Source organism: Perognathus longimembris, chromosome 1 (assembly GCF_023159225.1).
Source record: "Perognathus longimembris pacificus isolate PPM17 chromosome 1, ASM2315922v1, whole genome shotgun sequence".
Classification (NCBI taxonomy): domain Eukaryota; kingdom Metazoa; phylum Chordata; class Mammalia; order Rodentia; family Heteromyidae; genus Perognathus; species Perognathus longimembris.
In genome coordinates this window covers 40,492,237-40,636,415 of record NC_063161.1, presented here as the reverse complement: position 1 = coordinate 40,636,415, position 144,179 = coordinate 40,492,237, and the positions used below count along the sequence as shown (strand labels likewise).

At 37.4% G+C, this 144,179-nt stretch overlaps 1 pseudogene; it reads left to right on the top strand.

Moving 5' to 3' along the window:
• The first annotated feature begins 59,124 nt into the window (after nucleotides 1-59,124).
• On the top strand, nucleotides 59,125-60,991 carry LOC125354211 (annotated as a pseudogene).
• Nucleotides 60,992-144,179: the final 83,188 nt, after the last annotated feature.

The window sequence follows — 144,179 nt, the reverse complement described above, 5'->3', positions numbered from 1 at the left end:
CATCGTCCTTTAGTTTCTTTTTTCTTTTTGCCAAAAAATGGAATCCTATCAAGACTCCAGGAAAAGACAACACTCTTGTAAATAGAAAGGGGAATTTGGAAGTGAATCCTGTGCTGTATAGATGATGGTGTTCTTCAACTGCCACAGAAAGGCCTGGGATTTGTCAAGGACACAAAAATAGTGGGTGAATGAATAATATTTCATATTTTGAACCTATTTTCTTTCCAGTATATTTTCTGTGTCATATAATATGATAGAAACAAAGCAAACTGTGTGTATATATAATTATATATATGTATATACATATATATAATTTTTGTACTTGTTTCCTTGAGCTGATAATGGGGCTTGAACTGGGGAGCCTAAGATTTCTCTTGTTTTGCTTTTTGGCTTAAAGCTGCCACCCTAAAACCTCAGCCATACTTCCACATCTTGACTTCTTGTTCATTATTTGGAGATTAGAGTCTCTTGGATTTGTTTCTCTGGGTTGGCTTCAAACCACAATACTCAGATATCAGCCTGTCGAATAGCTAGGATTACAGGCATGACTCTCTATTACCAGGGTGGAAAAAAAATATTGGAAAGATGCTCAAAAACAAAATATGCTGGAATAAATGACAAATGTTAATAGGTACCTGATGACTTCAATTTTTTTTATCTCCTCTGTTTTACTGCCCAAACCCACATTCCTTTCTCCTATGAGATGTCATACACTCACACACTCATTTTACCTCCATAATAGCACTTGGCATGTGATAATCTAAAGTCTATTTACCCATTGCTCATTCCTATTAGACCATTGCATATCCAAGAGTAGCAATTAATTATTACTTGCTTAAATAGTGTAAAACTGGACACTCATGTTAAACACTCAACAAAATTATGTTGAATGAATGAAAGGAAGCATGACTTACAGAAAACACCTTTGACTTAGGTCATCAAACCATTAGGTATTGAAGAGAGTAAAAGAGAAATACATATAAAATAAAGTTTTATGGCTTTGCTGTAGTTTAACTGAGAAAACCATTTTCCCTTTGCTCTCAGTCTGGGAAAATAGAAAGAATGAAGGACAGCTGCAAGGCATTTCCAATGCTGCTGGACAAGATTCTATCACTTGAGTTGTGAAAGTATGACTAGACAATTAGACAAGCCTACCCTGGGCAGGCTGGAAGCCAGGAGTCATGAAACAGGCAAGTGATTTCTCAACAGTTAATCTGCACATATTCTGTGCAAAGTAAATTTTATCAAGGGTATAATGCAACCTTTTGTTATTGAAACCTGCCAGACTCTAAAATTTAGATATGTTCAAATGATCAGCCAAGAATTCTGTGACTTGTTCAACAATATCTGGAGGTAATGCTTAAAGAAATGTCGGATTTGGGGCTGGGGATATAGCCTAGTGGCAAGAGTGCCTGCCTCGGATACACGAGGCCCTAGGTTCGATTCCCCAGCACCACATATGCAGAAAACGGCCAGAAGCGGCGCTGTGGCTTAAGTGGCAGAGTGCTAGCCTTGAGCGGGAAGAAGCCAGGGACAGTGCTCAGGCCCTGAGTCCAAGGCCCAGGACTGGCAAAAAAAAAAAAAAAAAAAAAAAGAAATGTCGGATTTTTTTTTCTCCCCTATAAGTTTTTGTTCCATCTCAGGAGAAAATGAATTTTAATTCAGATGTGAGAGGAAAAAAAATTCAGTCAAACCCAGCTGGATAATATTTGTTGTAATTAGAATTGCTACTTTAAACAGAAATGTGTTCTTATAATATTACATTCCCACACTCTAAAAGGTACTTGGGAAAATTCTCTATCAAGAACACTTTTAATGGAGTCATACTTAACTACTATTCAAGAAAAATACTAAAATAATACAAGCGTAAATCACAGTAGGGTTGTCCATTACTGGGTATTATAAAATGCCATAAAAATCTCTTGTAACTGTAGACTTAATTTGTTAACACAATAAAGAGAAAATTATATCTGGAAGGAAGACATGGATGGAAAAGCTTATGGTCCTGTGTCTGCTTCATTCAATTCAGAATTTCTTTCACTAGAAATATAAATAATTTAACATTTAAAGAAATACTTTGATACACTAAAAATAGACTAATGGAAGAAGATGGGCAATTTTCTATGTTTGGCTCAGAGCATTCTTATTCTAGCTATTTCAATGTTTACTTCTGTTTTCTTTTTTTTTAATTAAGATCTATACATACTGGTTGTTAGCCAATTTGGGTCCTATTTTAGTTGTGGAAAGTTCACAGAAAGCATTTAGTGATAAAAGATGTAGAAGGTTGGCAGTTAGTGAAATGCTGCTGCTGTGGTTTATGAACCAATCTATATTAGATGGATGCTCAGGTTGTCTTTTTGATTAAAGAAAAGGGTAACCTCCCAGCTGGAGTTTCTTCCATCTATCCATCCATGTGTTCATTCCCATTTACCTGTCACTTCAACAAGTGTTTCTTGGGCCTTGATTCTGTGCAAGGCCTTGGAATGTATCATGGTGGTCCCCAGCTGTCTTCTGGAGCAGAGGGCTGGCTGTTAGCTGTATAACCTGGAAAGATGACTCAATCTCTTTTTTTGCTTCAGTCTGCCTCTTGTAAAATAATACATTTTAGGACATTGTGAGATTGACATATTGTGAAATACATCAGATCACTTAAAACAATACCCAACATGTGGCGGCACCTCATATGAACTAGCCAATGTTATTTCTGGAGAATTTTAAGCACTTTGCCCAAGTTTCCCCCTTTTAAGGAACAGAAGGGCTCCTTGATTTTCCAACTCAAACAAAGGGACTTATATTAGTATAGACTATTTCAAGGAGCAAAATCAATCACTTAGAATATTTCTCTCATGGCTAGAATTCTGTATTTCATAAATTGTGTCTTCCCCAGACACTGTCCAGGCTAGGGATTTTTTTTTTTTGCAAAGGTGATGTACAGAGGGGTTACAGTTTCATAAGGGAGGTAATGGGTACAATTCTTTTTGAACAGTGTTATCCCTTTCCTCATTTTTCCCTCCTGTTCAACTCCCCCCCCAAGTTGTAAAGTTTATTTGCAACATAGTGACTAATAACTATTACTGTTTCATTGGTTTACCCTTCCAATCCCACTATTTCTGTGATTCCCCTTCCCTTTCCCAAATCAGATAAACTTGACAAAGGATACAGAAGTCAAAATCAGTGACCACAGGGAATAAACCAGAGGAAAAAAATAAAAGAACTGCAAACAGTATACTAAATAAATAACAACAGCAAAACCCTCTTGTTTCCATATCTTGGAGTTCATTTTGCTTAGCATCATTTTATGTGGTCATATGTACATATAGCTATTGAGCTATTATGATCATCTGCTAGGACTATCCTAGACATACACGAATTATTACAAATGAAGGAAACCATGGAGCCTATGTTTCATTGGGTCTGGTTTACTTCACTTAATATGATTTTTTCCAAATCTTTCCACTTCCTTATGAATGGGGTGATATCGTTTTTTCTGATGGAAGCATAGAATTCCATGGTGTATATATACCACATTTTCTTGATCCATTCATCTACTGAGGGGCATCTGGGCTGATTCCATCTCTTGGCTATGGTAAATAGTACTGCAATGAACATGGTTGTGTTGGTAGCTTTAATATGGCCTTGTTTGTGGTCATTTGGGTAAATGCCCAAGAGTGTGACTGCTGGGAGTTCTATGTTTAGTCTTTTGAGGAAACTTCATACTGCTTTTCAGAGTGGTAGAACAAGTTTACATTCCTACCAACAGTGTAGTAGCGTTCCCTTTTGCTTATATCCCTGCCAGCACCTGTTATTATTTGTTTTCTTGATAATGGCAATTCTAATTGGGGTGAGGTGGAATCCCAATGTTGTTTTGATGTGCATTTCTTTTATGACCAGATATGTGGAATATTGCTTTGTGTGTCTATTGGATATTCTTATTTCTTCGCAGATAAGTCTCTCTCTTTTTTTTTTTTTTGCCAGTCCTGGGCCTTGAACTCAGGGCCTGAGCACTGTCCCTGGCTTCTTTTTGTTCAAGGCTAGCACTCAGCCACTTGAACCACAGAGCCACTTCTGGCCATTTTCTATATATGTGGTACTGGGGAATCGAACCTAGGGCTTCATGTATACAAGGCAAGCACTCTTGCCACTAGGCCATATTCCCAGCTGAGAAGTTTCTTTTTAATTTGTTTGTCCACTTATTAATAGGGTGCTTGTTTCTTTGAGGATTTGTTTTAGGGGGGTCAATTTTTTTGAGCTCTAAATAAATTTTATATATAAGACTCTATCTGTTGTATGGATTTCTATTTATCTTGCAAGCTATGTCCTTTGCCATGCAGAAGCTCTGGGGTTTAATGCAATCCCATTTATCCTGATTTTCTTTGGTTTGCTATATTTTTGGATCACTATTTAGGAAGTTTTGACCTGAGCCAAAGAGCTCTAATGTTTTCTCTACCCCTTCCTGTAATAATTTCAGGTTATCTGATCTTACATTGCATTCTTTGATCTATTTGGAATTTATTCTGGTGTAGGGTGATATATAAAGGTATAACTTCAGTTTTCTACACATGTATAGCCAATTCTGCCAGAACCGTTTGTTAAAGCTGTCTTTCTTCCATCTAGTATTTTTTTTTGGCTTCCTTATTAATATTTAGGTGGCCATAGGTCTGTGGGTTCATTTCTGGGTCTCCAATTCAATTTCATTAGTCCTCAGGACTGATCATGTGCTCTGATCAAGCTGTTTTTATAACTATGGCTTTATAATAGAATTTGAAGTTTGGTAGTGATATTCCTTCAGCACCGTTCTTCCTGCTAAGGACTTTTTTGCTATTTGGATTTGTTTTTAATTCCATATGAGTTTTTGGATTGCTTCTTCTATTTCATTAAAGAATGTTGTTGAGAAATTGATGGCTTTTGCATTAAATTTGTAGGTCACTTTTGGCAGTATTGCCATTTTCACAATGTCAATCCTCCCAATTCAGGAGCATGAGAGGTTTCTCCATTTCCTTAAGTCTGCTTTAATTTCCACTTTCAGGTTTTTAAAGTTTTCATTGCAGAGGTCCTTCGCATGTTTAGTTAAGATATGGCCCATTCATGGATTGGAGCTCCAGAAAACTAACACAGCCAACACTATTCTCTTTGGAGACTGGAGATGGTTTGCAATAACTTTCAAAAACATTCTTGTTAACTTTCAGGACTATCTTTCAAGTTGGGTATCTTCAGCTTTGGTACCAGAACCATTGATCTATAATAGATCCATTTTATGTCTAGGTTATACACATGAAACTACAACAAAAATGTTGAGTTGAAATCCTGTGATACCATGCTTCAGATATCATATAAATACATTGTTAAACTATGCCTATGAAATAGGATATAGATTCAAAAATTTCCTCATAGATATTTTAAGGAATTAAATTAAATGAGTAGATTTCGATAAGGTTATTGATTTCTGGCCTTATACATGAAATCCAAGTGCTTAAGTACCAGGTAAGGAAAATACTCATTAAAACATGTATGAAAAAAATAAAGTCTTGTCTATCAATAATAGAAAAAAAATGGCTCCCAAGGGTATACAAGTTCATCCTTAACTATATAGGGTAGTAGTAGCCCTTCATTTTTACCCTATATAGTTAAAAAAAAAAGGTTTTGTAAATGTGAGTAAATTAAGAATCTTGAGATTGAGAGATTATCCTGATTGACCAAGGTGGGCTTAAGGTGTAATATTATGTAATAATTGTCCTTATAAGACAAGGAAGAAGAGATTTGGCTACAGAAATGTTGAAACATTTGACAACAGAAGCTGGAGGAGAAAATGTAACATGATACAAGGAAGAATCACAACCTAGCATCATAGCTGACTTCTAGAGCTTATTAGAAAAGATGAGGAAACAGGTCTTCCCCTTAAACTTCAGAAAGAACTAACCTTACTGACATCTTGCTCCTCGCTCCATAGACACATTTTGAACTGCTAGATATGTAAGAGAATAAGTAGAGAATAAGTTCATGTTGTTATAGTAGTCATAGAAAACTAGTACAGGATCAAACTGTTCCAGCTGGACCACCTCTGAATTATAGGGTCCATTGGGTCATTACAGATCAAAGATGCAAAAGAGCATAATGGAGAGACTCTCGATTACAAAGGAACTCCAAACAGCATGAAAAGAATCTTTTTACTAACTAGCAGAAAGGACTTCCAATGAAGCACCTTCATTTTGAGTGTTTCCATTCCGTTTTGTCCTGAATGTCCCTCCGGTGTGGAACCAATTCCATAGTTTTGGGTTTTACTTGTACTTGTATTATTGTTTATTGTGTTTCTCCTCCAGTAGTCTTCAAGTTTCAAGATGGTAGAGATTCGATTTCATCAACATTTGATCTCTGCTGCTTGACATTTCTAAAACTCACTTAGAGAGATGGGGAAGAACATTGAAAGTAGTGACATTGATTAAGCTGCATTATATTCATAAACTTACACATTGAATTGAACAATCCTTTGTACAATCACTTAACGATAATATTTAATTAAAACAACAAAAAAAAAGCAGGCTGGGGATGTGGCTTAGTGGTAGAGTGCTTGCCTAGCAATGCATGAAGCCCTGGGTCCGATTCCTCAATACCACATAAACAGAAAAAGCTGGAAGTGGTTCTGTGGCTCAAATGGTAGAGTGCTAGCCTTGAGCACAGACAGGCTCAGAAACAGAGCCCAGGCCCTGTTCAAGCCCAGGACAGGAAAAAAAAAAAGAAGGAAAGAAAAAGAAAACCTCTATAACTCAAAGAATGGTAGCATATTGCTATAGCTTGAATGTTTGCCCAAAGTTTGTAGGTTGGAAACAGTCCCAAAATTCATATTAATAGTACTTGGAAGTAAGGCCTTTGGGATATAATTAAAGATCAAGTTAGATAATGAGGGTGGGGCCCCATGATGGCATAAGTGGCTTTATCAGAGACACCCATACTAGCATTCAGTGTTACTATGTGATGCCTTCTTTCCACCATGTTCTGACACAGCAAGAAGACCTTCACCGGAGACTGGTGCCCTGTTCTCATATTCCTCCCCAGCCTCCAGAACTGTGAAATACAACTCCATGGGTATTCTGTTATTGCAACATTAATCAGATGAAGATACAGACTGAAGTTTTAAGTTAATTCTTCACTGTGGGAGTCAAAATACAAGATAAGGTTATTATAATGAAGACAGTCCGTAACAGGAGAGAAATGTATTCCATTTTTTCCCAAAGGAATGCAAATGTTCCAGGTCTGAAAGGGCTTCTGCTGTGTGGCCATCTTTTTACTGTGGCATCTCCTAGGGCGATGTTCTTTACATAGTCTACAGTGGCTCTTCCCTGTGCCTATGTGGAAAGGATGAGGTAGCAGGCAGTTGCTTCACCAGGGAGGAGTCACAGAAATCATACAATACACTTTCACTCACAGATCTCTGGGTCAAACAACCAGCTCTAAGGAAGGCTATAAGGTAAATTCTTGTAAGGCTGGTGGTAGACACATGACCAGTTAAAATGTGGACTAATCTATGACTGAAAAGAAAAAGAGAAAAGTAGATATGAGGGGTGGGGTGTGTGTGGGTTGAGAAGGAGAAAGTATGAATAGACAGAATCATGCTATTCGGTATACAATAAGTGGAAAATATCTATGTAACTTGTAAGCAGAGATGGGAGGGGGAAACTGGAGGAAAGTAAAGGGTGATGTTGTCCCCCCCAAAAGAAATGTACTCATTACCTGCCCTATGAAATGGAAGCCCCTCTGTACAATACCTTAATAATACAATACATTTTTTCTAAAAAGTACAGTTATCCATTTAAAAAGTTTATTGGAAACTATAAAAGATAATTATATTCTTCATTTATTCTAGATCTTCTCTCACATTCCTTGAATTTTTTGCTCCTTTCTCTTTTGCAACAATCCCTGGGACAATAATATTTAACTTATTTGAAGGCTAATTTTCTTTACTAATCCTTATTGTACTTAATGAAACCAGAAGTGATATTCATCTTTTCTATTATAGTAATTTACATATATACTAAATTGATTGTCACTATTAAATGCATTTATACCATTTAAATCATTGTAATGAATTCATATTATTTTACATTATATAGCTAAATTCATTGGCACAATTTAGGGTAGTAATACTATTCCATGGCATGCAAAGTTAACTTCGAAAGTTATGAAGTCCACTGAAACCATGTGAATTGTTGTTGTATCCATGTTCCAACTCAATTGTTGTTGTATCCATGTTCCAACTCAATGATAAAATTTCCAGCCCATGTTCTAAAAGGTAGCAATTATGAGTGATTCACTTCATAATTTGTTTATAAGTATAAAATGAAGATAATGACCGACAGAGGTTTATGGTGAATTTTAATGTTTTAACAAATTCTATATTTTGAGCTTTTGAAGGAAAAATGTATGCATGTGGATGTAGAAGTAAATTCAGAACCTCAGTAAAATACATTTCTTTATCTCCATATTCAAAATATGTCCACAGTCTTTGTCCATTTCCCTTTGACCACGTCCTCAGCTCCCATAGCCTTTCCCATGCCACAATCCTCTTTGATCTGCCTGTCCCCTCTACTTCCATCCCTTTCTTCCTAAAAATTTGTTATCCACACAATAGCCAAAATAGTGAGTTAAGAATCTAAGTCACATCAAGTTCTTCCATCTCACATTGAATAAAATCTGAAGTCCTTACCATGGACTGCAAAGCCCTATGGTTTTAGTTATCAATTGCCACATGGCAAATCACTCTCAAAGCATACTAATTGCAAACAAAAACCATTCATTATCTTACTCAATTTGTGTGAGTAAGGAAGTTTGGAGAGGCTTCACTGGCTGAGTCCCACTTAAGAATGTCAGCTTGAAGCTCAGTGTCATTGAAAGTTCATTCATACTCACAGACAAGCTGGTGCCAGCTGGTTCTCCTGACTTGCTTGGTTGACAAGTTTACATTAGCTGTTGGCAAGGAGCTTGAGTCCTCATCACATGGACCTTTCCCTAGAACTGCTTGATCATTCTTCACATGCTAGGTGACATCCTTAGAGCCAATGATTCTATAGTGAGGAATGTAGAAACTTCAGCCTCTTCCATGCCATGGAGGAACAGGCCACCCGGGGCATGGTTATCAAAAGCAGGTGTCAGGTGTTAGTGGGTATTAGCCAGGTATTAGTGGTCATTACTCCTCTGATAGCACCTTTCATTGTTTTCCTAACTTGTTTTATTTTACTTCACTAAATTTATCACCAACTGATATTATATATTTATTAGTTCATTGTATATTTCTCACTCTAGGAAATAAGGATACAGGTCATTGCTTAATCTCCAGTGTCTGTATATAAAAGTGTTCAGGAGGTACTTTTGAATGAATGAATGAATGATTCAAAAATTATAATAGCTTTCCATCAATATATCCCAAGAAAGAGCATTTTTTAAATTCATTGTTGACCCAGCCATGGTGAATATGGCCTAATTTCATAAGTTAGATGAAAAAAAACTTATATCAAATCACTAAATAAATTTTAAAAGAAAGGATAGGAATATAGGTGAATATTAATATTAAAGTTAAATGATTTAAAGTAAAATGATTATTTCTCCTTTACATAGAGGAAGTTGTTTTTACTTTCAGTAAGTTATTTAAATAGATCCAAAATTATTTATAGTGTAACAGTAGAAAACAGGGAAGTTAAGATTATGGCATAGTATCTTGTAAAGCAAAGAAAGTGTTTAATTCTCCTGTAATTTCATAATTTGAGTAATAATGGAAAGGAGAGTACCAGTGTAAATTCTAAAGGCTTTATGTGAGAAACAGAAAAACCAAGTTTATACCAGCATTACTAGTAGAAATTTGTTACTTGAAAAAGTTTTAACAACTATCTTCTCAGATTAGACTTTTTAGTTGATTCAAATTTTATACCAGAACATTTGTACATAACCTAAATAATTTTATATCAGTCTGAAAGGAAAAGGTCCTTGCAGAAATTCTGAAATTACTTATATGTATGCTCTTTTTCTCTGAATAGAAAAATGACATAAATTGGGTAGGTTGAAATAATTACATTTTTTCATTCTTCTACTAACCCCCATTTCAGTGTGAAGAACATTTGAAATGATCTTGAACATTATATCACCATTGGGAGGGAGCTAGTTTGGATGTTTGAAAAACCTGTTCAGTTGACAAAACATGAGATTACACAGTCATGTGTTTTGTTTCTCATACCCCTGTGACTTTACCTGCTCCTATAGAGATTGCTTAGGGCCCCTTTCAGGACAGAAGAATATAGAAATTTTCTTTCTGTGAAGGAATTAACTTCCAAAACCATTCTGTGTCTGGAGTTAATATATCTTTTCATACCATAGGAATTTTATCCTGGAAAGGCAATCTTATACAGTATGGAGGTTGAAGTGGCATTATTCTACACTTGAAAAAAAAACAACTACAAAAAGAAAAAATCAAGCAAAGATGGAAGAGACAGAAGGATAGACTATAAGAAGAGAGAATTCAACTAAGTTATTAAGAAGTACCTCAAACCCATCTTTGGCAGATTTCTTTTCATGTAATTTACTTACATGGGTTTCAAAAAGACCTAATGTAAAGGCTGTGGAACTTTGCTTAACATCCAAGGACCTAGTTTGAGACAGAGTGTAGAACTTATTATCTACTACTCAGCTGAATATATTTCTTTAGTATTCTTTTCATCCTTCATACCCTCTGGTGAACATCTAGGGGAAAATGCTACCACAAATGATGAGAAACTATTAAGAAGTTATAGATAGAAGCCTCTTCATTTATAGCATTTGGCCCACAAAATATTTAATCATCATCATTATTATTTCATTCCATGTTTCATTTCAATTCAGGAATGTTTTTGGCCTAGCACTGGCCCCCAAATTTGTACCCTGAGACTTAATCACTAAGGTAATGGTTTCTGGAGGTAGGTCTTAAGGGAAGCACTAAAGTCATAAGATCTCTGGAACCCCATGGGTGGGGTTAGTAAAGAGACCCAGAATGCTTCCTTGCCCCACTGACATTGGAGGGTAGAGCAAAGAGGTGGTCATCTATGAAACAGAAAGCATGTGCCAGCACTAGAAATTAGATCTTCTGGCATGTTCTGCTTGAACTTATCCTTCCAGAACTATGAGAAATCCTTGTCTCTTGTTGATAAGATATCTATTCTATAACATCATTTTATGGCAGTCCACACATTTAGAGAAACTGAGAGCTAGCATTTTTATCTCCAGATTTTTACCATAAGACAGAATTCTTCAAAACAAGATAGAAATGATCTTTTGACAACTTTACAGATTCGTATTTTATAAGGCACAAAACAGTCTTTAAAACATAATAGAGGCATATATTCTCAGAATAATCATAGTACTAAACACAAAAAAGAATCCAGAAAATGGAACAGTTGTAATAATAGAATTATCATCATTATCTATGGTGAACATTTATAGAATATTTACATTTTTCAGGTCAGAAATTCCTCTTAAAATCATTGCATCATTTTCTAAGATGAGCTAAACACTCCATGTGATTCTCTAGTGTAATTAAAAAAAAAACCCACACATACAACTTCTCTCTTCAGGATATGTTACAGCTCTTGATTTTCCCTATCCCTCAAAGTTTGGGAGACCCACTGTTAACCATGAGGTGGCTCATATCCTTCCCAGTGTCCAGGTTGAAAACAAAAGTTTTCCTAATGAAAGGAGCTGCGATTCATTCTCTAACTGTCCCAATACAGTGGTATTGGTCCATTGATTGTCAAGGGACAGCTCTACATCCAGTTCAGTCCTGTGGGAACGTGGTATAGAGGAGGAAGTGGAGATATCCTGATTCTTACAATACTAGCCGATGCTAATCTACAATATGAATACCAAGCTGACTTCCTCCTGCTGCCTTAACTAAAGACAGACTAATTTCCTTGAACAGAAGCTTAGATGACCTAGAGAAAAGGAACAGATTTTATACTGGTTTTAGAAAATCCAAACGGAGGAGATAATGACCACGGAGGAAAAAGAAATCATGGGGTCCCTTCCAGAGCTTGTCAAAATGAAAGAGAATGGGGCTGGGGATATAGCCTAGTGGCAAGAGTGCCTGCCTCGGATACACGAGGCCCTAGGTTCGATTCCCCAGCACCACATATACAGAAAACGGCCAGAAGCGGCGCTGTGGCTCAAGTGGCAGAGTGCTAGCCTTGAGCGGGAAGAAGCCAGGGACAGTGCTCAGGCCCTGAGTCCAAGGCCCAGGACTGGCCAAAAAAAAAAAAAGAAAGAGAATGGGTTTCCATCTGGTATTCAAAATCAGTTCCATTGGTTCTCCTCATTGACAAACTGACAACTTCTACTTTCACAGAATCAATCAACTGCAGATTGAAAATATTAGAAAAGAATTATAGTAATTTTTTAAAAGTAAAACTCAAATTTGCTTCCTAGCTAGCATTATGTTGAATGCAAATGAACAAAGCAATGTGCATGTGTACGCTGCTATAACTTCCATCATTTCACACACCTTTGCTCTTTCCACTCATAGGTGAGCATTGTTCTTGTCTCAGCTCATGCATGTCTAATGCATGTCTCATGCATAGTGAGGGCTATGATGTCTGTCCCGAACACATAGTTATTCTTCTTTTGTCATTATTTCTGAAACAGTAGTGTATAACAGCTTTTTACATTGTGCTGTATATTGTAAGTAATCCATATGATCAAAAGAATATGGGAGAAAGCTGGGCACCAAAGCTCACACCTGTAATCCTAGCTACTCAGGAGACTGAGATCTAAGGATCACAGTTTCAAGCCAGTCCAGGCAGGAAAACCTGTGAGATTCCTATCTCCAATTAACCCACCAAAAAGCCAGAAGTAGAGCTGTGGTCCAAGTGGTAGAGAGCTAGCCTTGAGCAGAAAAACTTAGGGACAGCACCCAGGCACCCAGGCACTTAGTTCAAATTCCCGGACTAGTATTTAAGAAAGAAAAGTATATGGAAAACCAGATGTTTTGATGCACACCTATAATCCTAGTACTCAAAAGGTCATGAATAAGAGGCCAGCTTTGGCTACAGAACCAGAACCGCCTCAAACAAACAACCAAAAACAATTGAATGGATAAGGTCAATGGGAAGACGTGTGTATATGAATGTAGTATAGGATACTCTGGCAGTGATTCAGTACATGTACATAATAGTTGTTATGGAGCCATGAATCCTCACTAAGAAAACAGAACTGATAGTCCAGCTAGCTACTCTAAGAGATGAAACAGGTGGAATGTTCATTTTGAGTTTTTGTGGGTTTTGCTGTAGTGGTATAAAAAGAACTTTTCATCCATAGTTTGCTTCCAAAATAATGACTGTTAAATGAATCACAACATAACAAACGTTAATTCTTGCAAATCATGGCATCTGTCTAGGAATTTCACAAATGCATGATAGCACAGGACCTTGAATGTGCATTCATGGAGACATTTCTCTCTAAAGAACTTATTCAGGTGAATGCAATTTGGCATGTGTCAGCCTACATAAAGGTTTGTGTAACGGTGTCACTTGCATAAGAAATCTCTGTCATTTCTTTCATGCAGGATTTATGCTACAGAATTAGTTATTTCTTAGTTCACATCAGAGCCTCCGCTCAAGAAATGAATTGTAACAATAACCCACTTACAGACACAGTTTGTTTATGAGAAACATCACTTGCAGAATTGATGGCATTTTGAAACCATTAGGATGAAAGTTAAGTGACTGAACATTAATGATCTGCATTGATCATATGCAGCAGTTCCAAAAATTTGTTACACTATTAGTGAATCACAACCTAATATGTACATGTGTCACATCTGATGCTTTATGCATCTGATTGTCCTGTTTTTGCAGATATTTTTGCCAAAATCTTGACCACAGTTATAAGGCCTAACTGTGCCATGATCAAATAGCTGGAAGCTGCTAAATATACACTAAATAGATATGTCCAACCTTCCATGTATGGAAGTTGCAACATAGTCTTTAAGGAAGCAGATGAGTTCTGTCATTAGTAATTTATACTCAGAACTCCAGTTCCTGTAATCCAGGTCATGCTAGCTGAATAAAAGCATGTCTGATAAAAAAAACCAACTAATACTACTTTTAGAAATAAATACTGTAAATATGAATAGAAATAGAGCCAAAGGATAAAATTAAAAGTTATATTTCTAGATGATAAGAATCATTCGAGCAAAAGTTGGTGGTACAGATTTTGATGTTGAAAAAAATAACAAGAATATGGTTCTTACTCTTTCTCAGATGCATTTCCCTGGCAACATTTAAATTATTTGTCCCTTGTATGTATTTGTAGAGTAATACAATAAACACCACAAAATGCTTTGATTCATATCTCTATAATCTGATGTCAGAAAAGCCTGTAGTGACTAACTCATCATGGAACCACTAGATTATTAAAGCATTTTCCAAAATATTAAAAACAACATACCATCATTGTAGAAAAAGCGAGAAAGACTAGTGCAAGGAAATATGAATCATCCTTTAGCCTACTGTCTAGAGATATTCAATAGTGCACTTCACTCTTTTTTGTTTTGATGTGTATATATGTTTATCTCTATAAAATTTAGGTCACATTAAATTTTATTCCTTTGGTGTAATATCATTAATATTTTGATATCTATGTAATATTTCATTGTGTAAATTATTATAACTTTTTAAATGTTCTCCACATTAAATTTTTACACAATAAATAGTGCTGTAATGAATTACACCAAAAAGCCAATCTTTACAACTGATGATTACTCTGTTTCTAAAGACATTTAAAGTTAAAATTATTAAGTTAAAAGTCATGCCTGTAACCCTATCAGTTTAAGAGGATGACATCTGAGGATCAGGATTCAAAGCCAGCCTAGACAAGAAAGTCTGTGAAACTCTGTTTTGTTTTGGTTTTATACTGGTCCTGTGGCTTGAACTCAGGGCCTAAGCACTGTCCCCAGGCTTCTTTTGCTCTCTGTCATTTGAGCCACAGTGCCATGTCTGGGAGTCACTTATTGAAGATAAGAGTCTCATGGACTTTCCTGCCCAGGCTAGCTTTGAGCTGTGACCCTTAGATCTTAGCCTCCTGAGTAGCTAGGATAACAGGTGTGAGCCACTAGTGCCAGGTTGTGAAACTTTTATTTCCAATTAGCAACCCAAAAGCCAGAAGTGGAGTTGTAGCTCCAGTGGTAGTGCACTAATCTTTGAGTAAAAAAAATCTTAGGGACAGCACCCAGGCCCTGAGTTCAAGCCTCAGGTTGGGCATACGTGAGCATGAGCACACATACACACACACACACACACATACACACACACACACACATGCACACACATAATCATGAATCATTTTTGAGCAATGATTTGATTGTTGATCAGTGATCAATAAATTCACCTAGAACTCAACATGAAGAGTTGTTGTTTTTTTGTTTTGTTTTGTTTTTTGCCAGTCCTGGGCTTTGGACTCAGGGCCCGAGCACTGTCCCTGGCTTCTTTTTGGTCAAGGCTAAGTACTCTGCCACTTGAGCCACAGTGCCACATCTGGCCATTTTCTATATATGTGGTGCTGGGGAATTGAACCCAGGGCTTCATGTATATGAGGCAAGCACTTTCACCACTAGGCCATATTCCCAGCCCTGAAAAGTTGTTCTTTTGATCCTGAGAGGTATTCGTTTTGAATAATTCACCAAATTTAATTTTATGTGAGAAAATACATTACCAAAGGACCCAAGGAGAAATTCTTTCTAATAGGTTATGGGTTCCCCTAGAAGTCACCTCATTAGGCTGATGCTTCCTCACTTGTCTATATCTTGTCTATAATTATTTGTTGCCCACAAACTTTAAATGTGTCAGGCTTAATCACAAGACAGTTCAAACTTATTCTCAAATAATGCAATTTAAATGGTAGGAAGTGTTCACAACCTGCCAAGGTTGGTAGGTATGTGTGCCTGCTCAGACCATCCCTGAAAGCCTCACCAATTTTAGGTAGAGTCAAATTGTGCCCAAACGAACCCCTTTACAACTGGGTTTGTCTTCTCCCTGGCCTTCCTGATTCCAGTTGGATGAGAAGGGAAATGCATGGGAGACGTCTGCTTAGCGGTTTTCTGATCAGATGGGACAGGATCCAGTTGTCTTGAGGATTCACGAGATATTTCAGCACACAAAAAAGTGATTATGTAATCTAACAAAGGGTTGTACAGTTGTGTTGGCATTGAAACTTAATGGTGTAGCAACACTGATCAAAGCACAACGAACAATTTAAAGATTTTTACATATAAAATGTTTATATATTGAAAACTACACATAAAAAAGTATATGTGTATACTGTTTTAATTTATCACATGGTTCATTAAGGATTTTCCAAATTTTATATTTGACCCCTGGGTGTAACAGATAGGATTGCACTAATCAGGTGCAAGATTCCTAGCCAAATAGAAATAAAGACTCACAGTAAAATTTTATCTTGATATCAATGTGGAGTTTGTTTCTCTAGTCTTTTTCATCTGTCGAATGAGATCTTCAGTGCCATTTGTTTGCTTGAGTTAACAGAGCTTCCATTATCCCCTGCTTCTAAAATTTCAACATATCCTATCAAATTCCTGATTGATGTTCTCATTGTTCTGATGAGAACAGGATCTTCTGCCAACTTAAGCAACACCCTCCTTTCCTGCCTAGGCCCTTGCAGTGGACTTTACTAAATTTCCTCGAGTCCTTCTCATTAAAAATATTTTGTTAGGAAAACTTGGATTTTTTTCTTTTGCTCTTCTTTTAAACACTTTGCCAAATATTCACTCTATTGGTAATACTTATGATTTTTAAATTATTTTCTTGACAATTAATCTAATATTTTGTACTGAAAATAATCATTGGGACTATTTGTTCAAACTTTATCAAATTATCTGTCATATTAAAATTATTATTATTGTTACTTATGAGTAAACACTTTGTGTTTACATGTCTACAATCCACTGTTTGCGAGCATATCCTATCATAACAGCTCCTGAAAGTTGCTGATAGCTTGATACTCTGGTGAATTCTATCAACATCTTTCTGTTCCAGCAGATGGAAAGATTCATCAATCCTATACCTAGCAAAGTTTGTCAATAGTTGATTACTGGTTAAGCTACTCCTGAGCTAAATAGTTACTGATCCACAGATGGCATTCCAAGTTGAATGTTTTCAATTCAAAGCTTGCATTGGATGAGCCCTTTTACTATGGTGCATTGAAATAATGTTTCAGGAGTCTGGAAAGACTCAGAGAAGATTTTTCTTCTTTGCCTAATTCATATAATTGTAATTTGTAACTTCTTTACTCATTTACTTTGTCATCTCCAACATGAATATACTGAGACCTTACTTGATTATTTGGCACTGTGCCTGAGGATGCCATGAAAAGCAAGATACCCCCAAGGATCTCAGAGTTCATGCAAAAAGTCTTTCCAAGACCTGAGTGTAATTTTTCATATTTAAGAAGTTAGATTTAGTAACCAAAAACCTTCATGTTCAATAAGCCTGTTGGTAACTGAGGTACCTATGATTTGAAACCACCCTCTGAGCAAAGATCTAATGGGAAATACTGTAGCCAAATAAGTAATCATAATACCAGCTAGAGTCTAAGATTTGGGTAAGCACTGAGTTCTATGGGATACATTAAAGAATCTTCTGACAGATTTGGCTTAAGAGGAGATAATCAAGTCACAGGTCTTTCTATTGTGTCTCAATTTTCACAAAGGATTTATCCTAAAATTACAGATGTTATATAATATGTAAGAGTGAGATATGATATGATAGAGATCTCACATCTATACATACATATATCTCACATATATTATTTATGTGTATGTATATATCTCCAAAAGTCTAGATGAACACTATTCAAAACCAGTGGCCCGAGGCTGCCATCAACCTGAACCATCATTATAACTCTGTGCCAAAACTACTAAAACTTTGATGGCAGAAGTTTCCCAATCCACTTATTCAAACTAACTCTATTTTGTGTCTTATATAATTTTAATACAATAAATATTGACCATACCATTTGATATACAAGTTGATCATTTTATAATATTACTAACTACATAAGATTTTTGATGCGTTGACAATAGGTAGGTAGGGGAGTGTCAGTAATGAGCACAGATAGACTGGAAGATATCTTGGCTGCTTGTTTTTCCTTCAAATTTCTCCAAAGCTATGAGGAATATGAAGAATCTTTTGAAAAGAGTACAAATTTTATGTATTTTTAAAACTAAGCCTGCTTTGAGCAACTAAGATTAGCACACCGATTCCAAATAAATCAGAATTCCTCAAATTAGAATTAGATTCCTCAAATTAGAATTTCAAAATCAGAGCCATGTAGGACACCAGAAAGTTTGAAAGTACAAATTTCAACAAAGACACGGAGTCCACAAAAAGACAGACTAATTACTTTAGTGGTGTTCATATACACAAAAGCATGATACAGATTAAGATTGTATCCTGTTTCCAATCATATTTAGTGCTAAATACAAAGTTGCATGCTATAAAATTAGCACTTAAATGTAAGGAAGATATAAATAGCAAGGAGTAATTTGCACTCTCAACAAGAATGTCTGCAGGAATGACGTCACTGAGATTACATTGGTGTCAGGGTAAATATTTGTACATTTGTTGACCAAACATATATTGGAGCCCACATCAAACAAAAAGGGCATTCAAAAGATTAGCTCAGACCAAAAATAAGTAAAGTTAATGATCATGTGTATTTTTGCAGGCAAAATTATCAGTCTTTGTCTCTCCCTAACTTGTTTTATTCTCTGCTGTTTAACCTAGGAATTGTTAAATATAGTTTTACTTTTAAAAACCAATATCTTATGTATGTGATAATCATGACTTTTAAAAATTACATTGTGTTGTGTTGCCCTAGCAGTTTTGTAGGAAGAAAAATGTATAATTTTATATTTGTTGGCAAAAATATGTAACAAATTTGTGTTATGAAATATTCACAAAGTTTGTTACTTGAATTACCTTTTTTATTCAGATTTATGAAGCTATAATTGACAGATGCTCAATTTGTTTAGGAGAAAATGTGATGCATGTACATGTGCATGCATGCATGCACACGTGCGCGCGCTCGTGCACACACACACAAACACACACACTGAAATGATTACCATAAGTGTCATGTCCATCTTCTCAAATATATCTATGGTTGGATGTACTTTGGATATTTAAAGTCTACTCTTAGAAGGTTGCAGAATATATAACACAGCACTTTTAGCTATAGTAATCATGCTGCAATTTGGACTTCTGTAGTTTATTCACTCAGTTTAAGTGGAACCTTGGCTCTTTGACAAACAGCTCCCCATTTCCTCTGCATCTGAATCCTTGAACTCACAACTGGACTCTGTAAGACACCACATACATGTGGGATCGATCATTCAGTAAGTATTTATCTAAACTTGGTTTATTTCACATAGAAAACGTCCTCTGGATTTTCTTCTTTATTATTGGCAAATAACATTCAATATGTATACGTACATTTTCTTTATTCACTTTTCTGCTGATAGACCTATATGCTGCTTCCATGTCTTAACTATTATGAATATTGCTGCTGCAATGACTATGGTTGTCCGCCCTTTGGCAGAATTGGGATAGCTGCATCAGATGATAGTTGTATTTTAAGGTTGGGGGGAGCCTCTGTCACATGTTTCAATCTGACCATCCCAATTTACATTCCTACCAACCATGTTCAAGGGTTGTTTTATCTCCAGCACATAATCTGCCAGCACTTACTTTATCTTAATCTCTTCAGCAATAGCTGCTCTAACCAGTACAAAGTACTATCTCATTGTGGTTTGGGTTGGCATTTTTCTCTCGATTGATAATGAGCATTTCTCCCATAAAACTGATGCGTATCTGTGAAACTTCTTTTGAGAAATGTCTGCTCATGTCCTTTGTCTGTTTTCCAATTGTGTTATTTGTCCTCCTGACAGTTGTTAGGATTTCACACCCACATGTGTGAAATACCTTTTTACATATTCTATTAACCACATATCATACACACACACACACACTGTGTGTGTGTGTGTGTGTGTGTGTGTGTGTACCAAAACATTTTCTCCACTGGGGACACAGATGTGTCATGTGTGTGAAGGATCTAGCCTTGCAATGGGATCCTGTGTAATAGCGTGGAGTCTAGGGCTACAGGGGACAGACTAACATTGTGGTCATTAAATCAGGCCTGGTGCTGGGTCCAAGGTAAAGTAGAGAGCTCACGTCACTGTAAGTCCTCTTTGCAGAGGGTGTATCTCTATGTGCTGTGTTGAATAGACTTAGGGATGATGTGAAGCATTTCTATCCTTCCTGTTTTCTTCAATGGGTTTTCTCATAATTCTGTTCTCCATTTTGGTGCTATAAACTCTCACCTGGATTCTTTAGTTATCGTGAAACTACTTTTACTTGCATGGTTAGGAGCTATGTGTGGCGTTTTATGTCTGTAATCAACAGCTATGGTAGGGGCATGGATTAGGGAATCACAGTTTCAGGCCAGCCCCATTAAAAAAAAAAAGACACAAATAGCAAGACACTATCTCAAAAGCAAGTTACTGTGTGGTTCATGCCTGAAATCCCAAGCTACACAGGAGGCGGACGTAGGAGGATCATGCATAGAGGTTGATCATGGTCAGCCAAAAGCAAGACGTAGCTGAAAAAGAAATAAAACAAAAGGGGCTATGAGTCTGGTTCAAATGGTAACTCACTTTAACAGCAATGCCCTGAGTTCAAACAGCAGTACCACAAAAAAAAAAGAAAAAGAAAAAAGTACAGAGTACTTTTGCTCATAGATATTGTTCAAATGTATGCTCCCATTTAACCCCTAGTTCCAGATGATTCTTAGATCAAGATGACTGAATGTTCATCCCTGGAACTACAGGATATTTATTAAATTCATAAACATTTTGCATTAGGATATCTTTAATACAAAATACACAAGTAAATGTTGTGCAAATGACCTCATTCTAGCATATTAGCTTGAAACAAATAGTAAACAATATTGGGCTGGTAATGTGGTTTAATGGTTGAGTGCTTGCCTAGCATGCATGAAGTCCTGGGTTCAATTTCACAGTACCACATAAATAATATAAAATTTTTAAAACACATATTTAATATAGTAATATTCTTTCCTATCTCCCACAATTGTTATGACCTCTTACCTTCAATGAACATATATTTAGAGTGACTGAAATTTGTTTCTTATTCAAATAGATAATCTGAAGGATGGTGGCCAACTATATTTTCCTATTTTAAAGGAATCAGAGCTATTTGGCTTGAGTTATAAAAAGTTCTTATGGCAGAAAAATGGAAATAAACTTTGAAAATGGTGACTACCACAAGTCTCTGCCTTTTTATAGTCTTTGTCTTTCAACAGACTAGCAACAATTTTTGTTTTAGTTTACCTTAACACTGTTAATGTAGTTTCCCAAGAAATATACTCAAAATGGTCAAAGAGAAAATTAGAGCTAAGGCAAAGAAGAATACTGAGTCAGATAATTTTCATAGCAATTTACTGTACCTCAATATTTTATAAGAAAACACACTTCTTTCAGTTGTTTGCCTATCAACAAAAGCTAATATTTTAAATTCATCCTTGCTTATATAAACATCTAAATAATAAACTCAACAGCAAGAACTGTGTGCTGCTACTGTATGTTATTGAAAAGCTACTAGAAAAACAAGGATAGACCCCTTGTGTTTTGAAATGCATCAAAGAAAAGATTGGCTAAGAATTTTCTAGGGTAAAACACTTCTGCGCAAGCCGAATGTACTTAATTCTGTGGTAAATTAAGTCAGCATTCAGATTACCGAAGGCAGTGAGTCTGATAAAACAGATTTCTGATTAAAAAAAGATTATTATTGCACCAAAGCACACTTTTAGAAGGTAATGAAAAGTAGGGGCTTCTCAAGAGACAAGGAATCCCTTGTCTTGGGAACATTGCAAAGGAAAATGAACCATCAGATTCAACCAAGGTTTTGGTTTATTTTCATGTTCATTTACTCATGCTTTTAGGTGAATAAGAAGACAGGGTCATTATTGCATGCAAGTGAAAGATTTAATGGAAAAAATTATTATTTCATCCTACTCTATTTAGTTGAAAGGTCAGAAGTCCATAGAGCTAGTCAATTATTATAGCTTGTCAAATTTATCTCTTAAAAATTACTAATGCAGGATAGTTTTGCATAAAAAGTCATTTGGGGTTTATGGAACTTCTGGCTCAGTGGTTTTGTTGCCTATTAGCTGTAATCTGTTAAAATTCAACCAAGAGTAAAAAAATGTAAATAGAGAGGGAGTTGCTGGGGAAAGTACCAAGCCATATTTCTGGAGAAAGGGTTTTTGAAGACAGATAATTGAAGGCATTGCCTCATGCATTGTAGAAAAGACCTAGCAGACATTGGCATATGGCACTGCAGGGAAAAGAAGAGTCAATTAGTACAAAGTTTAAATTGGTCCAGAAAGAGGTATAGTTTTTATATGTAATAACTTTTTTAAATTTTTGTATTTTTATTATAGAGTGATATACAGAGGGATTGTAGTTACATAAGTCAGGTAAAGAGTACATTTCTTTTTGGACAATGTCACCCCTTTCTTCACTCTCTCCCAGTTTTTCCCATCATACCCACAAGTTGTACAATTCATTTTCAACACAGTATCCAGTGAGTATTATTGCTGCATTTGTTCACCCTTTGTCCCTCCATTTCTATGCTTCCCTTTACACTCCCAAAGATATAAATGAACATACAGAACAAAAAGGAAAGAAAACAAAAAACAGCGAAGAAGAAGAAGAAAAAGAAGAGGAGAAAGAGGAGGAGGAGGGGGGGGGGAGGAGGATGGGGAGGAGGAGGGGGAGGAGGAGGGGGAGGAGGAGAAGGGGGAGGAGGAGGGGGGAGGAGGAGGAGGGGGGAGGAGGAGGGGGAAGAGGGGGAGGAGGAGGAGGAGGAGGGGGGAGGAGGAGGAGGAGGAGAAGCAGGAGGAGGAGGAGGAGGAGGAGGAGGAGGAGGAGGAGGAGGAGGAGGAGGAGGAGGAGGAGGAGCTCTTGTTTTCATTTCCTGAAGTTCATTTTAATAAATATTATTTTGCATGATTACATGCACATAGGCATATGTACTTATTTTAAAGCATTAAATGAAAATTTAAGTGGGCATCTCAATATGTCAAGACAGTATATCATCACGAATTATTTTTCTCCTCATGCTTTTCCTATGTTACAATGTGATGCCTTTATGTGTTTTAAGACTGTAAATAGAGTGTTTGTTTTTTTATTTTGGTATTTTTTCTTATGGGGGGGTTAAGAGGAGAATGAAGAGAGGAAGGAAACGTGAACAAATGCAATCATGTTATTCACTATACACTATGTGGAAAATAACTTGTTGGCAGGAAGAGGAAGGGAAAGTGGGGAAAGCGAAGGAAGGGGTGACCTTGTCTGTAAAGGAAATCTATTCTGAGTCTGGGAATATGGCCTAGTGGTAAAGTGCTTGCCTCACATACATGAAGCCCTGGGTTCAATTTCTCATGCACCACATATATAGAAAAAGCCAGAAGTGGCGCTGTGGCTCAAGTGGCAGAGTGCTAGCCTTGAGCAGAAAGAAGCCAGGGACAGTGCTCAGGCCCTGAATTTAAGCCCCAGGACTGGCAAAAAAAAAAAAAAAGAAAGAAAAATACTCAACACCTTAATCCTAACAATAAAGTTGTGTTTAAAAATAATATAAGCAGAAGTAGTTCCTTTGGACTTGCTTATATATAATATCTTGAGACATTTTAAGAAATTTGTCTTTTTGCTCAAGGAAAGGAGGTAGATACACTAGAAAAGTAACTCAATGAGATAAAAGAAACTGATACTACACTAGTTTCCAGATTTTTCTTGTGTGTTTGAGAAATATCTAATATCCTGTAATGTCTTTTACAAATTGGTGCTGGATAATATCAAAATCATCACAGATATATGTGTAAGTGAGAAATACATACATGAAGAGGTGTTCAGATGCACAGTATACCCTAGGGCATTACTACCCAGTGGACACTTCTAAGGTGACAAAAATGTGCTACATCTGATCTGTTCAATATGGCAGTAGCCAGACACCTTTGATTTCTGAGCATTTGAACTATGATCAGTGTAATGAAGGAAAAAAATAGAAAACGCTTACCAATATATCTGACAAAACACAGAGAGTCATGTATGATGAAAATGACAAAGCAATACTGAAAGAAGTGAAAACCCACAGATTAGGATCAATAGTTCCAAAGCATTTCCTTGACAAAGGACTTGTATCCTGGATATATTAAGAGCTCTCAAACACAGTAATGATAGGAACATGTTAAAAATGATAATAAAAAAATGAGCAAATATATTCGAACAAACACTTCACTAAAATATGAGTAGAACAATTAAGTACTCAGAATGCACACCAATAAATGCCATTTTGGAGAAACTAAAACTCTAACTATAATGAAACATTCCCATTGGTTTATTTAATGAATTTTTAAGAAGACGTGACCATAGCAAACTTTGACGAGAACTTCAAAAATCCAACTCTCAAACACAACTGATAGAAATGTAAATGTTTACAGTCAGTTTGGAAGTTTTTCTTTTTTTTAACAGTTCTTTATACTTTATTAATCTATGCATCTACACTGAAGAGCAGAAGCCAGTGACGTTGTGAATATTCGAAAGGGAATCATTTTAAAGTAATTATTCAATTTGGAAGTTTTTCAACAAGTTAAATACACATCTATTGTAGGACCTAGCTGTAATAGATGTAATTATAGAAACTGATATGTAAGTATCTATTGTTGCTTGTTGAAAATAAGAGTTCTACATTGAATACAGTTCAAAAATGTTCACTAGGGCTGAGAATATGGCCTAGTGGTAGAATGCTTGTCTCTTGTACATGAAGTCCTTGGTTCGATTCCTCAGCACCACATATACAGTAAAAGCCTGAAGTGGCGCTGTGGCTCAAGTGGCAGAGTGCTAGCCTTGAGCAAAAAGAAGCCAGGGACAGTGCTCAGGCCCTGAATTCAAGCCCCAGGACTGGCAGCAAAAAAAATGTTCACTAACAGCCCCTTTAAAACTAGGATTGTCTCAAAGAAACATATAAAAACTTATCTGGGAGCTTGGCATTGATGGCTCATGCCTGTAATCAATCCTAGCTACTCAGGAGGCTGAGATCTGATGATCATAGTTGGGAACCAGCAAAAAAATTCCATGCAACTCTTTTTTTGTGTGTGTGTGTCAGTCATGAGGCTTGAACTCAGAGCCTGGGTGCTGTCCCTAAGCTCTTCTGCTCAAAGTTAGAGTGCTAACACTTTGAGCCTGGGTGCTACTTTGCCATAGGCCTCTTATTTCCAATTAATCACTAAAAAGCCACAAGTGGAGTTGTGGCTCAAGTGTTAGAGCCCTATCCTTGATCAATAAAAATGAGTTCAGGGATGATGCCTCAGGCCCTGAGTTCAAGCTCCAAGACTGGCACACACACACAAACACACACACACACACACACACACAAACACACACAAATACACAATGGTAAGAGCTAACGCTAGGCTTTTAGTTAAAACTCCAGTATCACCACAAAGTAAAAGGAAAAGAGAAAAGAAATCATTCCAAATATATTTCCTGGTGTTCAAATTTTGATATATTTAATTTTTTCTTACTAACCATAAAATAGTATAATAGAAACATGTTGAGTTTTATTATCCTCAAGTATGATAAAGCAAAATGTAATAATTTAATTTGCTAAAATTTCCCAAACTATTAGGAGTAGGTTGACAAGAAGAGAAATATAGTTTAAAATTTCTTCATTTGACATTGCAACATAATAAACTATTCAAAAATATGAAGCCAGTAAATGACATTTGAATGTAGGTTGGGGGACTCCAGAAGCTATCCTGCTGAACACATTGCATACTTCTGTATTATTATTATTATTATTATTATTATTATTACTATTGCCAGTTCTGGGGCTTGAACTCAGGGCCTGAGCACTGTCCCTGGCTTCTTTTTGCTCAATGCTAGCACTCTACCATTTGAGCCACAGTGCCCTTTGTGGGTTTTTCTATTTATGTGGTGCTGAGGAATCGAACCCAAGGCTTCATGTATATGAGGCAAGCACTCTACCACCAGGCCATATTCCCAGCCCTACTGTTTTTATTATTATTATTAAGTAAGTGTATAAAAAGGTTTCAATTCCATCAGTCACACTATGAGTACGATGCATTTTGATCAATGCCACACCTCCACCATTCTCCTCTGTTTTCCTCATTCCCTCCCTACTCACAGATAAGCAGTTCAACATTTACATAATCCACATTGAGTGACTATATTTGCTCAGAGTACATTACTTCTTACCAAAGTATAACTACTTATTGATAAAGGTAATAAGGTGATCCTAAGCCACAAAAGAAGTTTGCATGCAATAATATTTCCATACGTTCCTTTGGAAGCATATTGTTTAGAAATTGTCTATTTAGAGATCAATGAAATACTGGAGTCACATACAACTCCTGAGGCATGTTGAATGGTTTTAGATGTGATGAATGAGTATTTGAGTTTCCATGGCAAACTAAAGGAAGAGCAATTGATTGTATTGCTGAACAGGATAAGACACAATTCTCACTCCTTTGGGTCAGCCACTATCTTATAAATGTTAAGTGTTCTATCACATCCAAGGATCAATGTAAAGTAAAGATCAAGGACTGATCTAAAATAAAAACTTAAATGACAAGGCATGATCATAGCGAATATGTTCCAGTCCCCTCCCCCAAACATACTCTTGGCCATTTTTACAATACTTAAGAGAGACATTTTATGTTTCCATAAAATAAAAAAGATTGATGACATGGTAATTATGGACTCAGTGGTTTATTATTCTTGCCTATCTGCATTAGTACATCTCAGAGTCAACAAATTTTCCAAATAAATAAAACTAATTACTCCATTTCCTTTCTCCTATTTAGAAGAAAATATTGAAATAAAAATGACACTGGAGCTAGGGATGTAGTTCTGAGGCGCTCTGAATGCTTGGTTATATACAAAACCCTGGATTTGATATCCAGGGCCCGAATCACACACCTAAGAATAATTGTGAGATAATCTAACTGTATTTCTTGGGTGAAATTCTGTGATGTGTCCTTAAAAATTCTATTAAAAACCATTCAGTAGCAAAGATGGGAAGGAAAAATGATTCAGAATCAACAGGCAAACTCAAAAGTATATTTGAAGGTCTTTGAAGGCATTAACCCTGAGTCGTCATTCTGCCAGGGAGATGTTCCAGTCTACTGAGGAGAGGAAGGGGTATACAGAAGCCCATTGAAAAAACCATGAATATAAAACCATTCAATTGCACCTTTAGGATTGGTTTTCCCTGAGGAAAGGACTTCACCCTTATTTTCCAAGAAGAAATTAATTATTAATTTGTTTATACATACATATTAAGTATTACTGATAATTGTGACCTACTTTTCTCAACTTGCTCTGTGCTTTAATAACTAACTTACTGATCATAAAGTTGTGTTCATGTAAGTTAAATGCAGAAGAAAAGCTACCTGGATGGAGTTGGAAGCAAGTCCTCAGCAGAGAGCTGGCTATCTTCCTACATGGTTTTATTGGGTATGGTTTACCATACTCAGTGGTATGATGCTCTAGGTATTGCTCCAAGAGCTCAGTATCTGGTACCCAGACTTCTAGGACCTAAAATAAAGCTTATCTGCATCAACTGGCAATCTGTCTCTGACCAATGGATGGAGGCTACCTTAAGAAACTCACATGTGAGTTTGAAAGCAATCATCTCTTACATAGTCAAATTTTCACCCCCTTCCAGTGATTAAAAGAATCATTTACGCTACTCAAAGTATTTTCTTCCCAAAACAGTAGATAGAATGAGACAGTATAGAGAAGAAAGGAAAAGGAGATGGTATTTCTGAAGAGGATTCGACTGCCTGAAATATGCAACAGAAAAGAAACAAGTAGGATTCTCAAGTTCCCAAAGTTCATACACTGTCTCGTTTTCTTTGCATGTATTTGATTTGCATTGACACTCTTGTACTGAAATAGAAATACTTCAGACTGAGCCAAGCCAAATGATGGAGTTGTTCTGGAGCTAGGAAATATCTTGTCTCTTCCCATTATGTGTTGATTTGAGAAGTTTATTTCTCAGAGGACAACGCTGCTCCCTTATTATCTCTAAGTTCTCTCAAGTACCTCACTCTGAGGCTGTGTGCTATCTATAAAAGTTCTTGGTTGGTTGCTCACACCTGTATTCAGGGAGGCTGGTATCTGAAAACGGCAGTTCAAAGCCAAGCCTGGGAAGGAAAGCCCATGAGATTCTTGTTTTCAACTAATCACCAAAAATCCAGACATGGATCAAGTGGTATAGCACTACCTTTGAGCAAAAAAAGCTTAGGGCAGCACCCTGGCTCTGAGTTCAAACTCTAGGACTGGCAGACAAACAAAAAAGTTCTCATGGGATGAGGTTTATTTGTTTTGAAGTAGCCACAGTGCCACTTCTAGCTTTTCCTACATGTGTGGTGCTGAGGAATCGAACCCAGGTCTTCATGTACACAAGGTGAGCACTTTACCACTAGGCCATATTCTCAGCCCCTGGATGAGGTTTAAAGAACAATTTTGTCTAAAAAATTTTATGGAACACAAAAAACCATAAACAAGAGAATTTAGGCAAAGCATATAGTTTTGTGAAAAATAACTAATGAATAGAAATCAAAACTAATATATTTTCTAGAAAATTGAATCATGAATTAAGGTGGAAAAAATGAAAAACAGCTCAGCCACGGACAACAGAATTCAGACATTGTAGGTCTGGGTTCTCTCTCTCTCTTTTTTTTTTTTTTTTTTGGCCAGTCCTGGGGCTTGGACTAAGGAGCTGAGCACTATCCCTAGCTTCTTTTTGCTCAAGGCGCTTAACACTCTGCCACTTGAGCCACAGCGCCAGCCCTGGCCATTTTCTTTATATGTGGTGCTGGGGAATTGAACCCAGGGCCTCATGTATATGAGGCAAGCACTCTTGCCACTAGGCCATATCCAGGGCTGGGTTCCCAAAGCAATTATTTCCTGTGACCTTCTCTGTCAGCTGAATTGGGATAAGCACCATCTCAATCACGCAAACCACATGGTTCTGAAAGTTATTGAGTAGCACTGAACTCTGTCTTTTCTAGAGAGTGATCTATAAACTACAAAATTCATTCCACTTTTGGCTTATGCCCAGGATAGACTTTAAAGAATTATGTTGTCGGGCTGGGGATATAGCCTAGTGGCAAGAGTGCCTGCCTCGGATACATGAGGCCCTAGGTTCGATTCCCCAGCACCACATATACAGAAAACGGCCAGAAGCCGCGCTGTGGCTCAAGTGGCAGAGTGCCTTGAGTCGGAAGAAGCCAGGGACAGTGCTCAGGCCCTGAGTCCAAGGCCCAGGACTGGCCAAAAAAAAAAAAATAATAAGAATTATGTTGTCACAAATTCTGTAGTGAATATTGAATGGTTATTTCCAAGGGAAGTCTGCTGTTTGCTATCTACCTCTCTGTAAATCCCTAAATTATGAATTTATTGAAGAGGGGAAAATAAATTAAAATTTGTAATATGTGTGTCCTGCTGTGCATGCCTCTCATGCAGGCTTTCTCAAGTGGGATGGCATTTTCTCTCTCACACTCCTTGTGTCACCAGAGACATCAGAGACACAAGAGAGACAGGTATCTACATTTCTCGTTAATATTGCTTCAAGATTCTTTCCACCCTGTATGAAAGCACCTAGCTTGAAATCTCATGCTGCACTATACCACCTATACATTGTTGATGAAACCAACAATCTAGCACCCTTATGTGACTTCCTCTCATGGTTCAATAATCTAGCACCTTATGTCACTACTTCTCATGGTTTGAGTAGTTAACTTTGAGATTATCAGTGACCTTCTTCTCAGCAAAGCTATTCCTGTCTAAACACTTAGTGATTTAATCATATCTAACAGCAAGTTTTCGATCACATTGAACTCACAGATCATTAACCATCTTCCTCAATGATTTTGTTTTCCCATCTACTAAAAATTCTCACTCCAATTATTTTTTCATATCAGAGCAAACTGCAACTACACTCTAATCTCAATTTAAGTATACCCTCCTCTGACCATCGTCTATGATCTTTTTGTCTTATACTTCTAACATTTCGACACTCTAATTGCTTGACTTCTCCTGAGACCGCCAATTATCTCAGATTCTTACTTTATTTCCTTTCTTACATTAAATTCCAGTCAATGATTATAATTATTCATTATGTATGTTCATGGCACTATTGCTTCTTCTAATTTTTATTATAATCCTGTTCATTTTGCTAAACTATAACCTGGTTAATTCTAACTTGTCATTTACTCTGTCTATGTTCTAGGTGATCTCCAGTGAGCAAAGGAGACAATCTTGCAGACTAAATGTGCTTTGAATTATTGATCAAAACCTCTTGGTTGTTATTTAGCAATCAGTCACTCTGGTTATTAATTCAGTTTCCTACTCTGCTAGAAAGTTATTGTATACAATTATCTCATACTTTCACTCTCAAATGATCCCCTTGGTACAAGTTGCATTGAGAAAAATGAAACAACAGAAGATAATGTCCAGAGTTTCTCCATCGTGTGTAACCCCTTACCTGAAGTATGTTCATGCCCCCTGCTTTCTGTTATTGCATACCTTAGATGGATGAATTATCCACTCTCAGACTCTGTGTATTTGTGTATCTGTCTGTCAGTCTCTCTTCTCTTTATTAGATGATTACAGTTAATATTAAACACAACAGAATTTCTTCTTTTCTTACAAAAATCATCTTCAATTTCTTTCTTCCCACTTTTAATTGTACTTCTTTCAGGTTTTAACTTCTATTAAAATATCTCCTAAGCCAAGCACTGGTAGCTCATGCCTGGAATCCTAGCTACTCAGGAGGCTGAGACCTGAGGATTGCAGTTCAAAGCCAGCCAGGGCAGGAAAGACTGTGAGACTCTTATCTCCAATTAACCAACCAAAAACCAGAAGTGGCACCATGACTCAAGTGGTAGAGCTCTAGCCTTGAACTGAATAGCTCAGGGACACCACCCAGTCCCAGAGTTCAAGCTCCATGACCGACCTATGTGTATATAGGTCTTAAAGTGGGCATGATGGTGTATGCCTATAATCCCTGTATGTGTATGTGAATGGCTGAAGCAGGAGAATATTGAATTCCAGGTTATTCTTGACAATGTAGTAAGATCCTATCTTAAATTTAAACAAACAAAATAACAACAAAAAGCTTTATATCTTCAACACATGATATTGGAAAAATTGATATCCCCTTGAAAAAGAATAAAGTTAGACCCTTACCTTTCACTATATGTAAAAATAATTTAGTCAAAATTGACTAAAGACCTAATTGAGAGACTTGAAATTGTAAGATTCTTAGAAAAAATAGGGAAAAGAATTCTCAATAATGATTTGTGGATGTTTTCTTGGAAAGAACACCAAAAGCACAAGTAAGAAAATTTAAGGTAGTAAATTTGAGTATGCCAAAATTAAAATTTCTGTGCATCAAGAAATAGTTGTCACAGTGAATAGCAACCTACAGGATAAGTCATATTCTTTTGATTATAGGAAGTTAATAGCTAAAGTATGAAGAGCTCAAGAATAAATAATCTAAATGAATAACTCTAAGACATTAAAGGATGTTATAAAATAGAAGCTATAAAATATACAAATATAAGCTATACAAATGGTCAATCACACATGAAGAGATGTGCAACATCGCTAATAATCAAGAAAGTGCAAATTACAAAAACCACAATGATGTATCACCTCATATTCATTATGATGGCTAGTATCAAAAAAAGCAAAAAAAAAACTCACAGAATATAAAAAAACATGCATTAGCAAGGATTTGAACAAACTGCAATTCACTGTTGGTGAGATTGTCACATGGAACAGTCCCTATGGAAAACAGTACAATAATTCACCAAAAAATTAAAATGCAGCATTATTTCCAGGCAAAGTAGTTCATACCTATAATCCAAGCTGCTTGAGAGATGGGGATTGAGAAGATTACTACTCAAGGCCCGCTCAGTGCAAAAAGATAGCAGAAGTCCAACTCATGTTGATTGAGCATAGTGGACATGTAATCCTACTAACCAGGAGATAATAGGAAGAATGAGATTCATGCTGGTGTGGGAAAATATGTAAGACCCTACCTGAACAGTAATTATAGCCAAAAAGTGGATGTACCGTTCAAGTGGCAGCGCACCTGACTAGCAATTGTAAGGTCTTCAGTTTAAATATCACTATTGTCAAAATCACAAGTAGAAAGTCCACCTTTTAGAGATAGATAATAGACAGACAGATCGACAGAGAGGTAGATAGATAGTAGATGGATAAATATAGATAGATAGATAGATAGATAGATAGATAGATAGATAGATAGATGATAAATAGATATGAATACACATACACATATACATTGTGGATATATATGTGGATGTGGATTTATATATACATACACATACATTCATACATATGTCCAGGAATCTTTTGCCAAAGAAGTTAAGGCAAACTTTCAAAAAGACATTGCTCATCCATGTTAATTGAAGCATTATAATAGCCACAAAGTGTCCATCATAGATAAATAGATGAACACAATGTGATATGCATGCACATTCATACGTCCACGGTGGAGTACAAGGAAAATTCATTGTGATAATATATATGAACCTGAATATATTGCTAAATGTAAAAGCCACTCACATAATGACAAATACTACAAGAATCCAGCTGAAGAGACATCTATGGTAGTCAAATTAATGGAACTAGAAAGTGGGATGGTGGCTCCAAGGGCAGGAAGTGGGGAATAAAGAGTTGTTTATTGGGTAAAGGCTATTAATTTTACAAAAGGGAAACTTGTGGTGATTGTTTGCAGAATAATATGAATATACTCAATACATTACTGGCCATAAAAGAAATGCAAATTAAAACAACACTGAGATTCCACCTAACTCCTGTAAGAATTTCCATTATCGGGAAATCTAATAATAACAAATGCTGGAGAGGATGTAGCCAAAAGGGAACACTACTACATTTTTGGTGGGAATGTAAACTTGTTCAACTACTCTGGAAAGCAGTGTGGAGGTTCCTAAGAAGGCTAAACATAGAGCTCCTCTATCACTACTTTTGGGCTTCTACCCAAAAGAATACAAGCAAGGCCACACTAAAGCCACCAGCACAACTATGTTCATTGCAGCACAATTTGTCATTGCTAAAATATGGAACCAACCCAGATGCCCCTCAGTAGACGAGTGGATCAGGAAAATGTGGTACATACACACAGTGGAATTCTATGCCTCTATCAGAAGGAATGATACTGCCCTATTCCTAAGTAAATAGAAGGACTTGGAAAAAAATCATACTAAGTGAAGTGAGCCAGACCCAAAGAAACATAAACCTTATGGTGTCCCTCATAAGGAATAATTAGGCTAGTCACAGCAGAAGATCACAATAGCCCAATAGATATACCCTTATGAACACAGAAAATGATGCTATGTGAAATGAACTCCCCCTTATGGAAACAAGTGTTATATCATTGTTTTAATTATTTTCAACATGCCATGTGAAACCCTACCTTTGGGTTTTTATTGTTGTTTGTTTTGTTTCTCTCATATTCCCTTCCTGTGGCTGTGTCCCTGCTATCACTGTATCTCATCTGAGTACCCTGGATACTGTATATACGTGTGTTCGAACTAGGGAAGGGAAAGTGAATATCAAAATTAAGAGACAAAGGATAAAAAGAGAAACCATTCCAAGTATTACTTACAAAACCATTTGGTGTAAACCAACTAAACAACTCATGGGGGGAGAGGGGAAGGGGGAGGGGGAGAAGGGAAATAAGGGAGGAGGTAACAAGTTGAACAAGAAATGTACTCACTGCCTTACATATGATACTGTAACCCCTCTGTACTTCACTTTGACAATAAAGAAAAAAACTAGTTAAGATGGTCATTTTTATGGAATAACTACGATCAGCATTTGACACAGTTCATTGCTCTCTGTCTTCATGAGGCCTTCACTTGATTTCTATCGCCCTGGTTTTCTCTGTGTTTCTTAGTTTCCTTTGTTAGCCCAGGTTTTTACTTAGCACTAAACACTGGATTTCTTCAAGACTCTGATTTTTAACTTATTCCTTTCTTCTTCTTCTTCTTCTTCTTCTTCTTCTCTTCTTCTTCTTCTTCTTCTTCTTCTTCTTCTTCTTCTTCTTCTTCTTCTTCTTCTCCTTCTTCTCCTCCTCCTCCTCCTCCTCCTCCTCCTCCTCCTCCTCCTCCTCCTCCTCCTCCTCCTCCTTCTTTTCTCTCTCTCCATTAATTATACCCAATTTCATATTTTAAAATCATCTCTATGCTTGATGATACCAAATTTCAGTCTCTGTCTTTTTTATTTTTGTTAGTTCATGTATCTAACATCTCCATTTATCTGTCTAGTTGATACTAATGTTTTCATGTTCAAAATGAGCTCTGGATATACAGTCTCCTCACAGCTCCTTTCATGTCTTTCTCATATCAGTACATAGAAACTTAGCTCTTCCAGTTTTGATTTTCAAAACCTGTTGGAGTAAGGCATTGTGGCACATCCCTGTAATCACAATACTAGGAAGGCTGAAGGACAAGAGTCATAATTCAAGGCCAGAAAGAGAAGGTCTGAGGCCACTATGGGTTACACAGTGAGATCCTGCCTCAAAACAAAATATAAAAAAAACTAGACATAGCTAGTCACAGCAGAGGATCACAAGAGCCTAATAGCTATGCCCTTATGAATACATAAGATGATGCTAAATGAAATGAACTCCATGTTATGGAAATTAATATTATATAACTGTTGTAATTACTTTCAACATGCCATGTGAAACCATAGCTTCTATTGTTGATGATCCTCTTGTATCCCTTTCCTGTGGTTGTACCCGCACTATTACTGTATCTTATCTGAGTACATTGGAAACTGTATATACTGGTATTAGAACTAGGGAAGTGAAAGGGAATATAAAAATCGAAATACAAATGATAAAAAGACAAACTACTCCAAAAGCAATACTTGCAAAACTGTTTGGTGTAAGCCAACTGAACAACTCATGGGGGGAGAGAGAAAGGGGGAGGGGGGTAGAGGGAATGAGGGAAGAGGTAACAAACAGTACAAGAAATGTACCAAAGGCCTAATGGATGAAACTGTAATCTCTCTGTATATCACTTTGACAATACATAAGAAAAATAAATAAATTTAAATTAAAAAAAACTAGGCAAACCCAAACACCTGGGATTCTCTTTTATCTTCTTTTACACAGTACATCTTATGTGTAAGCAAATCCTGTTGGTTTTACCTTGAAAAATACAAAATCCAATTATTTCTTATGATTTTTATGGTCATATTTCCCATGGAGATTGTTGCAATGGTTTCTTAGCTCATTTGTTCTCCTCACACAGTAGCTAGTGATACTTCAGAAGGATTCTGATTGGTTCACTCTTCACAACAGCTTCATTTTCATCCTATTACCAGTTTCCTCCTCATCCTCCCATACTTCCCTCCTCATGTCACCTTATACATTATTATGTCATCTCATCCTATTTTCCCTAAATTCTCTAACAGCTTCCATCTCAGTCACAATGTAAATGAAAGTCTTTGCAACACCCAAAGTTCGTTGCCTCTCTGACTCCATCTTCTATGAAGTTAAACTGTTCCCTTTTGACTAATAGGCTTGGCTGTCTGGATATCTTTTTACTATTTAGCACTTGTGGCTTACTGATCTCAGGATCTCTCCCCTGGCCATCTCCTCTGTTGTGACATTTCCTACCAAATATCTGCTTGGCTCAGACCCTCCCTTCTTCAAATCTTTCCTGAAAAAGTCTCTTTCTCCATGAGGCTTTCCATAGCCCGGCTGTTTACAATTCCCACATACCTCTAAAACTTCCTTTCACTCATTCTTCTTTATTTTTCACCTATAAATTGTTACCGTCCTATTTTCATCAAATGATGTATTTTTCCTCATGGATATTCTCCGAATGTCTTTCCCCACTGCAATTTAAGACTGTGTGTCAGATGTTCTTTTATTTACTGCTGGAGACTTAAAGCCTAAACGAGTGCTTGGAACATAACAATTCTTAATAAGAATTTGTTCATTGACTTCCATAAATATTTGTTATTCAGCAGCCAAGGGAAATACAGCATTATGTTTTTATATTTTACCCTAGAAACATTATCCTGGAAGGATCGTTGGAAGAACAGCATGTTTGTGCTTTATTCTGATAAGAGAAAAATTCTGAGATGTCCTCATTTTAACTGTTTGGGTGAGAGGTTAGAGGGAAGAAGATATAGGGAAGCTTTGTTACTTAATAAGCTAGGACCAAAAATAGAAGACCATTTCACATTCTTGATTGTATGTTAATACTTGAACTCAAATCCCAAAGCACCACATCCAGTTTACAACCCCCACCCACCAAAAAGCAACAGTTACTTTTCCTTATGAACTTCCTTGCTATTCCTGAAGCTTTCTTCACTTCAAGTAATACCACTCCTTTTATTACAACCAAAGTGAAATTTCATTGCAAATAATACCCTTAGCTTGCAATCTTTAGCCCAGGAACTTACTTCCTGCCCTGCTGTTGGTCATTGTGGGAACTTGTTTCAAGATGTGGTCCTCTTTCAGGCTAGCATCTGTAACTACTCAATAATTACTTTCATTTCAGAGATCTTGCATTCTCAGGAGTTTTGGGTTAACAATTCTGTGTTGTTGTTGTTGTTTTAAATAGCATTTCTCTAAGTTTAGAATCTTGAGTCCATTAATGAATTTCCATGTGGCCTGCGTCTCCATCAATCGAGGCCATGCCTATTCTGCCTGGCCCATTTTATTTCTTTGTGGTAGAGATATAAAACATACTGAGATATTTGTCAGCTTTCTGGAAAAATATTATTCACACTCTCTTCCCTGATTTCCCTATTTTTTTTAAAAAAAGGCTTTCTTAATAAGCCCCCTGTATTTTAAGCTCAACCACTCAGTGAAAAGAATAAGCCTACTGTAAGTGTTATTATCCATGTCAACATAGAAGTGAATCTTGTCCTTACAGTCCAGTAAAGCAAAGGGTACCTATCTACAAAGATGAGAGAACTATAGTATACCTAATACAGCTCAGTATGTTGTCAATAATTCGGGAGATGCAGTGGTTCTTATCTCTTTGAGTGGTCAATAATGAGACTGTAAGAAAACAACTACTGAATAAAATAATGTGAGTGGCTAATCAGACTTGTTGAAGAATCAGATTAGAATGGAAATGAGTAACGTGACTGATGAACAAATCAGCATTAGAATAGGCCAAGTCAAATAAAATACAAATCCTAGGAAACTTTAGATCATGAGAAGAAAATGGGATCTGTGTAAGATGTTCTTCTTCCCTTACAGGGAAGCAGGAGTCCAATTTTGAAGCTAAGTAATTTCGCTCTCACTGTAAACATAAATCCTACTTACCCAAATAAAACTTTTACTCTATAAAGTCTGACCATTTAAGATTAATTGCCATCTAAGCTCTATATGGCACCACTAGAAGAGCATGTGTTAAGGAATATATTGTGGCTGATAGAGGATCTCAGTTCAGCTATTTCTTCGAGGGGTTGGAGAACTAGAATGTGAAAGGCCAAATCTAGACAGATGTTGATTTTGTAAAGAACTTGTATTGGACGACAGCTGAACCTATTTGTTTATGCATTATCTCTGGTGCTTCTATACGATAACCGAGGAGTGTAATATTTGCAATGGAGACAAGACAATCTGGCCCACAAAAACTCATTCTATTGACATTACAAAATAATGTTTACTGAGTTGGGATGTAGCTCAGTAGCAAAACATTTGCCTAACAAGTATATCATCCTGGGTTCAATCCCCAATACCAAAAGAGAAAAGACAAAAAAAAAAAATTACAGTTAAACACCCCACTCCCAAAATACAGCATCATCACACCTCTGTTCTGTTAAAAAAAAATAGTAATAATGTTTACTAATATATCCATTGGCCAATTGACTGTTTTCACTAGGGACTTAAAGTTTTAAAAAATGAAAAAAAATGTAAGGAACAATTCCTAATGGAATATTCATAATTTGTGGTTTGTTAGCCTTTTGCACACCTAGAACAGTCTGAGCTTTACCTATACTAACTCTAAATAAATGGAAATTGGTCTTTTAGAATACATGAAAACCAGGTACAATAAACAAAAATAGATGTAGAAATACCAAACTATTTATGTATATTTGACACCCCTGCTTTGAGTTCCCCTCTCCTGACTACTAGTTTTCCAACCTTTGAACAAGCTGCTCAAACATCAAAACATGTAAAGGCGGGCTGGGGATATAGCCTAGTGGCAAGAGTGCCTGCCTCGGATACACGAGGCCCTAGGTTCGATTCCCCAGCACCACATATACAGAAAAAACGGCCAGAAGCGGCGCTGTGGCTCAAGTGGCGGAGTGCTAGCCTTGAGCAAAAGGAAGCCAGGGACAGTGCTCAGGCCCTGAGTCCAAGGCCCAGGACTGGCCAAAAAAAAAAAAAAAAAACCATGTAAAGGCAAAGAATAAATAAGGGGAGGGATAATCTTTAGAAGTATTCATACAGATTGGTCAGATAATAAAAGTAAAATGATTTTATAATTTAAATCATTACACCATGATCAAATGTTACTCCTAATTACAAAAATGTATATAGAATATTTATTAGGAAAATAGAACCTTTGATTAATTTATTTCAACAATATAGTATTAGAAGCATTTATTGAAATACCTCTGACAGCACATTTCATTGCTCCTAGCAACATTAACTGTTACATATTTTATCACCAACATTATTATAAAATAATTAGCACTTGTCAGTTATAAAGATCTTTGAATTCTCTCAACTCTCAGTCTTAGAGTACTCTAGCATAGTCAATGAAAGGATGAAAATCAGCATGGAGAGCAATAGTCATGTGCCAGAACTTATGTATGTGTACTTTGACCGCTATTCTCTCATAACAAAGTTTATCTAGAATCTTAACCTTTTGTCCAGATATCATATTTCATGCATTTTTCCTGGTGTTGACTTTTATGTGTGTAACATATCTTTGCTGATTATTTTCTCTCTCCCGCTGCTTTTCATTAATACATAGAATATTTTTTCACCAGAACTACATTCTACTACAATTCAGCCTGAAGCTAATATTGCTTTGTGTGAAGATGAATACTGATTGACAACTTGATAGGACTGAAAAGTACCTAGGAGATTAGACACATTTTTGGGTGTTTCTGTGAGAATATTTCCAGGGAGATTAACTAAGGGGAAGACATTGCCTGAATGTGGGAAGCACTGTTCCATTCACCAGAGGTCTAGATGAAATATAAGGTGAAAAGGAGAAAACCCACCAGCACAGGCTTCTGTCTCCCTGCTTCCTGGCCATCATCCACATGAAGCTGTTTGCACAGGCATACAGAATGCAAGAGTTAGAGGCTCAGGAAACCTCCTACCCATATTTCACAGGAAACCCTGGGAAGCCAGGCAATATGGGGCAGGATCTGGATCGCTTCAGGCAGCCTCTGAGAAGCTGTGAGGGTAAAGACAGAGATAAAACCATGATTTATAGAATGTTGGAGATGCCAGGTACTTGGAATGCTTGCCAAAGAAAGCCACAAGCATTAAGTGGAGCCAGCTCAAGAGAAAGTTCGTGTGGTCTGAAAAACAGCAAAGTCACAATGTGTGGGTAGAGTCTCTCCCACCCTCTTGGAGCTACACCATGCTGCTATCCTATGCCCTGGCTGTCAGACATGGATGCACAGAATTTTACATTTGTCTTGCTGGGTTTGGGGCTTGCTTTAGTTGCGTTCTCCATTTCCTCCATTTTGGAATGGAATGTTTTCTCTGTGCTATTGTATCTAAGAAGGTTGTAGCTTTCTTTTAAATATTATGGGGGCTCACTGCTATGATTTGGTCTTGAGTCTCAGAAAAGACTTTTAATTTGGACTTTTGTTACAACTGATTAGACTATGGAACTCTTGGTAATGGATGGAGCAATTTGACATTATAGTCGGGTCATGCATCTTTGAGGACTTAGGGATGAATGTTATAGTTGTAATATGAAATATTCTCCCAAGGCCCAAGTTATCCCCTTGATCTCAAACTTGTAATACTATTTTGAGAGCTTCTGGAAACTTTTGGGAGTGGGGCCCAGTTGGAGGAAGTATATCACTGGAGGCATGCCTTTGAAAGTTCTACCTAATATCTGAAACCATCTGCCACACTCTGCTTTCTCCCTTACCACAGGTTTCTTCAGCCATGATGTTCTGCCATGTGCCTTCAGCTAAGCAAGCATAGACTCTCTGAAGCTATGAGAAAACTAAATGTCTTGTTCTTTAATGTATTGTGTCAGGTATTTTGTCACAGCAATGAGAAAGATAATTAACACAGGCTCCAGAAAAGTATCAAAGGTGGAGTTTCTCTCTCTGTGAAGTCAGAACACATTACATTCCTATCAGTGACATGGGACAGTATTTATAGAATGACAGGCAGGAAAGTTCACCTGAATTTCAGTGTCCAGACCTCTCACTAGGACCCCATCAGATATACATGACTGATAGACTGATGAATTGACTGCCTACATGGTTAGTGTGAATCTCAAGGTCAACTGTTATTATATGACCCAAAGCCCCATCCAAAATTTATTTCTTTGTTTTTTGTCTTTAAGTAGTTGTATGAAGGAATTGCCATTTTAAAAAGCAGTTTATGAACACAATTCATCTTGATCAATTTTATCCCTTTCAACATTGCCACCCATCCCTCCCCTTCTCTCTTACTTTTGTAGGATATACATTGGATTCTTGACTGTTCTCTCTCTCTCTCTCTCTCTCTCTCTCTCTCTCTCTCTCTCTCTCTCTCTCTCTCTCTCTTCTCCTCTTCATATGTCCATGTCTTTCACCTTGACCCTACTTTAGAATACCTGCTTCCTGGTGCTTTATGTAGTTGAACTTTGACTTTGCTTTTCTAAGGAATTAAACTATTGAGTTCTCCCTTGAATCTACCTTATTTTTCAGTCAATACATTTCTATACACTTGCCTGCTACCCAATGTATTTACTTTTTTGTGTTGGGACTGAGGCTTGAGCTCAAGAACTAGGCACTTAGCTTTTTCCTCCAGAGTTGGTTCTCTACCACTTGAACCACAGTTCTATTTCTGGCTTATGGGTGATTAATAGGAGAGTAAGAGTTTCATGGACTTTTCTGCCTGAGCTGTTTGTGCTACAATCCTCAGATCTCAGATTCATGAGTAGTAAGGATTATAGGCATGAGGCATCAATCATTGTTTCTGTTTCCTAGATTACATTTTCACCTTTTTTTAAACCAAAGATCTCCACCTAAACCACACTGTTTATACAATGTGACCAAAGAAAGATCCTAAGCAAACAAAAACACTTCTACAAATCATACTGCACTAAGAAGATAGAATTACCTCCAGAAGAACACCAAAGGCAAAGACCAGACCACTTTTTGAGCAAAGCTGAAGTCCCTGTTTTACTTCAGACCCACATCCAACCTCTTCAAGTCTGTCTTGGTCCTGCTTCTCTACAGAAAACTCACATCTACCTACAAGATAAGATTGACCTCTGATTCATTTTCTCATGATATAAATAAAAGAAAGCCTCGGCTTTAGTTTTTGTGCTGCTCTTTTCTATGACAATATTTACTATAAGATGACATTTCAGATGGGAAATGACCATAGCCCCCAGAAAAAGAGGCTGTACAACTGGGCCCACTTTTCCACAGGTTTGACTTAATACTCCCAAGTAAGAACAAGAAAAGTGTTTGTTTCCTTGTCTGTCTGTCTGTCTCACTTTCAACCGAGAACCTTGTGCATGCTAAGCATGTGCTTGACCACTGTGTTAGATCTTCAGACTCAGATAAACAATTAATAATAACTGCAATGACAACACTGCATACATTTTCATCCTTCTGGATATTCAGCTTATGGCTTAAAAGCATAATTACGTGGTAAATTTGAAATGTAAATCAATCAATTTCAAATTCCTTTTTCAGGGATACTGTAGTTTCTCGATGGTTTATTTAGCCACTCTTCTTCCCCAAGTAGCCTTAAATGTTGTCAGAAGCCCAATGAGAGAAGTAGAAAGCCTCTAGGTTTTAGTGACAGCTAATGACTAGTTATCAGTGACATTCACCAAGAATCTCGTTCCAATTGTCTTAGGGCGACCATCTTTGTCCTTGTTGTAGTAGCTGATGATACAGGTTCCAGCACCTGCAATTCAAGAAAATCAGACACACAGCTTAACCTCTCTGGATGATGGGAAGGTGAGCAAAACCAAGCAATTCCTTCCACAGATAGAAAGTCTATAAATCCAGGCAAAATTATTTAAAATAACCATTTTAAGTCTGACTACAAACTGCCCACATTTAACATTCTTGTCTGAATGCTCAATTATGCAAGTCCAGGACAAACTCCAGGGTGAAAAGGTAAATAATAGCATCTGGGAACTCAAAACAAAGCAAGTAGGCACATGCCAACTTGTGGGCAGAGCATACCTCCCAGTTGTATTCAATGGAAATTAACTGTCCAGAGATAGAAAATCCACCAAACTTCAGAGGAGCAGAGGTTCCAGATCTCTACAATGTATTATATACCATATAAGTGTGTGTGTGTGTGTGTGTGTGTGTGTGTGTATAATTATATACCATCCATTTGTCAGTTAATGATGGCTTGGGTGGCTATTGTGAATAGTGCTGTGATAAACACAAGGATGCAGGTGTCACTATTGTGTTAGCAGAGAACTTTGATTTCTTTGAGTATGTAGTGAGGGGTGATATAGATACATCATATAGTAACTATCTTTAGTTTTTGGAGGAACCTCCATACTGATGTCCATTCGGATTGGTCTCATTTGTATTCTGACCAACAGTGAACAACTGTTCCTTTCCCTCCAGTCATTTGTATCATTTGTTTTCTCCATGATGACCTTGTGATTGGAGTAAAATATATACTCTAAATATAAGTTTTGATGTGCATCTCTCTGGTGGCTAATGGCACTGAATATTTTTTCCATGTATTTATTGGCCATTGGTTTTCTTTCCTTATTATATTTGGAGTACTAGGGTTTGAACTCAAGGCCTCAATATTGCTAGGAATATACTCTACCACTTGAGCTACATATCCCAACCCTTTCTCACTTTGATTATTTTAATTATTTCAACACTTTGCCTAAACCAACCTCAGACCATAACCCTCCTACCTACAGCTTCCCACATGGTTAAAACTACAGTGTATGCCACTGTGCCCAGCCTATTGCTTGAGAAGGAGTCTTAGTAATTATTTTGTCTGGGATAGCCTCAAATCCAAATCCTCCATATCTCTGATTCCCTTAGTAGCTGAAATTGCAAGCATGAGTCACTACTCCTGGCCTTGTACTTTGTCGTTTGAGAAGTATTTTTTGATCCATTTGTTCTTTTTTTTCCCCTAATGATTATTTTTCTCTTGGTGCTTAATTTTCCAATTCTTTATATATGCTGAATATAATTCCCCTTAGATGAATGGCTGGAAAATATTTTCTCCTATTCTGTTGACTATCTTCACACAGTTATTTGTTTCCTTAGCTACTTCATAGAAGCTCGTTTAATTGGATGGAATCCCATTTGTCAATTCATGCTATTATTTCCTGAGCTATCAGAGTATGATTCAGAAAGTCATTGGCTATGCTTGCATTTCATGTGTTCCCTATGTGTCCCACTTGTCATTTCAAAATTCCAGGTTTTACTAGGATACTTCATTTTGAATTGGTTTTGTTCATAATGAGTGTCAGGAATCTAGTTTCAAGAATATATTCATGTAAATATTCAGTTTTCCCAGTATAATTTGTTAAAGAGGCTCTTTTCTCCAGTGTATATTTTTGTTACTCTAGTCAAATATCAGACTGCTGTAGCTATATGCAATTATTTCTGGGTCCTCTGTTTATTCAATTGGTTGATATGTTTTTTTTATAAGCTGTGGCTCCATAGTATACTTTGAAAACAGGTATGATATCTCCAGATTTATTCTTTTTAGTAAAGATTATTTTGGCTCTTCAGATCTATATGAAATTTAGGATCTCTTGTCCCTTTCTCCCTCCCTTCCTCCCTCCCTCCCTCTCTTCCTCCCTCTCTCCCTTCCTTCCTTCCTTCCTTCCTTCCTTCCTTCCTTCCTTCCTTCCTTCCTTCCTTCCTTCCCTCCTCCTCCTCCTCCTCCTCCTCCTCCTCCTCCTCCTCCTCCTCCTTCTTTTTCTCTCTCTCTCTCTCTCTCTCTCTCTCTCTCTCTCTATATATATATATATATATATATATATATATATATATATATATTTCTTTCTTTTCTGGTCCTGGGGCTTCAACTCTGGGCCTGTGTACTCTCCCTGGACTTTTGTAGTACTCTATCACTTGAACCGCATTTTCACTTTGATCTTTTTGTAGTTTTTATAGTGAAGAAAAGATTCTCATGGACTTTCAAGCCCAGGCTGGCTTTGAACTGTGATCCTCCAATCTCAGCCTCCTCAGTAGCTTCTTTTCTCTATTTGAAGAATAGAGAAAGAATGTCATTTGAAATTTTAATGGGAATTACATTTAAGCTATAAATTGCTATCAATAATATGGCCATTTTCACAATATTAATTCGGCAGATCCACGAACAAGGAAAGTCTTTCCATCTTCTAATGTCATCTATAACTTGTTTCTTCAATGTTTTTTTTTTTTTTTTCAGGCAGGAAAGAAAGTTTATTACCGAACTGCTGGCCTGTGGCCAAGATGATCCATGGCCAGAGAGAAGGGAGAGAAGAAGAGAAGGGAGAGAGGGGAGAGAGGGGAGAGAGGGGAGAGAGGGGAGAGAGGGGAGAGAGGGGAGAGAGGGAAGAGAGGGAAGAGAGGGGAGAGACATGAGAGAGAAGGGAGAGACGGGAGAGACGGGAGAGACTGGAGAGAAGAGGGCGACCCCCACCCAGCCCTGCTTTATTAAGGGCGGGGCCTTCTTCAATGTTTTATAGGTTTCACTGTAGAGGTGGGTTTTTTTTTCTTTGCCTCCTTAGTTAGGTTTATTAATTTTTTAGGCTATTATGAATGGGATTATTTTCCTGATTTCCTTCTTAGCTTGTTTCTTATTTATATATAGAAAAAGCTACTGGTTTTTGTATCTTGGTTTTTTCTCATGCTAACTTTGCTGAAAGCATTTGTAAGATCTCACAATTACCTGGTGGAGTCTTTAGGGTTTTTAAATATAGAATTATATAATTTGCAAATAGAGATTATTTGGTTCCTTTCTTTGCTATTCACAACATTTTTTTTCCCTCTTGCTTTATGGCTTTGGCTAAGAATACAAAGACTACATTGAATGCGAATGGAGAGATTAAGCACTTATCTCTTTCCTGGTGTTGTATTTTAGATTTCGCCATTCAAGGGCAGGCAGCTCTCCCTGGCCTGGTATGTAAGAAACCCCCCATCCATCAGCCCAGCCAGACATCCTGGGAGGCTTTCAATACCCTTTTCTTTCACAAGGAAAACAAGCTGTGCTTGCCTTTGTTCACTTTGTAGGGAGCTGAGTAGATAGCCATGATGACTATATTCCATGCTGTCCATGCTGCCATTCCTCCCACATGCTCTAGACTGTGCTCTATATGCTAACTCCAAGACTAGAGATTCAACTTCTTTGGGCATCCCAAGACAAGTTTCTTCATTATAACAAACACGGAAGGATCTGAGAGCTGAGATTTTCTTTTCATTCATTGACCTGTACTTTGCAACCTGAGCTCAGATCTGACTCCTACCACCATCTCTGTTCTCCCCCTAGGCAGCTAGCCCTGTCAGTATTCCATCCATGGAGAAACAGAAGCCAGTACTTAAGATCTTTCCCTGGGACCACTTGACCTGATTGCATAGTGCTGGTGCTTAGGGTGGATGATCTTTTGAGAGGCTGACCCAGATGTCCCTACTGGTGCTGATGAGTCTGGCTTTGTATGTGTCTGGGGGTAAAGGAGAATTTCAATTAATTTATGGCTTCCTCAAGAAGAAATTTTCCTGTGATTTGTTGTGGAATTAATTATTGTGCATATAGAAGGAGGTGGAAACTTTAGACAGGCAGGGGCAACTGCATGGAGCCCTCCCAGGGTGGATCATACAATGAGTGTTCAGGGCTTTATACTCTGCTAACTTAGTTCAGATTAGTTCCTAGTCTATCTAAACTGTATTTGACTTTTTCAGTTCCCTTTCCCTGGACACAAGCAATGCCATTGACTCATGGGGATGAAGGAGAGCTAAAGGCTACTAAGATAATGTCAGTAAGAAAGTGATATTTGTTTGAATTTCCCAGGTATTAAATTATTTTACTGACTAATCAGTTTATTGTTTGGGTTTTGTTCTTAGGACTGTATGTACCTACCATTACCACCATCTCCATCCTTTTGTTAAGAAGACATTGACTTCCATGTCCTGTGGTCCAGAGGCACTAGAATAGACACTATACTAACTGCTAAAGTTAATATGATCATGATATTTTAATTTTCTAATGAAGTCAGAAATTATGGTATTTCCAGTGCACCACTATAGTTAAACTCTTCTGAATCTAGTGTAGTTGTAATGAGAGAAGTGGGATTTCTTCATTATAACAAATCTTATTTTCTCAGGAAGCCATGAAATTATTTCAAGGAATGTGTGAAATTATATACTAATCCAAGCATCAGCTACATGCAGAACAAGTAGAATGCCTCATGAATAGGTAATCTCTTGCCTCTCAAATATATGCAGAATTTATTGCAACTGATAAATAAATACCAGTTATATAAAGTATTATTGAATTCATAGAACATATTCATCTTTATGAGCTCAATGGATACGAGAACTATAATTACAATTATAATACTGAAATACAACATCTTGTAATTTTGTGGTTGGCATTATTATTTGTGCCAGTCCTGGGGCTTGAATTCAGGACCTTGGTGCTTTCGTGTTCAAGCCTTGCACTCTACCACTTGAAACAGATCTACTTCTGGCTTTTATTTTTTGTTGTTTTGTTTTATTTTGGTGCTTAATTGGAAGTGAGAGTCTCAAGGACTTTCCTGTTCAGGCAGGCTTTGGATTGTAATCCTCAGATCTCAACCTCCTGAGTAGTTAGGATTACAGAAGTGAGCCATCTGTGCCTGGCTTGTTTTTGATATTATTTTGGAGTCTTTAAAAAAAAAATGAATCTTTGAGACTCAGGTGCCACTGGCTTTCAAGAGGAAGGGAAGAAAGAACAGAGGAAAGGAAGGAAGGAAGGAAGGAAGGAAGGAAGGAAGGAAGGAAGGAAGGAAGGAAGGAAGGAAGGAAGGAAAGAGCAGGCTTTAATCTTTTTAATTCTTTATGTTATTGCTTTCTGAGTCTTAATTACAGTAGCATAACACTCAGAGCACTGCGATCTCAGAAGATGTATGGCCTGCAAGGAATTCTAGGGAAAGCATAAATTTCTTCTACCATATTGCATGTCAGAAATAGTTGCGTTACTCATGCACCTTTATATAGTGGGAGTCTGCGTACCATGCCTGCCCATTGGGACCAACAGAACAGTTTTTAGAATACCATTTCTGATTATAAAAATATTACAGTGAGTACATTTTCATGTCTTATTAAGGAAAAAAGAACTTCTGTGTCTGCATAATACCTTTTTGTTAAATGACTAAATTATAAATAAAGAAATATACATACCCTGGAATGTAATTTTTTCCTTTCACATACATTTGTGCCAAATATACTATAAAAACCATGTTTAAAGCTTTCCATACTTATTTAAACTGTTTCCCAAAAATATGTTGCCTATTTAAACTGCCACCAGGAGCAATTTATTAAATTCCCACTGTGACTTTTACCTATTCCTTATTAAACATGATAATTTTTACTTTTTAAGTTAAAAATTATTGTTGGAAACATACTTTTTCACATTCCATTATTTATTTCCTTTTGTGAATATTATCTGTTCTTTTTAGCACTAGTCCTTGGTTTCCTGGAGAACCTTTTCTTTTGACAGTGTTTTCATTTGGCATAATCTGTGGCTAATTTTCTATGTCCTTGCACTAAAACTATCCATTTTATCTCAATTGTAGAGTCTCTTATATCTCCTGAGCACAAATGCTCAAAGTTCACACATTTGATGATCTTCCTCTTGAATATATTTATTTAGCTGTTCTTTTCATTTTTTTAATTGTTTGTGTTTTCCCTATTGCAACACAAGATTAGGCAAGTGAACTGCTCTTCCAAACCCCTCTTGCCTATTCTTCAGTAGATTGGCTCTGATAGCTAGATGGTATCTCTGCTTCACGTGCTTTCAACCTCTTATGTAACATCTACTCTGAGAAGCTCAGGGGCTAGGAAAAAGATGACAGTTCTTAAGTGACTCTAGGTTTATTTATTTATTTATTTATTTATCTACAGTTTCTTACATTAAGCCATGGGTACATTTCTTATACTATTTTTTACCTCCTCCCTCATTCCCCCTCCCCCTTTCCCCTTTCCCTCTCCCCCCCACCATGAGTTGTTCAGTTAGTTTACACCAAATGGTTTTGCAAGTATTGCTTTTAGAGTCGTTTGTCTTTTTATCCTTTGTCTCTCGATTTTGATATTCCCTTGCACTTCCCTAGTTCTAATACCAGTATATACAGTCTCTACTCAGATGAAACACAGTGACAGCACAGGTAAAACCACAGGAAGGGGATACAAGAGGATCATCAACAATAGAAGCTATGGTTTCACATGTCATTTTGAAAATAATTACAATAGTGATATAACACTCACTTCCATAACATGGAATTCGTTTTACTTAGCATCATCTTATACGTTCATAAGGGCATAGCTATTGGGCTCTTGTGATCCTCTGCTGTGACTAGCCTAAACCTGTGCTAATTATTCCCTATGAAGGACACCATAGAGTCCATGTTTCTTTGGGTCTGGCTCACTTCACTTAGTATAATTTTTTCCAATTCCTTCCATTTCCTTACAAATGGGGCAATGTCATTCTTTCTGATAGAGGCATAAAATTGCATTGTGTATATGTACCACATTTTCCTGATCCATTCGTCTACTGAGGGGCATCTGGGTTGGTTCCATATTTTAGCTATGGCAAATTGTGCTGCGATGGACATTCTTGTGTTGGTGGCTTTAGTGTGCTCTTGTTTGTAGTCTTTTGGGTAGATGCCCAAAAGTGGGGCTGCTGGGTCATAGGGGAGCTCTATGTTTAGCCTTCTGAGGAATCTCCATACTGCTTGCAAGAGTGGCTGAACCAGTTTACATTCCCACCAACAATGAAGTAGGATTCCCTTTTGGCCACATCCCCTCCAACAGTTATTATTGTTAGTTTTCTTGATATATGACATTCTTACTGGGGTGAGATGCAATCTCAATGTTGTTTTGATTTGCATTTCTTTTCTGGCCAGGGATGTAGAGTACTTTTCCATATGTCTCTTGGCCATTCTCATTTCCTCATCAGAGAAGTCTCTTTTTATGTCTTTAGCCCACTTGTTGAGGGGGCTGTTGGTTCTTTGAGGTTTTGTTTTGGAGGAATTTAATTTTTTTAGTTCTCCATATATTTTAGATATGAGGCTTTTGTCCATTGTATGGCCAGTAAAGATCTTTTCCCAATCTGTCGGCTTTCTGTATATCTTGCAAGCTATGTTCTTTGCCCTGCAGAAGCTCTGCAGTTTGATGCAGTCCCATTTGTCCAAACTTTCTTTGATTTGTAGCATTTCTGGGTCTTTATTAAGGAAGTTTCATCCTGTGCCAAAGAGCCCAAGTGTTTCTTCTATTCCTTCTTGTAGTGTTTTCAGGGTATCTGTTTTTATATCGAGGTCTTTGATCCATTTGGAATTGATTTTGGTGCACAGTGATATATAAGGATCTAGTTTTAGCTTGTTGCAGGTGTTGAACCAGTTTTGCCAGCACCATTTGTTAAAGAAGTTATCTTTCTTCCATCTTATTTTTTTGGCACCTTTATCAAAGTTTAAGTAGGAATAGTTCTGAGGGTTCATTTCTGGGTCTTCAGTTCTGGTCCATCGGTCTTCAGGCCTGTTCTTGTGCCAATACCAAGCTGTTTTCATTACTATAGCTTTATAATAGAGCTTGAAGTTTGGTATTGTAATTCCTCTAGCACTGTTCATTCTGCTTAGGATTGTTTTTGATATTCAGGGTTTTTTATTGTTCCATACAAATTTCTGGATTGCTTCCTCTATTTCATTAAAAAATGGTGTTGGGATATTAATGGGTATTGCATTGAATTTGTAGATAGCCTTTGGCAATATTGCCATTTTGCCTATATTAATCTTCCCAATCCAGGAGCATGGGAGGTTTTTCCATTTTCTTAGTTCTACCTTAATTTCATTTTTCATGTTTTCAAAGTTCTCATCATAGAGGTCATTCACTTCTTTGGTTAATATTATTCCTAGGTATTTTATGTTTTTTGAGGCTATTGCAAAAGGAGTTGCTTTCCTGATTTTTTTTTTTTTTGCCAGTCCTGAGCACTGTCCCTGGCTTCTTTTTGCTCAAGGCTAGCACTCTGCCACTTGAGCCCCTTCTGGCCATTTTCTGTATATGTGGTGCTGGGGAATTGAACCCAGGGCCTCATGTATACGAGGCAAGCACTCTTGCCACTAGGCCATATCCCCAGCCTGCTTTCCTGATTTTGATCGGGTCATCAGCATATAGAAAGGCCATTGATTTTTGAGGATTTATTTTATATCCTGCAACTTTGCCAAAGTTTTGGATCAGCTCTAGTAGCTTGGGAGTAGAGTCTATGGGGTTCTTTAGGTATAGAATCATGTCATCTGCGAAGAGAGAAAGTTTAGTTTCATCTTTTTCCATTTAGATCCCCTTTATGTTTTCTTCTGACCTAATAGTTCTGGCTAGGAATTCTAGTACTATGTTGAAGAGGAGGGGAGAGAGGTGACATCCCTGTCATGCTCCTGATTTTAAAGGGAATGGCTTTAGCTTTTCACCATTTAGAATTATGCTTCCTGTTGGTTTCTCATAGACTGCCTTTATTATATTCAAGAGTGTTCCCTGGAATCCCAATTTTTCCAGGGCTTTTATCAAAAATGGGTCCTGGATTTTATTGAACTCTTTTTCTGCATACAGAGATATAATCATGTGGTTCTTCACCTTGCTCTGGTTGATGTGGTGGATTACATTAATTGACTTGCATATATTGAACCAACACTTCATCCCTGGGATGAATCCAGTTTGATCATGGTGTATGATTTTTTAGTGACCTGTTGAAGTCAACTGGCCAGAATTTTGTTGAGAATTTTTGCATCAATGTTCATTAGGGAAATCGGTGTATAGTTCTCTTTCCATGATTCGTCCCTGCCTGACACTAGGTTTATGTGAAATGGTAGTCTCTCCTATGAACATCAATTCTTTGGTACTATCTCACACTATTAAACATACTATCATTTCAAGGTTTATTATTCATGCTTCATCATATACTACCAGCTATAGTTTGCATGCTGACAATCATACTGACTACTAAGTCATACTGATTACTAAGGTTTTCACAATTGCTAATGTAACTTTCACATTACAGAAAGAAACAATTTGGCAACAGAAAAAATTCTGAAGGTTCAGTAACTCTATTTTTAATCATCTTAGGTTGTTTCTAGAGGCAATAAGCTCTAACTAAAATATATTAATTACAACTAGCAGAAAGATGTCCTGGAAAGAAAGGGGGCTTCTTGGCACAGGATGAAACTTCCTCAATAAAGGCCCAAAAATGCAACAAATCAAAGAAAGGTTGGACAAATGGAACTGCATCAAACTGCAGAGCTTCTGCATGGCAAAGGACATAGCTTGTAAGATAAACAGAAAGCCCACAGATTAGGAGAAGATCTTTACCAGTCATACAATGGACAAAGGTTTTGATTTTAAATCAGACACAATGATAAGTTTCCCAAACATATCTTCATTTTATTCAGACAGCTACATAACTTTTTTGTGTATGTGACAGTCTCTAAAAATCCATGTCTCAAATCAATATGACTCTAGGTTTAGTTACCATTAATGATCCTTTAGTCAAGAACATCTTACCACAAACACTTTGTAGTTAATGACTCTTTCTCTAGCTAACATTGTTAGTCTATTTGACTGAAGCACATTGACAAGGAGATTGAATCAACTGCTTTCCTTTCCTTTCCCTGCAAGAATTCCCCCAAATATACCTCTTCATGCAAAGAAAAAGTGATTGAATTACAGTCAAGCTGTTTAAACAACCTCTTTCCCAAATATACAATGTTCTTTTTATAGTATCTAACACAAAGTATTTGCTCAATAAACTTGCATAAGATTTTGAGGCCTACACCTATCAAATAGATTTTAATAGAATGCCATAGTTGAAAACTACACAAATCAATCTCGTCCTACAAAGAATATAGAGGTTTCTTACAAATCACCCTCAATAAGTGACATTCAAAATTACTTATCTTCTTAGAATACTTACTGCAATCAAATACTGTGTGGTTAGATACATTATTTGTTACTGTTTCAGTACAGTGTAAATAAGCCCAATGATGAGAACTGACAAGAACATTGACATTACATAGCCCATTGTTACAGGCAAGGATTATATTGATTATTGCTCTCCAAGGATTATATGCCTGAATAATACTCCAATATGTATATATTACATGAAGCAATGAAACTTGTTGGGACTTGTTTGGAACTTGGGGATGGGGGTGATGAGAAAGAATAATGGATGGAGGGAGTCTATTCAAGGTACATTGTATACATATATAGACATGTCAAATGTAACACCCTTGTATCATTAATGAATGCTAATAAAAATGTAACAAAATAGGTATTGAGGTTTTTTTAAATTCTATATTAATCTGTAGGAAAGATCATACATCTTTCCTTTGTGTATATTGTATTCTTATGTCTTATGAGTGAACTGTAACTCTAAATACTGAATTACCATAAACAGTACAATAGCAACAATAAATGTATTATCATTTTAGAATATGCTGAAGTATGTTAATATGTCATTCCATTTTTATATCCATATATACTTTTCAATGTAATTTTATAAAAATTCATGAAAGCTTTAAAGTAATTTGATTCAGACCATGCTTTCTTTCTTGCTCCTTGTACTGAGTTTATCTTGTTTTTTCTAGGTCTCCAAAATTAGCAATTTTTCTAATCAAAAATTGACCCTGACTTATATTTCCTTTTGACCAAGCTGAATTCTGGCTCTTAAAGATGTTTTAAGACCTTTATGCCTTTCATTGTGTGGACTTCTTATTTTTCCCTTAATTGATTCATTGTATAATTAGTTTTTGTTCCAGATTCCTAATCCTATTCAGATGGAATCCTAAATAATGTCCTTGTCTCCTTCCCATTTCCTACACATAACTCACCTTTCCCACTGTACCATGTGACAGGTAGCTAAGGACTGAGTTATTTCTGAAGGTGAGCTCTAAACAGCTAGTATTGTACTGCCTCCTACAGGACCTTGCCAAAGGCAGGATGATGGCCCTGTGGCCCAACTTGTTCCTAGAGTGCTTATCTCTTGCCACTGGGGCCCATTCTACACTGAACAAGGACTAGGGACCAAAAGCACACTGTGTTAAGAGTAGTGAACAAGACAAAGAACCTGAAAGGTAGATGACAGAGGAGAGGTGGGTTGCATGTGTGTGGCTTACATGCAGGGTGAAGAGGTGGTTGTTGTAATCAGCTAACCTGTAATCCTGGCTACATAGGAGGTTGAGATCTGAGGATTGTGGTTCAAAGCCAGGCAGGGTAGAAAAGTCCCAGTGAGACTCTTATCTCCAATAATCACCAGAAAACCATAAGTGGCACTGTGGCTCAAAGTGGTAAAGCACTAGCCCTGAGCAAAAGAGTTCAGGGACAGAAACCAGGTCCTGAGTTTAAGCCCCATAACTCATACACACACACACACACACACACACACACACACACACACACACACACGAAACTGAGTGAACAGAGGTTTACACAATGTTCTTCCCTCTACAATCTTCTAATTTCATACCATGTAGAACATAAAGATCGAGATGCTAGAAGAGGTAATTCATGTGATCCACACCTCTAGATTCAGTCAGTGAACTTTAGCAGTTACTCAGTACACACAGCTTCCAGAAGATCTGCCTTATGACTCTGTGTGTTTCCAACTAATATCCAATGGGATAAACTTTGTGCATAAACAGTGCAAATGTTTGCTATTGTTATTGCTTGAGTCAGCTCCTAGTGTAGCATGAACCCCACCCTGCCACCCAGGGACAAGTTTTTCTTCTATTGCTGGACCACGTGTGGCTATTATATATAGAAGCAAAGGTTTTTAAGCTGACTTCTGTTCCTGCATGGACCTTGTTATGTTGATAGCTGTCTTAATGAGACTCCCAGTTGGTGGCTTAAAGGAAGAAGGAACATAATATTATTTATTAAATCTAAATGAAATGCAAAGTTTCAGCATACCTAGCTTCTATAGCAGTTGTGTCACTTATATATTGCTGCAACCGCAAAGGATCCCATAATGGAATGGCTTAGAATGCTAAGAAACACTTACCATCCCATTCACTTTCTGCAAGTCAGGAATTTTGGAGCAGATTAGCTAGGTGGTTTGTGCTTTAAGGTCTTCACAAGGCCAGGACTGCAGTCAATCAAAGGCTTAATAGGGCCAGAGGTTCGCTTCTGTCATGACTTATTTAGGTAGCAGGCCAATTGATGCTAGCTGTGGACAGGACACTTTTGCAATGGATAGTCTTAGGACCCTATGACATCATGACTGGCCTAGAAGGAATGATTCAGTTCAAGACAGAAGGGAAATCTGAGTACCAAAACGCAGTCAGGGGGGAGTCTTTCTCACCTTATACAGTATAATAGGAAAACTATACTTTGTAACAATTAATTTCGTATTTCTACAATAATCAGTTAGATAGCCCAAAGTCCCTAAAGGGAAAAGAGTCTGAGTTTCCCAACACATAGAAATGACACCATTGGGAGATAGAGATACTAATTACCCTTATTTGATCATGACACCTTGTATATATACATCAAATTGTAACACTGAACACATAAACAAATACCAATGCTATATGTCCATTGAAAATAAAATCAAAAGAAATTAAACAATTGAAAAGAAGGCAAAACCCTCTATGTGTAATTGTGGCCTACTTGTAACACTCTGTATCTTCACTTTCACGGTATTCTGTTGGTGAACAGGAGAACATAGACACAATTTGAATGTCAAGAGATGGGTTATTTAGGAAGTGATTTGTAGTCTGAATACCAAAGTAATTATATCATAAAATTGTGTTGTACAATAAAAGTATTTTGTTCTCCTTAGCTACATTGTTAAGGCAACAAAAATTTTTAAAAGTAAATCAGTGTATTTCCCAGTACAGAAGGATGAAAAAGATAGAGTCACAGTTGCCTGCATTCATGGGAGTATCTTGAACATAACACTTCTGAAGAATGATTCTACTTATATTTGCCATTACAATAAATAAAACTCAGTTATGCTTGTGGAATTTAATATCAGTTTCTCAAAAGTCAACTGATTTTTATGTAATTTCATTAAATAGTTTAAAGACACCAAGTGTAGAAAATTTGTGATAGCAACTAGAGGTATATATAAAAATCAAATATATAAAATTATCAGAATTATCCAAACACACCAGCTGTTTATATATTGCATACATTGGACAGTTACATAATTGACTGGAGGCAGAACATTACAGTGATGTTAGCTTTTCCCCAGCTGATCTACAGATATATTTATTTTAGACAATGTTTCACTATATAGCTTAGGCTTCTCTGGAACTCACGATGTCATCCAGATTGCTCTTGAATCTATGACCCTTCTTTTCAACTTTCCAACTGCTGAGATTGCAGGCATGCACCATGATGTCGATGCCATGCTCTCTTGACTTAATACAACTTCAATTAACTTCAATTATGATTTGGCCCAGGACACAATAAGAAAACAAAAAAAGAATTCTGCTTCATAAATGGAATACTAGTAAAAACATATATACTCATAATAATATTTTTCAATACTGAGGATTAAATCCAAGACCTTGTAATCAATCTTCCACTGAGCAATAACACTAATTCCACAATAATAATTTCAAAATGAAGTATTATTTTAATTTCCAATTGCCTGGTTTTAGGTTGTTTTTTAATTTGCTCTGCTGATAGAAAATGTAGAGATTCAAGGTACAGCAACTTGTCCCACACAATTAAATTAGTAATATATAAACAAAATTATATTTTCATCCTTGCATTCACTTTTCTTCCAAATTTGCAATCCTCCAAGTAAGTGATTAATTCAATCATTTTCAGTTCTTTTAATATGATATTTTTTAGTCTCTATGTGCAAAGATATTGTAGGTTTCATCAGAAGATACAAAATTTTCTTACTCAGGGTAAAGATGGTATATGCCCTCAGCTGTTTAGCATATCCTGAGGTGATTTTCTTTTAATTTTTCCCTGACAAACTGAAATGAAGCCAATAAGGAAAAACAGATGTTGGAGTGATGCAGCAACCCCAGTCTGGCAGAGTATAATTTCAGAACTTTTTTTTCCCCAAATTGCATGCCTGACTATAAACTGGAGGCAAGAAGAGCATCTTCTACTAGCAGATGCTTCGATTTCAATGTATCATTTACCATTTAGAGCTCTGACTAGCAGGCATTATTATGCCTGGCTTACTGTGTACACACACAGGCATATGTATATGAGAGAGAAACAGAGAAAGAGGGAAGAGAAATAGAGAAAGAGAGAACTTTTCTCTTTAATTCTCTAGGACTACATCTAGTAAGAGGTGAATCCTGAGACAGAGATCATCCTAGTTTAATTCTCCTGCTCTTTCCTTTGTGCCATGCCATCAGACAGTTCAGCATCCTCAATCTGAGCATCTCACTCAAGCTGTTAGGCATCAAACTGTAGAATATGAGATCCAGATGCAGGACTAAGTGAGAAATGAATGCAAGCGATCTTCATGACCTCAGAATAGTCCTATAAACTAAAAAGACAAGAAAAAGCTAATAGGGAATGTCTTTCAAGAAGTAGTGAACGGAAGGGTGGGCTTCCTTGGCAGAAGCTGAATAGTCAGCCTGTACAATTTATATAATATAGATAATAAATGTATATATGTATGTATATATGATATATACAATAAATATAAAGTATATATGTTATATATTTATATAAAATACTCTTATACATTTTATGTATTATATATTATATATTTTATATGTAACACATATGCTATATATTATGTTATATAATATGAAATATATAATTATATATTATATGTCAAGTATTGTTTTATAATCATAATATAATATGTAATATGTTGTATATTATATGTAAATAATATGTAATAAATATAAATAATATATAAATATAAATAAATTTATGTTATAAATAATAAGATATACATATTTAAAGATATATAATTTATTTTAAATGATTGCATAATCATCTTAAGACCAGACTGAACTTTTTAGGTGACCAGATTGAAATTCCCTGGCTCTAGGTTTTCTGCACTGAATACAAATGTGGGCTCACAAATGAGTTTAATGCCAAAGAAATAGCTGCATGTTCACCCAAGTGATTTAAGTCCATACATTTAACACCTATGATGTCAACACTATTATCTGCATTTCATGAGGAAATTAGCACTCAGAGAAATTAGATGTGTTTTCTACAACCATAGAGAAAATAAATTGCAGAGTACATTCATTTGTCCAAAGTTCATTCTTTTTCCTCCTCTGTGAAACCTGACTTTAATGGGGAGGATGGAGGGGAGGTATACAATAGTGTCGCTGTTGCTAGAGTTCAGTCTTGGATGGTGTGGGTCTTGTTCTTGTTTTCCTTTCCTTGTAATTACTGCATAGAACCCACACAAGGTACATAATCAGTATAATCACATCCACAAACCAGCTGTTACTGAAATTTCATGCAAGAATAACACATTCTCTACAATTATTACATTTGATGATTACTTGGTGGGCAAGAACACTTGTTGGAAATGAATGCCAGTCCTACTAAGATACTATTATTCTCTTCTCTGCTCAAAAGAAGATAAAAACTGTCAGGTCAAATTCAGCCTAATTTTTCAAGTCAAAAAACATCTTGTGGGTGTCCCCATTTTCACATAAAATCAGTAAAAATCCAAGCCCCCTATACATCTTTTTCCTGGGAGCCAAGGCAAAGTCCCTAGTAGGGGGCTTAGCTCAAGTGAGCAGTGCTATTCCAATTCTGATTAGTTCCCTCAAGCTTCTTCAGCTCTTCTGAATGTTGCTTACTTTGAAGAAGAGGAGACATATGTGCATGGACTCACTTCCACCTCTGCCCCAGCCAGCCCAGAAAAGGACAGAGGCAGCTCTTTTGATTTTGAGTCTGCCACTCTATCCTTCCCCCAGTCACCCACATTTATGGATCTCTCTACTTATTACAAACAAAAAAGATGTGGTTATAATAGACAATATAAATTTTATTAAGCTGCTGGGGCTGCTCTGTGGCGTGTAGGCAGTTACTGCCAGGGACCCCTTGCTCACAGCCACCGTGGTCCCGCCGCCTCATGGCGGCCATCGGAGTGCACCTGGGCTGCAAGCCAGCCTGTGTGGCTGTCTACAAGGATGGCCGCGCAGATGTAGTTGCAAATGATGCAGGAGATAGAGTTACCCCTGCTGTTGTAGTTTACTCAGAGAATGAAGAGGTGGTTGGACTGGCCGCAAAACAAAGTAGAATAAGAAATATTTCAAATACAGTAGTGAAAGTCAAGCAGGTCCTGGGCAGAAGATATATGGTTGTACCAAGTCTCAGCCTTGGAAGCATTCTGCCCTTGGTGGAGGAGCCAATCATTTTGTTTTGAAGCCATTATGCCCCGGTCCAGTACCCACCCTGAGTGAACTCCCAAAGTTGGGCTTTCTCAGTCTGGGCCTCATGCCTATTTATGACCTACGCATAGGCTGCACTACTTGCTACTTAAAAATCCTTATACCCTCCCTGTTACTCCATTCCCCTGTGGCCTTCCGTCCAGCATGGCCACCACCAGCAGTAGTGCGGGCATCCGGTGGTCCAGACAGGAGACATGAACTCCTCTCTCCATACTAGGCGAGGCGGAGTATATTCAACGCCTCCAGACTGTACATCATAATGCAGATGTCTATCAGGCTGTGTCTAAGCGAATGCAGCAGGAAGGCTTCCGCCGCACCGAACGCCAGTGCCGCTCCAAGTTTAAAGTTCTGAAGGCATTATACTTAAAGGCCTACGTTGCCCATGCCACCAGCATGGGGGATCCACCACATTGTCCATTTTATGATATGCTGGATCAGCTTCTTCGAAATCAGGTAGTGACTGACCCAGACAGCCTAATGGAGGCTGCTGCTTGGGCCAAGCACTGTGATCAGAACTTGGTGGCCTCTGACACCCGAAGGGAAGAGGGAACCATTGTGAAAACAGAAAGGACTCAGGCAGCTGATCATCAGCCTTTCTTGAAAACAGTTAAGGAATCCGATGAAGATTGTCAGCTGAGAATCAGTGACCGGATTGGAGAAACCAGTGATGTTGAGGACTCCTAGGATGAATCCTCGGGTGCAGGGTGCTCTCAAGGGACCCCCAACTACAGCAGCTCCACAACCTTTTCAGAGGTGCAGCTGCTCCCTGTCAGAGCAGTCCCATGACCAGACTGGCTGTGTCAGGTGAGCCCATTCCCAGCACCAGCACCAGCCGAAACCCTCCTGGGGTGGCCTCCACTGCACAGACTTGGGGTTCCTCTTCCACAGTTGGTTTGGTCTCTGGTGGAGGTAGACCTTTGGCCAATGAGCCCCCTCCGAGGTGGGCAAGGCGAAGAAGGCGGTCAGTGGCCAGGACTATTGCAGCTGAATTGGCCGAAAACCGGAGGTTAGCACGAGAACTTTCAAAGCAAGAGGAAGAAAAACTGGATAGGTTGATTGCGATTGACGAAGAGGTCAGTGCCCAGCAAGATGCTGCTAATGAGCTTCGCAGGGGCGCCGTCATTGCGGTCCGGGGCTTGGCCACAGCCGTGGAAGAAGCTACTGTTGCTTTCCAGCTAGGACTCGAAAAATTGCTTCAAAGGTTGATTTCCAATGCCAAAAGCTAGGAACTGACCACGAAAGCATATACCTCGTAAACTGAGAGACGTCTCTTCACACCTGCCTTCTGATACCACAGCACCTTTTTTGTCCTCAGAAGCGTAGTGAATTGTTAATATGCAGAGGAATAGGAGTATGCTTGTGAGTTCTTTTTATCAAGATTCTCCACTAGGTGAAAGACCATTTAAAAATTAGAGGTGCCTAATAGAAACCTCACGGAATCAAGTCCAAGAGAGCTAGTTAGTCCTGGCTCTCTCTGTGATTGGAGGCAATTTCCTTTACCTCTCTACAGTAGTTTCCTCATCTGTGAAATGAGGGACAGCTAATAACTCCTGCCCTGCCTACCTCACAGGGCTGTTTGTGAGGATCAGGTGGCCAATAGATGTGAAAGGGTTTAAAGGCACTATACAAATGTACGTTGTTAACGCATGTGGCCTTGGCTGGAGCAAGGCTAGGGAGAGCATATTACTTTACAAGATACAAACATGTGGTTGTGTACCTTGACCTGTTGCTTAAATCTACTAGTTTAATTTGACTGCTTCATGGAGTTGGAGGTCTTAGATTTTAAAGTCCCTCTGTGGCTCATTAGACTAATTTCGACACAATGTGTATTTTTCCCTTTCATTCTTCATTGCTGTGTCTCTGACATACTTACTAGTTAGCACACTTGGCAGTAGTCCAGCCTGTCAAATCTTCATTTTACTACTTCTTAGTCTCCTGTCAAGTTAAGGATATAACAAAGAACTAATGGGAATCACAGTTGTGTGTTAATGGCTCTTATTGATATGTGATAATGGTGGGTACTGGCTGTTTTATAAACCAGTAAGTGTAAGTAAATTCTTTATAATATTATTTGGGTCTCTTTCTATGTGTAAGTTATATCTTTTAAGTTTTAGTTGCCCTTTGAACCTTATAGAAACAATTTGAATTGTACCAGTTTGCAGTCTGCTTTTAGTTAATTTCATTTTTTTTCCTATTTGCTTGTTGGTTTTTTTTTGTTTGGTTGTTTTTATGTTTTTGCCTACTATGTTATAGAGGACCTAGAAAAAAGCTTTCCCTCTAGGGAACTTGTCAAGGTTACTTTTTGTCAGATGACCTAGGTAAAAGTTGATCTGGTTAATGGCAGAATGCAAAATAGACCTGTTTTGTTTTCCCTTTAGCTTTGAGAACACTGGTGGTGGTGTGGATAGAGACTCCTTTTAAGCACAAGTCCTCACCTAACACATACCACCTTTGGGAGAGGTGAAGGTGATAGGCAACATTCCCACTTTTCCATCACTCAAACCTTTTAATAGTTCACGTACTTTCAGGGAACACACTTTCTGCTATTTAAAAGGCTTTCCTGCAGTCAAGCTGGGAAAGAAATGAGAGGGCGTGTTGGAAGAGGTTATGTTTTATACATAGCCTGGTGCTTACCTAACTGCTGACAATGCAAATAGGTGAAGAAATGGACAAGAAAACTGGGACCCATCTGGTGCCATGTATAAGTGGCAGGTGAGGGGTAGAATATGCTGGTATGTAGTATAGAACTCCTGGACCACAGTCTTCTTGCAGTGGTTTCATTGGGCAAAATCACTTGCCCCTATGGTGCCTCAAGTTTTTTATCTCTAAATCAAGAGGTTTGTACTAGGTTGGTGTTTTCCTAGTATCTTGAGTTCTAAAATACGTAAATAGTATAAGGCAAAATACAGGTTCAAGGAGTGGCTCAAGCCATAGAGTACATGCCTGCCTGTCATGCACAAAACCTGGGTTTATACTTCAGTACTACCAAAAAACAAAAGGGCGAAGTTACCATTTTCAGTTACAGTGACATACTCCTGCATGTTTGAAATATTGGTAACAATTGAATTCTGGGTGTTGATGTTTGTTGATAGCTCTGGAACTTCTAAGCACCACACTAGTACAGAGTGCTTACTTTCAGAAAGCATGTATTAAGGCATTGAGATGGATATGTAAGTTTATGTTGTGTCACTTGTTTTAGGGCATTATATGGAAGGAATGTGTCCCTTACAGCAATGTAACACTAGTACAGATGAGTACATAAGTAAATTTCCTGGGGAAACAGGAAAGTATACTCTGCTAATGGTAGCAAAATACTTAGGCAGGAATTTCTTTTGAGTAAAAGGAGTTCTAGAGAGTAGCAGTGGAGTTAAGTTTACAGATAGTATTATAAAACAGCCGATGAGCATAGTAACCATAATATAGATATGAAACTCAAGGAAGGGTGCCCAAGAAGTAAACAAAACACAAAAGCTCTGCAAAACCATTAAGGGGAGGGAAGTTGCTGTAAGGGGAGCCCAGATTCCAGAAAGCAAGCTGAGAATCCTGCCTAAGCTCCAAGCCCAACCATTATACAGCCTGGATACACTCAGACAAGCCTTTTGCCATTCCATAACTCAGGATCTTTATCTAAAGGGGGAAGCAGTTGTTCTCCCTACATCACAGGGGTGTTGTGAGGATCCAGTGGACAGACGAATGAACGTAAAGCACTGTTAAACTCATAGGCCAGTGATAGAACAGGAGTGAGTAAAGTACTTCAGTGCTGGTATTGCCAAGCCAGGGAGCCTGGTGGCTAAGAGATAGTGAAGGCAGAAGAGGAAATGGCCTCCCTGGTACAGTTTGTGCCTACTGGTAGAGTTGACATTACATCCTGATGATCACCATGAGAACAAGGTGCTTACTGTGTATACCAGCCTCCCACCAGCTTTGTTTTTTCTGTTATACAACTTATTCCTAGTGTGGACAAATAAAGTTTTTACTTGTGTGTAAAAAAAAAAAAAGGCTTATTAAGAACATGACCATATTCTAGGTGCCAGTGGCTCATGCCTGTAATCCTAGATACTCAGGAGGCTGAAATCTGAGGATCACAGTTCAATTCCAGCCTAAACAGAAAAGTCCATGAGACTCTTATCTTCAATTAATCACAGAAAAGCCAAAGTGAAGCTATGGCTCAAGTGGTAGAGTGCTAGCCTTGAACAAAAGAAGCCCAGAGAGCAACCAGGCCCAGAGTTCAAGCCCTAGGGCTGTCAAAAATAAATAAATAAGTAAATAAAAAGTGACCATATTTTATTTTCTGGAAGGATCCATATTCCATATTTATGTTGTAATTTATACTCATTTGTACTTTCAGTACCTGCATCTCATTTATTGATTTCTCAGAGCATTTTGGATAACCAGTTGGAGAAGTCTCTGATAAGCCTAACAAAGTGTGTACAAGTTACTTCTAATTTATCTTGTTCCTCCCCCAAAACAGGTGCCAGGTGTAAATGTAAGGGGTGACCCAGTCAGGTGTTATGTTTTAATTCCTTCACTTGAAATCCTTCAATCTTTTGTTCACTGTAATTTTAGTTGACCAACTGAAGGTTATTTAGGAGGAGAGACAGAGAGACAAGATGGCTGGTAAATTTGGTATTAATAGCATATACTTTCTTGAGAAATTCAGCTCTGATTTGACTCAAATACCTGCTTACCAAAGCAACTGCTAGCCAGTTAACTACTAAAGAAATGAAATTAGTCCTACTGATGATAATACTGTAATGTTCTCAACAAAATGTGATATTTCCAACAGGACATAAACAAGGCCAACATAATCAATGCTACTCAAAGGGGAAAAAATATACCTGAAAGAACACAGACAAGGCCAAACACCTACCACAAAAATTGCTAACATCCTACTGAAATTATTTCTTGTTTCCCTTTCAGTAACATCTCTACTTCTTCTCTAATGTCTTGGTCAAAAGTTTTGGTCCCACCAATCATCAAATTGCTTGTATGTCATTCAAAACTAGACATTGATTCCTTAATCTCTTTTCAGAATCACCCACCAAATTTAAACCCACATGATGCCATTCCCAAGTGTTTCTAAGACATTTCTCAAGTTTTCATGAATGTGGTCTCCCAGGCTGCCTTAAGATAATGAGCTTAACTAACAAATAAGTTGCTGAATACAGGTGTGTTTTTGCTTGTCTCTGGTCCATGAGTTTGACCCTGTATATCTGTCTTTTTTATTAATTAATTTTTTTATTGTCAAGGTAAAGTACAGAGGGGTTACAGTTACATACATTAGGTGGTAAGTACATTTCTTGTCAAACTTGATACCCTCTCCCTCATTTTTCTCCCACCTTCCCTCTCCCCCCCCACTCCCCCTGAGTTGTACAGTTAGTTTACAACATATTGTCTTGTAAGTATTGCTGTTGCATTCCTTTGCCTTTTGCCATTTGTCTCATCATTTTAATATCCCCTCTCTCCCCTAATTTAGACATATATATTACCCAGGGTACCAGAATCAAATAAAATGATAACAGGGGCTAAATCATAGAGAAGATGAACAGAGGACAAAAGAAATAATTTCACATAATGCGTTGAAAATAATAACCTCAATGATAAACCACTTGCTTCCATATTTTGGAGGTCATTTCTCTTAGTGTCATCTTATGTGATCATATGTACATAGCTATTGAGCTATTGTGATAATCTTCTAGGTCTATCCTAGACATATACTAATTATTGCCAATAAGGGAGACTATAAAGTTTATGTTTCTTTGGGTCTGGCTCATTTTACTTAGTAGGAATTTTTTCCAAGTCTTTCCGTTTCTTACGAATGGGGCAACATCATTTTTTCTGATAGAAGCATGGAATTCCACTGTGTATATATATATACCGTAATTTCTTGATCCATTCATCTACTGAAGGGCATCTGGGTTGGTTCCATATTTTAGCTATGATAAATAAAGCTGCTATGAACATGGTTGTACTGGTAGCTTCAGTTTGGCCTTGTTTGTGATCCTTTGGATAAATACACAGAAGTGGAATTGCTAGGTCATAGAGGAGCTCTATGTTTAGCTTTTTGAGGAACTTCAACACTGCTTTCCAGAGTGGTTGAACAAGTGTAGACTCCCACCAACAGTGTAGTAGGGTTTCCTTTGGCCACATCCCCACCAGCAACTGTTTTTGTTGTTGTTGTTGTTGTTGTTGTTGTTGTTGTTGTTTTTTATTAGTTTTCTTGATAAAGGCCCCGAGTGTCTGTCTTAACAGATAGGTTAGTACTGATTTTAGGATCACTTTACCTGTCTAAGAAGTTTGCTCAAGATCATGTAATTTTTGTGAGATGATTTCTAGGAAATAGAATTCAATTTTAGGATATATATCAAAATATGTATTTCTAAGAAATAAATATTGTGATCCTTATAGACAAGAACCTCTGACAATTTCCCCAGGTTTTGATCTTCTCTGAAATTTTGCCTTTTCCCTAATATGTGACTGTCACCTACCTAAACAATCTATATTAACTGAATTGAGGAAAATGGTGTCAAAAAGCATCAGTAACTCATGGTGAGCAGTAACTTATGGTGAGCTGGGCAGCTTCTCCATGGAAGACTGTTGTTTCACAGCAACATGTTTGTGCTAGACATATGTTGACGATTCTTCTCTGTTCTTTATTACAAGTATGGAAACTGTATTCCCAGATTCTTTTTCTCAACAAAAATGTTTTATTTTGTTAAAAAGAGGCACTCCTTGGGCTGGGGATATGGCCTAGTGACAAGAGCGCTTGCCTCGTATAAATGAGGCCCTGGGTTCAATTCCCCAGCACCACATATACAGAAAATGGCCAGAAGGGGCGCTGTGGCTCAAGCGGCAGAGTGCTAGCCTTGAGCAAAAAGAAGCCAGGGACAGTGCTCAGACCCTGAGTCCAAGGCCCAGGACTGGCCAAAAAAAAAAAAAAAAAAAAAAAAAAAGGCACTCCTGTTCAATTTCAGAGACAAAGATGAGTCAGAAACTTTTATAGCTTTCTGGTTTGGCAGAAAAACACGAGTGCTTTGCAGGCAATCAATATCAAGTTCTGAACTTTCAGCCATCCTCCTGTTGCTCCTCTGATTTAATGTTGCCAATAACTGAAATCATTGGTGGGTGTTTTGTGCAATTTCTGCAGTGTTGATTCTCTGGAAGTGATGTTAGCTTTTCCTGACCTTCGCTGTCTTGTCAGCACTGACAATGATTCTGTAAGAACCTAATATGTCTTAAATCCTATCCTGAAATACTTTATGATTGAAAAAATACCTAGAGTGGTTCTTTTTCTAACACCAACTTACTGTTTGAGAGACCAAATAAAGTTTCAGAGAATCAAATTCTGGGTCTACTTCTAACTTGCTTTGTAATCTAGAGGCAATCTATTCTCAGTCTTAGATTGTTAGAGAGAGTGAAGGGCTGGGTGCAGAAATGAGACTTGATGCCATCTAACACTTATTGGAATGTTAGTGTCTGATTCTTCCATATCCTATACTTCTTGGTCAGTACTGTGAGTATGATATGATACAGAGGAACTCAAGTCTAACATAGCACCATTAGCTCACACTCAGAGCTTTGTGAAGAACCCGAAAGTGAATCTTATCTAGCCAGGGAGAGTCTATATATAAGACAAAATGCAATACTTAAGTATTGGAAGAGAAACATCTTATATCTCTGCTTCAATGTTTCTAGTTTTACAGTGTGTGATTTTCCTTTAACAAAGTTATGTGAAACCCAAGTTGTATTTTAATTTGTTTTGTTTTTGTTGCCAGTCCTGGGGAGTGGACTCAGGGCCTAAGCACTGTCCCTGGCTTCTTTTTGCCCAAGGCTAGCACTCTACCACTTGAGCCACAGCTCCAGTTCCAGCTTTTTTCTATATATGTGGTGCTGAGGAATCGAACCCAGGGCTTCATGTATACGAGACGAACACTTTACCACTAGGCCATATTCCCAGCCCCAAAACCCAAGTTTTGTTTCCAAAAGCTCCAAGAGTTTCCAGTTTCAACTATTGAAGGAATATTATTAGATATTAAATAATGATGTCAATTAAGGGAGGATTTTGGTAATGAAGAAGCAAAGAAATTTTCAAAGTGGGACAAAACCAGTTTGGAGGATTATTGTGCTCTTGATGAAACCATGGTACTGTGAGTCATTTCTTTGTGTTCTTTGGTGATAGCTTGAAAAATGATTTGTGAACCCAATGGAATTTGTCATGGTTTTGTCAGCTGAATAAAGACAGAGACATTGACTATGATATGATCCTTCCAGCTAAACTTCTATATGAATTTTAGCTGGAAATATGAACTGAAGTTCCAAAGTTTTATATAAATTAGAAGACATACCTTTCTCTATGCTAAGACTGAAGTAGTGTTGCAAAGGAATTTAGCCTGAAGATAAGACTAGAATGTTAGAAAGTAAACATTGGCCCTAAAGGAACTTGACTTGACATAGCTGGACATGGGTTTCTGAGAAATGAAATTCCTAGAGATGGGAGAGGATTTTTCAAAAGGTTTGTGGCTTAGGGGAATACTTTTTTTTTCTTATTTATTTTCAAAGTGATGTACAGAGAGATTACAGTTTTATACATTAGGCACTGGATGCATTTCTTGTACTGTTTGTTACTTCCTCCCTCATTCCCCCTCCCCTTCCCCCTTTCCCTTTCCCCCCATGAGTTGTTCAGTTGGTTTGCAACAAAATGGTTTTGCAAGTATTGCTTTTGGAGTCGTTTGTCTTTCTATCCTTTATATCTCAATTTTGATATTCCATTTCACTTCCCTAGTTCTAATACCAGTATGTACAGTCTCTACTCAGATGAAGCACAGTGACAGCATGGGTAAAACCACAGGAAGGTGATACAAGAGGATTATCAACAATAGAAGCTATGGTTTTACATGGCATGTTGAAAGTAATTACAACCATGACATAACACTCATTTCCAAAACATGGAGTTCATTTCACTTAGCATCACCTTACGCATTCATAGGGCATAGCTATTATTAGGCTCTTGTGATCCACTGCTGTGACTAGCCTAAACCTGTGCTAATTATTCCCTATGAAAGACACCATAGAGTCCATGTTTCTTTGGGTCTGGCTCACTTCACTTAGTATAATTTTTTCCAATTCCTTCCATTTCCTTACAAATGGGGCAATGTCATTCTTTCTGATAGAGGCATAAAATTGCATTGTGTATATGTACCACATTTTCTTGATCCATTCGTCTACTGAGGGGCATCTGGGTTGGTTCCAAATTTTAGCTATGACAAATTGTGCTACGATGAACATTCTTGTACTGGTGGCTTTAGTGTGTTCTTGTTTGTAGTCTTTTGGGTAGATGGCCAAAAGTGGGGCTGCTGGGTCATAAGGGTTCTCTATGTTTAGCCTTCTGAAGAATCTCCATACCGCTTGCCAGAGTGGCTGAACCAGTTTACATTCCCACCAACAATGAAGTAGGGTTCCCTTTTGGCCACATCCCCACCAACATTTGTTATTGTTAGTTTTCTTGATAAAGGACATTCTTACTGGGGTAAGGTGGAATCTCAATGTTGTTTTGATTTGCATTTCTTTTATGGCCAGTGATGTACAACACTTTTTCATATGTCTCTTCGCCATTCTCATTTCCTCATCAGAGAAGTCTCTTTTTAAGTCTTTAGCCCACTTGTTAAAGGGGCTGTTGGTTCTTTGAGGTTTTGTTTTGGTTATTTTTGTCCATTGTATGGCCAGTAAAGATCTTTTCCCAATCTGTGGGCTTTCTGTTTATCTTGCAAGCTTTGTATTTTGCCCTGCAGAAGATCTGCAGTTTGATGTAGTCCCATTTGTCCATCATTTCCTTGATTGGTCGCATTTCTGGGTCTTTGTTAAGAAAGGTTTGTCCTGTACCAAAGAGCCCAAGTGTTTCTCCTATTCCTTCTTGTAGTGTTTTCAGGGTATCTGTTTTTACTTCAAGGTCTTTGATCCATTTGGAATTGATTTTGGTGCACAGTGATATATGAGGATCTAGCTTTAGTTTGTTGCAGGTGTTGAACCAGTTTTTCCAGCACCATTTGTTAAAGAGGCTATCTTTCTTCCATCTTATTTTTTTTTTGGCACCTTTATCAAAGATTAAGTAGGAATAGTTCTGAAGGTTCATTTCTGGGTCTTCAGTCCTTGTCCATCAGTCTTCAGGCCTGTTCTTGTGCCAATACCAAGCTGTTTTTATTACTGTAGCTTTATAATAGAGCTTGAAGTTTGGTATTGTAATTCCTCCAGCACTGTTCATTCTGCTTAGGATTGTTTTTGATATTCAGGGTCTTTTATTGTTCCATATGAATTTCTGGATTGCTTCCTCTATTTCATTAAAAAATGGTGTTGGGATATTAATGGGTATTGCATTGAATTTCTAGATAGCCTTTGGCAACATTGCCATTTTGACTACATTAATCTTCCCAATCCAGGAGCATGGGAGGTTTTTCCATTTTCTTAGCTCTACCTTAATTTCATTTTTCATGTTTTCAAAGTTCTCATCATAGAGGTCTTTCACTTCTTTGGTTAAGGTTACTTCTAGGTATTTTATCTTTTTTTGAGGCTATTGCAAAAGGAGTTGCTTTCCTGATTTTGATCGGGTCATTAGCATATAGAAAGGCCATTGATTTTTGAGGATTTATTTTATATCCTGCAACTTTGCCAAAGTTTTGGATCAGCTCTAGTAGCTTGGGAGTAGAGTCTATGGGGTTCTTTAGATATAGGATCATGTCATCTGCGAAGAGAGAAAGTTTAGCTTCATCTTTTCCTATTTGGATCCCCTTTATGTTTTCTTCTGGCCTAATAGTTCTGGCTAGGAATTCTAGTACTATGTTGAAGTGGAGGGGAGAGAGCGGACATCCCTGTCTTGCTCCTGATTTTAAAGGGAATGGCTTTAGCTTTTCACCATTTAGAATTACGCTTCCTGTTGGTTTCTCATAGACTGCCTTTATTATATTCAAGAGTGTTCCCTGGAATCCCAATTTTTCCAGGGCTTTTCTCAAAATGGGTGCTGGATTTTATTGAACTCCTTTTCCACATCCAGAGATATAATCATGTGATTCTTTACCTTGCTCCGGTTGATGTGGTGGATTACATTAATTGACTTGTGTATATTGAACCAACTTTGCATCCCTGGGATGAATCCAGTTTGGTCGTGGTGTATGATTTTTTGGTGACCTGTTGAAGTCAATTGGCCAGAATTTTGTTGAGAATTTTTGCATCTATGTTCATCTGGGTAATCGGTCTATAGTTCTCTTTCTGTGATGAGTCCCTGCCTGTTTTGGGATGAGGGTTATACTGGCTTCATAGGATGTGTCTGGTAGTGAACTTTCTCTTTTAATTTCATTGAAGAGTTTGAGAAATATTGGTGTGAGTTCTGTTTTGAAGGCCTTGTAGAATTCTACTGTGAATTCGTCTGTACCTGGACTTTTCGTGGATGGGAGATCTCTTATTGCCATTTCTATTTCAATGCTGGATATGGGTCTGTTTAGAAGGGTTAAATCTTCATGGTTGAGTTGGGGGATATCAATTTTTTTTAGGAAATCATCCATTTCTTCCAGTTTCTCAAATTTGTTGGCATAAAGGTTTGCAAAATATTCCCTTATTGTGTTCTTTATTTTGGTTGTTTCTATGGTGATGTTACCTGTTTCATCTCTGATCTTGTTTATTTGGGTATGCTGCCTCCATTTTTTTGGTCATGTTTTCTAGGGGGTCTGTCTATCTTGTTAATTTTTTCAAGGAACCAACTCTTTGTTTTGTTGATTCTTTTGATTTTTTTTGTCTCTAAGTCATTTAATTCTGATTTGATTTTAATTATTTGCTTCTGTCTACTGACTTGGGGTTTGGCTGTTGTTCTCTTTTGAGGAGCTTAAGGTGCTTTCTTAAGTTGTTGAGTTGCTGTTTCTCCAGTTTGTTGGTATAGGCACTCAGGGATATAAATTTTCCTCTGAGTACTGACTTGGCTGTGTCCCAAAGGAGCTGGTACTTTTTGTACTCATCTTGGTTTAATTCCATAAACATTTGAATTTCTGTTCTAATTTCTTCAATGAGGGGGATACTTTTTAAAAGAACAAATTCTTGCTTGTCAATTTTTGTATAAGGTTAAATGTTTGGAAATTCACCTCTAATGGAAGAACAACTGAATTCTCTTTTTCTCATCTCCATTTTCATAGTTTTCCTTTTCCTGTTTTGTGAAAGCACCCCTTTTCTCCATCTTAATATTAGTATATTATATTGTTCCATGGTATCAAACAAAAGGACTCCTGGTAATAACTGGTTATAGTGTTGAGAAAATACATAACTCTAAATGTTGCATAACTTCTGGCTGCAGAAGTGGCTCATATGGTGGAGCACATGACGTCTGTAGTTCAAATCTCAGTATAGCAAGTACACACTTTGTTGTTAGGTTTATCCATGACTTCTCCATTGGTTCTTCCAAAATATCCTGAGAAATCAATAAGTGAGATGCAGGCACTTAAAGTACAAATATGAGTATAAATGAGAACATAAATATAGAACATGGATCCTTCCAGAAAATAAAATATGGTCACTTTTTTTTTTTGCCAGCTCTGGGGTTTAACTCTGGGCCTGGTTGCTCTCTGGGCTTCTTTTGTTCAAGGCTAGCACTCTACCACTTGAGTCACAGCTTCACTTTTGCTTTTTCTGTGATTAACTGAAGATAAGAGTCTCATGTACTTTCTTGCCCAGGCTAGTGTTGGACTGCAATCCTCAGATCTCACCTGAGTAGCTAGGATTATAGGTGTGAGCCTCTGGTACTTGGCCAATACTCACATTCTTAATAAAACTTTCATTGCCCAATACAACCACACTCTTTCTTTCTCTCTTTGTTTTTGTATTGCGTAGAGAGATTGTCGATGTATGTGGGTGGCTGGGCAAAGGATAGAGTGGCAAAGTCAGAATCATGGATTTGGGGTTAGATAGAAAATCCAGCAGGTTTTTGCCTTTTCCTTGATTTTTCTTCACTAAGTAATCTTGGATACATCACATAGCATCTTTCTCTCTTTTTCGTTGTCTGTAATCTCAGGAAGATTAAATTCTCTGTCTTCATAGGCTTACTGTAGGGGTTTAAAAAATGATAAAAGTTTAGCCTGGGGCTGGGAATGTGGCTTAGCAGTAGAGTGTTTGCCTAGCATGCATGAAGCCCTGGGTTCGATTCCTCAGCACCACATAAACAGAAAACGCTGGAAGTGGTGCTGTGGCTCAAGTAGTAGAGTGCTAGCCTTGAGCAAAATGAAGCCAGGGACAGTGCTCAGGCCCTGAGTTCAAGACCCAAGACTGGCAAAAAAAAAAAAAAGTTTAGCCTGGTGCCTAGTAGCTAGTAATACTTTACAATTGGATATTATTCAATCTACTGAGTGCATGCGGTGCTAGTAGGAATATCATAAAGAGATATATTAATAAATAAGAGGCTTTCCAAGAGGGGGAAACAATACATATGGAATCAAACAGCTCAGAAAAATGCACTCTGTATTCTCTATCCAGAGATCTGGTGATCTTCAGAATGACTTTGGGCATATTCACACCTGTGTTTATTCTTACATTTCTTTCTCACAACAAGAGAGGTTGCTATGGAAATATATGCACTTTATAAAATCTTTCTCTTTGGAAATAGTTTCCATTAAAATGGTGATATCTCTTTGTTAGACATCAGCTGTCATTGCACATCCATTTGCCTTCCTTCTGGTTCTATACCCTGCCTACCTGCAGTAAGGCCAAAACTGGAGTGCAGGGGAACACACTGGGCTGACCATGCTTTCTTGTAGTGAAGCAATTCTTCCTCCAGTCTCATGATTGATGACTGGCTTTTATAGGCAATAATTTGAGAAGATGGGCAGAGAAGTGTAAGCCAAGAGAATCATGAAAAGGAACTCTGAGTGTTTGCAGTGCCAGACCCACATTCTGTCTTTGGGGGAAAAGACAGAAATTCCCTCAGATAGCAAATAGGAGGATTCTGCCAAAATTTTCAAGATCTAAGTGCCTGTTTACATGTGTATTGTTTCCATGAGCTGTAGAAGCAAAGTAAATAATGTGCCAATGCATAACTTGATATGAAATTCCCACTACTTGGTGAGTGGATTACATCTGTTATTTCTCCTGAGCATGTATCTTAGGGGATTGGATTTGCTCATCAGAAAATATCCAGAAGATAGAGAAATTTCCTAAGTTTATATTTTTATAAAAATTTTATGGTAAGAGTCAAACAGGAATAAAAAATATTTCTAGAGTTGATGAATTATTTATCATATTTCTCCTAGTGATTTATCTATATGTTTTCTCCAGTCTTTCAACCAGGCACTGATTATACAATGAAGAGTTCGTGTTTATTTCACATGGTTTATTTTGAGAAGAGAGAGAGAATAGGCCTATCACATGGGGAGAATATTTGAATGCTGAGTCAATAAATAGAGATGTACACAAATGATGTAATGGTAGATCCTTGACTGTTGGGGATACTCAACACACAAAAAGAAGGCAAAGTGTGGTTGCTGTTGCTGTTAGTCTTGTTGCTTCGCTTTGCTTTGTTTTTAATTTGGAATAGATAAGCCCTCATCCATTAAGGTGGTAGTGGTACCTTTTGGCATTACTGAGAGTAATGATAGAGTTGGTTTGTGTGTACTTCTTTTCTTTAACATCAAGCCAATTGGCATATAATGGACAATCCTCACAAATCTAGCGATGTGTAAACAGTCAGAAGTAATATTGTTTGGCAACCTATAAGGGCATATTGAATAGATTGAGAACTAAATAATCACTAATAAATAATCTTACAGAGAAGTTTTTTCCAAAATTGTTATTGTATTTAAATAGTTGTACAAAGGAGTTGCCATTTAACAAAGCAGTTGAAAACCACAATATATCTTGATCAATGGCACCCCTTTCAAAATTCTCACCCATTCTTTCCCATCTACCCCATTCCCTCATTTTTCTTTACAAGGAATTTTTAATGCTGATGTATTCCAAGATAAATTTTAGAGTATATAACTTTGTCATGTTGGACACATTCCTACTGAGGACTAATGAACTGAAGATGACAGTGTTTAAGATCCACGCCATAGGAAATCACCAAGGTAACAGTAAATCCAATGGAGAGACAATGAAGTTACTATATGACCATAAAGAACAGAATATTAAACATCAGGTAGGAACCATCCTTTGTAATTACTGGTAAGTTTGTTCCTAAGGTTTCATCTGGGTCTAGAAAAACAAAGCCAGAGGCATGACTCAGCCAATAGGTATGTGCTCCAAAACACACAAACCTTCTATTCCTAGAAATAAGAAGTAGGTTTCCCTGGCTTACAGGCACAAATATTTGTGATATATTTGAAGTGGAAAAAATTACATTATATCAAGAATGAATTCAATCTCTTTTTGTTGAAACAGAGAAATTGTACAGACTATGTAACAAAATATAAACTGAGGTTGTCTCAGGCTAGTAAACTTGTTGGAGATTCTTCTTGTTTGTATCTCATGATTGTTCAATAATAAACATGTGTTTCCCATGTAATTTTAAAGAGCTCTCTTTAAAGAACAATGAACAAGCATTTATACAAACTTAGAAATAGGATTCTGTATAAAAAATGATCATCATAAAAAAGAAGTAGGACTCTGGTGAACTTGAACTACCAAGGGAAATACTAGCATAATTGATGAATTAGGAGATTGAAAACAGTGAGGTTAAGTTTGAAGCCAAGACATCTGTGTTTAAGGATCTAAAAATCCTGTTGTTTGTCATTCCTGACTACAAAAAGACAAAACTGTTCTGTTTCTTTTCTCATTTTCCTTAAAACTGAAAATTGCACTTAAACAACAGACATTTTGATTTTAAAAAATTGCCGCTAGAGGAAATGAAACAGTCCTGTTGTCAGAAAGTGTGTTTTTTTTTTTCATTAGAAACTGAGCTAAGAATTTAAACAAATCTTAACAGCCCAAATATAGGCTGTCAAATTTGAGGGAATGGATTTAGGGATTTTCAGTAACAGAAATAATTCAAGGACTTTCTTTATTAATTCAATTGATGTTTATTAAGTAAAATGTGGTCTGTGCTTGGTGCTGGGTGTAAGGCAGTGAACAACAGTCCCAGAAAGCATTGATTCTACTCACAAGGATGAACAATACCTGGAAAGAGGACAAATGATACCATAATTGCTTTTGGAAATTCTGTACAACAGTAACAGCAAAATGTCACACTAGCATTCTTCAGCAAAGGCCATCCTACTGTGAACTGTCAAGGAAGTTATCCCTGAGACACATTTAATGTGAGCTCCAATAATGAGCAGGAATTAATTAAGGCAATGATGGGAATGGGAGAATTGAGAAGGGGCACTGGAGAAGGCAGACTCTAAATGCAAGTTACCTGAGGTATTAAAAAATTAGAAACCGAAAGATGGAAAATAAGAGTGGTATTATATCTCTGTTTGTCTTAGGTGCTAGTGTATAGGCAATATATGTTGACAGTACCATGCATTAAACCATACTAGTTCCTATCTGAAAAGTTATATACCTACTCAATAACTGTTAATTCTATTTTATTTGCATTTGATATTTCAGAGGTGATTTCCTAAATTAAGTTTTCTTTGGTAATTATGTAAAAGATTTATACGACCTAAGGTTAAACCTGCAAGCAAAATGTACTTAAAATTCTAGCTCCCTACAACCATCACTTCCATGAAATACGTTTTTCTATTGTTGTTGTTTGGTAAATTTATGGTTTATCTTATTCTGGCTTTTATTTGGGCATAAAGTAGCATACTATAATTTTTTTCCCTTTAAGATAGTTATTTCTAATGATATTCCTACATTCAACTATTTTCATCAGGCACAGAATGGACAGAATGAATAGTCCATCAAATTCTATCACCAAAACTAAAGCCCTACCCCCTCTGAGCATAAGAAATCTGTAATATTTCTATGCATAGCACTTTCCCTGGTACATTCCAAGGAATGCCCTAAAATCTGAATCCTGGGAAGCAAGTGTAGAGCCTCTGAGCATTGTCCTCACTGACACTTCCTGATATCAATGACTCATTCTACCTACTCGTACTCAGAGATATTCGTACTTAAGAGAAAGATGGTTTTTGCTTATTCTCACAAACCAAAAATAAGCAAATAATCTAATTATTTATATCCATCTGGATACTTAGTTCTTTCTCACCTTCTATCAGTATAGTTGAAAAGGATCAGGCTTTTGCAGACAAAAATCTTGTGGAATAAATCTGTTCCAACATACCTTTTGTCTTGACCAATAGGAAAGAAATTTCTCTAGAAAACAGGACACCTCTTCCCTGTAAATGAATGCTTCAGAAATCTCCTAGTAGTTGAGAAGATTTAGGAATTAAGATTCTCATCATAAAATAACATAATTGCTCAACAATTTAGAGAATATGATTACAATAGCTATTTATAATCTTCTTAGAAAATCAATAGAATACACACCAATTTAGTCTTTTCACTTACCGGGAAGCAAAAGAATCACTTGCCTTAAAAACGATTGAAAAGGGCCTCATGGAGTTGCTTGGGAAATCCATCACCTATAGAACAGATGGGGCAGAATGGACTACAACAGATTTTCATCTTGGGAGACTAGAAAATAACAAAGTCTAAATTTGATGGAATTCAGATGGCTGCTAGTCTGGCTGAGATGGGTTCTCCACTCCCAGCCTTGTCAGCAGAGAGAAAAAGTGCTCCCTTGGGACCCTAGGAGGCTGAGAATGAGAAGAGGCTGGCTTTCTAGGCCATCAGAGGCCCAGCCTACTCCACGGAGGCTACGTGGAATAACAGGGACTTCAGCAATAGAACACCAAAGGAAATTGTCTACAGGATTTAGCAAGGGTTTTTGTAAAGACTCAATATGACATCCAAAAAAATGCCTTATGTTGAGTACTTTTGAGTTGTAGAAACCAGGAAAGACTCAAGCAAGAAATTCATTCTCACCTTTATCCATTGACCTGTTCCCCATCCTGCTTTCTCTCCAGAAGTGGGTTACAGAAACTAGAATTTTGCTTCTCCCCTAAAAAGTTCACTCTCCAAGATCTTCCTTTCTCCCTAAAGATATTTCTATGACAGGTGTTCTACTCTATACATGGGGAAAAGGAATCTTACAGAGACATAGCAACAAATCTAAACAAACAGGCCTTGTTGAAGCCCTCCCTCAATTCACCACTGCTAGATCACACTCTAGGGAAATAACAAGTCACATAACATGAAAGGCTATCTAAACAACAAAAAGATTTCTTAACAGAAGTTCTATAAACAAGGAGAACATGAAATGAAAATAAGTACCAGTCTAGATGACTGTATCCAGCAACAACATTCATTATAATTAAAAGAGAAAGTAATGAACCAAACTAAAAGAACTCATGACCACTAAGCCAGAATTTCAGAAGGCATTTAAAGAAATATCTACACACAAAAGAAGAAGGAGAAGGAGAAGGAGAAGAAGAAGAAGGGGGAGGGGGAGGGAGAGGGGGGAGGGGGAGAGGGAAAGGGAGAGGGAGAGGGAGAGGGAGAGGGAGAAGGGGAAGGGGAAGGGGAAGGAGAAGGGGAAGGGGAAGGAGAAGGAGAAGGAGAAGGAGAAGGAGAAGGAGAAGGAGAAGGAGAAGGAGAAGGAGAAGGAGAAGGAGAAGGAGAAGGAGAAGAAGGAGATAAATGCAGCCATTAGAAACACAGAGAAAGGGCTGGGAATGTGGCTTAGTGGTAGAGTGCTTGCATGCATGAAGCCCTGGGTTCGATTCCTCAGTACCACACAGCAAAAGTCAAAAGTGGCACTGTGGCTCAAGTAGTAGAGCTCAAGCCTTGAGCACAAAAAGGATCAGGGACAGAGCCCAGGCCCTGAGTTCAAGCCCCAGGACTGGCAAAAACAAAATGAAAGAAAGAATCACATAATATAAATCTCACTACATATAAGCAAATGAGGATTTGAAATAAACAGAACAAAAACAACAAAACAACAAGAACTACTATAGATCCTCCAATAATAGCTCTTAATGTTGATTGTCTCAGTGCTCATATCAAAAAACACAGACTGGTAGATGAAATTCAAGAACAAGACCCAATCATTTATTAGCTACTAAGATGTACCTCAATGAAAAAGACAAACATAGGCTTTAAGTGAAATGATAGGAAAAAAGATATTACAAACAAATGGAGGTCTAAAAAACATGTGTATATATGATAGAGCAGACCTTAAAACAAATTGGTTAGAATGAGCAACAAAGTCACTTCATAATAAAAATGAGAATAGTTCACTGAGGAGATATAATTGCAAGCATATATGCTCTGATGAACCCAATTTTATAAAGCGCAGTTAAAAGTACAGTTAACCCCAACTCACTAATAGTAGGTGACTTTAATTCTCACGCCTCAGGACTGGCAATGAATAATAATAAAAGCAATAATAATAATGTAATTCAGAGACTTAGTGCATATGATGTACTAAAACTAAACCAAGAGACTATAAACCACTTAAGTAAGCAGCAAGATTGAAGTACTGAAGTCTCTCAACAAAGAAAACCCCAGGATTTGTGGCTGAGTTCAGCCAGATATTCAAAGAATGCACAGCAATGTTCCTCAAATTATCCCTTAAGATATAAAAAACTCATTCTAGAAGCCAGGTTCCTGTAGTTTATATTTATAATACTAGTTGCTCAGGAGACTGAAATGTAAGGATCACATTTCAAAGCCAGCCCAGGAAGGAAAGTCTGTGAGACTCTAAAGTTAACCACCAAAATGCCATAAGTAGAGGTTTAGCTGAAGGGATGGAACACTAGCATTGAGCAAAAGAGCTCAGAGACAGTGGTTAGGCCCTGAGTTCAAACCCCAGGACCAGCACACACACAAAAATGCCATTCAATGAGACCAATGTTGTTGTGATATCAAAACTCAATGAGGGCATAAACCTATATTCATTGCCATAGACATAGATTTGCTATATATCCAAAAGACTAACGAAGTATTTACTCTCAAGTCAGAAATGAGTCAAAGGCCTTCACTTTCTACTCTCATTCACTATGGTACTTGAATTCTTAGCCAGATCAAAAAGATTAGAGAAAGAAATAAAATGCATACAGAAAGAAAGGAAAAAAGTCAACTTATTACCATTTTCAAGTGATAGGATCTTCAAGTCTCCTTCTCAGACTTTTATATCCCAAGAATACTTTTGTCAAAGTGGTAGGATACAAATGTAACACATGAGAATCAGTAACTTTCTATACAGTGATTGCAAACAGTCTATGAAAAACATCTGGAAAACAATCCCATTCATACTATGCTTTAAAAAACTAAACCTAAACCTAAGGAGGTGAAGGTGCTATATAACAAAAACTACCAAGATATTCAAAGAAAAGAAAATTAAGACACTAGAAAATAGAAAGTCTTCTCATATTATGGATCAGCAAAGTTGATATTGTGAAAGTGACTATAACACATGGTAAAGAAAACACCCGACACATTTCAAGGTTGTACTTTTTCTTTTTTTGCCAGTCCCAGGGCTTGAACTCAGGGCCTGGGAGCCTGTCCCTGAGCTCTTCAGCTCAAGGCTAGTGCTCCTACCACTTGAGCCACAGCCCCACTTCTGGCTTATTCTGTGTATTGATACTGAGGAATCGAACTCAGAGCTTCATGCATGCTAGGCAAGCACTCTACCACTAAGCCAAATCCCCAGCCTGAGGATGCACCATTTGTGTTGGAAAATTATGCACATTGATAGGGTCAGACAGACAAAGTTTGTCCCTACAGTCACCACTTATTATTAACCGCATAACTTGTGACAATTTTCTTTACTTCTCTTTTTATATCTGTAAAATGAAGGTGCTAATAATGTTACCACTTTTGTCCTGGGATGAATTAATTAATTCATTAAGACAGGTAAAGCATGTCTAACAATTTCACACTCACATCAAATTATCTATAAATATTTGCTATTGTTATTAATCTCCCTACTTGGTAAAAGCCAGTTCATATTGTTCCAGTCTTTTAGTCTGGGACAAGCTATTTCTGACCTTGAGTGAGTAAATTAAATTAAATTTTCTCTCTCATTTGTTCTCAGGCCTGGTTCAAGTTATTTCCTTCCCAGAATTTACTTCTTCCCAGGATAGCAACAGCTTGTGATCATCGCCCTGCAGAAGCCCTGGTTTTACCTCCATGGGGAGCTTCCTCAATGTCCTCCCAGTATTCTGACATCGAACATCTCCCAAGGCCTGGGTTGTTCCAGCACAATCACTGTTCTATTTGTATTTTGTTGAACCTGCTTTGCATTCAGATGGCTTCGCTTCAGTTACACTGCATAAATCAGCAATTGCATTCTAATACCTTGTATATACTAAAATTTTGAAATCTATTGCTTTTTTCTAATTGCTGTACCAAATAAATATGCCACACATTCACAATGATCTCTGAACAACTTGACTTTGATAGTTATTACAATTTGAATAAATTATAGCCAAAATATTTTTCATACTTGCACAGTACATATATATTAAAAACAAGGTGATAAATTGTCATAATAAAATTATTATAATAGGTATATCTGTACTTTCTAAGAAACAAGCTGGTATGGATTTTTACCATAACTATTATTTGAATAATTTTAAAAGCTTTCTATTTTTATTAAATCTTACTCTTAATTTAATAATTGCTATAAATATGTATTCATGAATCTCCTTTTGATATTGTATCTCTACCTAATGTCACCAAGTATTTGTAGGACCACAGAACTTGGGTATCAATATTTTTCAGTCACAAAGCTTCAGAAAATTAATAAACAGAAAATTAATTGGCATAATTAAAATTTTGAATTTGGAGTAGATTGATTTCTTTGAAAGGGGATACTGAGGAATGTATGGAGAGAAAAAATCTAGTGGGAGATACTGAACAGCAAAAGGACAAATAATTACTAATACACTGTGGGAGGTATGAAGAGATTTAAAATTCCCTGAACATTAAGTCCAAAGCCACAAGGGTCAGTATATGATTGTTTCTTAGTTCAGCAAGACTCCAGATTGATTCAGTTACAAGAGTACAGGTTTTCTCTGCTCTGTGTCATAAATATCACTCCTTTCTTGCCCAGCAAACTTTCAATTATCAAGATGCTTAGAAAACAACCAAGTTGTTAACTGTTTTATAACATCCTATCTTGAAAAGTGAATAAAGAACTTTATAAGACTTTTCTCTGTTTTACCCGCTTCTCCTCCTTTACAAGAATAAACAAGATTTTGTGTCCTAACAAAGGGTTTCAAGAAAAAGGTTGTCAATATTAATAAAAATTCAACTATTGAACTTACTGGATTACATTACCATATTGATTATTTGCTTATGAAATATACAAAGTTGAATGCTTATACCCACATCTTTCAAGTTTATGGTCCAAAGTGTTGATTTTTGTGTTGCATTTTTTCTTTAGCTGCAGTGGGGTTTGAACCCCAGCCTTCTTCATTAGTTGTTTTTGGGGACTCAGTTTTGGCCTTGGTGGGGGAAGGGCGCCAAGAGTGAGATGTTGCCCTTCCCACAGCCCTGGGACAGTGTGGGAGGGAGCCCCTCCCACCTTCCGACCTCAACCGGAAAAGAAGCCCCCCGCCCCTGGGGGGTGAACGCGTGCATGCCACCATGATAGGGATTGTCCAGCCCACAGGGGAGGTTTTGTGACATCACCTGATGGGCAGTCCGGCTTGACCAATGGCCTGGGTCCTTCCCTTTCCCACCATTGCCACTATATAAGCCCCCCTCCCAAATTAAAGCCTTTGAGACTCATTCAACCATCACAGCGTCTCCCTGATGCCTTCTTCCGCCCCCACTCCTGGTAACATGTGAGGGGATGGGGGGAGGGGAGGCTTCAGCAACCTTTCCTCAACTTAGAGTATTTCCATAAGAGTACGCCTTGGTCTTCTGCCAGCAGAAGGCAAGGCCGAGTGCTCTTTCATAGATTTTGGGGTTCAAGCATTTTCCCTGGGGGATCGGGGAGAAAGGGATCCGTCAGATCCCGACAAGTTGTGACACTATCTCAAGTTTTTATGGGTAACAATAGATATCACATTATTCATTTTATAATAACTTTAAGATTAACATGATTGTTAGATAAGTCATATGGGATATTTATTATTATATAGATTTTCTGAATAAACATTCTCTAACCTTTCATGTGTAAAATAAGTAAATGGATGTTCATAACCACTACCACAGTAAGTCAATTGGAAACAGGACAAAAAGTAGAATAAAAGTGAAAACAGAATTAAAAACTGGCATATAACAATCATCACATTATCAGTTACTTAAGAACACACTCAACAACACAACTCAACAGCAGCAATCCATCTTCCTCTGCCTATTTTTTTAAGTTACATAAGCTCTAGCACATATGTGGCTCATTAATAGAGGAACCAAAGGAATGCAAGTGTCCTTTTCACTAAAGAGTAAGTACAAAGAGAGATGAGTGCCTTCATTTCCCAAGAATGTCATGCAGGCCCAGTTCTGTAAAACAGGACTGACTGACAATCATTGCCTTGGGGCATAAAATAGTGATGAATCAGTCTTCAGGCATCAATTTACTCTCTCATTTACTTGGAAAATTCTTTTTCTGAAGTTTTCAGTTTTAAAAACATGCTATGATGATTATGGTAGTGTGTAAAGTCCAAGGGACCTTATTTGGAGCCACCATCTGACAACACATCTGGAGAAAACGATCTCTTCTCTTCTGTATTTTCAATCAATAAGCAGCCAGAAAGACTGACTCACTCTGCATGATGAAGATGCAAATCAGGTCACAAATAAAGGGTACTAACAGTGACACAGATACTTCTCTTATTAATGCAAATCTCAAAACATATTCCTTGCTCTGAATGTTAAACATACCATCCTATATAATTGTCATTGCCATGCAAGCCCATGACTAGAGGAAGTCTATTGTGTTATATTTTACAAATCAGTATATTATTAGAGTAATTTTTGTACCCTAGGTACAGGAAATTTATCAAAACCTTCACAGGGTAACATATTTCAGAAGTCAGCAGACTCCACAAAGACTTGAAAATATATAGTTTTATTAATCCTACATTTCTGAGGCAAGAGCTACAACATTAAAATTGATCAAAAAGAATTGAGCAACTCTGGAAAGCAGTGTGAAAGTTCCACAAAAGGCCAAACATAGATCTCCCCTATGACCAACAACCCCTCTTGTGGTCATTTATCGAAAGGATGACAAACAAGGCCATACTAAAGCTACAAGAACAACCATGTTCATTACCGCACAATTTACAATAGCTAAACTATGGAAACAACCAAGATATCCCTTAGTAGATGAATGGATTAAAAAATGTAGTATATATACATAATGTAATTCTATGCTTCTATCAGAAAGAATGGCCTTGCTCCTACTTAAGGAATTAGACAGGTTTGGAAAAAAAGCATATTAAGTGAAGGGAGCCAGACCCAAAGAAACATAGTCTCTATTTTCCCTTATTGTTAATAATTAGTACATGTCTAGTATAGTCCAAGCACAGGATCACAATAGCTCAATATGTACACATGATTATATAAGGTGATGCTAAGTAAAATGAACCCAAAGATATGGAAACAAGTGTTTTTTTCATTGTTCCTGTTATTTTTAATGTACTATTTGAAATTATTTCTTTTTTCTTGCATTTTTCTTCCCTATGGTTTAGCCCTTGTTATCATTCTATTTGATTTTAGTGCCCTGAGTATAGTATATACATTTATCTGAGTTAGGGAAGGGGGACATAAAAATGGTGAGACAAAATAAAAGGCAAAACAGTGATACTTACAATATGTTATAAACAAACTGTACAACTTGGGGGCATAGATTTGGGAGGAGAAAAGACTGGACAAAAATGAGGGAGGAGATAACAAGTTTGACAATAAATGTACTCACTACCTTACATTTGTAACTGTAACCTCTCTGTACATAATCTTGATAATAAAATTAAATAATAAAAAAAGAAAGAATTGGGCAAGCTGAGTGCCAGTGGCTCATGCCTGTAATCATAGCTATTCAGGAAACTGAGATCTAAGCCAGCCCAGGTGGAAGAGTTCATAAGGCTCTTACCTCCAGTTAACCATCCAAAAGAGCCAGTAAGTGGAGCTATGGCTCAAGTGGTAGACTGCTATCCTTGAGCAAAAAAGCTCAAGGACAGCACCCAGGCTCTGAGTTCAAGCCCAAAGACCAGCACACACACACGCACACTCACATGCAAGCATGCACGCGTGCACAAACACACACACAAGAATTGTGTGAAATTTTCAGTTTGTTACAAATATCTTTTAAAGTGAAGAAGGTATTCATTGTAAGTACTATATTAATGCTAATGTCAATAAAAATTCGATTGTCACATCTTCAATATCAAGGAAAAATAAAAAAGTCTAAATTGATTGCACAGCAAATATGATTTCCCTCAGAAAGAAACACTGTAGCAGTGTTAGACTTAGTTCAAAATAGCATTTCAAAAATTTATTGACCTTTATGACTGAAACATATGCTGACCCAGAATCCTGGATATACCAGGATTTCATGAGTTTACACATTTATTCCACTTACTGATCACAGTTTGTACAAATAGAATTACCATTTTCCAAAGAAAATAAGATCAGAGCTGCAAATCAAGTTAATGTAATCTATGGGTAAATAAAGGTTTAATAGATATATCACCTAGAATGAGTCCTTATTTTCACCTCCAATTCTGTCTTCATTCCTGCCAAATTGACCACTTAGGCCCTATAATTTTCCCATCTGAAAAACAACGGAAAAGACTCAGCTCTCTCAGGGGATATTGTATCACTTCCTGTCCAGCCTTCAAAACTAAAACAAATCAGTGATACTCTTTGACTGGTGTGATTTGTGATCCAAGAGATTTTACAAGACTGCCACATCCTAAAATATCCCTTCCACTCTCCTGGATATCATTCCCAAGGACTCAAAACACTAAGTTGTCTGGAGATCTACATAGTATCATGTTCACTTGTTCAGAATTTTCCAAGAAACACTTTAATCTAGAGGACCAATCTACGGGACATTGACATAACAGACACTAATAATGGCAACCATAAAAACAATAGTAGATTCACATTGACCTCGATCACATACACAGTGAGAGCAGTAAGTAAACAGATTCTGGGAGCACATTTTTCCCATTTAGCAATTTTGCCCAAATACATTCAATGCTTGAAATTGGAGTCTAGAACTCCAGAATCCAATATTCCCTTAAACTAACCTGTACAAATGAAGCAAACATTTAAGAAATGTCTCCTATGTTAGTCCCTAGGCTATGCTCTGGAAAGGTTTATAAAGCATGCTATAGCATAAACATGCATAGTATACAGTGCTTGCCTACTAAAAACTCGTATAATAGCCTAACCTTTTAACTTCAAGAAAGACAACTCCAGAATTGAATAGTACTCACCAGGGGCTGGAGTACAGATCTTAATCAAAGAGTACAATCTTTTTTATATGATGACTTGAAAGGTAAGCTCTGGTGATCTTCTGTACTTTATTATGTCTATAGATTAATACCTTTTGGTGTATAGACAAGATTAGATCAAATTAGTAGCTCTCAAGTGTGCTCACACACACACACACACACACACACACACACACACACAGAGCAACCATTTGAGTTGATGAATGTGTTGATTTTCTTATGGTAATCATTTCATAATATATAGGTATTATGGACGATCTTGTATACCTGAATGTATACAAGTTTTATTTGTTGAATGTACTTCAACAAAGCTGGGCCAGGGTGGGTGACAAAGAAAGACTTTATGTAAAATTGGCTCTAAGGGATTTTGGATTTAGGAAAATGGAGTTAGGAAAATCTGTTTCTCACCTTGGCTAAAATCTGGGGATTTCTGCTAAGATTTTTATTGGCAATCCTAGGGACATCCTTCTCATCTCTTCTTTTAGAACAGATGAATGTGGAAAGCATGCCTCTAGTCTATGCTGTAAAATGGGGGTCAATCAATTTGTATTTGTTAAACAGCACAGCATAACAATAAGAAAAAGGCACACAGTTGCCATGTTTCCTAAACCTGGCAGTTATGTATGTATAATTGCTACGTATGTTATACATGTATATTGCTATGTTATGTTATGTATGTATGTATAATTTCTATCAGACTTTGGGGACAAGGAAGGTCTCTCTTGATGCCTTCTTTGTTATCTGAATCTGTGGAGAAGTTGTTGGGACACATTATTCTTACCAGGCAAGTACAGAAGCTCAGCTGTCCAATACTTAGATTTCTTTTCTTTGCTTCTATTGCTCCTGTTAAAGCTTGGACTTTTCTAGCATGCAGATAGATTAAGTCATCTTGCTAATGAAGACATAATAGATTGAAAATCATGGGCTAGGAAAACATAACTGTCTAATCTTTGGTAGGTGTCTGATCTTACCATTACTGTATATGGAAAACCAATCTAAGCGTTTTGGTTGTATGTGTTACAGTTCTTAAATTTTAATAGTCTTTACGTAAAAATGGCATAACTTTGTTTCAGAAAGAAACTAGGAGGGGAAAAAAGTCTGATCAAAGCTTGGAAACCGGAGGATGCCTCTTTAAAAAAACAAAAGAATTCTTAACTTAGCTGTCATATATTCAGAAAAAATAATAACTCAGAAAGATGCAGCCCTCCTAAAATTGTTAGGAAGAATGATTTCTGCAGCAATTCATAGATACATCTTCTTTATTGTAAAAACCATTCAAGTCTGAGTTATCAAGGAGATATAAGGCTAATACCATGCATTACAAAATTGTTCTTGTATACAGATCCTTATCGGCTAAGAGCCTCTTAGGATGAGGCAGGAGGGAAGATAAAAATAATAAATGAGCTAGTCTCCTGGGATTTTCCATTTCTTTCAGTTCTTGCTTGGTCAGAAACTTCACAGGGGCTCTTTTCCTGATGTTATTTTAGTATAAGCATTTCCATGTCCAGTTCCAGCTGGAACTGTGAAGCCATGTGAATAACCTTTAAAAGGTTGGGGTCAAGCTGAGTTTGTTCAGAATTATTTGCAAGTCCCTGCGGGTCAACAGTGTCACTCTCCACAACAATTCTCTTAGCCCCAAGCCTCTATCTTTCCCATTCAACCACAATCCTACTCTCTCTCTCTCTCTCTTTGCTCTGATTCACTGATTCTTTAAAGGATTTTTTGGGGGGGGTTGTTATATTTTAGATATAAAGTATGAAAAATAATGCTTGGATGAACCATTTTGTAGAAATATCTGATAATAAAGTTTTTTTGTATCATGAACACGCTCTAGGAAAGGAGTAGTGAATAAAAGAATACTTTAAGATCAATTTGATCTGAGAGTATAATCAAAGCATTGACTAAAATGTTCATAAAATCTCACTTAAGTATGAGTTACCATTGCAAGATATATTTGTAACTCTTAACTTTTCAACAGGCTGGCTTCCAAAAGTTTATTTGTAAGTTGTTTTTCTAGATCTGAAAAGAAATTTCCTTTATAAATAATGTTCTAAATTAGTTCTTGGCTTTTCTGTGTTATGAACCCCTTTGAGAATTTACTCAAATGTGTGGACACTCTCCCTAGAAAAGTTCTCATACATGTACATCTCCTACCTATCTCATCCATGCTTGGTACCTTTCCAGACCCATCAAATCCCCTTATGATTAACAACTCCTACCCTCCAGGCTAGACACACAAAAACACACTGTGTCTTTCTAGAATCCAGATTCAGAAAACTTGGCAACAGCTTCAAATTTACCTTTCTCACAACTGCCCATAGAATTTAGAAACAGAAAGGAAAATTGGGCAATTGGGTCCAAAGAAGAGCACCATTGTAGACTGGAGGACCATGCAACAGACATGCACATACCACTCTGCTCACTGGCTATGGGCCACATGACTTTCTTGAACCAATGAAGGCTGATGGCTGTACACTAAGCAGTAACTTTCCATGTGCTGGTGTGCTTTGACACTCTCGTGTTTCTGTGAGCTGCCAAGAAAGAGGAGAGTATGGCTACTTTCACAAGAGGGTGGAGAAATGTAAAACACACACACACACACACAAACACAAACACACACACACACACACACACACACCAAGTGCATCTGGCTTACACTGAAAAAGATCCACCCAGCCTCTCCACATGTCCATTAATAAGAGAAAATAGTTGCTGCTATTAGCCATTGAATTTAGGGTTGCTTATTCTACAACACTGTTTTGACAATTGCTAATTCACACATTAGTTTATTTCATTCTCAATCTATTAAGTAGATAATGTTACAATCTTCCCTTCACAGAAGAGGAAAGTGCATATTGAATGATATAGGATGTGCTTTGTTGTCATAAAGTAATTGAAACACATATTTCTCTATAACTCAGGTTCACTGGAAAAGATAAATAACTTCATACCCACATATGGTACTTTTCTTACAAGTAGGTAGTTTCTTAGGACAGTTTGTGTTACTGAAGGGAAATTTTGGAAGCTGAATATTTCACAAAGTAAAGAAGTTTGTTTGGGAGAAGTGGTGTTCAAGTGGTGAAGCGCTAGCCTTGGTCAAAAGGAGCTTACAGACAGCGCCCAGGCCCCAAGTTCAAGGCTCAGGACTGGCAAAAGAAGTTTGTTTGGCTCATGATGTTAGTAGCTTTAGAATACAAATGGCATGGCACCAGCCTCCTGCCTGCTTGGCTGCATTACACATAGCAGAGAAGTAGGAAAGAAACTTGTCACATATAGTCAAAAACAGGCACACCATTTTTTACAAGAACCCACTATTGAATAAACTAACTAGGGTCCCATGAGAGCTACATTAATCCTTTCTAAGTGTCTCCAAACACTCCCAATGACCTAATTACCTCCCTCAGCCATATACTTCTCAGAAATTCCACCATATTCAACAAAGAATATTCATGTGCTTCTGGCACATAAACACCTGGGACAAACACTCAAGGTCTACCCAGACCTTTTCAGTTACTGTAGTATATGGGAACAGAATCAAGTGTTTTAGTTCTCTTCTGAGGAGTGAAACTCCTAGAAACTCAAGTTCTTGAAGAAAGGACATCATGAGACTGTGATTAAGAAGTCAGAATGACAGTGGGGTGGCCACCGAAAATTTGTTTTTGACTGTCAATGAAGACACACAGCAGGGAAAGGACCCTGATTATTTGAACCAGATCCCATGGTAACTGGGGAGGCTGATTATGTTCCTCTTACCCATAGCATCTCACGGGAAAGAATATCCTGACAACTGACCTCCAGCTTCTTTTCTGATGTTACTTACTAACCAATAACAATCAGAACTCCAAATTCCTTTCTCCAGAATATTCCCCTTCACATAGCGCTTTTACCTCTCTTTTCTGTTGTTTTTTTTTCAGTGGTTTTTTTTTGCGGGAGGGGGGGTGTTTGGGGGGGGGCTCCCCAGACCAAGACTCCAATTCAGTACCTGATGCTTTTGCTCACTGGCCACACCTCCAACCCTTTTCCTCTGTTTTATCATCATTGAATTTTAGCTATCATTAGGACCATAAATTTAGGATTCTGACATTCACTGCAGTAAATACTGCTTACAAAAACATATCTGCCTTCAGTTATTGGCCCATCCTATGAATATCAATGACTTCTGTCACTTATATTGAGAGCAGTTCTCCAAATACTATCAAAATTAAACAATTGTACACTACTGTTTTACTTAAATTCACTTTAATATTTGGGGGTTTTGTTTTTTAACAATATTAAGAAAATCCCAATTTATCTAGAGACACTTAGCAATTGACAGTCAACTAAATATGGAACACTGAGTATATTTTCTGGTGACATCTGGTTCCTTAATTTCTTCTGCATATGTTCTTTCAATTTAATATTTCAGGAGTTACTATGCTCCCTTGAGAGTTCAAACTAAATAAAATGATTTTATTACTATAATTTCACAAAGTCTAAAAGTGTATTTTCTTGACTCACAGGATATAAATGAAGGAATTGACATTTATTATGTGTATGTACATATATACATATATATGTATATGTATATATACATATATGAATATGTATATATATATCAGTCCAAAGGGGAATAAATATCTTTCTTACATGAGAACTGTATGGGGAAGTCTTGACAATGCCATTAAAGTTTTACATTAGACAAAACAATCGATTTTCTTTCAATTTAGCCACATAATTGACCAAGTTCCCTTTTTCCATGTATAATATCATGAAACAGAAAATACAACTGTTTCAACTGCAAAGAAAACTCATTCAACTTATTAAATTTCATTGGAATAGCTACCTGTGACTGCTACCCTGAAATTATCATGAGATATTGTCAGGTTACCTCATTCTACCAGGCAAACACCACTGTGAAGATTGGTAGTCATTCCTAATACTCATTCCTTACAGTTCAAGAGAAGAAAGTATTCTTAGAGCTCTCAGGAATTGTGAAAGCCCTCCCTAAATCTCTGTGAGACCAATTAAACAAGCACTTGTGAGAAAGAACCCTTTTAAAACCCAGAAGACTGTAGTAGGGAATTAAGTAAATAGATAGACTAGTTACAAAGAACATCCTTTCAACTATTTGCCTCTCTAAATCTTGCCCCAGGGCCATGAACCTCTCCCTGGCCCAAGATCTAAAGGTTTGAAGCTATCCATAAAGGTACCTCTGTAATAATAGAGATAGGGTGATATCTTTTGGAATGAGCAACTATCATGCAATTTAATAACCTCTTTTTGCTTGGGTCCAATGATGGTGAGTTTATAGTGGGTATAAAACTTTCCAGGCTTACTTTCATTTGAATCCTAAGACAGCCAGAGAACTTGCTCTTGCTCAGCTTTCCTCCTCCCAGTACATGTTCAACCACTGGAGCCTTGCCTCCTACCTGGTTTTTTGATGATTGGGAGTCTCATGGATTTTTATGCCTAGGGTGACCTTGAACCAGGATCCTTTAGATCCCATGCTTCTGAGTAGTTAGGATTACAGGTGTGAGTGCACAGTTGATCTAGTTAGGTTTCAACTGATTTTTGTCTCTTCTGTGTAGCAGAAGTTTATGAATTCTAGCTTCTGGTTTAAATATTAGAGATGAGGCTATTTAAATTTTTGAAAAAATTATATTTCTTATATTTTTACCCTTTATTCTTATTGGATATAAACATTTGTTACTTTTATTGGATAAAAGTAGAACATGCTAAATTTTCTCTATATAGCTTTAGTTTCACCCCATAATTATATGTTCATTGCATTGTTTTCAACCAAGCACTATTTATTAAGAAAAAGACATCTTCATTTTCCTTTAAAAAAAAACTATTATTACTAGGCAGGAACTGATGGCTCATCCCTGTAATCCCATCTACTCATGGGGCTGAGATCTGATGGTCATGCTCTCCACCATCTCATTCATAACTCAAGTTCCCTAGTCCTGGTTCCATTTCCACATACATGAATTGAAATGCTATGATTGTATTCACCTACTCTTCCCCTCTCAATTTGTCTACCAAGATTTCTTAATTTTCATTTGATTTATAACTAAATGTAGGCCTAATCAAACCAAAACTTCCTTTTCATTTTATTTTTAATTTCATAAAGTGTGAATTCAGGGGGCTGGGGATATGGCCTAGTGGCAAGAGTGCTTGCCTCGTACAAATGAGGCCCTGGGTTCGATTCCCCAGCACCACATATACAGAAAATGGCCAGAAGTGGTGCTGTGGCTTAAGTGGCAGAGCGCTAGCCTTGAGCAAGAAGAAGCCAGGGACAGTGCTCAGGCCCTGAGTCCAAGCCCCAGGACTGGCCAAAATAAATAAATAAAAAGTGTGAATTCAGGACTTTGACTCGCTAAGCAAGCAACCTGCTGCTTCAGCCATAACCCACAGACCTTTTATGATTAGTTATTTTTCTTATAGAATCTCTCACTTTTTGCCTGCGCTAGCTGCAGGCAAAAAAAATGAAAGAACTTTGCAAAACTTTATGCCAAAAAATTCGAGAACTTGGAAGAAATGGATGATTTCCTAGAAAAAATTCATATCCCCCAAACTGAACCATGAAGATTTAAACCTTCTAAACAGACCCATATCCAGTATTGAAATAGAAACGGCAATAAATGATCTCCCATCCAAGAAAAGCCCAGGTCCAGATGGATTCACTGCAGAATTCTACAAGGCCTTCAAAACAGAACTCACACCAATATTTCTCAAACTCTTCAATGAAATTGAAAGAGAATGTTCACTTCCAGACTCATTCTATGAAGCCAGTATAACCCTCATCCCAAAACCAGGCAGGGACTCATCACAGGAGGAGGACTATAGACCGATCTCCCTGATGAACATAGATGCAAAAATTCTCAACAAAATTCTGGCCAATCGACTTCAACAGGTCATCAAAAAAATCATACACCACGATCAAACTGGATTCATCCCAGGGATGCAAAGGTTTAATATACGCAAGTCAATTAATGTAATCCACCACATCAACCGGAGCAAGGTAAAGAACCACATGGTTTTATCTCTGGATGCGGAAAAAGCATTTGATAAAATCCAGCACCCATTTATGCTAAAAGCCCTGGAAAAACTGGGATTCCAGGGAACATTCCTGAATATAATCAAGACAGTTTATGACAAACCAACAGCAAGCATAACTCTAAATGGTGAAAAACTAAAGCCATTCCCTTTAAAATCAGGAACAAGGCAGGGATGTCCACTCTCTCCCCTGCTCTTCAACATAGTACTAGAATTCCTAGCCAGAGCAGTCAGGCAAGAAGAAAATATAAAGGGGATCCAAGTAGGTAAAGATGAAGTTACAGATGACGTGATCCTATACCTAAAGAATCCCATAGACTCTACCCCCAAGCTACTAGAGCTGATCCAAAACTTTGGCAAAGTTGCAGGATATAAAATAAACCTTCAAAAATCAACGGCCTTTCTCTATGCTAACGACCCGAAGACCGAGGTTCATTTCAGGAAAGCAACTCCCTTTGCAATAGCCCCCCAAAACATAAAATACCTAGGAATAACCTTAACCAAAGAACTGAAAGACTTCTTTGAGGAGAACTTTAAAACCTTGGAAAACAAAATTAAGTCAGAACTAAGGAAATGGAAAACCTCCCATGTTTCTGGATTGGGAGGATTAATATAATCAAAATGGCAATATTGACAAAGGCTATCTACAAATTCAATGCAATACCCATTAATATCCCAACACCATTTTTTGATGAAATAGAGGAAGCAATCCAGAAATTCATATGGAACAATAAAAGACCTAGAATAGCAAAAACAATCCTAAGCAGAAAGAACAGTGCGGGAGGAATTACAATACCCAACTTCAAGCTGTATTATAAAGCTATAGTAATAAAAACAGCTTGGTATTGGCACCGGAACAGGCCTGAAGACCAATGGAACAGAATTGAAGACCCGGGAATGAACCCACAGAACTACGCCTACTTAATCTTTGATAAAGGAGCTAAAACAATAGTATGGAAGAAAGATAGCCTCTTTAACAAATGGTGCTGGAAAAACTGGCTCAACACATGCAACAAACTAAAACTAGATCCTTATATATCACCCTACACCAAAATCAATTCCAAATGGATTAAAGACCTCGAAATCAAAACAGACACCCTGAAAACACTAAAGGAAGGAGTAGGAGAAACACTTGGGCTCCTTGGCGCAGGACGGAACTTCCTTAACAAAGACCCAGAAAGGCTACAAATCAAAGAAAGGTTGGACAAATGGGACTGCATCAAACTGCAGAGCTTCTGCACGGCAAAGAACATAGCTCGCAAGATAAACAGAAAGCCCACAGACTGGGAGAAGATCTTTACCGGCCATTCAACGGACAAAGGCCTCATATCTAAAATATATGCAGAACTAAAAAAATTACCTTCCTTCAAAACAAAACCGCAAAGAACCAATAGCTCCCTCATCAAGTGGGCTAAAGACATACAAAGAGACTTCTCTGATGAGGAAATGAGAATGGCCAAGAGACATATGAAAAAGTGCTCTACATCACTGGCCATAAAAGAAATGCAAATCAAAACAACATTGAGATTCCATCTCACCCCAGCAAGAATGTCATATATCAAGAAAACTAATAATAACAATTGTTGGAGGGGATGTGGCCAAAAGGGAACCCTACTTCATTGTTGGTGGGAATGTAAACTGGTTCAGCCACTCTGGCAAGCAGTATGGAGATTCCTCAGAAGGCTAAATGTAGAACTCCCCTATGACCCAGCAACCCCGCTTTTGGGTATCTATCCAAAAAACCACAAACAAAATCAAAGTAAAGCCACCAGCACAACAATGTTCATGGCAGCGCAATTTGTCATAGCGAGAATCTGGAACCAACCCAGATGTCCCTCAGTAGACGAATGGATCAGGAAAATGTGGTACATATACACAATGGAATTTTATGCCTCTATCAGAAAGAATGACATTGCCCCATTTGTAAGGAAATGGAAGGGCTTGGAAAAAAATTATACTAAGTGAAGTGAGCCAGACCCAAAGAAACATGCATTCTATGGTCTCCCTTATTGGGAATAATTAGCACAGGTTCAAGCAAGTCACAGCAGAGGATCACAAGAGCCCAATAACTATACCCTTATGATGACATAAGATGATGCTAAATGAAATGAACTCCATGTTATGGAAACAATTGTTATATCACAGTTGTAACTACTTTCAACATCCCATGTGTATCTGTAGCTTCTACTATTGATGATGTTCTTGTATCACCTTCCTGTGATTGTATCTACACTATCTCTGTAATCTTATCTGAGTATATTGGAAACCGTGTATACTGGTATTAGAACTAGGAAATTGAAAGGGAATACCAAAATTGAGAAACACAGGGTAAAAAAAAGAGAAACAACTACCAAAGCAATACTTACAAAACTGTTTGGTGTAAGTGAACTGAACACCTCAGCGGGGGAAAGGGTAAGGGGGAGGGGGGATGGGGGTATGAGGGACAAGGTAACAGTACAAGAAATGTATCCAATGCCTAACGTATGAAACTGTAACCTCTCTGTACATCAGTTTTATAATAAAAACGTTTAAAAAAATTTAAAAATGAAAGAACTGCACAACACAACACATTTAGCTCCTACCCCATATAATTTATTGATTTTTCACCATTATTCTCTAAATGCCCGCTTTCCAGATAGCTGGGATTAACAATGTGAACTACTGTGCCCAGCCTTCCATAGCATTTTATTTTATTTTTCCATTGCATTTTAATGATCTCTTTTTTGTTATACTATATTACTAATAAAATGTAAACTTATAAAATTTACATTAAAGTGATATTTACAAAACACTGTGTGAGAACAAAGTTCTACCAAACTCCATGTCGAGTAAAATTTTATTTTCTCAAGTCCCATAAGTTCTTAAAATAATTCATGAAATTAAAGTTCCTTGTAAAGCAAGACCATTATTTCAGTCTCATCAATTTGAGTGCGTTTCTGGAAGTCCAACAGTTGGTCCATTTGAAGTTTGAGTTAACTTTGAAGAACTAATAATATCTATTTTCACAATGTCAGGTTGGCTTCTCCCCCAAAATTCCAGCCCATGAGCAAAGGTTCTTCGATCTTTTCCATAAGCTCAGACAAGGGACTTCACACTGAAGAAGGAGTGGAGAAGGAACAGAAGTGGTAGCACAGAATTCTGAATGGAGGAAATTAAGAGGTTTTCTTCTAGGCATTTGGTGAAGAACAGAAGGCTCCCAGCCACTGCAGTGATGTGACAGCTGCTGAGCCATCTTTCATCTTCAGATGATTTGATCCTTGTTATGGCTTTCCATAGGTGTCTACCAGTCGCTGGCTCTTTCCTTAGGCTGGCATCTTCTAAAGATGACTCAGTATATAAATATCCCATTTGAACAGAAGTAAGCACATTAAAAAATGGACGCTTTGCTGTAATTCGGACAGTCAATGTGTGCTCAACCTGCATTTCCTTCCTCACAAAGCCAGGTTCAACTTAATGCATAAGTCTGAACATATACAAAAGACTCACCAAAAAGCCAATGAGAGATACCCATATCACTGACTCCTTTTGGAGGCTACTGTAGACAAAGCTGGTCCTCATGTCCTCTGGGAGCAGTTCTGCTACCACTTCCATGGAATTCCCCAAGACCAAAGGAAAGCCAAGGTCCATAGTGGTTCAGTGCTTCTGTGGCACTGATGTCCCTGCCCCCAGAGTTCCACTGGATAGCCATAGCAACAGTCGCCAACAACAAACTCCCTACAATCTCCAGTGTTCTGCCTGGAGCCACCACCTACACCTGATAAACTGAACAGGAAACCAATGGAGCCTGTCTAAGTGAAGGTTGGAGAATGTTTTTAACGTGTTTCTGCCATTATGGTCCAACTTTATTCTCACGTGTTTCCATGTTCTTTTATTCTTTATTCTTTTTCTATGTTTTTCCCAAATATGAAACATCCTTATTAAACTCCGCTGTGAAATCCACTTATCTTAGGTATGCAATTTAGTAACTTCTTACAGGCTATACCTTTGAAACTACCACCCCTACCTAGAATTTTTCTTGCTCTAGAAATTTCCCCATGCCTCCTTGTCTTCCCTGGTACCTCATTACTTCACCACAGAGACTACCACCATTCCATTTGCTATCACCTGTTATTCTGATTGCTCTTGGACTTTCTGATGCAAAATCTGTCCCCTGAACTGACTGCCAATTCACAAATAATGATACCACTGTTTGAGAGAGAAGGAAATGTAATTTTTTTCTAGGAAAAATGAGTATTTTGCACCTGTTACCTCAGAAAAAAGCACAATCCCACCCTCCAGGAAGAAAAGCTGGCTTTAAATAAAAGTTTGCTTTAAATAAAAGGATGAGTTTCCATTTAAATGTCTTGAGGCTGTTTATACTGAGGATGGCTTAGGGCGGGATAGTGGCCTTGGACCTGACTATTACTTAATGTGTTTGCATTAGTCTCTGGAGCTATCTATGTTCCTGGCTGTCCCAAATATTCCTCCACTCTTGTGGTCAGCAAGATAAGGAGAGGAACATGGTGACCTTGCTCAGAGCTGCAAAGACATTTTTGAATTCTCTAACATGGGAAATGGTGGTAGGGGAAGATTAGAGAGTGAGAAGGAAAAAAAAAAACTTGTGTTATTGGTTGAGCATGAACTACCCATATTGGTAAATGGAATGGTAATTTATTGGATTTTTTTTCTTTATTATGCCTTTGTATAAATATCCTATTATTTGTTTATTCTTTTCTCCTATTGGTGGACTTTTAATTTTTCAAGGAGGCAGTAGCACGAGGTTATGATCCCAGTTGGTATGATCTATGTTCTTACCCGCTGGGCAATGATGCAATGGGAACCTGGGGACTTTCCATTGCCTTAGGGCATCTACAACTACTGCAGAAAGCCGGAAGCACTAAGAAGCAAACACACTATATTGTGGCGCAAACATATTACAGTAGGGATGTAATCCTGGCCAAACCAGAGATGTCCAAAACATATTTGGCAAAATAGAGACAATTTCCTAAAAATCTCCCACCCCACCCCCCACATTCTCAGTTGAATTTGACCTAAGGTGACTCTACATAATTTAGCTTTTATTGACTTTCCAGTAAGCAAAGAAAAATGATGGAAAGAATGTATTCACTTTTATTAGATTAATATTATCAGTGTGTGAGTGGCACAGTAAGCCACTCATCCTTACCCACCAGTTCAAATTTCAGCTAAATGTGACTTTTCAACATATTCTTTCTGTATCAACATAGTTTAGTTACATAGTAATAAGAAAATTTTGTTCTTTTTTCTCTTGAAGCTTCATGGGCTTATCTATGTTTATTAGCAAGAATCGCATTAAGTGCATTTTAATGAACTATTAAATATTTTTAGCAAACTGAAGGTTAATCTTGGAAGTACCATGGAAATATAACCAATGTATCCTGTATAAACTGGAGTCATTGTGTAGAATCACTCTCCACAGGGCCTCGGTCAAATTATTTCAACCACTTTAGCTGCCATGTTCTCTTGGGCACATCTCTCAAGTGTTTGTTTTTACATTAGCTTTCTCACCTATAAAATAGAGACTTTAATGGTGCATCCAAGAAGATGTTGAGAATTCACATGTATTATCAAACCAGTCATTACAAGAACCCTAGGGAGGGCTACTAATATCATCCTCAATTTAAAGATGAAGAAACTAAGGCACAGCATGAGCAAATTAGGACTTCTCCGAAGGGAAAATAAAGCCTAGTAGCAATGGGACATGTCTGTGCACCCTCAAAATCTGTAGTCGTAGATGCTGCTATACATGGACTTTCAAAAAGGTTAATTACCACACAACAATACAAAAATGGTTTCATTATAATTCCACAAATGTACACAGTTTATGTTTTTTTAAGTTTTTATTATAAAACTGATGTACAGAGAGGTTACAGTTTCACACGTTAGGCATTGGATACATTTCTTGTAAACTGTTTGTTACCTTGTCCCTCATACCCCCCTCCCCTCTCCCCCTGTCCCCCCCTGAGGTGTTCAGTTCACTTACACCAAACAGTTTTGCAAGAATTGCTTTTGTTGTTGTTTCTCATATTTTACCCTTTGTCTCTCAATTTTGGTATTCCCTTTGAATTTCCTAATTCTAATACCAGTACACACTGTTTCCCATTCACTCAGATAAGATTACAGAGATAGTGTAGATACAATCACAAGAAGGTGATATACGAACATCATCAATAGTAGAAATTACAGATACACATGGAATGTTGAAAGTAGTTATAACTCTGATATAACAATCATTTTCATAAAATGGAGTTCATTTCACTTAGCAACATCTTATGGGATTATAAGGGTATAGCTATTGGGCTCTTGTGATCCTCTGTTGTGACTTGCCTAAACCTGTGCTAATTATTCCCTATAAGGGAGACCATAGAGTCCATGTTTCTTTGAGTCTGGCTCACTTCACTTAGTATAATTTTTTCCAATTCCTTCCATTTCCTTACAAATGGGGCAATGTCATTCTTTCTGATAGAGGCATAAAATTCCATTGTGTATATGTACCACATTTTCCTGATCCATTCGTCTACGGAGGGGCATCTGGGTTAGTTCCAGATTCTCGCTATGACAAATTGCACTGCAATGAACATTGTTGTGCTGGTGGCTTTACTTTGATTTTGTTTGTAGTTTTTTGGATAAATACCCAAAAGTGTGGTTGCTGGGTCATAGGGGAGTTCTACATTTAGCCTTCTGAGGAATCTCCATACTGCTTGCCAGAGTGGCTGAACCAGTTTACATTCCCACCAACAATGAAGTAGGGTTCCCTTTTGGCCACATCCCCTCCAACAACTGTTATTGTTAGTTTTCTTGATATATGACATTCTTACTGGGGTAAGATGGAATCTCAATGTTGTTTTGATTTGCATTTCCTTTATGGCCAGTGATGTAGAGCACTTTTTCATATGTCTCTTGGCCATTCTCATTTCCTCATCAGAGAATTCTCTTTGTAGGTCTTTAGCCCACTTGATGAGTGGGCTATTAGTTCTCTGCGGTTTTGTTTTGGAGGGAAGAAATTTTTTTAGTTCTGCATATATTTTAGATATGAGGCCTTTGTCCGTTGAATGGCCGGTAAAGATCTTCTCCCAGTCTGTGGGCTTTCTGTTTATCTTGCAAGCTATGTTCTTTGCCGTGCAGAAGCTCTGCAGTTTGATGCAGTCCCATTTGTCCAACCTTTCTTTGATTTGTAGCCTTTCTGGGTCTTTCTCCTACTCCTTCCTTTAGTGTTTTCAGGGTGTCTGTTTTGATTTCGAGGTCTTTAATCCATTTGGAATTGATTTTGGTGTAGGGTGATATATAAGGATCTAGTTTTAGTTTGTTGCATGTGTTGAGCCAATTTTTCCAGCACCATTTGTTAAAGAGGCTATCTTTCTTCCATACTATTGTTTTAGCTCCTTTATCAAAGATTAAGTAGGCGTAGTTCTGTGGGTTCATTCCCGGGTCTTTAATTCTGTTCCCTTGGTCTTCAGGCCTGTTCCGGTGCCAATACCAAGCTGTTTTTATTACTATAGCTTTATAATACAGCTTGAAGTTGGGTATTGTAATTCCTCCCGCACTGTTCTTTCTGCTTAGGATTGTTTTTGCTATTCTAGGTCTTTTATTGTTCCATATGAATTTCTGGATTGCTTCCTCTATTTCATCAAAAAATGGTCTTAAGATATTAATGGGTATTTCATTGAATTTGTAGATAGCCTTTGGCAATATTGCCATTTTGATTATATTAATCCTCCCAATTCAGAAGCATGGTTGGTTTTTCTATTTCCTTAGTTCTGACTTAATTTCGTTTTCCAAGGTTTTACAGTTCTCCTCAAAGAGGTCTTTCAGTTCTTTGGTTAAGGTTATTCCTAGGTATTTTATGTTTTGGGGGGCTATTGCAAAGGGAGTTGCTTTCCTGATATCAACCTCAGTCTTCAGGTCGTTAGCATAGAGAAAGGCCGTTGATTTTTGAAGGTTTATTTTATATCCTGCAACTTTGCCAAAGTTTTGGATCAGCTCTAGTAGCTTGGGGGTAGAGTCTATGGGATTCTTTAGGTATAGGATCATGTCATCTGTAACTTCATCTTTACCTACTTGGATCCCCTTTATATTTTCTTCTTGCCTGACTGCTCTGGCTAGGAATTCTAGTACTATGTTGAAGAGAAGGGGAGAGAGTGGACATCCCTGCCTTGTTCCTGATTTTAAAGGGAATGGCTTTAGTTTTTCACCATTTAGAGTTATGCTTGCTGTTGGTTTGTCATAAACTGTCTTGATTATATTCAGGAATGTTCCCTGGAATCCCAGTTTTTCCAGGGCTTTTAGCATAAATGGGTGCTGGATTTTATCAAACGTTTTTTCCACATCCAGAGATAAAACCATGTGGTTCTTTATCTTCCTCCGGTTGATGTGGTGGATTACATTAATTGACTTGCGTATATTAAACCTTTGCATCCCTGGGATGAATCCAGTTTGATCATGGTGTATGATTTTTTTGATGACCTGTTGAAGTCGATTGGCCAGAATTTTGTTGAGAATTTTTGCATCTATGTTCATCAGGAAGATCGGTCTATAGTCCTCTTTCCGTGATGAGTCCCTGCCTGGTTTTGGGATGAGGGTTATACTGGCTTCATAGAATGAGTCTGGAAGTGAACGTTCTCTTTCAATTTCATTGAAGAGTTTGAGAAATATTGGTGTGAGTTCTGTTTTGAAGGCCTTGTAGAATTCTGCAGTGAATCCATCTGGACCTGGGCTTTTCTTGGATGGGAGATCATTTATTGCCGTTTCTATTTCAATACTGGATATGGGTCTGTTTAGGAGGTTTAAATCTTCATGGTACACTTTGGGGATATGAATTTTTTCTAGGAAATCGTCCATTTCTTCCAAGTTCTCGAATTTGTTGGCATAAAGGTTTGCAAAATAGTCCCTTATTATTTTCTGAATTTCGGTTATTTCTTTGGTGATGTTACCTGTTTTATCTCTTATCTTGTTTATTTCAGTGTGCTGCCTTTGTTTTTTGGTCAGGTTTGCCAGGGGTCTGTCTATCTTGTTGATTTTTTCAAAGAACCAACTCTTTGTTTTGTTGATTCTTTCGATGGTTTTTTTCGTCTCTAATTGATTTATTACTGATTTGATTTTAATTATTTGCTTCCGTCTATTGACTTGGGGTTTGGCTTGTTGTTCTCTCTCAAGGAAATTAAGGTGCTTCCTTAAATTATTGAGTTGTTGTTTCTCCAGTTTGTTGATGTATGCACTCAGATATAAATTTTCCTCTGAGTAGTGCCTTTGCTGTGTCCCAAAGGAGCTGGTACTTTGTGTCCTCAACTTGGTTGAATTCCATAAACATTTGAATTTCCGTTTTAATTTCTTCAATGACCCTCTGATGGTTCAGCAGTGTGTTGTTTAGTCTCCATGAATTGTAGCAATTTCTGTGGTGGCTGGTTGAGTTGAGCTCTAATTTTATTCCGTTGTGGTCTGAGAGAATGCAGGGAATGGTTTTGATACTTCTGAATTTGTACAGATTTTCTTTGTGCCCTAAGATGTGATCTATTTTGGAGAATGTTCCATGTGCTGCCGAAAAGAATGTGTATTCTGTCATTGCTGGGTGGAATATTCTGTAGATGTCGATTAAGTCTAGTTGGTCTATGCAATTGTTTAGTTCTGTGGTTTCTTTGTTCAGTTTTTGGCGTGTTGATCTGTCCAGAGGTGATAGTGGAGTGTTAAAGTCCCCCACTATCATTGTGTTTGGGTCTATGAGTGATTTTAGAGCCAGTAGTGTTTGTTTGATGAAGTTGCGTGCTCCTGCATTTGGTGTGTAGATATTTAGAATGGTTATTTCTTCCTGTAGGAGAGACCCTTTTACTAGTATGTAGTAACCTTCTTTGTCTCTTCTTACCTTTTTTAATTTGAAGTCAATTTTGTCTGATACTAGGATTGCAACTCCAGCCTGCTTATGGGGGCCATTTGCTTGATAGATTTGTTTCCAGCCTTTCACTTTTAGAAGATGTTTACTTTTGCTGGATAGATGTGTCTCTTGGAGGCAGCAGAAAGATGGATCTTGATTTTTGATCCAACTTATGAGCCTATGTCGTTTGATTGGAGAATTAAGTCCATTAATGTTGACAGTTAGGATTGAGAGATGGTCGTTTGTTCCTTTCATTATCACTATCTTGTTTAAAGCTGTGTCTTCCCATTTCTTGATCTGATGTTTACTAATTAGGGTTCATTTCTCTGTCTGTATTGGGATCTTGATTATTTTCCCTGTATAGTACATCTTTAAGGATTTTGTGTAAAGCTGGTTTGGTGTAGATATATTGTTTCAGTTTTTCCTTACTGTGGAAGTCTTTTATTTGACCTTCAGCTATGAAGGAGAGTTTGGCTGGGTACAGAATTCTTGGTTGGTAGTTATTTTTATTTAGTGTTTGGTATACTTCATTCCAGGCTCTCCTTGCTTTCATGGTCTCTGCTGAGAAGTCTGGGGTAATTCTGATTGCTTTTCCTTTATATGTGATTGTTTTCTCTGCCCTAACAGCTTTGAGTATTTTTTCCTTGCACTCTGCTGAAGCTGTTTTGATCACAATGTGTCGGTGGGATGTCCTATTCTGGTCTGGTCAATTTGGGGTTCTAAATGCTTCTTGTATCTGTATAAGCCTTTCCTTCTGGATATTTGGGAAGTTCTCAGGTAATATTCTGTTAAATAGGTTGCCTATCCCATTAACCTCTTTCTCCAAGTTTTCCTCAATACCTATTATCCTTAATTTGGGCTTCCTGATCGTGTCTTGAATCTCCTGTAGCGATCTGTTTTGTTGATTGGACTGGATTTGTATTGATTTTTTATCTTTCTCCATAGAATCTAAGGAATCTTCAGCTCCCGAAATTCGATCCTCTGCTTCAGTTAGTCGGGACTCTAGGCTAGTTACTTGATTTCGAATCTCTTTTCCTTCTGACTGGTCTTTCCTGATAAGTTCCATGTCATTTCTTAGGTCTTGTATGGACTTCTTTACTTCATTAACTTCATTACTTTGCTTTTGAGTGTTGTCTCTCAAATCTTTAAGCTGGTTAGCTATCTTTTCATTTGACTCTTGAAGTTCATTTTTCTTTCTATTTGTGGATGCCATGAAATTCTCCATTAATTTTTGCTTTGCCTCCTCACGCTCTAACATAATTGACTGAAGAGATTCGAACTTTTCATTTATCATGTTTATCAGTAGACTTTGTAGAGCATTTTGAGGGTTCTCTTCTATGTCTTTGATTGGCTGCTCTGCTTCCTGCTTGTTTTGAGTGGGAGATAAGACTTCATTGTTTGCCATCCTTCTTGTGTTTCTTCTGCCCATTTGAATTGGGGATGCCAGTCTACCAGCACCTGTGAGCACCATTTAAGACCCAACGCAGCCCTTACCAAGCACTGTTGTGTAAATCTTACAAGTTCACAATTATGTACAGATACCCTGTATACCTGTCTATAAAATTAGATTTGGTGTTCCTAAAGAATACAATCTCAATATAACAACTGATCCTGTGCCCTGTATTCAGTAGTTACTTATTTACTGTTACAACCCTATACACAATTCTTGTTTTTATATTAAGATCTTTTAGGACTGGCATTCTCTATGAACCCCTTTGATTCACTCTTATTAAGCTGGGATACCCTCTATCCAATAACCAGGAGTCATTGGAGACTGGAGGTCCAGGCAGTAAGTCAGGAGGGTAATTTGGAGGTAGTAAAGAGAATAGAGTAAAATGTATTGGGGAGGGGAGGTGGTGATTTTGCTTTAGTTTCAGTGAGGTGGAAGTGTCGAGAAGAGTAGAATCAGTAGAGAGAATAAGGTTGCAGTGATAGATAATGGAGAGTTAGCAGAAAAGAGTGGAGGTGTTCTTCATAGAGAAGTAAGTTTTAAAGAAAGAGAACGCAGAGAGAGAAATAAAGTAAAAGTAGTGGGAGACAGACGCACACAATAGAGAATAATTATTTTAAAAAGAAGATAAAATAAAAAGGAAAAAAAATTTTAAAATCAGCAAAGGAACAACCCAAACAAACAGAAAAGAAAAAAAAACCTTGATAAAACAAACTGGTAAAAATAGAAAACATGGGGAAAAAGAAAAAAGAAAAAAAGACGACGTTTCCGAATTGAAAAAAAAATTTTTTCTTTTTAAAGTTTAAGAAATGTTGAAAAGATAAAGAAAAAAAATGGAGTCTTCTTTGTTTGGGTCGTGTTTCCCCAGTCTCTGGTTTCCTTATGATGGTCTGCAGTCTCTATTCCTGATTTTCTGGGTTTGGCAGAATTCAGCTTGCTCCTCTGTTTGCTGCAGGGCCTTGGCCTTCACAGACTGCCTTTGAATATGCTGTGAACTCAGCAGGGAGGGGCGCCTCTGGCCTCTTTTACCCAGCTGAGAGGTGCTTGCCTGTGCAAGGCTTCTGCCTCCTGCACCAGGCGGCCTCTTTCGCGGAGGTGGCTTTGGAAAGCAGCTCCTTTTCGGGCTGGGAATTGGGCTTCCTCTGTGACGGGACCGTTTAACTGTCTCAGGAACCTCAGTCTGGTGGTTCCCTGCCGCTGGGAGCTGGTGGCTGTTTTCGCTTTAAATTTAGAAGTTCCGGCAGGCAGGGAGGGGCACCTCTGGCTAAGCCAATGCCCAGGGCACACCTCCCACCTGGGCAGGGGGCGTTCTCCTGGGCGGAGTCGGCTCTCGCTGATTGGTCTCTCTTGCCCTTTTCAAAGATGGCTAATTTGACCTCGCTTTTCCTAGGCCCGCTTTAGTTCCAATCTGGTCTGACCCTATGCCAGTGGAAAAGATGGCGCTTTGCTCTGGAGGTGGGGGCAGGGCTGCCTTGCCAGAGTTGCTCTGTGGTCCCGAGTGAGAATATCTTTCATGGGTACTCACGCTTTCTCGGCGATTTCAGGTCGTCCGTTCTCAGGCGCCGGCGGGTCTCCGCTGTGTGCTTTACCTCCATGGAGTGCGGGTTGCTGTGATGGGCACTGTGCCGGTGCCGCCGACACTAGCGGGGCGGTGGGAAACCACTCAGAGCTCGAATCTGTGTTTTCAGACGTGCAAAGTCGGTTTTTCCTTCCTGGCCAGAATCCCTGTACTGTTACAATTTAGGCTGGTTGTATTTCTAGTGGTAAAAGTTTCTATGGGGTGAGAAATCTGCGGTACTGGAGGGAGCTGAGCTATTGCACTGCAGCTGCTCTGCTGTCTTCCCGGAAGTTCCCTACACAGTATATTTTGGGAAAGTTGAGTCCCTTTTTTATATTCCTACCCACCTTTTCTCCACCCCCTACACACACACACACACACGAGTGTATGTGTGTGTATACATTCATTCATATCCTATTGTCCTCATTCTCTTCATCCTCATCGTCATTATTTTATACTTAGATTCCGTAGCTGAGCAAACACATTCAATATTTGTGTTTGTGGTATTAGAATTTTACAAAGTAGGCTCTGAGTCCCCCAGGAAAGTATGGAAGTATGAAAGTATGGAAGAGCCCACACCGCCCAGCCAGGTGCAAAGGCTGCCGCCGCCGGCCTACACACCACAGAGCCAGCCCACAGGGGCCTCTCCACCCGCCACCACTCACGCTGCTGCCTGGGCGACCACCACCATTGCCAGGGTTACTCCTACCAAAGAACGTCTCGGCTAGGGCTGCTTGTCTCACCAGTGCACCTGCTGCTGGCGCCACACACCAATGTGACCATCACAGAGGGGCCATCCCCACCACAGAGGCAGCCTACTGAGCAACAGCAACTGAAACCAATCCTGCTGCTGTGAGCTGCAGCCCCCGGCACCCACCATTGCTGCCCCGGTGTCACAGCTAAGACCTCAGGGAAGAATCCCTCCCACTGAGGCCTCACACAAGGGACACCTCCTGCCACCGTCCCTGCTGCCACTTACCCCACTGACCGGCTGGCATTCAAGAACTCTTTTTTCGTAATTTTAATTTTTTTAAATAGTTTCCAATTTTTTCATTATTTTATATTTTCTTCCTTGTCCCCCATTTTTTTTGTTGATTTGGATTTTTTGTCTGTTTTTGTGTTTCCTCATTCTTTTCTTTATTTTTAAATTTTCTTCCTTTTCAACCTCATCCCTAGATACAGGACAACAATCCTCCATTGTACACACAAAAAATCCAAACTCTGAATACTAAAACTTCTATTTCTTACACTCAGTACCCTCAAATTCAGTAATATTCCTTTATTCCTTTAAAAAAATTTCTTCTTAAAGTTTTATATTTCTTTTACCTTTTTCTACTTTTCATTTTTATTTATTCTTCTGTTTCCTTTCTTTGACCTTAGATCTCAGTTACCATCCTTCTGTTCATTTCACTACCCTCATTATGATACTCTTTGTCCTCCTACTTTCCCTTATGTCTCTTAATTTCTGGTCCTTCACTCCATCTTGGATCTTCACACTCCATCAAACTGTAGTTATTGGTTCACTAGTTAGACTGTATCCATATTCATCTGATTGAGTAAGCCTTTCAATCCAGATTGATTTAATTGAAAGGACGGAATTGTTCACTGGTTATGACTATATATAATTCAACTCTTGAGTCACAATACCCCTTCCCCAACCTAGAAAAGCACACATAGAAAGGGGAACAAGTAAGTGCCTAACATTTTGAACCTCTAAAATCAATGCTTACAGGGTCTGGGGTTGGGTTTTGGTCTGTGGAGGCATTTGATCTGTTTTTATGTCCAAAAACAGAATCAAATTACATACCTATGATTGATTGTGAACCTCTAAGGTCTGTGCAAAAATAGGGCTTTGGGCAGGTTTGGTTTATGTCTTGATATTGTGTTCTGGTAAGCTTTTGGATTTGCTTTCTTGTCCAACTGGGCAGAAGAAACACAAGAAAGATGGCAAGTCAGGTAATCTCAACTCCCACTCAAAATACTCGCACTCAAAGTAAAAAGGAAACAGAGTGTCCAATCAAAAACCTAGAGGATAGTCCTCAAAATGCTCAACAAACTCTGCTGGTAAAAATGATGAATGAAAAGTTTGAAACTCGTCAGACAGCTATTCTTGAGTCTGAGGAGGCTAACTAGAGATTAATAAGTGAACAATGAACCAACCAAGATTAATAGAGGAATTCATGGCTTCCAAAAACAGAAAACTCAATGAACTCCAACCAAAGGAAAATGAGTCCAATGAAAGAATAGACACTCAGCTAAAAGATTTGAGAGAAAGCACTCAATTACTGAAGTAAAGTAGTCCACACAGGACCTAAAACAAAACTATAGCAGATGGATGGAAACCATAAAGAATGACCAAATAGAAGGAAGGGAGATTTAAAAAACAAAGTAGACTATCTAGAGAGCAGATTAGATGATGCTGCGGATAGACTCTCTGGAATTGAAGATAGTCTAGAGCTTATCGAGAAAGAACAAAAAATAATTCAAAATCAATTTAAAAAAAAAGACTGACACTTCATGAGCTGAAAGATACAATCAGTATTTTACTGGATGCGGAAAAAGTGTTTGATAAAATCCAGCACCCATTTATGATAAAAAGCTTTGGAGAAACTAGGATTCCAGGGAACATTCATGAATATAATTAAGGCTGTCTCCAACAAACCCACAGCGAGCATTATTTTTAATCAGGAAAAGTTAGAGTCATTTTCTCTAAAATCAGTTGCCAGACAAGGTTGTCCACGCTCACCTTTCCTCTTCAACATAGTACTAGAATTCCTAGCCAGAGCAATAAGGCAAGAGGAAGACACAAAAGGGATCCAAAAAGGAAAAGATGAAGCTAAACTTTCCCTCTTCGCAGATGACATGATCCTATACCTAAAGAACCCCATAGACTTTACTCCCAAGCTACTAGACTTGATCCAAAACTTTGGCAAAGTAGCAGGATATAAAATAAACCCTCAAAAATCAACGGCCTTTCTATATGCTAATGACTGGAAGAGCAAGGCTGAAATCAGGAAAGCAACTCCTTTTGCAATAGCCTCAAAAAACATAAAATACTTAGGAATAACCTTAACCAAAGAAGTGAAAGATCTCTATGATGGGAACTTTAAAAACCTGAAAAAGGAAATTAAGGCAGAACTAAGGAAATGGAAAAACCTCCCATGCTCCTGGATTGGACATTGTCAAAATGGCATTATTGCCAAAGACTATCTACAAATTCCATCAATACCCAACACCATACTTTAATGAAATAGAGGAAGAAATCCAGAAATTCATATGGGACAATAAAAGACCCCCAAATAGCAAAAACAATCCTAAGTACAAAGAACAGGGCTGGAGGAATTACAATACCAAACTTCAAGCTGTATTACAAAGCTATAGTAATAAAAACAACTTTGTACTGGCACAAGAACATCCTGAGGACCAATGGAACTGAACTGAAGACCCAGAAATGAACCCGCAGAACTATGGTTATTTAATCTTTGATAAAGGAGCTAAAAAAAATAGGATGGAAGAAAGCCTCTTCAACAAATTGTGCTGGCAAAACTGGTTCAACACCTGTAACAAATTAAAACTAGATCCTTACATATCACACTGCACCAAAATCAATTCCATCAGCCCAGGATGAAACTTCCTTGATAAAGGCCCAGAAATGCAACAATCAAACAAAGGTGGAGATTCTGCAGGCCAAAGGACACACAGCATGCAAGATAAACAGAAAGCCCACAGATTGGGAGAAGATCTTTACCAGCCATACAACAGGCAAAAGCATCATATCTAAAATATACACAGAGGGCTGGGGATATAGCCTAGTGGCAAGAGTGCCTGCCTCGGATACACGAGGCCCTAGGTTCGATTCCCCAGCACCACATATACAGAAAACGGCCAGAAGCGGCGCTGTGGCTCAAGCGGCAGAGTGCTAGCCTTGAGCGGGAAGAAGCCAGGGACCATGCTCAGGCCCTGAGTCCAAGGCCCAGGACTGGCCAAAAAAAAAAATAATAATAAAATGAAATAAAAAATAAAATATACACAGAACTCAAAAAATTAAATTCCTCCAAAACAAATCCTCAAAGAACCAATGGCCCCCTCAACAAGTGGGCTAAAGACTTCTCTGAAGAGGAAATGAGAATGGCCAAGAGACACATGAAGAAGTGCTCTACATCATTGGCGATAAAAGAAATGCAAATCAAAACAACATTGAGATTCCACCTAACCCCAGTAAGAATGTCCATTATCAGGAAAAATAAGAATAGCAAATGCTGAAGGAGAATGTTGTCAAAAGGGAACCCTACTACATTGTTGGTGGGAATGTAAATTGGTTCAGCCAGTGAGCCAGACCCAAAGAAACATAAACTCTATGGTTTCCCTCATTGGTAATAATTAATACATGTCTAGGATAGTCCTAGCAGAAGATCACAATAGCTCAATAGCTATGTACATATGAACACATTAGATGAGGCTAAGTGAAATGAACACCAAGTTATGGAAATAAGTGTCTTATCATTGTTGTTATTTTCAACATACTATGTGAAATTATATGTTTTTCTTTTGTCTTTCTTCCCAATGGTTTTATCCCTGATGTCATTGTAACTGATTTTGGTACCCTGGTATTGTATATACTTCTTAATCAGAACTAGGTAAAGAAAGGGGGACATCAAAATAGAGACATAAAGGGTAAAAAGAGAAACCAATGCAACCTCAATACTTACCAGACAACACACTATAACCAGCTGTACAACTCAGGGGGAGGGAAATGAGGAAAGGGGGAACTGGGAGAAAAATGAGGGAGGAGGTAATAAGTTTGATAAGAAATGTACTCACTGCCTTACATATGAAACTGTAACCCCTCTGTACATCTCTTTGACAATAAATTAATTAAAATTAAAGAATTTTACAAAGTAGTTTAAAAGGACTATCCATTTTCAAAGCCACTTTACAACAGTAAACATGCTGTCCTTAATATTTGACTATACACATATTATTTTGACATTCATCTAGCCTTGTTGTTCTATCCATGCAGGCCATGATTAAGATAATGAGTTTATGTTCATAAATTCAACTTGACCAAATTCCTTCACCTGCTACTAGGTCCCAGATCAACATCATCTATTAGAGTAGATGTTCAATAAAGGTTCAGGAAGAATAAAAGTCCTCATCTGAACTCCAAATAGTGACAATTTTTGACTCACTGAAAAAGTCTTCCTTCTTCTGAGAAAATAAACAGATAAATATATATCTGTATATGTTATACATATATACATATTGTATATATAATATATATTACACATACAGACACACACATTAGGGTTCTTTAGGAAAAAGACTAAGAAGGAGATTTAAGAATGAAAATTCCTTTATGTTAAGGATTTTTTTAATTCAACCATTTGCCAGGTGCTATTCAGAAGGTTGAGATCTGATGATCTAGATTTGAAGCCATCTAGGTAGGAAAATCTATGATACAATTATCTCCAATTAGCAATGAAAAAGGCCAGAAGTGGATGTGTGGCCCAGATAGTACAGCCCTAGCCTTGAACAGGAAAAAAAGAGACAGCACCCAGACAGCAGGCCCACATTCAAGCCCCATTACTTGAAAAAAAAAAAATCCAACCATTTATATGAATCTTAAAACAAGGTTAAAATCAATATTACTATTGAGAACATAAAATACTTTATTTTCACTACTTTTGAGTCTTTAAACAAATAAAAGAAAGCCAATTCAGACAACAGTACTTCAAAATCCAAAAAAAAAAAAAAAAAAAAAAAAAAGGTATTTTATCCTTGCAGTGCTATTTACTAGACCGGTTCTCCATTCCTTTTCATTCACTTTGGATAAATCCAATTAGTTACCCCCAATTATAGCTTCATGTGTGGTATTAGGAGTGAGTAAAATCATTTAATGAAGAAAGCTTTGATTTTGAGCAAACTTCACAAAAACATTTTTAAAGGACTAGGGATTGTGTATTGAACTTTTTATCAAACTTTGTTGTCAAAGTTTGCAATTACAAATACTTAAGTGCTTTTTATTTGATGCTGTATTCTCCAAAATACAATCTTTGGATGAAGCAAAAAGAAAAAAGAAGCCTGGGAATATGGTTTAGTGGTAGAGTGCTTGCCTTTGCATGCATGAAGCCCTGGGTTCAATTCCTCAGTACTACATAAACAGAAAAAGCCAGAAGTGGCTCTGTGTTTCAAGTGGTAAAGTGTTAGCCTTGAGCAAAAAGAAGCCGGGACAGTGCTCAGGCCCTGAGTTCAAGCCCCAGGACTGGCAAAAAAGAAAAAAGAAAGAAAAAGAAAAAAAAAAAAACAGCCAACTGTGTTTTCTAGGCTGATGTGGCTTTCTCTTTGTTGAAAGCCCTTAGGACTTCTAAAGGAACTTCTCCATTCCAAACCTGGAGTGGAGGATAGCTGTCACGTGATGATAAGATTTCTGAAACACTCATCTGTCTCTAAAAGAGATACACAAAAGCTTGAAGTCATGGAATCAAGATCTTAAGGAATTTAATGGTCAATATTGTAAACACTATACGTTAGCTGTTTATTTTTCCAGTGTGTCTCCCATACCATATGTCACCACCAGCCTATAAAACCTTTTACATAGAACACCCTCTTCTTCATCAAGCTTCAAATGTTGCAGTCATTCTTCTAATAACATACTGCAGTCCACGATCTCTTCTCAATCAAAACAAGTGCTTTCTTCAAATTTGTATATTCACTCAATGTCTGGAAAACAGACACACAAGTCAGTGAGTTGGTTGAATTAAATTGAACTGGCTTTCATCAGGTTATATATTGTCTTGTGCTCTAAGTAACTGAGCAGATGTTTGATTTCCTCAGCTAGATCATATGAGGGCAAACATTTCATCTGACACATCTGTGTATTCTCTGAATCTGAGGATGTCATATAAAGCTCATACACTGTCCTATATAACTACTTATTGCATTTAAAATGCAAATAATTAACTGAAGGAACAAATCTTAGGATGTATTTCATACTGTTGTTCAAAATCAGGATATACATTTTTTTTTTTTTTTGGCCAGTCCTGGGCCTTGGACTCAGGGCCTGAGCACTGTCCCTGGCTTCTTCCCGCTCAAGGCTAGCACTCTGCCTCTTGAGCCACAGCGCCGCTTCTGGCCGTTTTCTGTATATGTGGTGCTGGGGAATCGAACCTAGGGCCTCGTGTATCCGAGGCAGGCACTCTTGCCACTAGGCTATATCCCCAGCCCCAGGATATACATTTTTTAAATGTACTTCCAAGACTTCAAATAATGACTTCAATTTGATTTTCTCCTAAGCAAAAATTTCTACAGAAAGCAGAAGCCCATAAGTCTATGTAATGAGGCAGGTTCTTAATTTTGCAGTAGGTGTTTCCTTCAAACAGTATGAAGGGCTTTAATACATGATTTAATAGAATCTAAAAGCTTTTAATACATTTTTCAATTACTTCAGATATTTAAATACAATAGATTAAAATTCAATTAAAGGCAGAACTATCCTTCTGTTTTTAGAGAGACAGAGTAACAGGGCTATTGGATGTGACGACCAATTGTTGAAATTGAATGAAATCAATATATACTTAAAAGTCAAACTTAAAAATCCAACAAAGGATTTTATCTCTTCAGGTATGGTGGTACATTTCAAGAATCCCAGAATTCAGGATGCTGAGGCAGAATTGTGAGTTTGAGGCAGGGTTACATAGGAAGACCTAGACTTGAAAAAAACAACTAACAACAACAACAAAAAAGTTAAGCTTAAATTTTTGGCTAAATATTGTTAGAAATAAATTTCAAAATTGGCATGCAATAATGTACCTTTCTTGTCCTATGGCTGTAGTTTTGTTTCATGAGACAGTACATACCCAGATTATGCCAATGATCAAATTCTGAATCTGCAACAACCTACTAGGTAATCTCAATTACGAGCCTTTCTTGGATCTTAGTTCCCTTCTTGTAAATAGAGTCATTTTTAGTATTAGGCAAGGTGAAAAACCAACAACTCATAGGTAAGGTATGGACCGCAATAGATAGTAGTATTCTGTTCTTTTCATTCTGGAGCTCTGTCAAAAGCTCTGGCACACACATCAGCCACAGTGTTCGGGGAGGCTGCCCAAATGTGACAGAAGCTTCTAGCTCTTGAAACAACAGGAAAGCAAAAGTTGTGATATTTTCTTTATATGATAGAGACAGAGATTCACTCCTGAATATCCTTTTAAGGGTTGGCATCATACTTAATTTGGGGGGAAGTTTGGGAAATCAAAGCATTGCTCTGAAGTATTGAGTTTCCCTGACTTATCTGACTGAAAAAAAAAAACAACATTTTTTTTCTTCAAGAGCTACTCCCACTCTTCTTTGGGGATCAGGGTTGCATATAGTACATTTGCATATCGAAGTCTGGCACAGGTTGAGTTCTCTGGGACAGACATGATTTCAAATATTTGGCCTTATTTAAATAGCATGTGCCATGCCATGACTTTAGGTTTAGAAGGTTTTGCCACCCAAAGGCATTGCTTGGATAGGCCTTGATTCTCTCCCTCTGTCTTTTAGTCTTTGTGACTTGTCTATTTGCCACAGTTCTTGCTCCTAAAGTCATACTATATATCCAACACCATCCACTTCAGTCTTTTGTCACACTTTGAGTCCTTCTACATCTCCTGTGTTTTCCTAAATACAAATATGTTTGCTTTCTAGAGTTGCTACAACAGAGAGACACAAACAACAGAAACTTATTTATTTCAGTTTTGTAGACTTGGAGGAATGTGAACAGGGCTGGTCCCTTGTGAGAACAATGAGGAAGAATCAATTCCAGGCCTCTCCCTTTAGTTCCTGGGAGCTGACTGGTAATCTTCAGTGTTCTTGGAGCTTTAGAAACAGGACCCCAGTCTCTGTCTTTATTTCCATATGGTCTTGTGGCCGTGCACATGTCTGTGTTGCCAAATTTTATTGGATTAGAGGTTTCCTACTACAGTATAACCTCATCTTCACCTAGTACATTTGCAATGACCTTATTTCCAAGTGAGATCACATTCCTAGGTCCTTGCTAAGACTTCACTAACTGAAGTTGGGCTATAGCCATATTCATACTCCTTAGCCTCACTATATTTGGGCTCAGAGTCAGGGGAGGCAGAACACGAGGCAGGGAGCTTGGGTTGGCTCAGAGCCACTCACCTTGTGATGCAGAGCCAGTGAAGAATCCCCACACTAGAGGCTTTCTCAGCCTATGGGGATGGTGCTGCCCACCCTCTGGGTAGAAAAGTTAATTCTGTCTGGAAACACCTTCACAGGTACCCCCAGAGCTGGGCTCTACTCCAGTATACTTCTCAATGGAGAGAAGATAACCGTCGAAGTTAACCCTCTTGGGAGGGTTGATAAGATATTCTAAGTCATGTTAGTAGTGATGATTTGACAAGTATTAGTCTGACAAGATTCATCAGATTTTGCAATTACATGCAACTTGTATTTTTAAAAAAAAGAAAGAAAGAAAAATAGGTTTTCCTGCTCAGAAAGCAAACACTCACTTTTTGTTTTCTGGAAAAACAAATTGGCATAAAACAAGCAACTAACTGGGTGTGAAATTTCTATTGGGTGAGGAAAGGAAATAACAAAGACAAAAAACATCAAATGAACACAATGACATAGTCTGCACTAATTAATAGCTTAAACTCAGCAAAATCACCAACAATCTAAGTGTAATTAAGATGAAAAATTGCAGAAGGGTGATGGGGTAAATTATTGGAAACAATGGAAGTGCAAACTCATACCAAGATGGGCTTCCTGGACAGGGGTACTCTCAGTTAGATTTTGAAAGAAGTAACAGATCTTGGCACAAGCAATACTCCAGATGGAAAAGAATGTCATGATCAAAGTCCTGGAATTGGGAAATTGTCAGCCTGAAAAAATGACATTGGTTTTCCTATTACTTTATACTTCTTAGCAGAGTCTCAAAATGACACTTGCAGTCTAACAGGATGACTGTGCTTCCTTGAGAACCCTCTGTCAGCTCATTCCACATAGAATGTTCCAACTTCACAGAAATCTTGTCTGTTTTACAAACTAGCATCTTGCTTTGTTTCTCACATATCCCAGCACTCACGGTAAACACCAAATAAGGAAAATATTTTATTTATTTAAAAAATTGAGTCAAATGCTGGTGGCTCACATCTGTAGTCCTAGCTCCTGAGAAGGCTAAAATTTGAGGATTGCTGTTCAAAAACAGGAAAGTCTGTGACACTTTTATCTGCAATTAAAAGCCAGAAGGGGGCTGTGGCTCAAGAGGTAGAGTGCCAGCCTGGAGTGAAAAAGCCAAGTGAGAATGGGACTCCCTAAGTTCAAGCCACCAACAGGAGGGAAGAAATTTCTGTGTGTTACTCTTTCTCCTTAGAAAATGACTCTTCCAGGGCCAGGAATGTGGCCTGGTAATATAGTGCTTGCCTAGCATTTCTGATAGTTACCATGAGCCAAGTACAACAATGTAAATCTCTTTTAAGGATGAATATTTTAAATATTTCCCCTTTGAAGAATAGAAGTTCTGGCTGAGAATATGGCTTAGTGGTAAAGTGCTTGTCTTAGGCAAGCCCTGAGTTTGATTTCTCAGCACCACATATACAGAAGAAGCCAGAAGTGGCTCTGTGGCTAAAGTGGTAGAGTGCTGGTCTTGAGCAAAAAAGAAGCCAGGGTCGGTGCTCAGGCCCTGAGTTCAAGAGACATATGAAAAAGTGCTCTACATCACTGGCCATAAAGGAAATGCAAATCAAAACAACATTGAGATTCCATCTCACCCCAGCAAGAATGTCATATATCAAGAAAACTAACAATAACAATTGTTGGAGGGGATGTGGCCAAAAGGGAACCCTACTTCATTGTTGGTGGGAATGTAAACTGGTTCAGCCACTCTGGCAAGCAGTATGGAGATTCCTCAGAAGGCTCAATATAGAACTCCCCTATGACCCAGCAGCCCCACTGTTGGGTATCTACCCAAAAGACCACAAACAAAATCACAGTAATGCCACCAGCACAACAATGTTCATCGCAGCACAATTTGTCATAGCGAGAAGCTGGAACCAACCCAGATGCCCCTCCATAGATGAATGGATCAGGAAAATGTGGTACATATACACAATGGAATTTTATGCCTCTATCAGAAAGAATGACATTGTTCCATTTGTAAGGAAATGGAAGGACTTGGAAAAAGTTATACTAAGTGAAGTGAGCCAGACCCAAAGAAACATGGACTCTATGGCCTCCCTTATTGGGAATAATTAGTACAGGTTTAGGCAAGCCATAGCAGAGCATCACAAGGCCCAATAGCTATACCCTTATGAACACCTAAGATGATGCTAAGTGAAATGAACTCCATGTTATGGAAACAAGTGATATATCACAGTTGTAACTACTTTCAACGTCCTATGTGTATGTGTAGTTTCTATTATTGATGATGTTCTTGTATCACCTTCCTATGGTTGTACCTACACTATCTCTGTAATCCTATCTGAGTATATTGGAAACCGTGTTTACTGGTATTGGAAGTAGGAAATTCAAAGGGAATACCAAATTTGAGAGACACAGGGTAAAAAAAAGAGAAATAACTACAAAAGCAATACTTGCAAAACTGTTTGGTGTAAGTGAACTGAACACCTGGGGGGGGGGAGGGAAAGGAGGGGAGGGAGGGGGGCATGAGGGACAAGGCAACAAACAGTACAAGAAATGTATCCAATATCCAACGTATGATACTGTAACCTCTCTGTACATCAGTTTGATAATAAAAATTTGAGAAAAAAAAGAAAGAAAGAAAGAAAAGAAAAAGAAAATAACTCTTCTCTGTCTCTTCCTCTCCTCATCTCCTTCCTCTCCTCTTTTTTTCCCTCCTGATTCTCAGAAGGACCTACATTTGTGGAAAAGAAAGTTGAATACTATTAGAGCTGGGTTGTTGTTGGAAGCATTTTATTAGTAAGCCTGGAATATGAAGCCAGCAAGAATACCAGCCCACTGGTGCCCTCATGAGGTGTGGAGAGGTGATAGGCCCCCCAAATGAAAGATGTAAGTGGAACTGAGAGTAGCTGGCTGAACTGGAAGTTCTGATATGAACCCACAAGTAGCTACAGAATAAACATCCTTCTCTCCATGGTTAGTGGTCCCTGGTTGGTATCATACCAGGGCCTTTGCAAGTTGAACTTCCTTTAACCTTGAAATCCATGTAGAAAAATTATCTCTGAGTCTCAAAGCAGTTAATCTCATTATTTTTGATGTTTCTCTTTGATGTGACTTTCCTTATGTATCCTTATTTATTCCCACTTATTTGATCCAAGGTTCCTAGGAGTTATTCGTTTTTTAAAAAACCAACCTATTGGAACAACATTTAATGACAGTGCTCTCCAGTTATTTTACTAAACTTAAGTAGCTTGTGCCTTTGGAATGTATCAATTATGCTACAAGACAACAGGCTTGTTCTACTCCTATATTTTCTTCCACCTTAGTTGTTTCTATTGCTAAATGCTTTAACAGAGCTTTAACAAACACTAAGACATTTTTCTCAATAAGATATTTTCTTTTATCAGTCATGGGACTTGAACTCAGAGCCTGGGCACTGTCCCTGAGTTCTTTTTGCTCAAGGCTGCTGCTCTGCCACTTTGAGCCACAGTACCACTTCCTCAATAAGAGATTTTCTACATCTCATTTAGTTCAAGGAAATATGGATTCCCTACTTTGTTCAAATAACAATTTGTTATTACAATCAACCCCCACAGATATAACTAGTAAGAGGTAATGTGATTAAAGATGCAAATCAAAGTTCAAATCTATCTATAAACTAAGAAATTTCTTTTTTTTTCAAATTTTTATTATCAAACTGATGTACAGAGAGGTTACAGTTTCATACATTAGGCATTGGATACATTTCTTGTACTGTTTGTTACCTCGTCCCTCCTAGCCCCCTCCCTCCTCCCCCTTTCCCTTTCCCCCCATGAGTTGTTCAGTTCACTTACACCAAACAGTTTTGCAAGTATTGCTTTTGTAGTTGTTTGTCTTTTTTTACCCTGTGTCTCTCAATTTTGGTATTCCCTTTCAATTTCATAAACTAAGAAATTTCTTTCTCTTTGGTCACATTGATAATAATCCTGTAATAAACAAACTTTTAAAATTATTCTAATAAACAATATGCTTAATCCTTTAGCATTACTTTCAACATTTACGGCATTCCTCTACTACACTTTACTTTATCTAGAAAAGTGTATGTATTTCTTGTGGCTTTTAGAGCATTAATACAAATCTTAATAAGGTTAAGTGAAAAAACTCAAGAAATAGGAAGAAATAGACTGCTGTCCCCATGTGCTCTGCTCTTAATTAGTAAGAAATGTCTTTAATGATTCTGTGTCCTTGCAACTAATGATAGGATGGCAGAATTAGTGATTAAAACTGACCCTCCCCCCCCCAATCTAATGCAGATGTGGAGTTTGAGAATCTAAGTTTCTCCACAAAAATAAGATTAATGTATAGCCTCTCCATACACAACAGGACATTTGTTTTACAAAATTGAGTGACATGACTTTGATTCTCTCTGATTAATGTATTATCTTGAATATTTAAGATTAAAAGGTGTTTTGTGATCATCAATTCTCCCTACATTTTTATAGGTGGAATTGTAATTAATATTCATTTTTAGTCTGATTGGATCCAGGACCTAGGTGTTGTGGGCGGATGGTGGTTATTTGTGGGGAAGATTGGCATGTAGAGCAGACAACTAAGGATGGTTCTTCCTGATTGTGGATGCAAGTCTGGGTAGAGGGAAAGAGAGAAAAGAGGGGAACATTTATGCTCTAGCTCCTGCTCAGTCCTTCAGAGAAGGTGCTTTTTCCTCCACTGCTATTGTTAATTAACAATAAAGAGTAAAGACTCTTTACATGAAATTTCATCAGTGGCTCTCAAGGGCATTTCAGAGCTGGGACTGAGGTCTGGAACACTCTGAGGCTTCTACTTTCTGGGCCTGAGCAGCTACTCTTTGACCTGGTTCTTCAGCCTGCAGATGACCACCATGGAAATTCTCAAGCCCTGATCATGTGAACCAACCTCACACCCTCATAAAAGTATATAGAGATGTATTGTACTTTTTCAGTTTCTCTAGAGAATCTTATCACAGATGGAAATTAAGGCCCAGGAACATTCAGAGTCAGTTAAATGGATGCAAACCCTTTCTAACAACTTCTTTTTCTATAATCTTATCAGACACAATACCATCCTTGAGCTAAAAAAAACACTATATACAAATTATTAATTCAGTTTTTTTCATGTTGTGCCAGTCCTAGGACTTAAACTCAGGAGCTGGATGCAGTCTTTGAGCTTTTTCCACTCAAGACTTGCACTCTTAACACTTGAGTCACACACAGCTCCACTTCTGGCTTTTTGGTGATTAATTAGAGATAAGACTCTCATAGGCTTTCCTGCCAGGGCTAGCTTCAAACCATAATCCTCAGATCTCAGCCTCCTGAGTAGCAAGAATTACAGGTATGAGCCATTGGAGCCCAGCTTAATTATTCTCTTTGATTCTGTTGGGTTTTTTCCCTAAGTTGTTGAAATTCAGAAATGTTAACATTTCAACATGTGTAAGAACAAATTATTGACTAGTTTTTTGATCATTTACTATGTCTTTAAAGTGCAATATATTATTTCATATATAAACAATATAAAAATAATTTAGTCATTCTATATCCTTTGTTCCTTACTAAGCTTCAGGTATACAATATGACTTTTACACTAATAGTATACCACCTATTAGAGTGGAAAAATGTCTGGTTCTCTGGAGACACATCTAGCTAGTCTAGCTAGTGTGTCCCCTAGCAAGTTGAAGGGGAAATGATCAAATGCACATGAAATTATATCCTAGGAAGAAGATGGACATGGTGCATGACAAGAAAGTAAATGATAATAAAGTTAGAAAACTGAAACTAAGCCAAGTAAGAGACATGGCATGTCATACATCTTATCAGAGCTTCCTAATATAAACACTTTTTTCTAATATCATATAGGCCCAAAGGCACAGCTTCAATCTACTAATACATTACTTACCTCCTGTTCAATTTCAGACCATTAATTTGATTTCAAGATGTCTTAGTTGTGGTACCTACAAAGCACTGAGGACATGCAAAGTATTTTGGCCCCTGCTTTCTACTAATAGTAGAAAGCATTATATTAAATCATTAAAATAAGAATGTATAATATTTAATAGTATTTTATTCATGGAGCCATCCCTGAGCCAAATGTTTTGATGAACACTTTACAAGCATTACTGTTTCATTTTCATACAAACTATTTGTGTAGAGGGAAAGGTTCCCTACACAAGAATGCTATTAAAATGGACTGACACAATATGTGTGTCTACGCATGCATAGACACAATATATGCAAATATGTAGTATTCAGAATGTAGGTGTTTCTTTTTGGTTGCTCATTCTAAATATTTAATTATTATTTTGTTTAGCTTCACTCAACCAACAAATACTGTGCATCTACTATATAACCATTCCTTCAAAATATATTGTAAATGTTATATGAGCAAGAGCCACTGATCTAAAGAAGCTTAAAATATAACTGATGTTGTAAAACTAATACATAACCCAATTAAAGACAAATTGGTAAGTTAAGAGTAGGGTAAATGGCTTCCCTCATTTGTATTAATAAGTATATGTCTAGAGTAGTCCTAGAAGATAATCACAATAGCTCAATAGCTACATATATATGACCAAATAAAATAATGCTAATTGACATGAACTCTAAGATATGGAAACAAGAGGCTTGTTTTTACTGTACTGTTGGTAGTTATTTCTTTTTTCTCTTTCATTTTTCCATTTGGTTTATTTTCTGTTGTCACTGTTTTTTTTTTTGTTTTTTTTTTGTATTTTGGTACCCTTTTGTCTTGTATATAAGTTTATCTGAGTTGGGGAAGGAGAACAGAATCACAGAAATGGTGAGACAAAGGACAAAGGGTGACCAATGCAATAGCAATACTCACAAGACAATACGTTGAAAATTAACTTCACAACTTGGCGGGGAGGGGGGATTGTCAGGGGGAGGGAAAGTGGGAGAAAATGAGGGAGAGGGTAACACTGTTGGAAAAGCAATTTAATCCTTACCTAACTTATGTAACTGTAACCTAACCCCTTTGTATAATCCCTTTACAATAAAAAAGGTAAGGAAACATATAACATATATTTAGTAATTAATATTTCTGAGGCATTGTTCTAATCCCTTATACTTCTTAACTCATCTTCAAACACCACTATGAGGTAGGTTTAAGAATATCCATTTTGGGCTGGGGATATAGCCTAGTGGCAAGAGTGCCTGCCTCGGATACACGAGGCCCTAGGTTCGATTCCCCAGCACCACATATACAGAAAACGGCCAGAAGCGGCGCTGTGGCTCAAGTGGCAGAGTGCTAGCCTTGAGCAAAAAGAAGCCAGGGACAGTGCTCAGGCCCTGAGTCCAAGGCCCACGACTGGCCAAAAAAAAAAAAAAAGAATATCCATTTTATTTTTATTAATTAATTAATTTATTGTTAAAGTGATGTACAGAGGGGTCACAGTTTCATACATAAGGCAGTGAGTACATTTCTTATCCAACTTGTTACCTCCTTTCCCCCTCCCCAATCCCCCCCACCCCCTGCTGCCCAGGTTTACAGTTTGTTTATAGCATGTAGTTTTCTAAGTTGCTGTTGCATTGGTTCGCCTTTGACCCTTTGTCTCTGCATTTAGATTTTCCCTTTCCCTTCCCCAGTTCCAATAAACATACATATGTTTTGAAGATAAGACACAGAAAGGTTAAATTACCTAGGGTCAGTCATCTAGCCAGTAAAGAGAGACCCAAGTCAGCTAGAGACCATATTTAACATTGAAAATGTAGTCAGAGCTCAAAGAAGAAATCAAGCTAAAGCAGCTCAAAAAAAATAATAAAAGAAAAAAAGAAAAGAAAAGGATCACAATGGAATTGCAATGGACTCTTGAATTTCTAGAACCTTAAAACGAAAACCAGAGATAGGACACTATGCAGGAAGAACAATAAAGAAAAAACCAGAATGAGTAGTCTCGGCATTTATCTTTCAAAATGAAAATGATAGTTTTTCTGAGCATTGACTATATGCCAGGGACTTAGCTAAGTGCTTTACATTAATTATTTTATTTTCCTCAATAATTTATGTAGAGATAAATAAATACTATTATTTTCCCTGCTGTTCATATGAGGAAATCAAAGGTTTATCATTGTTATTATTTCAAACACACTGTGTGAAATTATGTATTTTTTTCTTTTGCTTATCTTCCCTGTGGTTTAGCCTCTGTTGTCAATGTACTTGATTTTAGTACCCTGGGTATTGTATATATGTTTGTCTGAATCAAGGAAGGGAAGGGGCACATCAAAATAGTGAGACAAAGGGTAAAAGGCAAACCAATGCAACAGCAATACTTACAAGACAATATGTAGTAAACCAACTGTACAACTCGGGGTGGGGGAACTGGGCAGGAGGGAAGGTGTGAGAAAAATGAGGGGGGAGGTAGCAAGTTTAATAAGAAGTGTACTCATTACCTTACAGGTGCAAGTGTAATACCACTGTACATCACCTTGACAATAAAAATTAAAATAAGGGCTGGGAATATGGTCTAGTGGCAAGAGTGCTTCCATCGTATACATGAAGCTCTGGGTTCGATATCCCAGCACCACATATACAGAAAACAGCCAGAAGTGGCACTGTGGCTCAAGTGGCAGAGTGCTAGCCTTGAGCAAAAAGAAGCCAGGGACAATGCTCAGGCCCTGAGCCCAAGGCCCAGGCTGGCAAAAAAATAAAATAAAATAAAATAAAAAGTATGATCTAAAATGCATTCTAGCACGAATGCAGATATAGGTTGAGTAGAAAAGTATGTATTCTTTCATTTTTCAGTTAATATCGTCTTAAGAGTTTCCAAGTTAAATTATTATTTTTTAATGTATGCAATTTTGTTTTATTTATTTATCTATCTATCTATTTATTTATTTATTTATTGTCAAAGTAATGTACAGAGGGGTTACAGTTTCATACATAAGGCAGTGAGTACTTTTTTTAAATCAAACTTGGTACCTCTTCCTTTGTTTTTCTCCCATCTTCCCGCCTCCCCAGTTCCCTCCACACCCTCCCTCAAGTTGTACAGTAGGTATAGAGCATATTGTCTTGTAAGTATTGCCACTGCATTGGTTTGCCTTTTACCTTTTGTTTCTCCATTCTGGTGTTCCCCTTCCCTATTACCAATGAGGGAAACAATAGAGTCTGTTTCTTTGGATCTGGCTCACCTCACTTAGTATGATTTTTTTTCAAGTCTTTAGAACCAACCTAGGTACCCCTCAGTAGATGAATGGACCAAGAAATTGTGGTATATATACACAATGGAATTCTATGCTTCTATCAGGAAGAATGACATTACCTAGCCCATTTGTAAGGAATTAGATCATATTTAGTTGCTCAATTTTAATTGCCCAACTGAAAATAAGCAATGCTGTACCAGAGCATGAAAACTTTCCAAAGGGACCAGATATTCTCTTTGATATAACTCAGATATCTTCTGAAGCAGATGGATGTCATGCATGTTGAAAAAATATTTAGTTAAACTGCTTTGAGAAAGCTTTCTGAAATCACCCCCATTCAAAGTCCTCATTTATTCTCTGTGAAAGCACTAATTTATCCTTCAGCTCTGATTTACTTCAAAATTTCATTTAGCAGTTATGAAAAGTAGTAGTATTTCTCTCAGAGTGATTTTATTACCTTAGTCAACTACAATCACCTTGAAGACAGACTAAATGGGAACAAAATAGACCTCCCTTCAGAGCTCTGCATCCATCCACTAGGCGGTCTATGTCTCTACACAGCTTCAAAGTTAGTTCTTCACTAGTAGACCCTAAGCCAAGTTAGTGAAATATGTTCCTAAACTGAGTCATTTCAGATTTGTACCATATGAAAGAGGAAAGAATTTTAATTGCACTATTAAAGTTTTCTCTTTGGATTGATTGTTCTGAATATAAAAAACACTCTAAAATGATTCTAAGTATTAAAGCTCATATGGTGGTGATGTATTTCACAACTATATTTTGCAATTGCTATAAACTCCCATTTTCAAGAAGGGGCAAATGAAAATAGGAAACCACTTTGAAGTTGTCTTTAATATGGAGTCAGTTGTTGACTCACATAATCTTGTCAACTTTACTGGATTCAGAAACACCTAGGAAATTCATAAAGCACATTTCTGGGGATGCTTATGATGATACTTCTAGAATTTCCTGAACCTAGTGAGTGGCTCAATACATTTATGAGTTTGTAATATGATAGAATTATTGGACGGTGAAAGATAGGAGGTGGGGCCCAGTTGCAGAAATTGTCACAGAAGGCATGTTCTTGGGGGGTTGGCCCTGTCCTCTATTTTTTCTTTCTCTTTCTCTCTTTTTCTCCTCCTCCCTCCTTCTCCCCCCTCTTCCTTTTTCTCTCCTTCTCTTCTTTCTCCTTCCTGTCCACCATGAGGTGAAGAGTCTTCTTCAACATACACTCTCACAATACAATGCTTGCCCAAAGCTATGGAGCCAAGCAACTATGGACCTTACCTTATTCTCTGAAACTGTGATCCAAAATAAATCTTTTCTCCTTTAAGTTGTTTCTGTCAGGCATTTTGATTAAAAAGTACACCAAAAGTAACTAATATAGATACGACACTACCCAAAGGTATATCTCTCTTTGTCAGGACAGGCAAGTTGAGTGAGAAAGAACTGTGAATAAATAGCTTTGAATTTTGGTGTCAGTTTTCAGGATCACAGTAGAATGTGAAATCATTTGTTTCCTATAGAAATTAAACAACAGATTCATTTTCTTTTCCAAATGGAATAAAAAATTCAGGTTTATATATAAGGACTTAAGACTTAAGAGATTTACATAGCTGATGAGATTTGTCTTTGAATGTAAGCAACGACTCTTTGTATTTTTTTCTCCATGGTATATGCATAGTCTACCCAAATGAAGTAAGATTTTTTTTTTCCTTTTAGGGGAGGGGGCGGGAAGGCAAGATTGGTACACCAAAAACTGGTACTTGATGTTTAAATCATTGACTGGTGTTCTACCAACTGAGCATGACTTCAACCCCTAGGAATTCTTGAAAGTGTATCTTCTTCCAGGGAAGAGAGTTATAAAAAATAAAACCCTCTGCAATTGCTTGATAAGCAAATGAGGAGCTAGCATTGTTATATGCACAAGAGACATTTGGCAGGTCTTCTGTGTAATTGGAACTCTTCTTCTCAGTCATTTGAAACCTAAAACTGAGTATCATCTGTATCAATGCCCACAACTTATCATCTATGAACTTATGATTGAGATCAGGAATATAATCCATTCTGGGGCAAAAATTTTCTCCATTTATGGAACTAGGAAGCAAAATGACTTACTTGATCCCAAAACATTGGTAGGTATGTTAGCAAATAATGGAAATGCAATTCTAAACAAGGACCATTTTTTGAACTGAAAATTGTATTACCTGTTCCAAGTGCACTTGGATCAATTCACTTATTAAAACTGGAAGTCACTAACTCTCCTAAGAGCTATGGAGGTAAGATATCTACTTATAAATTTTTAACCTAAAAGCTTTCCTGGAAAGCCAAAAGGTCTGTACTTCTATCCCTGCCACCAACAAATGCTCTAACTTGTCAAATACATATGTCATTTGGGGCTTAATAACACAAGAATTTCACAAGAACTTTTGAAAGTAGAAAAGCTTCTTGTTGGAGTTCCTTTAAAACAGCCTGAAAAGAAAGTGGAATGTTTAAGTCCAAACAGTTTCCTGGAGATTATTAAATATAAAGCAGAAATTTATTTTTAGTTGGATGCAGAGGTTGTCCCATGAGGGTGAAACTAAGAATATATTACTGGTCATTACTGGTCTAACTCTTTTTTTTTTCTGCCACAACCAGTGGCAATACTGGCCAAAATATGTAAAATAACTGTTTCACCATGAGGTGAAAAGTCTTCGTACAGATTAGAACCATTGGAAGGGAGAAAACCAGAAGAATTTAAAGTCTAGCCTTATTCCAACTTTCTTCCTTGGAGCCTGCCCCAAATAATGGTGCAAAGAAATGGAGTCCAAGTAGAAAGTTAATAGTCTCAAAGGTTAAAGGAAACAGCAAAAGGATCTAGGGTAGCTAACGTGGTTAAAGTTTGTAAGTCAAGAGTGCTCAAGAGCAAGGAGCACCAAAAAAGCTGCCTTACTAATTCAGTCAGATGTATTAGATATAAGGGAGCATAAACACAGTGACTGAGCTTATATCAGAGACAATCAAAGCCAGAGGCAATAGAAAGATACTGTTTTAGTGATGAAAGAGAAGAAATTGCCAGCCCAGAATTTTATATCAACTGATACTTTCATTGACAAGTGGAGTAAAATTAAAATATTCCTGAAAAAAATAAAGCTAGGAGGATTTCTTGCCAGCTATGTGAAATATATGTGTGTGTGTAGGAGGATTTCTTGCCAGCTATGTGAAATATATGTGTGTGTGTGTGTGTGTGTGTGTGTGTGTGTGTGTGTATAGAATGACTAAGGCTGAAGGGAAATAATACCAGGTAAAACTACAGAAAGAAAAGAATATGGGAAATGGAAATGCTGTTTTTCCTTGTAATTTCCTTGAAAGATAACCTGCCTCAAATTTTTTTAAAAAAATAGTTGTGTGTTATTAAGTACATAGAAATAAAATATGAGAGTGGTACCATAATGAATGATGGGTACATAATGTAATTATACTGTTGTAAGCTTAATAGATTTATGAAGTAGGAAATAGAAGGAGAAATAGGAACTGGGAAGAGTCAGGGGATAAAAATAAGCAGGAATCATGAACTAGGTCAGATATAAAGTGGTGAATATGTACTCAGAATAATTTTTGATAAGTTAAGGATGCCTATAGTTAAAAAGCAAACAAAAATGGAATACTAAAATAAAGAAATTCAGTTGCCCACCCAAAAATAATCAAGAGAAACAAGAGGGGAACAAGAAACCATAAGGGACATAGGCAAAAGTAACAAGGTCCTACAGTTAAACCCAACCATGTCCACAACTATATCAAATGTCTACAAGTCACTCACACACATACTTTATTTAGAAAAAAAAAACTGTTGCAGGTAACCAGTGGCTCATTCCTGTAATCCTAGCTACTCAGGAGGCTGAAATCTGAGGATTGCAGTTCAAACCAGTAAGGAAGTCCAAAAGACTCATGTCTCCAATTAACCACCAGAAAACAAGAAGTGGCACTGGAGCTCAGAATGGTAACATGTTAGCACCCAGGCTCTGAGTTCAAGCCACATGGCAGGCAAAGACAAAGAGAGAGAGAGAGAGAGAGAGAGAGAGAGAGAGAGAGAGAGAGAGAGAGAGAGAGAGAGAGAGAGAGGAGACTGTCACTACATAATGCCTACCAGAGCTACCCTTTGACGTTGAAGAAGCAAATACATTTAAAAGAGGATGCAAGAAAACATTTAAGTAAATAAGCTTAAGAAATCTAATATCACTGTCAAAGGTAAACCTCCAAGAATATTTTCAGATATGATTCACAGTAACAAATTTTAAAAGGTATAAAAGTCTTAAATTTATGTGTTCCTAGTAACAGAGCTTCAACATTTTTCTTAATTTTTTAAACCTTTTTTCATTATTGTCAAAGTGTGGTACAGAGGGGTTACAGATTCATACATAAGGCAGTGAGTACATTTCTTGTTCAACTTGTTACCTCCTCCCTCATTTCTCCCCCACCTTCTCCTCTCCCTTTCCCTCTCCCCCCCCCCCCCACCAAGAGTTGTGCACTTGATTTACACCTAATGGTTTTGTAAGTATTGCTTTTGGAATGGTTTGTCCTTTTTGTCCTTTGTCTCTCAATTTTGATATTCCCTTTCCCTTCCCCAGTTCTAATACCTGCATAAACAGTATCCAGGATATTCGGATGAGATATATTGGTAGTAGCAGGGGATTCAACATTTATAAGCCAAAATATTAACCCAACTAGAAAAGGAAAGAAAACGACTTTATTGATACCATATTTTTATTCTATATCAAATTACTATTTTCAAATGCATGAATGACATCGTGCATTCCATTTTCCACCATCCCTAATAAGAATCATTGATTTTCTTCTGAAACACTGTCTCCTATTTCAGTTGTTTGTTTTACTGAGATTTATCCCACTTTAAATTATAGAAGAGGGTCCTGAGTACCTTGTTATTAACATTCGGTGTGAGTACTACTAGATCATACCTAAACTGAATCCAGATGATCATTTCCAAGATGACAACCATTCAGACCATTAATTTTCATTTAGGTTTCAGAAGAGAGTTTTTTTCTTTTCCTGCACACTTGATAGGTTAAATATTCTTACATGACACAAAACTTCACACAAGAAGTATCAACTTGTCAGTCTGTAACCATACCTGGGCTTCAATTACAAATTGCTGCCTCTTGCTCTCTTTTGTGTTCCACCATATTTCCAACTTCCCTCTCTTCCTACCCATACACCCATACATTGTGTTTCATTCCTTCCTAAACTGTGCATCATTAAGCAGTTTGCCCTATGTACCTGTAATTGAGAGGAGTATTATTTTTGTATATTTTCATACATATATGTAATACATTTTTATCATATTTACCACTACCTCATTACCCATTCTGTATTCTTCATATCATTTTAGAAATGAAAGAGTCGGAAGACAAAAGGTTAGCTGTTCACATTTATAAACAAAATAATTTGTATGTTATGATTATAACTCTTGGTTCCAAATTTTGACACTTGGTTGCTGAAGGACTTTAAACAAGTTGTTTAACTTCACCAACCCTCAATCTTTTAATCTGTAGGATTTAGAAAATAATAATCTGTCAGAGTTAATTGATAAAACTAAAGAACATAATTCACAGAATAAATGTGTTGGTATCATTTAACAAGGAAGTATTGGAACAAAAGTCAAAACTTAAATGTCACTTCTTGCTAATGTTTATACTGGCATTATTGACTTTTCCTTAAATTCTTTCCTAATCTCCTTTTTATATGTATCTACTTTTTTCATATTTCATGTTTTCCTTTATTATGTCAAGATTCATACTTGTGTTTTTTAGCTATTTACATCCTTGATCATTTCTTCTCAGGGATCATTTCTTCTTCAGGTAAGATATGTGTTCCATTTGTCTTTGGGAGCATCTTACATGTAATATAAGAAAATAGTTGTCTACTGACGTGACTGTTGAATGATTGTTGAAGTACAGCAAGCATTTTCCTTAGTGACCGAATGCTGCTTTTCTAAGAAGGGGATGAGATATCATACCTAGGTTGTTCTGGATCTGTGTGAGTGACTTAAACTATTGCAGAAGGGTATGCATGGTAAAGTATAACCTTACAAGAATGAGCCCTGAAAATATCAACCAGATTTGAAAATTAAAAATTGTTGGACAAACATTAAATTATTTCCAAAGCCTTGGTGCATTCCTTCTCTTTTTCTTTTGGTTACCCAGGCATTATTTTCTTTCCAATGAACAATAGAGTTGTTGGGGGTTTTTTTGGTGTTGTTTTTTTTTTTGGCCAGTCCTAGGCCGTGAACTCAGGGCCTGAGCACTGTCCCTGGCTTCCTTTTTGCTCAAGGCTAGCACTCTGCCACTTGAGTCACAGCGCCACTTCTGGCCATTTTCTGTATATGTGGTGCTGAGGAATCAAACCCAGGGCCTCATGTATATGAGGCAATCACTCTTGCCACTAGGCCTTATTCCCAGCCCCAACAATAGAGTTTTGAAAATGATTCTGCACAAATGCAAACTTAGTTCCCTTGATGACCATGGACTTTTGAGGCCAACACACACATAGTATGGAATTGGATTTGAAAAGCATAATGTCTAATTATTGTAGTCATTTCAAAATTACTCTTTCCAAGAAAAATGTACCATGTTGGCCTAGGATTACATTGGTACTCAAAATGTACTCAAATAATTTAAACATAAGATCTCATGAAATTTTATGATTTATAATGGTATTTTCATCTCTTACATCACCAGGAGAAAGTAGCTTTTTAAGATGTTCTCTATATTTTGTTTACTCAAAAGCAGTAAGTAATGAACACATCATGAATTCTACTTGCAAAATACTGTCCAAACACATGATCCTCAAATTTAACTACTGTATCCTTCCAATTAACCAGGCAATTTCCAGCATTTTATAGAACAAATCCAAACAAAAGATACTTTTTAAACAGCGAGTGACAGAAATGACATTTTTTTTCAAATGTTTATTATCAAACTGATGTACAGATAGGTTACAGTTTCATACGTTAGGCATTGGATACATTTCTTGTACTGTTCGTTACCTTGTCCCTCATACCCCCTCCCTCCTCCCCCTTTCCCTCCCCCCCCCCCCAGGTGTTCAGTTCACTTACACCAAACAGTTTTGCAAGTATTGCTTTTGTAGTTGTTTCTCTTTTTTACCCTGTGTCTCTCAAATTTGGTATTCCCTTTGAATTTCCTACTTCCAATACCAGTAAACACGGTTTCCAATATACTCCGATAAGATTACAGAGATAGTGTAGGTACAACCACAGGAAGGTGATACAAGAACATCATCAATAGTAGAAGCTACAGATACACATAGGACATTGAAAGTAGTTACAACTGTGATATAACAATTGTTTCCATAACATGGAGTTCATTTCACTTAGCATCATCTTATGTGTTTCTAAGGGTATAGCTATTGGGCCTTGTGATGCTCTGCTATTACCTGCCTAAACCTGTACTAATTATTCCCAATAAGGGAGACCATAGAGTCCATGTTTCTTTGGGTCTGGCTCACTTCACTTAGTATAACTTTTTCCAAGTCCTTCCATTTCCTTACAAATGGGGCAATGTCATTCTTTCTGATAGAGGCATAAAATTCCATTGTGTATATGTACCACATTTTCCTGATCCATTCATCTACTGAGGGGCATCTGGGTTGGTTCCAGATTCTCGCTATGACAAATTGTGCTGCGATGAACATTGTTGTGCTGGTGGCATTACTGTGATTTTGTTTGTGGTCTTTTGGGTAGATACCCAAAAGTGGGGCTGCTGGGTCATAAGGGAGTTCTATATTTAGCCTTCTGAGGAATCTCCATACTGCTTGCCAGAGTGGCTGAACCAGTTTACATTCCCACCAACAATGAAGTAGGGTTCCCTTTTGGCCACATCCCCTCCAACAATTGTTATTATTAGTTTTCTTGATATATGACATTCTTGCTGGGGTGAGATGGAATCTCAATGTTGTTTTGATTTGCATTTCCTTTATGGCCAGTGATGTAGAGCATTTTTTCATATGTCTCTTGGCCATTCTCATTTCCTCATCAGAGAAGTTTCTTTGTAAGTCTTTAGCCCACTTGACAGAAATGACATTTTAAAATATCCACAAAACCTTTGCTTTGGTTCTTTTGGATTGAAATGATCATTTCTCACTGAATATTTTTAAGAAGAATATTAACATAAAAGAGTGGAATATTGTTTTAGATAACCATTTTTTTCTACATTATAGTGATTTTTCTCCTTAAAGATAATTGAGCAGGATGCCAGTGGCTTATAGCTATAGTCCTAGCTACTCAAGAGTCTGAGATCTGAGGATCACAGTTTGAAGCCACCTTGGGTAAGAAGGCCAGAAGTGACCCTGTGGCTCAAGTGATAGAACGCTAGTCTTGAGCACAAAGAGTTTCAGGGACAGAGCCCAAGTCCTGAGTTCAAGCTTCGGGACCAGCAAATATAAATAAATAAATAAATAAATAAATAAATAAATAAATAAATAAATAAATAAATGAGGTGGGTTGTTTTTTTTTTTTTGTTCCCATAGAATACTCTCATGGATTTTATTGTCTCTATGCAACTTTGAAAAAGGAACAAGGAATTCCTTTGAACAAGGAATGCAAATGAAATCACCCACAACCAACCATAGAAGCAGAAGACAAAAATATATTACACAGTATTAGGTTTACACCTAAATGGAAACTAGAACACCAGAGACAGCTGGGTGTGTTCCAGAGCCCCAGCTGAGCTAAGATTAAGCAGGGATTGCAGGGTTTTCAGGAAGCAAATCCAACAGGTTGCTTCTGGGGTTGCCATGGTTTAGAACACTGTAACACCATGGAGAACAGACCCAAGGACAATTATCTGACCTTTCTGGATGTGAATTACCATAAGCTGATGTGAGAACAGATGTGTGGAAAGCATTGACTACTGGAAGATTTGAGAGCCCAAAGGAATGGAGTTTTCAAAAGGTGTGTAGGACCACAGGGGCATTCTTGGAAAGGGGATATACTTGGGTGTGGGGTGGGGGAAGAAAGTTTCACAAGGAAGGTAGTCCTTACAAATTTAGATTCAGGAGACAATTAGCTTCCTGGAGATGAAATACTAAAATTTGATGTGACACCTGATCCTTGGAAATGTAAAGAGAGGCAGAAACTGTTGAAGATACAAAATAATATCATAGACCCAAAAGAAGTGAAATAACTGTATCCCACCCCCAAAATAACTACAATCTATTAAAGAAAATGCATTTTGTTGATACAAGAGAATCAAGTCCTCTTGATGTTACTTACCTACCAAATTAAGACCAATGGCTTGCTCTTGGGTGTTGTAGGAAAATCCCAAAAATATAATCATGAGCAAGACAAGACATCTTGCTTTCTAAAACAAAAACAAAGCATAATGTGAGAATCAAAACTAATTCTAAGAAGGAAACACACATCAATTATACTTATCATCAACCTAGTTGACATGAAAGAATATAAGTGAATATATGAGATTCAGTGCTCAAACTAAAAATGAACGAAGGTGTATGCAAGTCTGTAGGACAGGCAGCCTGCTGAGGTCTGTGAGCTCAAGTACATCCTAACCATGATATGAAAACTTATTGGGCCATACCTGCACATACTCCATTCCTTGTGTTTACCAAAATGGCCACATCTGGCCTTGTAAGACCTTCACTCTATCTAGGTCTACTCTGACCTGCCACTTACCCTTCATGGTAACAACCTGTTAAGCTTTCCAACAAGAACCAATGAGGCTCTGACACCCACACCTGAATATGCTAATCTGTTGTATTTTGTGTCTTTGCACTATACAATTGGTAGATGACTCATTTCCTGATGATCTGAAAGATGGCCTTGTCAAACCTGACAAGGAGTCATGCATTTTCTGCTTTAGAGAAACTAGACTAAAAAGAGAAGCAAAGATACTATCAGATATCACCAGAGCAACTTCTCCAAAACCTCTGGCTTTTTATCATTTGTATAAAACTAGTGAAATCTAGGCTCTGGTTTTTGGCAAGTACTTATAAAAAGCAATACTCTTGTATATAGGAGCTATAATCAATTCATTGCCAACGGCTTCCCCTGTCTGAGTGCTAAATGCATATCCACAGAAAACCAAAATGCTAGGTTAAGTGCTAGAATAAGTACGATTCACGATATGGTGTGAATAATAGTTTATAGCTTCAACCCACCAAAATTGCCATGTGTGTATAAATATCACATAAATTGCTATTTATCATGCTAAAGGCAGAAGCTGAGGCAAAATATCTCTACTTTTAAGAGATATATATTCCAGTAGAAAAACACTAAAATTTTTCTGTGATGCTGTGTGCAAGCTGTTACAGAAAATGATAAAGACACAATGAATCTTTATTGATTAAAATAATCATAAACAGGACACAGGCTTAGTTTTCTTACCAAATGGTCTAGGAGACTTTAGAACTCCTTCATGTTTAGAAAAATAATCAATCACAGATAGAGACAGGAATTACTGGTCCTAAGATCTTAACTTGGGGCAAGTTCTGTGTACTGAAAACTTACTACTGCTCCTGTACTAAATGGGTCAATTGATGAAACTTCTATTTTCATTTTTCTTAAAGTGTCATGAAATTATAACCTTTCAGATTGACTGCCTGTGTACACCTTCTGTAATTCTCAAATGGCTGTATTTTTGCTGCCATTGTCAGTGAATATCAGCCTCTGGTTCAGCAGTTGTTGTGGACTTATACACAAGATTATCCCAGGATTCCAGGCCTTGAGCTACAACATGGATCCTTACTGTTCTGAGGCATCTAGCTTCTGGACTGGGGAGCTACTTGTTTCCTAAACTCTCCAACCTAAAGACAGCCATTGTGGGGCCACCTAGCTTCTAATCCTATGAAATGAAGGATGGATGGATACATACATACATACATACATACATACATATACATACACACATACATCTTCTGTTCCTTGGAAGAACCCTAACACTAATATTGCTGACTTCGCAAATGAAAGGCAAAAGAATAAGGAGTACACAAAATGAGTCAGTAACTACAGTACTATTTTTGGAACAATAAAGGAGAGGATAAAACTCAAAACTCTTCTCTGAGTATTGATCTGATGAGAGCATGGTTATTGATGTGATCAGTTACCTCTTACTATATGGGATAATTTCAGAGTTAAAGAATACAATGTGCCTATCTTTCATCATCAGGAATGAATATTCCTACAAATTTCCAGTATGCTAGCAAGGTTGCTTAAATTTGAATAATGGAAACATTTCCTTTCTACATGAGCATAATTTTCAATATAAATAAAAGCATACTTCTAAACACTCAAGATTGCAAAGCATTAAAAAAAAAACCTGTGCTTTTCATTCTAACAGGACTGCATCTTTTCAGGTGGAAATAAAAGAATTGCAGCTTACAAGCCAGTATACTGTGTACAATAAGTAATTTTCTAGAAGAAAACACAATGTGGTCCTTATATCTATTCTGACCATTCGCCTAATTACACTACTGTTGATAATTTACTGCCAATAATGCTGAGGAATCAACTTTTAAACAGAAAAGGAAATAATTGAAACTAATTAAACTTTAAAAAAAGAAGAAAATAAAGGAAAATGTTGTGACACTAAAAATCCCCCCAAAATTAATTTTTGAAGAATTAGTAGGAGAGCATGAATCTAAAACAAATTAGCATTAGATTGACCTAATGAAAATAGCCTGTTTCTATACCTGTTCTTCTAAGTCCATCAATTAGGTGATTATTAGATGAGAAAGTCCTCTCCATTAGTAGTCTCAAGCCCATGATATGACATTTCAGCATCTAGAAAAGACTGAAGCATAGTATTTTAAACCATAAACTAGGGATTTGTGAAATTTTCATATTTGTGAAATTTCCATATTTGAATTAATATACTTCTAAAATACCATGTAAATTTAAATTTAATCAAATATTGGACAGTTCAAACTAGGTATTTTTGGACCATCCTATAAAGAATATTTGTTAAAATACATTTATATTCTATTATTTCATTTTCTTCCAAATTCCTTGTGTTTGTTTGGGCTTTCTTTCCAACTTGGACATATCTTGTCTTTATATTCTCCTTTTATGACACAATATAAAGTTACTGTCTATGGGCTACAATAATTTTCCTGTTATTCTTTCTATAACCATAGGGTTTGGAAAAGAAAAGAAAGCTGTCCTTTCAAGACTTTAAAATACATTTGTTGTCCTTCCTTGAAAATACTGTTAGCTCCTCAAATTCAGCAGAGTGCCCAGAAGAAACTTGGTTTTTCCTGGATGTTTTCCCTGCATTAAATGCCATCATTTTAATGACTAGAAATTAAGACTTATCCGCTTAAGTATTTCTTTTATGATTATTCTATGTAGCTCATTCATATTCTTGGTATATATTTTTTCTGATTCAGAAGAGAAATTATCAAGATTTTTTAAACAGTTGATCTACTCTTCCTTTTGAAGTAGCTACAGGTGGTGTTAGACCCATACAATCTTGCCAATGACTTTGATTTTTTTTTCTTGGGCTCATAGTTTTGTTTTGTTTTTTTTTTTGGCCAGTCCTGGGCCTTGGACTCAGGGCCTGAGCACTGTCCCTGGCTTCTTCCCGCTCAAGGCTAGCACTCTGCCACTTGAGCCACAGCGCCGCTTCTGGCCGTTTTCTGTATATGTGGTGCTGGGGAATCGAACCTAGGGACTCGTGTATCCGAGGCAGGCACTCTTGCCACTAGGCTATATCCCCAGCCCTTGGGCTCACAGTTTTAAAGTTAAGACATAATGGACTCCTAGCTTCAGAGCACCTCACTTCAGAAATTCTATATTTTTACTTTCAATAAACTTTACATTGCTATATTTCATATATACTTGCTAGACAAAAAATTGAATAAAGTTATAATATGACATGGTTAAAAACTATATCATGCTTAACAGGATGCTGGAAGTACAGTTTTTATTGAAGTATTAAAATAAGACAATATCAGTTACTAAATCCTTATACTGTATCCAGTTCTATTCTTTATAGATCACTCTCGTTTTCTTCAAGAGCATTTAGGGTTAGTCAGGGGAATATGGTAAGAAAGATTTACAAAAAAAAAAAATTCAGTCTCTGGTGACATTGTTCAAAAGGAAATGTACTCATTACCTGACTTATGTAACTGTAACCCCTCTGTGCATCACCTTTACAATAAAAATGAAATAAAAATTTTCCAGTCAGTGAGTTGTAGTCATGGCTCAGGTGGTTTAACATACCTTCCTAGCAAACAAGAGGCCCTAAGTTCAAACCCCAGCTTGGGGAAACAAAGAAAAAAAAAATATGTAGCCATATCACGGTCTAATTCTGAAACAGTCATTCCAAAATTTGCAGTCATTGAAAGTACATTTGTGCTACTTCTTTATCTTCCTTGTGCCCTTCCTAAATCTGGTCATATTTGAAAGCATGGAACTCCATGTCCATCATTCACCCTCATCTATTCCCTCTTAGGATCATCTTAGATGGATCATCTATTCCCTCTTATTATGAACTGACCTGTGCTTTGCCTAGCATCAAATAATTTGTCTTGCATGTGCTTATGCAAAATAAGTATTCATTTAAATATTCATTATTTATTTTGCTTCCATTTTTATCATTCTTTGTTACGTGTTACGCTAAGAAACATACATGCATGTTGGCCTTGTCTTTTGAAATTTGGCCCTATTAAATGAAAGAAAGTGATTATAACAATTTGCTCAAGTGGGGCTGGGGATATGGCCTAGTGGCAAGAGCTCTTGCCTCATATACTTGAAGCCCTGGGTTCGATTCCCCAGCACCACATATACAGAAAATGGCCAGAAGTGGCGCTGTGACTCAAGTGGCAGAGTGCTAGCCTTGAGCAAAAAGAAGCCAGGGACAGTGCTCAGGCCCTGAGTCCAAGGGCCAGGACTGGAAAAAAAAAAAAAACAAAAAAAAATTTGCTCAAGTGAACTTTATGCAGTTAGGGTTAGATTTGGAAATAACAATTCCCTAAAATCTTGCATTTGGTTGAATTTCATGATGAGTTATTGTTTTCTTTTAAAGATGCAACATCAATTTTGGAAATAAATAATAATTAAGTGGGAGTTAATTAAGTTCATTTTAAAGGGAGCTGAGCTTTTATGGCTTCAAAGCACTTTTCATTTATTTTCCATACATAATGATAAATAATATTTATGGTTTATGAATTTTTCAGTTTTGCTGTTGAATTAAAGGTTTGATAATGTTTCCACATCTCTTTTGTCCTAATTCTTCATACTGTGAAAAGATACACTGAGGCACAGTAAAATGTCAAAGAGTTTTATTTGAACATAGTATTTCAATGAACAAGGAATGGTTTGGGGTTCCAACAAGGAATCAGAGGACGATTTTGTAAGAAGATCTCAGACATACACAAAAAAACCCCAAAATACTTACAGTTAGTGTGGTCTTTCCTGATAGAAGTTCCTGGATATATTCCAGTTAATAGGTGCATAACCTATTGGCTGGGCCTATGTTTTATGTGTTTGTACTGTACTCGATCTTCCTTATCTATAGAAAATAGGTTTCAAGAGTCCCAAGGGGACACCTGAAGCTTCAGATATCACCGAATCCTATATATACTATGCTGGTTTTCTACACATACCTGCTTATGGCAATTTTTAAAATTTATAAATGTTCCTTTGAATATTTTCCAACAACAGTTGGCTATGAGTAATTGCAAAGGTAGAAGGCAAAACCATGGATCTGGGAAACTACTATAGAACCATGTGAGTTTCCTTAAACACTTAAAATGATTATAACTTCTCAGACCATTTTCATTCAAATTAATGACTATTTGATTAAAACTCTAGACATTAGCTTCATAGGAATAACACTCTAACAAATATTACTGCTACTGGGCAATATAAAGTATATGAGTTAAAAGAGAACAAAGGTGTGTGTGTGTGTGTGAGTGTGTGTGTAAAAGAGAGGAAGAAAGACAGGGGAAAAGAGAGAGAAGTCATTTTCCTCAGCTCAATATCCCATCTAAATAGAAAAGTCTCAAAGGGCAATTGAGAAAAACTCCTCTGATATCTTACCAGAAAGTGCCTGCATGAAAAGAAAATTAAATGGCATTTTTAAGTCAATGCAACTGTAATACAAGAAATAGCTTCTTTAGGGCTGGGAATATGACCTAGTGGCAAGAGTGCTTGCCTCCCATACATGAAGCCCTGGGTTCAATTCCCCAGCACCACATATACAGAAAACGGCCAGAAGTGGCGCTGTGGCTCAAGTGGCAGAGTGCTAGCCTTGAATAAAAAGAAGCTAGGGACAGTGCTCAGGCCCTGAGTCCAAGGCCCGAACTACCCCCCCCCCCCAAAAAAAAAAAAAGAAAGAAAAGAAATAGCTTCTTTAGATGACCAGTTATAATTACCCAATTGTCAATTCAAATTCACTAAGTTAATGATATGGGCATACTTAATTATTAAAATTTATGGTCATGCCCAATCATTGTTTTGTAAACTAGATTAGCTCTCCACATGGAGTCAATTCACTGAAGGAACTAAAGACATACTATCATGAAAGCCAGCAATAAAAAGATTGACACTTTCAAGTGAAAAGCCATATCCATTCACCCCGATCAAGACAAAATGTTACTGAGAATTACAGAGCTTACAGATATGAGTGATTACATATAGTTACAAGCATGAGATAGAATCCCTGAACAATATATTCCTTCAGCAAGCTTGGATGAAACAAACCACAGGTATTAATGAGATCTCAAATTAGTACTGTTCTCAGTACTAATAGATTCTGCACTATAGATCTGCAGACAGAATTGGGTAGAAGAAAATAAGAATATTTAGTGCCGACACAGAACAAGATAGAGGGTACTCTGTCCTAAATCTCTGTCAATGGGAGTTTGGGGGTATAAAGGAACTATATGGGAGAGAAAGAAAAAGAAAAGTTCAGAAAAACTATGAGCAGAAAGTGTGCAACTCTGTCATCCAGAGGTATCTTCAATCTTTTCCATTGGGGAAAATCTCAACGTATACTAAGATCTCCTATGGCTAGATTACCTAGAACCTGAAAGGAAGAGTTTCGCTTTAGCAAAAAAAAAAAAAGAAAGAAAGGAAGAAAGAAAGGAAGAAAGAAAGAAAGAAAGAAAGAAAGAAAGAAAGAAAGAAAGAAAGAAAGAAGAAAGAAGAAAGAAAGAAAGAAAGAAAGAAAGAAAGAAAGAAAGAAAGAAAGAAAGAAAGAAAGAAAGAAAGAAAGAAAGAAATGAAGGAAGGAATGAAGGAAGGAAGGAAAGAAGGAAGGAAGGAAGGAAGGAAGGAAGGAAGGAAGGAAGGAAGGAAGGAAGGAAGGAAGGAAAGAAAGAAAGATAATGGTGGGAGGGAGAGGAGAGAAGGCAAAAGGAAAAGGGTAAGCTAGGACCAGAGCAAGTGAACCCATTACCCATGCTGGAGTATCAAAGAGATGGATAAGTGACACTTTAAAAACATAAGATAGTACGGAACTACTGAGTAAACAATGATGACTTTTATTTCAATAAATACATGTCTTTCACCTAAAGTTTCACATCAAGAACTAAAAACCCTGAGGTTTAAACGATGTGTTTTTGACTCAGAACATTTCTCTTACAAATTAGTTTGCCTTTAATCAGGCCAGGTTTCTCTTTTCAGCTTTGAGTGAGGATAGAAACTGACACCTCTCTGCTGTTTTCTACTAAAATGCTTCAGCTACTCAGAAGTAAGGCAGAATAGACAAGGAATGAGTAAGAGGAGACTTTTTAAAAGATCTGAAAATTAGCCAGAGTCAGAAAACTAGACTAATAGAAATCCCTAGAGCAGCAGAAGCTAAATGTATTCCTTTAAGAAGGTACATGTATGCCTTCCATCTTTCACACTCCTTTTAGGTGTTGACTCAGTCATAATTCCTTAGATGAGTAATTTTGTCAATGAATAGAAAGTAATTCTTTACCCAGGAAGGAAAACTTGAAGTCACAAGAAACAAATATCCATATCCCAGCACTCGTTGATTATAAAGTCACATTGGGTAATTGGGTAATAACATAAAAACAGGAAATCAGCAAAAAGACTGAAGGTCTCTGGGTGACCACATATCTAGACCCTTTCCAGCTTAATGAAAATTATATAAAAATACTCCCAGCAAAGCAACAGCACTTTTGAATCTTCTAGCTCTCATTCTCTGTGTAGCAGAAGGGGCATTTTCTTTTCCTTTTTCCTGTTTTACTAATGAATACGTGTTGGCTACTAGCCTTAAGGTTCTCCTCCTTCAATCTCTTCAAAGTTTCTCACTGAACTCAAGTGCCTTAGATGAAGGAAGGGAAAATAACTGGAGGGCTGAGTTGAAGATCCTTTTCTTTTATCAAGAATCCTTCTCATCCCAAGCCAGCGTGGTGACAGAAGCTCTGTTTGAGAATTTATAAATGAAAAGAAAAAGCACTCCATCTAGACATGACTCGTTGTTGGGAGAGAAAATGGAAGAATTGTTATAGGTTTAAAAATTGTGGGGTCTCAGAAAGTGATACCTTCAAGGTATCTTGGAAAGCTTTATCTATCATCAGATGAGGATCAATGCTTCCCTCAGCTTCCCAATTTCCACACAAAACCACAGACAGATCTTTGAGAGCTGCATGTGAATATGTAAACATTTGATGAATACAAGTTAAAAAAAAAGACATTCTTAATCCTTAACTTTCTGGCTGTGTTATAAATATACTCTCCAAGAATTACCAGCATAACAGTGATAGATGACAAAAACAAATAATTGTCTCAAAAAAGCAAAATTTGCTTTTGCAGAAGCATATGCCACCAGCCCCAAATCTGGCACGTAAGCACACAGAGCAGGCAGGTTGTTCCCTATTCATCCCTTAATACAGCAGGCCCCACCCTTTGCTTGGATTAGTTCAGCTCAGGTTCACAACATGCTCATGATTGGCGAGTTTGAAGATAGTAAGATATATTTACAGAAGATAACCATAAAAAGACAAGCAATCCTGAAACATACCCACACCTTCTGCCATTTCTTGAACAATCTGAGGTAAATCTTCTGAAATATGTCTTAACTCCATCTTGGAACAACCAGTTAAGACAAAACCTCACATTTCAAAAAATCTTTCCTTATCCCAAAGCAATTTTTCTGTTCCTTTCTTTACTAGCTGATATTCAACAAGAACCAAGCTACTAGGACAAATCAGGAACTTTAATAGAAAAGACAGCTTTTTTTCACTGCTAGTGCACCCAATACATTACCAGAAAGTTTAGGGAAGCTAAACAACCTCAGGCAAGATGTGACCATAAGTGAAGATGATAGAGAAGTTTATTAGGAAAGAAATATGGCAGAGAAAGATAGCATGTGACCTAGAACTTGGCCTTGGGTTAAATAAATCAGAAATGTAGTCTTATTCGTGGGTTTTCTTTATGTTTTCTGTAGGGTTGTGATGCCAAAGATTTATAGTCTTAAATCCTTCTTTACTTCCTCATTCTTTTGTAGCCCACATTCATACCATATCTTTGTCTAGCAGGTTTGGGGTTAAGAGCTTACCCCGGCTCTTTCCCAAAACCCAAACTTTGATTAATAATAATAATAATACTTCAGAGAAATTACCTCAAGCTACAAAAAGATAACAAATAAGCAAATATCAAGGTTCATTGGCTATTTGAAACTAATCTCACTTCCTACATACTAACTTGTCAGCTTTTACTCCCCAAATACCTCTTTGTGCTCATTGTCTCTGGATAATTACATAAACCCATCTAATTCACTTGAACTTAAATGTTGTGTTATTAAAATCTGCATTCAGCTGGGCACCAGTGGCTCATGTCTGTAATCTTAGCTCCTCAGGAGGCTGAGATCTGAGGATCCCAGTTCAAAGCCAGCCCAGCCAGGAAACTCCATGAGACTCTTATTCCAATTACCCACCAGAAAACCAGAAGTGGTACTGTGGCACAAGTAATAGAGTGCTAGCCTTGGGCTGAAGAGCTCACGGACTGTGCCTAGGCCCAGGGTTCAAGCCTCACAACTGACAAAAAAAAAACCAAAAACCTGTATTCAGTTTATATCTAACCTAATTGTTATTAAAATCACACTAAGAATACTTGCTCAATGCTTATTTATTATTATACTTATTGTCAATTATAAGCTCTTCAGCACAATGACTCTGAACAAATGTAGTAGCTTCCCAAAACACAGGCGTAAATGACAACTCTGACCTTGTGCTGACTCATTTGTCTCCACATTTTTTTGATTCAACTATCACAAGCCGTTGTTTCTGCGACAAGCCTTAAAATCATTTGGCCTTCTCTTAGCATAAATAGAAACAATGACATAAATGCAATTTGAGTGTTTCATTATGAAGTAGCTTTCCACAATGTTCAGAATGTGTATTTTTATATGTATGCTGAGTTATTGATGGCTTCCAGGTATCCATTTTGAAAAACATTGATTATTAATTAGAAAGATATCTTTGGGCTGAGAGCAAGAAGAGATTTTAATCTAAAATGAATTCTAACAAAGCAGCTAACCTGCCTTTGCCTTTGTTTTTCCATCTGTCCAAAAGGCGAAATGGTATCCATTCTACTTCATTTAGATGAAAATTTTAAGAGAGGTGTCCTGAATTAAAATGATATATTAAAAAGCATTTTAAATGTTTTGTGAGTTTAAACAAAAATATTATAATAATGTAAATCTTATTACCTGTGTTTTAAGATTTTATGGGAGCTTTTTCTCAATTTATTTCACCTATGTTATTCTGATGGGGAAAGGAAAACAGAAAAAAAAATTAACGTCATTTGAAGACACTAAAATTTTTACCTAACTCATCTTGCTTCAAAGACTTGTTAAACAGGCAGGAAAGAGCTCAAGTCTATAAATCCTAGCTACTAAGGAGGCTGAGATCCCAGGATTGAGGTTCAAAGCCAGCCTCGGCAGGAAAGTTCATGAGACTCTTATCTCCAATGAACTACCAGAAAACCTGAAGTGGAGCTGTGGCTCCAAGTGGTAGAGCACAAGCCTTGAGCAGAAAAACTTAGGAATAGTACCCTGGCCCTGAGTTCAAGCCTCACTACAGAAAAAAAAAGGGGGGACAGAAAATAAGTAATGTATTCTGGGATTCTTCTATTTGGTTTTCTTCTTCTCCTTTTCCTTCTTTATTCTTCCTTTTCTTCCTCTTCCTCTGCCTCTTCTTCCTCTTCCTCCTCCCCTTTTCCTCTCCTCCTCTTTATCTCCCTCCTCCTTTTTCTTCTTTTTCTTTTTGTATAGGCCTTGAACTCAGAGTCTGGGTACTGTCTGTGAGTTTCTTTACTCAAGACCAGGGCTATATCACTTGAGCCAGAGCTCCACTTCTGGCTTTTTGGTGGTTAATTGGAGATAAGAGTCTCACAGACTTTCCTGACAGGGCTGGTTTGGTATCATGATTCTCAGATCTCAGCCTCCTGAGTAGGTGGAATTATAGGCATAAGCCACTTCTGCCTGGCTAAAAACTTTCTGTTCCTTCCATTTTTTTTAATCCAACTGGA